This window comes from Loxodonta africana, chromosome 1 (genome assembly GCF_030014295.1).
Source record: "Loxodonta africana isolate mLoxAfr1 chromosome 1, mLoxAfr1.hap2, whole genome shotgun sequence".
In the NCBI taxonomy this organism is placed as follows: domain Eukaryota; kingdom Metazoa; phylum Chordata; class Mammalia; order Proboscidea; family Elephantidae; genus Loxodonta; species Loxodonta africana.
In genome coordinates, this window is record NC_087342.1 from 237,803,322 (window position 1) to 237,930,423 (window position 127,102).

Consider the following 127,102-nt stretch of genomic DNA (forward strand, 5'->3'; position numbering starts at 1 on the left):
ATCTGAGTTATGCCTCCTTTTGAAGCTGTGGCATGGACCTAAAGTGGGATGGTTTGTGAAATGCTAATTGTCCGTTCCTTCCATATTTACCCATAAAGAATAAGTCACATGGTACTTTCAGGCTTTTTATTCTTTTCAGAACAGGAAAGTGGGTAGTTGATTATGAAGCTTATTTAGGTGTTGTGTGGAGCTTTTCAGAGAGCTTTATAAACATTCTAATTAATTTGTAATTTCCAAGAAGAACCAAGGAATGTTCTACAAAATAATAATTCTGAAATGAAAACTTTTTACATTTAAAATGGAAATTATCGAGTGACCTAGTTACATAAGCTTTCCTTCCGTCCTTTACCTCATTATTTTTAGATGATCTGAGGTATGTGTTGGAAGGATAGAACTTGTGGTGAGGCAGTTCCCCACATCACCCAGCGTGTGGGCAAAGACCGAGAGAGCGTCAGCTTCAGAAGGCAGCTGAGAAAGGAGCCTGTGAATGCCCAAGGTACAGATATTGCTTAAGTAGCCTAGCACAGGTCTTTAAATCTGGAAGAAAAAGACCTGTGTATTTACACTGGTGAACAGAAGTCTAAGAATTTATGAAATCTGAAGTTTAGGAGCAAAACTCTGTGGCTGCAATTTTGTGGAAGAAAAAGCTGCTTCCTTATTGGGTAAGCTTTTGTTTTTGTCTTGGAATTTAGAAAATACGCCAACCTACTGATGGTTCAGTGGTTCAGAGCTCAGGCTGCTAACCGAAAGGTTGGCAGTTTGAATTTACCAGCTGCTCCTTGGAAGCCCTATGGGGCAGTTCTACTCTGTCCTATAGGGTTGCTGTGAGTTGGAATGGACTTGAAGGCAATGGATGTGGGTTGTTTTAATAAGTGTTCTGGGCTTTAAAGTTAAGAGAGTTAGCAAAATTTTATATTATCAAGTCAGACTTTCTATTTGATGCTTGCTTACTTATTTACATGACTTCAGTGGTGCTGAGGAGAGATGGAAGACACTAACTTTTGCTGAGTCTATTACATGCCAGACACTATTCTAGGGACTTCGTACGCATGGTTTTATCCAGCACTCACGACGTCCTGGGAGGTTGGTATTATGCTATTTTAAAGAGTGTTGAGAGGCTGAGGTAGATAGTGTGTCCCAGTAGAGGGATCTGACTCCAGGGGTTTCTAATTTTAGAGTGTAAGCTCTTGCTACCTCACAGAGACAGGAGGAAATATCTTCCTCAAGTCACTGTGATCTAATATTTGACTAACACTTACAAAAGGGGCCCTGGTGGCTCAGTGGTTTAGCTCTCGGTTATTAACTGAAAGGTCGGCAGTTCGAACCCAGCAGTCGCTCTGCGGTAGGAAGATGTGGCGGTCTGCTTCTGTAAAGATTATAGTCTTTGGAAACACTATGAGGCAGTTCTACTCTGTCCTGTGGGGTTGCTATGAGTAGGAATCAAACTTGACAGCTATGGGTTAGCTCTTATGAGGAGTTTATGGGTGGTGCAAATGGTTAACATGCTCATTACCAACCAAAAGGTTAGTGGTTTGAGTCCACTGAGAGGTACCTTGGAAGAAAAGCCTGGCAAACTACTTCCAAAAATCAGCCACTGAAAACCCTAAGGAGCGTAGCTCTATTCTGACACACATGGTGTCCCATGAGTCAGTGTTGACTCCACCGCAACTACTTTTTTTTTTTTTTTTTAACACTAACGAGCCATCACCATGAAGAGGAAAGACAGATTCCGCCAACCTAACCCAAACGCAGGCTCCTTTCTTTACAGTGTGAGCTCAGGGCCTGACCTGGGTCAGCGGACAGGTGGTGTTGGGTGGATCCAGGTGAGGCCAGCGGCACAGAGGAGGTGGCCTGACTGAGGACAGGGCCAGGGATGGACACGGAATAGCAGGGAGGCATGCTGGTGATGACATGGTGGTGCAGCGGCACCTCCCGTACGGGGAAGGAGGGAGCTTCAGGAGACGGACAAACGGGGGGACGAGATGAGAGCATGGGAGAGGGTTTAGCATGCAGCCAGCTCAACAAGCAGATAAATCCATACGTGATAGTGCGTCCATGCCTGTGCTTTTCTTATGGGTCAGTTTCAAGAGGATTCACGATGCTGTTATAGTGAGTTGAAGAAGTTCCCATGGTAACATAATCAAGTGAAAGTGCTAAATGGGAAGCCCTCATTTTCACTGCCTTTGGGTTAATGTATCTACGCCACAGGAGTCCTCGTGGCGCAGTGGTGCAGCATTTGACCGCTAACTGAAAGGCTGGTGTTTCAAGCCCACCAGCCGCTCTGCAGGAGAAAGATGTGGCAGTTGGATTCCCAGAGACGACAGCCTCGGAAGCCCTGCGCGGCCTGTCCTCTCTGTCCTGTAGGGTCACTGCGAGTTGGAATCATTCCATAGCAACAGGCTTTTATCTACACTACTTAAAACATGCTGTTGGGTGTTCCGTTTGTGATAATACTAGAGGTGTTTGCTTTAATCCTGGGTTATGTCTTTTCTTATCAAGCTCTGAACACCTTGCTGAGCGCTCGCTAACTCGTAGGTCACTCTTCTGACAATCTCAACCATCCAAGACAAACTGAGAAAGAGGAAACGAGCACAGAGTAGTCTGTAGCCAAAATAGAAAATCACAAAGCACATGTCCTCCCAGGGGAGGCCCTCAGGTGCATAGATAAGGTGATGCTTATTTTAGGAACCGCCTTCCTAATTAGGCTTGTTTCATTTCCCAACCTAGAGCTTGTTTATTGGGAGCCAAAAGTTAGGCACAGGAAGGCCGGCGTGAGCGTCAGACACCCTGGAAGGAAAAGGGGGGATATCGGACAGGCTGCTGTCCCAGGTGAAGACGAAGAAGCCTGCACGCTTCCCTCGGGGCGCTGGCTGCAGGCCCAGGCCTACCAGCAGGTTTAGCCTCTGTGCAGGTGTGCGAGCTCAGCACACTTCCCTCGGGGCGCTGGCTGCAGGCCCAAGCCTACCAGCAGGTTTAGCCTCTGTGCGCTGCACAGATCTTACTAGAAGAAGCCAGGAAGTGCATCGTGTGCTTTAGCAAGATCTCCACCAGTCAGGTCTCAGATTTCAAAATGTCTAAAATGGCAGGCAATCGGCTTCAGCTGAAAATTACTGTGGAACAACTTTCCTTGAGAATGAAAGCCGGTTTAGGTATTACTGTGTTCCTGTGGAAAACACACGTCGGTCGTCAGGAGGTGCTCAGAAGACTTCATGGCGAGGCAGTGACATGCGTGGGCTCCATGTCAGAGACAGCTCATATATTCCCCCTCAACTTGTTAAACCTTTTGCTATTTGAAGGGTAGACTGAGCAGTTGGCAGACACACCAGTGTCTGAGTGCTGCCGTAACAAATTACCACAAACTGGGGGGCTTCGAGCAACAGAAATGCATCCTCTCACCGTTCTGGAGGCTGAAGGTCTGGATTCAGGGCGTTGGCAGGGCCCTGCTCCCTCTGGAGGCTCTAGGGGGAGGCTCTTCCTTTCTCTCTGGCAGCCCCAGACTTTTCTTGGCTTGTAGAGGCATCCTTCCAGGCTGCCTTCCTGGGCGTCTCTGTGTCTCTTCTTGTCAGGACACCACTCAGATGGATCAGTACCCGCCCTACTCTGGTATAACCCCCGGTTAACTGATAACATCTTCAGAGACCCTGTTTCCAAACAAGGTCACGCTCACGGGTACCATGAGCCCTTCAACATGTCTTTTTTGAGGGACATAATTCAGTCCATAACAGGAGATGTACAGGGAAGGAGAACTGAAAAAGAAAAGAATGAAGATGTAGAAGAGGAAGAAAGCCCAGGAAGAACGTCACAGAATAAAAACGAAGCAGAAATGTTGAGCCAGTGAGCAGAGGCTGGGAGGATGGGGTGTGTGATGGCCAGGACCAGGAGAGGGCTCAGCTGGGAACTGCGAGCTGGCCCTCATCTGGGGAAAACTCTGTTTCAGCAAATGCTGTGAAGATGCAAAGCAGGGACCCCGCTGTGCAACTGGGCAGCCTCGGGAGGTGGGCAACTCCCTTCTCTTGGGAAGGAGTCCAGCATTAGAAGGTCTTCCTCCTCCCATCTTCTCTCCATGCCAAGCCACCAGATGCTCCGGGGTTTGTGGGTGACGGAGGGTGAGGAGTGATTGTCTGTGGGCACCACTTGGCAGGTGCTAGAGTCACAGGGTCTCAGGCCCTGCCCTGACCCCATCGATCAGAGTCTGGGTGGAACAAGATCAAGAGGCATTCATGAATACGTCCAGCTTGGAGAGCCCTCCAATGGGTGTCTAGAGCCTAATCAATTCAGGTGTAAGTTGCTGTTGCTGTTAAGGTTTAAAAAAAAAAAATTTTTTAATTTTTATTATTTTTCAAACTGTTGTAAAATATATATATATGTAAAATGGCCTTGGTAAGCATTTGTAAGTGTACAACTTAGTGGCGTTAATTACATTCACCATGTTGTACAACCAACACCACAACTTATTTGCAAAATTTCTCGTCACCCCAAATAGAAACTGGGTGCCTGCTCAGCTTTCCCAGCCCATGGTGACTATTAATAAACTTCTGTCCGTGCATTTGCCTATTCTACGTATGTTCTTGTGGCTGGTTCCTGTCCAGTGAGCTTCAGCTCATGGCGGCCTCATGTGTGCAGGCTAGAACTACTCCACAGGGTTTTCAAGGCTGTGACCTTTTGGAGGCCAACTGCCAGGCCTGTTTTCCAAGGCGCTTCTGGGTGGATTTGAACCACCAGCCTTTTGAGTAGTAGTTGGAGCTTAATGAACTATACCACCCAGGGACTATAAATTAGATTATACTTGTCCTTTTGCGTCTGGCTTATTTCACTCCTTTTCAACCTTCGTCCGTGTCGTAGCGCGTATCAAGACTTCATTTCTCTTTATGACTGAGTGATACTCCACTGTGTGAATGGACCACAATTTATTTGTTTAAATCCTGGCATGAGATACGGTTGAGAGGGCTCCCTTTCCTTTCCCGAGTCACTCCGTGTTAGCAACTGCCTGCTAGGACTCCCAGTAAGATCAGCCTGTGACCTGTCGTCTTTGTTGTGACAGCTTCCTTCCTTTTCATTTCTGCAGCTCTGTTACAACTCAGAGGTTTCCCATCAGACAAAGTGAGAAGAAAGACCCTGGGGAGTCTTAATCTGGGTCACGGGAACACAATGACTCAGGGACCAGCCAGAGCTCTCTGCTCTACGGCTTCTTCCCTGTCACACTCAGTGAACAAACGCAGTTAGCAACCAAGGCCGGGCGCTCTTCACAGATGAAAGCAAGGAGGCTTGAAACACTGTATTTGTGGACTTGTAAAAATCAACGTCAGTGGCTGGAGGTCCCCAGCATAAAAACAATGTGGCTTTCAGATTTCTTCCTGGTAGATAAGCAGATTTTTTGGTAAACCTAAAAATCACTGTCCTGTGTGTATAATTAGGTGACTATGTAATAACATAAATCAGTCTTCTTTGGTCTTTTTTGTTAGTTTGAGCCTCTTCAGATTCCACAAAATTGACTAACGCTGTTTGCCTGTCTCCTCCCACATACACCTCTGAGACAGTGGTTAGAAAGTAGGTGCTCTCAGATGCCCTCTGTAGACTTTTGAGGAGTGCTTTCTCTCTGGACTTGGAGGTTACCAGAGGATTAGAACCCACGCTGGCTGACTGTAGTTTATGAACCTGTAAGTGTCCTGTGGTGCCGTAACGTAGCCCCACAAGCTGGGCGGCTTAAAACAATGGAAATTTGTTCTCTAGAAGTTCTGGAGGCTAGAGATTCCAAATCAGGGTGTCGGCCACGTTGATTCTTTCTGAGGCTCTGACTGAGAATCTGTGCCTGCCTCTCTCCCAGGGTCTGGTGGCCCAGGCATTCCTTGGCTTTGTTTGGTTTATGGCCACACCACTCCAATCTCTGCTTTGGTATTCCCATAGACGTCTTCCTCTGTCTCTCTCCGTACCTTGTTCCCTCTTTTACAAGGACGCCAGTCAACGCCCATGGAAGCAGAAGAAATCAAGCAATGCATTTCATTGGGCAAATCTGCTGCAAAACACCTCTTTAAAGTGTTGAGAAGCAAAGACGTCACTTTAAGGACTAAGGTGCGCCTGACTCAAGCCATGGTGTTTTAAAGCCGGACAATGAATGAGGAAGACTGAAGAAGAATTGATGCCTCTGAATTATGGCTTTGGCGAAGAACATTGAATATACCATGGACTGCCAGAAGAAAGAACAAATCTGTCTTGGAAGAAGTACAACCAGAATGCTCCTTAGAAGCAAGGATGGTGAGACTTTGTCTCACATGCTTTGGACAAGTTATCAGGAGGTATCAGTCCCTGGAGAAGGACATTGTGGTTGGTAAAGTAGAGCATCAGTGAAAAAGAGGAAGACCCTTAAGGAGATGGATTGACACAGTGGCTGCAACAATGGGCTTGAGCATAATAACAATTATTAATATGGTACAGGACTAGGCAGTGTTTCATTCTGTTGTACATGAGACTTGATGGCACCTAATAACAACAACAACAAGGACACTACTTAGATGGGATTAGGACCCACCCTATTCCAGTACAGCCTCACATTAACTTAACTGGTTATACCACCAAAGACCCTATTTCCAAGCAAGTCCGTGTTCACAGGTGTTAGGGGATGAGGACTTCAACATCTCTTTTGGCAGGGGGTACATAATTTAACCCATCACAAGAAATATTCCGTTGCGCTCCTGATTTGACACCAAAAAAAAAAACAAAAAAAACATTGCTGTCAAGTCGACTCCGACTCATAGTGACCCTATAGGACATAGTAGAACTGCCCCATAGGGTTTCCAAGGAGAGCCTGGTGGATTCAAACTGCCGAATCTTTTGGTTGGTAGCCATAGCTCTTAACCACTATGGCACCAGGGTTTCCTGATTTGACACAGCAGGGTAGAAGGAGGCCTTTTTGTCATTCTCCTTCACTCTGTGATCCAGATATTGTCTACTCTGGCAAAATAAATCCTACCCTTCTGAAAGCCTTTTATGGTCATTTAAGTAAGTCTCAGAAAAACCAGCTTCATTGGAAGTTAGTTTTAGAGCTACTTAGAGCTCTCTTGTTATTCATAATAGTTCCTTTAGTAAAAAATGCCGCCTGCTCTACTTTTCCTCTACCTAAGCAGGGCCTCTTTCTTGTCCACCAATTCAGGGTCTTCCTCACCATTTCCTGTTCCTGATTTGATGCACAATAACATCAAAAAACTGACAAGAAAAAGATATTGTGATTACAGGACCAGGAAGACGATGGAAATTGTCAGGCATAATCTAGAAGGTCTTGTTTTTATGGCAGTGAAGATTAGTGATATCCGTAATAGTTGCTATAATTAGTTCCTTTGAAGTTGGAGATTTTTGTTTCATTTTACAATCAATTTGTCTCATTATTGAACATAGTGAAAGCACAAAGACATATGAAAACATATTTATTATATTTCTACCTCCCCAAACAAACATCCTTGTCATTTTAATGTGTTTCTTCCCAGTCTGTATTCTGGTCACAGTTCTGACATAGTTTCTGGCTTTTATTTATAAATTCTGGGAATAACAAGGCTGTGTCTGAAATAGTATGGTCAGAATTAGAGGTTTAAATTTGGGACCCTGTCTTTGTTATCTGGTGCTGCTGTAACAGAAATACCACAACTGGGTGGCTTTAAAGAACAGAGATTTATTTTCTCACAGTTCATGGCACCGGCTCTAGGGGAGGGCTCTCTCTCTGTCCGCTCTGGGGGAAGGTCCTTGTCTCAGCTTCTCTAGCGTTCTTCTCGGCGTTGCTTGGAGATCTCCACGTGGCATCTGTCTTCCCCCACTGGTGCTTGCTTCTGTGCCTCCTCTGCTGTTTTTATATCTCAGAAGTGATTAGGTTTAAGGCACACCCTTTACTGATACGGCCTCATTAACATAACAAAGAAAACCCTAATCCCAAATGAGACCACATCCATAGGTATGTTGTTGGTGTTGGGTGCCACGGAGTCAATGTGACAGCGATCCCATGTGACAGAGTATATCTGTCCCATAGAGTTTTCTAGGCTGTCATCTTTACGAGAGCAGATCTCCAGGTCTTTCCCCCACGAAGTTGTTGGGTGGTTCTAACCACCAACCTTTTGGTTAGGAGCAGAGCACTTACCCATTGTGCCACCAGGGCTCAGATCCATAGGTATGTTGTTGTTGTTAGGTGTGGTTGAGTTGGCTCCGACTCATGACCCCACATATAACAGAATGAAACACTGCTTCGTTCTTCGCCATCCTCACAATCATTGCTATGTTTGATCCCATTGTTGCAGCCACTGTGTCATTCCATGTCATTGAGGGTCTTCCTCTTTTTTCCTGACCCTCTATTTGACCAAGCATATTTCCTTCTCCAGGGACTGGTCCCTCCTGATAACAGGTCCAAAGTAGGTCAAATGAAGTCTCACCATCCTTGCTTCTAAGGAGCACTCTGGCTGTACTTCCTCTCAGACAGTTTTGTCCGTTCTCCTGGCAGTTCATGGTATATTCAATATTTTTCCCCAAAACCATAATTCAAAGGCATCAATTCTTCTTCAATCTTTCTTATTTATTGTCCAGCTTTTACATGTGTATGAAGCAACTGAAAATACCATGGCTTGGGTCAGGCTCACCTTAGTCATCAAAGTGATATCTTTGTTTTTAACACTTTAAAGAAGTGTTTTGCAGCAGATTTGCCCAGTGCAATAAATCCTTTGATTTCTTGACTGCTGCTTCCATGGGTGTTGATTGTGGATCCAAGTAAAATGAGATCCTTGATGACTTCAATCTTTTTTCAGTTTATTATGATGTTGCTTATATTGGTCCAGTTTTGAGGATTTTTGTTTTCTGTATGTTGAGGTGTAATCCAAACCGAAGGCTGTGGTCTTTGATCTTCATCAATCAGTGCTTCAGGTCCTCTTCACTTTTAGCAAGCAAGGTTGTGTCATCTGCATAACACAGGTTGTTAATGAGTCTTCCTCCAATCCTGATGCCCCGTTCTTCTTCATGTAGTCCAGCTTCTCGGATTATTTGCTCAGCATACAGATTGAATAAGTATGGTGAAAGGATACAACCCTGACACACACTTTCCTGACTTTAAGCCACGTAGTAACCCCTGTCCATAGGTATAGGGGTTAGGATTACAGCACATGTTGTTGGGGGACACAAGCCAGTCCATAACAGAGCTCAAACAGAATTTTCCAAAGGGACCTCTACTTTCATGCTGCCAACTCAAAAACTTAAAAACTTCCTTCTGCCTCCTGTTTTCAAGATCCCAGGCATTATAAGGAAAATGAATATTGGCTAAATTGAATTGATTTTAAGATAGTGGCTGTCATGGATTGAGTTGATTTTAAGATAGTGGTTGTCAAGAATTGAATTATGTCCCCTCAAAAATGTGTGTATCAATTTGGCTAGGCCCCAGTTCTCAGTATTGTGTGACTTTCCTATATGTTGTAAGTCCTGCTTTTATGAGGTTAATGAGGGAGGATGGGCAGCAGTTGTGTTAGTGAGGCAGGACTCAACCTACAAGATTAGATTGTGTCTTGAGGCAATCTCCTGAGATAACAAACAAAGAAGCAAGCAGAGAGACAGGGGGACCTCATAGCACCAAGAAAGCAGTGCCGGGAGCAGAACACTTCCTTTGGTCTGGGGGTCCCTATGCAGAGAAGCTTCTAGTCCGGGGGGAAAATTGATGAGAAGGCCAACAGAGAGAGAAAGCCTTTCCCTGGAGCTAATACCCTGAATTTGGACTTTTAGCCTGCTTTCCTGTGAAGAAATAAATCTCTCTTTGTTAAAGCCATCCACCTGTGGCATTTCTGTTACAGCAGCACTAGATAACTGAGATAGTGGCTGTGCCTCTGACTGGACACAACTATAGAACCCCAACATGTCTAAGAGGGTAACATTGTCTCCCCATCCTGGAAAAAATCTCAACAGCCCAGCTGCCAAAAGATGTTGAGAGAGAATTCGTGTTTCTCTTGAACAACATTCTAGAGGTTTAATCATAACTCACAGTAGCCCATTGCCATGGAGTTGATTCTGACTCATAGTGACCCTATAGAAGAGAGTGGAACTGCCCCATGGGGTTTCCAAGGCTGTAATCTTATGTAAGCAGACTATCACATCTTTCTCCCATGGAGCAGCTAGTGGGTTCCAACCTCTGACCTTTCCGTTAGCAGCGGAGAGCTTAACCACTATGCCACCAGGGCTCCTTAGCCCGTTGTTGCCCTCGTTTAAGTTGTTTCTGCCTCCTCCTTAATTCTCTCAGACTCTCTCACAACCAGAAGCCCCAGCATCCACACTCAGCCCTGCCAGCTCTTTAGCTTTTAGATCAAATTACCCTTTGTGGCCAGGCCCTCCCCTCCCCTTTGGTGCCTGAGTTAACAAGGCCTGTCTTCCATCTCTTGACTCAACATCACCACCACAGGTGTGGGAAGGACTCTCCTGTCCCAAGGAGAGCAGGGCCCAGCCTCTATGTACTCACCAGATGGGCCCTGTATGCAGCATGTTGACAGGTTTCTAATTTCCATCACAGTGTGTACACATCCTATTTAATGCTAAATGGTGGGGCACCATTGCCGTCCACAGGACCCAGACCATCTGCTGTATTCCTGGATTGCGCCGGATGTTTAAATCTCTGTCCACTTCCTGTCCTCCCACACATCTTCCTCTCCGTAAGGTGCGGACAGACAAGTCCAGTCTCTGGGAAGATGTACAGATTGTCCTGTGTCCTGGGAGCCACCGCGGGAGAGCTGAGTGTCCTGCAGGACCTGGAGCACCAGCCCTCCCTTCTCTAGCTGCTGTGAAGTCAGCTTCAACCCCTGGTGACCCCAAGTGCATCAGAGCAGAACTGTGCTCCATGGGGTTTTCAATGGCTGATTTTTCAGCAGTAGATTGACAGGCCTTTCTTCCAAGACACCTCTGGGTGGACTCGAACCTCCAACCTTTGGTCAGCAGCTGAGCCTGGTAACTCTTTACACCACTCAGGGACTCCTTCCCATCTGTGGAACCCTGGATTTCCTCATCACCTGCCCTTGTACAGTGTGCCCATCTGTCCCTCTCCTTGAAGTTTCTTCTGGGGCTTTCAGTGTTGAAGGCCAGGGAAACATCTGGGACAGGAACTGAGAGAACAAGCTATTCTCTTCCTGGCAAGTGGGAACCAGTGCCCTTAGGGAATTCGTAAATACAGTAGACACTGTAGGGAGTTTGTCTGGCACGGTGCTAAGGGCTTTACACAGGGATTCAAAATGCCCACTGGGGAACTCATGAGCTACCAAAATCCGTTCTGGGATTTTTCACGGTAAAGAGCTGGTTCCGCCTTTGCCCCCAGCTGCACACTCCCATGGTCTCCTGGTCTGGGGGTCACTGATGTCAACCCTGTACTTTCCTCGGAGTCTGGTGGTGCAGTGGTTAAGCATGGGGCTGCTAACCAAAAGGTCAGCAGTTCGAATCTAAAAGCCACTCCTTGGAAAACCTACGGAGCTGTTCTGCTCTGTCCTATAGGATTGCTTTGAGTCGGAATTGACTCCCCAGTATATGTTCCTTAAAGTCAGCAACTAAATGGCATGCTTTTAACTATCCCTGTTAAAGGAGCCCTGGTGGTGCAGAGGTTCCATGCTCGGCTGCTGACCATGAGGTCCGCAGCTCAAACTCACCAGTGACCCCGTGGGACAAAAGACCTGGCAGGCGATCTGCTCCTGTAAAGGTTAGAGCCTAGGAAACCCTGTGGGGCAGTTCTACCCTGCACACAGGGTCGCTGTGAGTTGGAATGGACCCCATGGCCACAGCAGCTGCAGCAACAATGACAGCAACAACCCTGCATATAATGTACTGAAAACAAAACAAACAACCACTGCTGTAGGACAGAGTAGAACTGCCCCATAGCGTTTTCAGGCACAGGCTGGTGAATCCAAACTGCCAGCCTTTATGTTAGCAGCCATAGCTCTTAACCACTGCGTACTCTATGCAGTAATTGTCTGTAAAATAAATTTGTAGCAGGTAAGGTATGCTGGCTTGCCCCAGCTCTTTGGGATTAACATTTCCAGGCCAGATAGTTGAGGGCATGGAGTAGCAGAGGGTGTGAAAACCCCCCAGGCTCACAGCCCTACTTGCAATGGACAAGCAGGACCTGCAGCTGGGAACTGTAAATCCCAGAGTTGGAGGGGGCAGCACAGCTGGTAATCCTGCAACATTTTGCCTCCACTGGGACCTTGCCTTGCCGACATGATTTGATGAGCAGTGTTTTCTTATTTCTGTGCAGAGGAAACGATAAGATCCAAACCATGTGGCATAGATCCAAACCTCTGCTGGAGTCAGTATTTCACTTTTAAAGGTACTTAAACCCTGGTGGTGTAGTGGTTAGGAGCTCCTCCGCTAACCAAAAGATTGGCAGTTTGAATCCATCAGGTGCTCTTTGGAAGCCCTATGGGGCTGTTCTACGCTCTCCTATAGGGTTGCTATGAGTCAGAATCAACTCAACGGCAGCGGTTTGTTTGTTTAAGCCAGTTGCTATCTGCCAACGAGCATCACTGGCTTTGATTTCTTCGTGTTTCCCACTGCTAGCATCTTTTCCAATTGTCAGCTTTCTTGGAAAGAGCAGTTTTATTTTATTACCAAAGAAAGTATTTTTGTTTTGTTTTATTTTAATATATCTTCATTGCTTCAGAGGTACATATTAAAGAGTACAGAATGTTCCTCCAATCTATTGTTGCTTAGCAAACCACCCCAAATCTTAGTGACTTAAAGCAGCAAATTCATTCCGGTCCCTCACGGCTCCCTGGGTTAGCGGGGCTCAGCAGAGTGGTTCTCAGCGGGCAGGGCCTCGCACTCAGTCTGGGATTGGGACGGTGGTGGGGGGCAGCATTTGAAGGCTCAGCTGTGCTGGTTGGCTCACCTGTATGCTGGAGTGGGGGTGGGGTGGGGGAGAAACATGCAGGCTGTGGGCTGGGGGCTTGGCAGAAGCCTCAAACAGAGCGGCCACACGTGGCCTCTGCACGTGGCTTGGGCTTGTCAACCCGGCATGGAGGCTGGTCCCAAAAGGAAGCATGCATTTGTTGGGGAAATAAAATATACTCCCAACCCCAAAAACCTCCCACAAAAATAGAAGAAAAAGAGAGGTTTCATTATTGAATAAGCTTTAAACTAGAATATGAGGCTAAAAAAATGAGGCTACCCAGGCAATCTGCTAAAGAGATTGCAAAGACAGAAAGAAATGTGAACCTGTATGTCACCAAGTGGACACAGTCCATTGCATTGGCATTTTCAAGATAAAATTGCAGATTTCCTGTTTATGGTGTGGAGCTACCTCAGGTCATACAATCTCCTTCCGGGAAACTGGGAGGTAGGGGTATGACCTTCGCTGACACTTACGTTTCAAAAGAGGTGGCCCCCAGGTCCTTGAGGAACCATATTTGATTCACACAATTTGCACAGAGAAGGAAAAAACAGTTGCCAGGGAGTCAATTCCCACTCATGGAGGCCCACACGTGTGTCAGAGGAGAACTGTGCTCCACAGGATTTTTCAAAAATAATATTTAATTTTCAGTGAAGGTTTACAAAGCAGTTTAAGCTCCCATTCAACAATTTCTTCACAAGTTGTTCAGTGACTTTGGTTACATTCTTCACCACCCATGAACATTCTCATTATTTCCATCCTGGTTGTTCTGTTGCCATTAATCTAGTTTCCCTGCCCCCTTACAGTCTCATCTTTGCTTTAAAGTAATTTGTTGACTGTTGTTGTTATTAGGTGCCACTGAGTCAGTTCCCACTCCTAGCAACCCTGTGTACAACAATTGTTGACTCTTTGGTCTCCTTTAAGTGGTTTTTAAAAGGAGCACAGTACTTACGGGTGATATTCATTACTTTTTGAGCGAATTTGTCATTTAGCTACAAAGTGACCTCAGGGTTTAGTTTTTCTTCCAGGTTTGAAGAGAATCTCAGGGCAATAGTCTCAGGGAGTCCTCTAGTTTCAACCAGTCCAGTAGGTCTAGTTTTTTGTTTGTTTGTTTAAAAGGAATTTGAGGTTCTGTTTCACATTTTTCTCCCATTCTATCAGGGTCCATCTCTTGTGTCCCTCTTCACAGGATTTTCAGTAGCTGATTTTTCGAAGGCAGATTGCCAAGCCTTTCTTCCAAGGTACCTCTGGGTGGACTCAAACCTCCAATCTTTTGGTTATCACTTGCACCATCCAGAAACTCCATACTAGTTACCAAAAAAATACACAAACCCATTGCCATCGAGTTAATTCTGACTCATAGTGACCCCATGTGGTGTAGAACTAAGTTCTGCAGGACTTTCTTGACTGTAATCTTTATGGATTATGTGAAGGCAGCAGTCAAGATATCAAACAATGCATTGCATTGGACAAATCTGCTGCAAAAGACTTCCTTAAAGTGTTAAAAAGCAAAGATGTCATCTTGAGTACTAAGGTGTGCCGTACCCAAGCCATGGTGTTTTCAATCCCCCCAATATGCATGCGACAGAGGGACAATGAATAAGGTGGACAGAGGAAGAATTGAGGCCTTTGAATCATGGTGTTGGTGAAGGATATTAAATATACCAAGGACTGTCAGAAGAATGAACAAATCTTTCTCGGAAGAAATACAGCCAGAATGCTCCTTAGAAGTGAGGATGGCGAGACTCTATCTCATGTACTTAGGACACGTTATCTGAAGGGACCACCCTTGGAGAAGGACATCATGCTTGGTAAGCTAGTAGACAGTGAAAAAGAGGAAGACCCTCAATGAGATGGATTGACATAGTGGCTACAACGATGGGCTCAAGTGTAACAACGATGGTGAGAGTGGTGCAGGGCCGGGCAGTGTTTTGTTGCATTGTACGTAGGGTCACTGTGAGTCGGAACCGACTCGATGGCACTTAACAACAACAGTCTTCACGGAATCAGATCGCAGGCCTTTCTTCTGTGGTGCCACTGGGAGGGTTTGAACCTCCAACCTTTTGATCAGCAGCCAAGTGCAGATAACTGGCACCATGTGGGGACCTCATATGAGACAGAGGACTAGTTAAGTCAGTGGGCCGAGAGACCACTGCACTGCCGAAGGGACGTCAGCTTCTTCAGCCACATTCCCAGCAGCAGGTACTATCTTCTCTGGGTGTCAATCTTCTTTAGGAATTACCTGCAGCGTTGAAAAAGACATGAAATCCTTTGTCAGCCCTTAAAGGAAAACCTAATATACATTTCAAGGAAGTCAATTTGACAGAAAAACTGTTCCTTTACACAATCGTTGCTTAAGCTGTTCCATTTTTTCTTATTTACACAATCAGCAAACTTTTCCTAAGTCCCTACTGTTTCTTTACAAATTTTCCCTTTCAGGGAAACCAAATTATGTTCTCTGTCACGTGTCCTGGAAGAAAACCAAACCTGAACCCATTGCCGACGAGCTGACCCTGACTCATAGCGACCTTACAGGACAGAGTAGAACTGTCCAGAGGGTTTCCTAGGCTGTAATCTTTACGGAAGCAGACTGCTACAGCTTTCTCCTGCACAGCAGCTGGTGGGTTCAAACCACCATGGAGAAGGGTGCCCTCTAATTCTAAGTGTTGAAAGAGCTGCTTTTTCATATTCCAGTGGTTAAAAACCGTGATTGGGAATAAACGGTTGCTGATAAACCCCTGAGCTGCAGAGAACCCCCTCTGAATTACATTGTCTGTTCTCCATTTCCACTAGGACAGCCACAGGGAGAGGGTTCCCTGAGGAAAAACTCACAGCTATTCCTATGACTGCAGCATGAATTTACTAACGGATCATTGGAACGTGTTCTGAGTGGACTTTTAATTTTGTCAAAATTTTGACTGTAAAAACTGTTACGTAAAATGCGTAACTCTATGCTGTCTTTCTTTTTTATGTTCCTTTTCTTGTCTACGCAAAAGAACAGCATCATGTTAAGTTTGAGGAGGATTAAATAGGGTAAAATCTAACAGGATCTTTAACATGGAGCATTTTTCAGAGGGAGAAGGAGGAAATGGGCAGAAACTCCCTAAGGATAACATATAATTTGGATTTTTACTTGGAAATGTCGAAGGGACATTGGAGCAAAGAACCTATCAGACACCACAAAGGCCGGTGGATCGCCACCGAGTTTCAACCTCACTTATTGGAATTGAAGGAGGGCAGACCACAGAAGTGGGGGCCACTGAAGGCTAGGTCTAAGTTTCTCACAGATTCACCTCTTTTCTGGGGGTAGGGAAAGAGGGTGTAGGGAGGAGACCACTCCTGGGGAGACTTCTTGCATCTCCCCTGACCTTGGAAAAGTACAAACAAAAGGCAAGAGTTTGCAATCTCTGAAAGGTGGCCGGCGTACTGGTTTTCAAGCTACTTAGTAACTAACTTCTTGGTTTGCAAGGTGAGTAACTGACCTTGAGCCTTCTCAGTTCATCAGCTTTCTGTGTAGCTGCTCAGTGATGCTTTTCTCAGCCTGCTAAATCTCTATTTCTTGCTCCTTCTTGGCCCTTAGGAAAGTCCCAGCTGTCTTTTTCTTTCTTTCCTTTGTAAGGCAAGGCCACGTCCAGGGCTAAATTATCTATCAAAGATTTACCTTCTCACAGTCCTGCTAAAGAAAGCCATCAAAGGGGAAGTTCAGGGGAACAGAAAGTAGAAAAGACGGGACTGGAGAAGTCAATACACATGTTCCTGAATTCCCAGGTGACCTGTTCTTCCTCTGTGAGGAGCTTGGGGCTCCCCACTGAGACGCAGAACTTCCGGGGTCACGGTCGGTCGAGGTGAAGAGGAGAGGGAAGACGTGAAGCCTCTGTGGGAAGGGCTGGGGACGCCAGGAAGGAGGAGCTGATGTTTCTCGCCATTCAACAGTCAGCAGGTCTCAGGTCAGAGAGGATGAGGGCAGCCTGGAAAGATTCATCTTAGACACGAAGGGGCACAGCTTGCCCAGCGTCAGAGGAAATCCTAAGCTCTGTAAGTGAGAGGAGGCGAAGTACTTTCACCAGTGAAAGTGTGAGTCAACCCAGCCCTGCCGTTCACCTGGCCTTTCTTCCACGGTGCTACGGGGTGGGTTCAAACTGCCAACCTTTAGGTTAGCAGCGGAAAGCAAACCGCTTGTACCACTCGGGCACTTTTTCCAGTCTTGCTTCTTAGCGGTCCTTTGAATCCCTTTGTTAAATGATTCTGGTATTTCCCTAGACTTAACTCACAGCAACCCACTATATGGTGGTGGACACCTATGATCTGGAATTCTGTTTTCTTTTTCTCTCTATTTAAATAAAAAAATATCATTTTACCTTAAAGTCAGTCCTCCAAGTGAATCATCAATTACTGTTTCTTGTTATCTCTAATTTCAGGTGCTTGTTATAAGTGTCGTCTGCTGTCTCATAAAGATTATATGCCCAGCTTTTTAGGGACTCGTGGCTCTGATCCCAGACTATACACTAATAACAACCTGTTGTTGTCTAGTTGATTCTGACTCATGGTGACCCCATGAGCGTCAGAATAGAACCGTGCCCCCTAGGGTTTTCAGTGGCTAGGTTTTTTGGAAGTAGATTACCAGGCCTTTCTTCCGAGACGCCTCTGGGCGGACTCAAACCTCCAGCCTTTTGGCTAGCAGCCGAGTGTGTACACTGTTCGCACCACCAGGGACGCCTATACGTGAAAATGGCTGGTACCCATTAAGGACCTGCTCTATTCCAGGCACTGTTCAACAGCTGCTCGCCGACTAACCCAGTCATTTCTCCTGAAAACACTCAGGACCCTCACAATCTCTCTGTGCAGGGGGGAAACTGAGGCACAGAGAGGGGTGCACACTGGTAGTGTAACCCAGCCGAGGACCCCAGAGCCTTTGCCACTGGCCACATGCTTTCCCATCTTCCCACGTGATCACATGAGAAAATCAGGCGAAGGAATGAGAACAAACCCGTGGTCACAAATTGAAAATCGAGCCAGGGATACCGCTGTTCCGGGGAGCCACCACACCCAACTTTAAAAGTGTTGTGACTGATTTCTTGGAGTCACATGGTTCTTTTCTAACCTACAGGATGTACATGGTTAAGCATCTCCCTTTGGGTAGGTAGGCGTTCCTCTTAAATAGGAAGTGGTCAGCTAGCAATTTGCTTTTGGCCAATTCTGGTATCTCACTACCTTTTTTCCCAATGACCCCGACAGATCGCGTCTTAGCAGGACTGAGTCTGTGATGTGAATGCCCGGAGCGTCATCCCGCTGCACGTAACCCAACAATTCACTTCGGATTAGTGTGTTCCTTAAGGTGAGCATGTTGAGGTATCCCTAAACTTTTTCTTTCAAAAACTTAACTTTGTTGGCACCTTTGCCAGAGATGGGAGTGTTAGACATGGAGTTGTTTTACTCTTGCTATTCCAGGATTCTGGCATCTTAACACAGCTTGCACTTAATGAAACGGTCTTCCTCTCCTAAGCGCTTTGTCCTTGCAACTGCAGCAAGAGGGCTGCCCATTCAGGAAGCCCACCTTCCCTGCAGATGTGGAATGAGTGTTTATTCTGCCTGCCTTGCATAGAGGTTGGGCAATGGCTTGGGTACGGCTTCTTCATATGCTAAGTACCTGTGGGACATTGGGCTACAGGAAATTCCATTCTTTATTTAACCAAATAAACGAAAAGACTTTGAAAAATGAAAAACTAAGCTAAGATTTTGAAGCACTGAAAGGTAAGCTAAGGAATGTTTTGGATGCAGTAATGACTTATACGACGTGCAGTAGTGAGTGGGATCTGAGAGCGAGGAGATTGGGCGGCAACGAGCTTGGAAGTGAAGTTATTCAGGAGAAATCTAATAAATCTTAATGAGACTGCGTACGATGCAGGCAAGACTCTGAAAATTGCTGCAAATGCCACAATGGCCTGGACGTCATTTTCTTAGGACCATAGAGGAGCACACGATGACATTAGAGTCATCCAGGGTTGGCTCCCCAGCCTGGAGAAGCTGGGAAACCTGTAGCTGTCACGTTGATGCTGACGCATGAAAACAGATATTATAGACATCAGCACTGTAAAGAAGAGAGAAATGCAAGGTCTGGATTAAAGCTGTCCTTGACATTGTTAAAGGCAAATAAAAAAGAAAACTGAAAATCAAGTTTTCAACAAGATAAAAGGAACCAAAAAAAAAAAAAACCAATAAACAAATCACTGGAAAAAACCTTTCGGCTTCCTTCTTAACCACTTTTATTCAAAAGCAGAAGGAAGGCAGCCTAGTGTGTCAGCTCCACTGAGGTTTCTTTTAAAAAGTATAAAAGTTCCAAAAAATGTGTGCTGATTATACCCACCATTGCAGCATGTACGATTCTGATATCAATAAGAAATTTTAAAATAATTATTTAAGATCTTGTGAGAATTTTGCAGCTTTTCAGCGAGATCTTCTGGAGACCAAGTGGTTAAGAGACTGGGGGGCAAACAGCACCATTTCTCACGGTCTCGGATGAGCTGTATTGTTCCCACGTATGAAATGGCATAACGCCTACCTTAAAGAGCTTTCATGAAGTTAAAAGAGGTAATAGGTGGAAAGCCATGAGCCCAATGCCCAGTATGTAGTTCACACTTAATTGACAACACACAACACACACACACACAAACACACGCACCACGTGCATACGTACCACACACACCCTCCCACACATGTGCACACTTGTACATCCACACACATGCATATGAACTACGCACATATATGAACCAAACGTACACACACATACACACACATACATATGAACCACACAAATACCCACACACATACACCCTCCTAGACACATACACACTTGCATACCACATGTCTATATACACCCCCACACCCTCCCACACACATACACACCACGCACGTACATATGAATTGCACAGATACACACACACAAATATACACACATATACACACACGTGCACACACTTCTTTCTTGCTCTTTGTATTGTGGCACCATCGCCATTTATGGAAGTCAGCTCAGATTTAAAATCTTCTGTTTCAATTTAACTTTCACAAACTGTTTAATTTGTTATGAAATTTGTTCAAATTACAATTTAACACAGTTTTCTTACTGATAATCTTTTGATAAATATCGTTAGTGGCTTCCCCATATCTGACTCTTTGGGTGGAGATTGCCCTTGGCCGAATGGATACCCAGTTGAAGTTGATCTGCTTCCCCCCGCCCCCGCCTCTTCAATAGCCCCCCTCTGCCCGGGACCCCTTCCTTCCCTTCTGCTGCCCCATCCCTGCTGCCACCCCAGCCCACTCCTGGCCCCAATGTTACCCAATTAGAATTAAGTTCTTCTGAAAGAAACACTTTCTTTTCATGTGTGGTAACAACCTTTGAAATGTCAAAGTCAACCAGCAGCAGCGGCAGCGGCTGGATTATTACCCCTCAGAAGCCTGCCTGTAATTCTGGTGGGACCTCAGCATATTTGCATTCCATTTAAAAGGGTGATGTATTTGCACGGCTTCGAACCTTAAATGCGAAAGTCACATGAGTGTTTGACTTCTTATGCACCTCTAAAAAGGGGAGGAAACCATTCTAAGCTGTATCTTTTAGTAAAGGTTGATTTCTTCGTCCAAAGCCATTGCCATCTAGTTGATTCCGACTCCTAGCGACCCTACAGGACAGAGTAGAACGGCCCCGTAGGGTTTCCAAGGCTGTAAATCTTTACAGAAGCAGACCGCCACATCTTTCTCCTGCATTCTTAGTGCAAAGTACATCCATGTGAGAAGAGGACCAACCAGGAGTTAGCACAGGCGAGGCCTGCCCGCTTTTTGTTCCGCACCATCTCTGAGTGCCTGGATACACCCCATGTTGGGGCCTGGCGTGAGGGCCAGCAGGCTGCCTGGATGATTTGTTTGCCAGGAAGGCCCTCCCCACACTCACTGAATCGGGCAACTTCAGGATTGGAGCAAGCCTGCAGGCTGTCGAGGCTTACAACAGGCCCGACTCACTGTTTAATTGTAGTGAAATATATATATACACAGTCTTGTGTTGCTTAACATCCGTGATGCGTTCTGTAAAATAGGACGTTATGTGATTTGGACGCTGTGCAAACACCATATTGTGTACAGACGGACCCGGGGTTACAAACGAGTTCTGTTCCCAAGTCTGTCTTTAAATCGAACTTGTACATAGATCCGGACAGTTAGGTATGGTTTGTCTCTAACGTCAGTTAGTCAAATGTTTGCCTTAGTGTACAGTATATAGTTTACATTTCTAAGTTATGCATTCAAGAAACATTAAAGAGACACTTCCAGACACACTGACATCTTTAACATAGTAATATAGTAATAATAATGTTTTGATGTGTGTCGCAAAGTAGCACTCATTTGTTATTACGAACCATCGTTATGTACCAGGAACTTTTAATATAATAGGCTTTACGGGCGTTGATTCACAACTATGGGTTTTACGTAAGAATATCTTAACCTTATGGGACCACGGACCTGTGTGCAGTCAGACGTTTCCTGAACAGACATTATGTGGTGTGTGACTGTATAAATATATATACACACACACACACACATATATATACATAATATGTATATGTATATATTTATGCACGTATACATGTATGTATATACATATGCATGTATGCAAACATATATGTATATGTGTATATATGTATAAATAAACATTTGCCAGTTCAACAATTTTTACATGTACTTTCACTGACATCAATTACGTTCATCATATTGTGCAACCGTCATCTGTTTTCAGACTATTCCCCCACCATTAACAAAAACTCAGAGCCCCCTAAACAATGCCGCCCTCCTTTCCCCTCCCTTCCCCTCCTGTTATTGTTATTAGGCATCCTCGCGTCTGCTCGGACTCGTAGTGACCCTGTGTACAACAGAGCGAGACACTGCCTGGTCCTGTGCCGTCTTCACAGTCATTGCCCTGTTTAAGCCCTTGTTGCAGCCACTGCGTCAGTCCATCTTGTTGGGGGTTTTTCTCTTCCTCACTGACCCTCTACCTTACCAAGCACAAAGTTCTTCTCCAGGGCCTGGTCCCTCCTGATAACATGTCCAAAGTACATGAGACGAAAAGAAGTCTCGCTATCCTCACTTCTAAGGAGCATTCTGGTTGTACTTCTTCCAAGACAGATTTGTTTGTTCTTCTGACAGTCCAGGGTATATTCAATATTCTTCACCAACACCACAGTTCAAAGGTGCCAATTCTTTAGCCTTCTTTATCTGTTTCCCAGCTTTCACAGTCATATGAGTGATTGAAAATACCATGGCTTGGGTCGGGCGCACCTTGGTCCTCAGTAAAAATTACAGCCTTGGAAACCCTATAGGGAAGTTCTACTCTGTCCTATAGGGTGGCTATGAGTTGGAATCAACTCAACGACAGTGGTTTTTTTTTTTTGGTTTGGGACTAAAATCAAAGTGTGGGCAGGTCTGGGTTCCATTCTGGAATCCCTGGGGAGGATCCCTTTCTTAGTTCAGTCAGGTGATTTTCAGAATTCAGTTCCTTGCAGCTGGAAGAGTAGACCCCTGTTTTGTTGTTGGCTATTGTTGGGGGATGCTCTCATTTTCTGGAGGCCACCCAGGGCTCCTGAATTGTGAACTCTTAATTCCGTCTTCAAAAGTGTGTGGGTGGCACAATCCGTTTGTGTCCATCTACTAGCTGAAAGTTTGGTGGATCAGGCACACCCAGCAGTGCCCCAGAAGAAAGGCCAGGAGATCTGCTTTTGTAAAGATTACTATGAAGAAAACCCAGTGGAGCAATTCTACTCTGCACCCCATGGGGTCACCATGAGTTGGAAATGACTCGACAACCATGGGATTGAATTTTGGTCTTGGTTCTTCCATCTCCAGAGCCAACAACAACGGATCGAGTCTCTCTCACGCTTCACATCTCTCTTCCTTCCCTAGTTTCTCTGACCTAGCTGGGAAAGGTTCTCCACTTTAAGAATTCACGTGATTAGATTGTGCCCACCTGGATAATCCAGGATACTCTCCCATCTCAAGGTCTGTACCCTTAATCCCATCTGCAGAGTCCTTTTGCTGTGTAAGGTAGCATATCCACAAGTTCCAGGGATTAGGGCACGGACATCTCTGGGAACCACTATTCTGCAGACCACAAGCATTCTTCTTTTCCTGACACTTCACACTCTGTATCTGATATTAACTCTGAAATCAATAAGCATTCAAGGGGGAAAGATGATCTAGATGAAGCTGCAATGAGATAGTTTCCTAGTGGGTTGGGTGACTGTGCCCAAGTTATGCTGTTTCACCAGCCTGTTAGTGAAAACCAAAAAATCCAAACCCGTTGCCCATCAGTCAATTCCAACTCATGGCGACCCTGTAGGACACAGTAGAACTGCCCCATTGGGTTTCCAAGGCTGTAGTCTTTACGGAATCGGATTACCAGGTCTGATGGGTTCGAACCACCGACCTCTCGATTAGCAGGTAAGGGCTTAACCATTGTGCGACCAGGGCTCTTCCTCCTAGTGAGCTTACTGTCCAGTTACACTCTTGAGATTCTTGCTGCCGTTGAACTGTCATCTTCTGTCTCTGTAGTTGTCTACTTAAATTCAAGTGCAGAATCTTCTATTTTCCATACCAAGTTTCAGTAGGGAATCAAACAATTTTCTCCAGAACATTGATTCTGTCACCGAACATATTAATTATCTTTTTAGGCTCCTTGTCATCCTCAGGGAGCCTGGTGGCACAGTGGTTAAGAGCTTGGCTGCTAACCAAAAGGTGGGCAGTTTGAATCCACCATTTGCTCCTTGGAAACCCTATGGGGCAGTTCTACTCTGTCTTACAGGGTCTCTATGAGTCATATAGGAATTGACTCAACAGCAGCAGGTTTGGTTTTCTTTTTGGTTTGTTGCCCTCAGACCCAATAAGTGTTCCTCCTCTATTTTCATCGTTACCATTAATAACAACATCGGGCTGGGCACGTCTGAAAAGCTAAGTCCCCACGGTCCCACTGGGTGACTGGCAGACCAGGACCTTGTGGGCAGTCATCCAACCCACTAGCAAACCCTCTTGTGCTTTCACTCAGATCATAGTTCCCACCTCGATTGCTTATTCATCTCAGGCTTGATCATAGACACACAATGACTGTGACCCCTCCCTACTCTGCAGTCTAGTAACCATGACAACAAAGGTTGGAGATCTGTCTTATAAGACTCATTCTTCAAAAACCCACGCTGACCCTGAATGGCCACAACTTCCATCTCAGCTCTCCCACTGTTCTTTATTAACACCAGCCAGGACCTGCCTTGATCAACCTCAAACCTGAGGCCAGTGGAGGGTTTATCTTTCCTCTTTCTGAAACTTCATCTGAGACTTTGTCTTGGACTTTGGACACGTTATCAGGAGGGACTAGTCCCACAGAAGGACATCATGCTTGGTAAAATAGAGGGTCAGCAAAAGAGAGGAAGACCCTCAATGAGATGGACTGACACAGTGGCTGCAACAATGTGCTCCAGCATAAAAATGATTGTGAGGATGGTGCAGGACCGGGCAGTGTTTCATTCTGTTTACACAGGGTCACTATAAGTCGGAATTGCCTGCTAACTAAAAGGTTGGCAGTTTGAACCCACCAGCGGCTCCTCGGGAGAAAGATGTGCTAGTCTGCTTCTGTGAAGATTTACAGCCTTGGAAACCCTATGGGGCAGTTCTGCTCTGCCCTATAGGGTTGCTGTGAGTAGGAATCGACCTGATGGCACACAACATTTCTAAATCGTCACCGAGTCGTTTGACATTCTTCCCTCTTAAACATGCATGCATGTAAATTTCTTGGATCCCTGGTGGCACAGTGGTTAAAATGCTCGGCTGTTAACCAGAAGGTTGGCAGTTCGAATCCACCAGCTGCTCCTCAGAACCCTATGGGGCAGGTCTACACTGTCCTATAGGGTTGCTATGAGTCAGAATTGACTCGAAGGTAACTTTTTTTTTTTTTTTTTTAACAACAGCAACAAACAACAACTTTTTGATAATGCATTTTGCTAGTTCCCGCACCAGATCTATTCCTGGGATTCCACAGTCTTAATTCATCGGAGTTGGGCAACCTAACCCTGAAGTTTCCTCAGTGTTGTTGGACTGATTTCCTAGAATGAATAGAAAGACGTAAAATAGGAGTTGATAAATTCTGTCTTCTCTAGTTTTAGGAACGTGTAAGACAGGACTCTGTTCTATCTGTATTTCGTGGTGCTGGCAGAGAGAATATATATAATATGTGTTTATTTAAAAGGCTCAATAATGTTTGTTAAAGAATTGGTTAAATCTGTCATCATTGTGCCATCATCTCCAATCAACTGGCTTATCCCTTTTTCCTCTCCTCTTTTATCTTGGAACCTAATTTTAAAGAGTCGTTTTGGTTGTCCTTATGTATTTGGCGACACTTGGATCATCATGGGCTTTGTCTTCCCAAAGTTAATTTGTAAGTCTGTGCCCCTCTCTTTGCCATTTGTCACGTCTCTTTTTGAGCACCTGAGCATACCTGGAGGCTCTTGTCAGAATCACACAGCTTACCTCTTCGGCCCCTTTGTTCACTGACAAGTTCCTCCTTGCTGGTCCAGATCTGGAGTACAGTCTTCTCTGATTCTTTCTTCTGTTCCTGTGGGTGAACACAGGTGGTGAACTGCCAGCAGGGAGGGGGCAGTAAGCTCTCAAGGATGATGACTTCCGGCTGGCATCCGAGTGGCTTACATCCCTCAAACTGTTTCCTGTGCCATTTCTGTTTCTTGCATGCACATTTCTTTCATCTGGCTACGTGGCGTGTGGACACTCTTGCAATGACGTCACTTCTACTTTTCTCCCCTTCTGTGCTTCCTCTGGTGCTCACAGGAGGAAGTCCAGGAGAGAAGCCAGCCTGGTAGTGTTGTTGCTGCCATTGAGTAGGCTCTGAATCACAGTGAAGAATTGACGCCTTTGGACTGTGCTGTTGGCTTGGGGTTGGACTGCCAAAAGAAAGAACAGATCTGTCTTGGAAGAAGTACAACCAGAATGCTCCTTGGAAGCAAGTATGGAGAGATTGCGTCTTACATACTTTGGACATGTTATCAGGAAGGATCAGTCCCTGGAGAAGGACATCATGCATAGTAAATTACAGGGTCAACAGAAAAGAGGAAGACCCTGAACGGGATGGATTGACACAGTGGCTGCAACAATGGGCTCAAGCATAACAATGATTGTGAGCATGGCGCAGGACCTGGCAGTGCTTCGTTCTGTTGTACATGGATGGGATCGCTATGAGTCAGAACCAACTCAACAACAACAACAACTTAGTACAATAGAGCAAAATGTTGCTCAGTCCTGTGCCGTCTCCCTGATCATTTGTATGTTTGAGTCCATTGTTGAGGCTACTGTGTCAATCCATCTCATGGAGGGTTTCCCTCATTTTTGCTGACCCTCTACTTTACCAAATATGATGTCTTTTTCTAGCAATTGGTCTTTCCTGATGATGTGTCCAAAGTGAATGTAAGTCTCACCATCTTCGCTTCTAAGGAGTATTCTCGTTGTGTTTCTTCCAAGGCTTATTTGTTCATTCTTTTGGTAATCCATGATGTATTCAGTATTCTTCGCCAACACCAAGAGTTTGGATACGTCAATACTCCTTTTGTCTTTCTTTCTCATTATCCAACAGAGAAGGTAGTGTAATCTTTTTAAAATCAGTGAGACCAAAGGTCAAATTCGAGGGCGGTCACAAGGTTGCTGAATGACCTTGGAACGTTACCTCGCTGAACCTTGGTTCAATCATAGACGCATTGCGAAGAACCAAGCCTCCGAGGTGGGAAGGACTGAGTGAACCGGTGGCCTACAGAAAGCACCCAGTAACTTAATCATCAACAGCCAGAAAAATCTGGGTGCCCTCAATGCTGTGGCTTTCTGTGTCAGCCCATACCTTCCTGACCTCTATATTCAGTATGAAGCCCTCGTTCATGGCCAATTCCTACAGCAAAATCTTTGGCCTGGGGCCCATGTCATTGCAAGGGGAGGATGCAGAGAGTGTGCCCAGCTTTCCTTCCTAAACAACTGTGCTGTGGTGCCTACATTTACCTTAGTTTGTCTCCTGAGCCCGATAGTGCCTGGTGTGCAATGTAGGCTGGGACTAGGGGAGCTCAGGCTGATGTGGGGGTGTGCAGGGGGCAGGGTGAAAGACCTCAAGGCCATGGAATGATGGAAGTATCCAATTGAAAGGGACTGAGAAGCTCAGACCACACTGACATGCAGGCTGAAACCAGGGTGTGCGGAGTGGAGTGAATAGTTGTGAGGGGCTGGGGGGCAGCTCTGGGGAGATTTCCTGAGGCTTCTGGAACTCTGTGCTCTCCCTCCATTACCCATGGGAGAGAAGGGCACTGGGCAGCTCTGCACAAGACCACCTTGATTTCCAGTGGAAATGGACTCAGTAATTTGCCCACCCACAATGTCTCGCTGTGTTCAGGGCTGGGCAAGGGTGAATAAGGTCAGGAGAAGCAGAAGGCAGCTGAAGATGTTACACTCTTCAAATCACATGTTGTTGTTGGCTGCCATCCAACTCATGGTGACCCCAAATACAACAGGATAAAGCACTGTCCCGTCCTGTGCCATCATCACGGTCGTCTGTGTGTTGGAGTCCATTGTTGTGGCCACTGTGTATCTTGATTACCTTGTAACCAAGGGAGCTCATCTTCCAGCACTATATCAGACAATGTTCTGTTGTGATCCGTAGTGTTTTTATTGGCTGATTTTTGGAAGTAGATGGCCAGGTCTACCTTCCTAGTCTGTCTTAGTCTGGAAGTTCTGCTGAAACATATCCACGAGGGGTGACCCTGCTGGCATTTGAAATACTGGTAGCCTAGCTTCCAGCATCACAGCAACATGCAGACCACCACAGCGTGACAAACTGACGGGTGCTGGTTACAGTACATAGTCTGTCTTAAAGCTGAGTCAATGCGGCGCAGCGAAGCGGGCACTGGAGTCAGGCGCTAACTCAGTCAAGGCTTGCCTGGTGAAATTCCCAGGTCTATCTGGCTGGAGCACCACAGTGGAGTCATTTAATATTGTGTTGACACAAACCTTAGTGAGTGAGAACTGCCTTTGCGTTACTTAAGATACCAGGGGCACTTGTTGTTTTAGGTACACAGGTGTTTTGCCTGGTGCAGTGCCACACTGTAGCCTGAAAGAATTATTAAGGCCTGTGCGGGCCTAGGAAACCCTGGTGGCATAGTGGTTAAGAGCTATGGCTGCTAACCAAAAGGTTGGCAGTTTGAATCCACCAGCCACTCCTTGGAAACCCTGTGGGGTAGTTCTACTCTGTCTTTAGGATCTCTATGAGTCAGCATTGACTCAACAGCAGTGGATTTGGTTTGGTTTTGGTTGGGCCTAGGAGCCCTGGTGGCACAGCGGTTAAAAGCTTAGCTGCTAATCAAAAGGTCAGCAGTTTGAATCCACCAGCCACTCCTTAGAAACCATATGGGGCAGCTCTACTCTGTCTTATAGGGTTGCTATGAGTCGGAATCAACTTGATGGTAACAGGCTTGGTTTGGTTTTGGTGGGGACCTAACATGCAGGCAGGTGGTGATAGTGGGGAATTGTTGAGACAGCAACTATCAGTGCTTTACTCAACACAGCTGAATACTGGAAAACCAAACCCTTTGCTGTCGACTTGATTTCAACTCATAGTGACCCTATTGGACAGAAGAGAACTCTCAACAGGGTTTCCAAGGATTCAAACTGCCGACATGTTGGTTAGCAGCCAAGTTCTCAACCACTGTACCAGCAAGGCTCCAAATGTTGGACAAGAAGGGTGTTAATTGTAAAACCAAATTGAATAAAAGGTGATACCCTCTTTGTTATTGTTGTTAGTTGCCATCGAGTTAATTCCGACTCATGGCCACCCCACATGTGCAAAGGGATTTCAAGGCTGTGACCTTTAGGAAGCAGATCACCAGGCCTGTCTTCCAAGCCACCTCAGGGTGGGTTTGAACTGCCAACCTTTTGGCTAGTAGTCAAGCACTTAACCGTCTTCGCCACCCAGAGTCAATTCCACCTTGTTGTTGGATACCGTTGGGCCGATTCTGACTCACAGTGACCCCATGTGACAGAGAAGAACTGCCCCATAGGATTTTCTAGGCTGTTTTTCTTCTTTTTTTCTTTTAATCTTTACAGGAAGGAGTCCTGGTGGTGAAGTTGTTAAGCAGTTGGCCACTAACCGAAAAGTCAGCAGTTCAAAGTTACCTAGTGGCTCTGTGGGAGAAAGACCTGACGATCTGATCCCGTAAAGATTACAGCCTAGAAAACCTTTGGGGCAGCTCTGCTCTGTCCCATAGGGTAGCTATGCGTGGAAACGGACCTGAAGGCACCTACCAACAACAACAGCAACAGCAACAACAAATCTTTATGGGAACACATCACCAGGTCCTTCTCTCAAGGAGCTGCTGGGTGGGTTCGAACCACCAGCCTTCGGGTTAGCAGCCGAGCACTTACCCATTGTGCCACTAGGACTTCCACCAAAAGACAATTACAATAGTTTGCCCTGCAGACATTCTGGATGCTCATTAGTTTTGTAGAAGTCTCAGCATGCCCACAAGATTGAGAGACACTCACTTGGGAAACGTTTAAATTCCAAAGGTAAATAAATTACAGTTTAAGAATCAGTTGAAGTATAATATGTTTTTTATATGTGACTTTGTTGTTGTTATTGCTGTTAGGTGCCATCGAGTTTGTTCCGACTCATAGCAACCCTATGCACAACAGAACCAAATACTGCCCGGTCCTGCGCCATCCTTACAATCGTTGTTATGCTTGAGCTCATTGTTGCAGTCACTGTGTCAGTCCATCTTGTTGAGGGTCTTCCTCTGTTCTGCTGACCCTGTACTTTGCCAAGCATGATGTCCTTCTCCAGGGACTGATCCCTCCTGACAACATGTCCAAAGTATGTAAGATGCAGTCTCACCATCCGTGCTTCTAAGGAGCATTCTGGTTGTACTTCTTCTAAGACAGATTTGTTCGTTCTTTTGGCAGTCCATGGTATATTCAATATCCTTTGCCAACACCACAGTTCAAAGGCGTCAATTCTTCTTCGGTCTTCCTTATTCATTGTCCAGCTTTCACATGCTTATGATGCAATTGAAAATACCCTGGCTTGGGTCAGGCGCACCTTAGTCTTCAAGGTGACATCTTTGCTCTTCAACACTTTAAAGAGGTCCTTTGCAGCAGATTTACCCAGTGCGATGTGTCTTTTGGTTTCTTGACTGCTGCTTCCACGGGTGTTGATTGTGGATCCAAGTAAAATAAAATCCTCGACAACTTCAATCTTTTCTCCATTTATCATGATGTTGCTCATTGGTCCAGTTGTGAGAATTTTTGTTTTCTTTATGTTGGAGTGCGATCCATACTGAAGGCTGTGGTCTCTGATCTTCATTAGTAAGTGCTTCAAGTCCTCTTCACTTTCAGCAAGCAAGGTTGTGTCATCTGCATAACGCAGGTTGTTAATGAGTCTTCCTCCAATCCTGATGCCCCATTCTTCTTCATATAGTCCAGCTTCTCGTATTATCTGCTCAGTGTACAGATTGAATAGGTATGGCTAAAGAATACAACCCTGATGCACATCTTTCCTGACTTTAAACCAATCCGTATCCCCTTGTTCTGTCCGAACATCTGCCTCTTGATCTATGTAAAGGTTCCTCATGAGCACAATTTAGTGTTCTGGAATTCCCATTCTTCGCAGTGTCACCCATAATTTGTTATGATCCACACAGTCTAAATGACCCCAAAATAAGCTCTGGCAGAAGGGTAGCAGTAAGGAGTATGTGGGAGAAAGGAAAGGGCAAGCCTTAAAAATGCAGCTGAGCAGGACTCCTTGCTTCAAATAACTTCACTCTGGTTGATTGGTTGCTTCAGAGGTGAAATGGACAGAGTGAGCAAAAAGCCAGAAGATCTGCTTATGTTTAGATGCCGGCCAAAACCCCAAGGAAACTCCCTTTCAACGAATTGGCCATTCGCAGCAGATCCCGTCATGGGAGTGATCACATATGAACAGAGAATCATGGCCCAGCAAAGCTGACGCACATTCTTCATCATCATACATCGATACTTTTTACCCTGAGGGCTTTCAAGAAGGTACAGAAATACTTGTTTTAAAACTCCTTAATTCCTCACCATCAAAATTTTCATAATATAATACCCACATCTTGTTTCTTCAAAGAGAGGGTAATCTCTGTTCCAGGTTTGAGGTCATTTACTTGAACGCAAGGGTCACACCAGTCTCTAGGTGTGGTGCTGGCCCAGATGCTAGTCTGTCACCAGCACAATTTCCTTTAAAACTACTCACACGAGTTTTGTGGTAAAACGGTGGTTTGGGGCAGGCTGGATCATTTCCAGTGAGTGTCAGGGGCATGAATAAACCTGACAGCAATCTCTCTATCACAGTGCTGACTCCTAACCGCAATGGCGGTTTTGTAGATCTCACGCGCTCGCCCACTGGCGCTCAACACTATGCAAGGAGGTGTAGGATTTACGCATATTGGCTTAATGTGACTTATTCTACCATCAAGAGGCTTACAATCTAATCAGTTGTTGCTGTTAGGTGCCGTCAAGTTGGTTCTGACTCATAGCGATCCTATGTACAACAGAACTGAACACTGCCCGGTCCTGTGCCGGATGTCCTCACAATTGTTGCTGTGTTTGAGCCCAATGTACAATCTAATCAGAAATAAGAGTAAATGAGAGGAAACTAAAATTGCGTTTCATGAATAGGGCATGGTTAAGACCAAACTTCCGTTTTCCCACTTGGGAAGTCCTTCCAACGCGGCCTGCGTATCCCATTCGCACCAAATGGATTTCCAAAATCTTCCAGCCAGGGATCCGGGAGCCCACGGGCGGCACAAACGGTTAAGTGCTCGACTACTAGCTGAAAGTTTATTGGTTCGAACCCACTCAGAAGTACCTTGGAGGGAAGGCCTGATGATCTGCTTTTGAAACGTCACAGTCTTGAAGATGTTATGGAGCGCAGCTCTACTCTGCACACGTGGGGTTTCCAGGAGTCAGAATTGACTCAACGGCAGCTAACGACAACAATGTGTAGACTCCACAAAGTCTTTGCTGACATGGCCTTCTTTTCCCCAGGGGTTGATCACTTTTTTCTTGTACATTCCTCTATTTCTAGTGCTACACACTTTTGCAATTATTTGTTCACCTGTCACCTTCTTGAAGCTGGAAGTTCTGTTTCATTCATCTTTGTATGCTCAGTGCCTATCCTTGGTAGACATCTCATAAACATTTGTTGACCTGAATTAAGTCTGAATTCAGAAAACATTATCCCTAGGGCCTCTGTAACAAAATACCATAAGTGGGTGGCTTTAGAGACCAGAAATTTATTTTCTCACAGTTTAGGAGGCTAGAAGTTTGAATTCAGGGCACCAGCTCTATGGGAAGTCTGTCTCTCTCTGTTGGCTCTGGGGGAAGGTCCTTGTCTCTTCTCAGCTTCCATTCCTTGGCTCCTTGGTGATCTTCATGTGGGCTGGCATCTATCTTCCCCCATCTCCTCTTGCTTGCTTCCCTGCTTAATCTTCTCCTTTGTATCTCACACTCTACACTAACCCTGCCTCATTAACATAACAAAGAAAACCCATTCCCAAATGGGATTATAGCCACAGGTATAGGGGTTAGGATTTACAACACATGTTTTTGGGGGACAGAATTCAAACCATAACAAAGTCCAAATCTGGGTATCAGCCATGTTGACTCCTTCTGAGTATTCTGAAAGATCCAGGTCCATGGCTCTCTCCTAGCTTCTTGTGGCTCCTGGAATGCCCTGGTTTGTAGACAGAAATCTACAATCCACCTGCATCTTCACAGGCCATCCTTCTTCTGTCTAACCCCGTTTCTGTGTGTGCTCCCCTCTTCTTATAAGGACACCACTCAGATGGGGTTAGGACACACCCCATTTCTGTGTGACCTTATGTTAAATGATAATACCTTCATAGACTTATTTCCATACTAGGTCATGTTCCCAGGTACTAGGGGTTAGGACTTGAACATATCTTTTGGGGACACAATTCAGTCTGTGGCAATAATATATCTTAGTGCTATGGTTAAAATATGATTTGCCCAGGTGGTGGTCCAGCCATGGCTCACAAACTGTGATTGCTTTTATTTACATCATTACTGGGCTCATCTGCATATAAAATGAATTTTGGCATATCCCATGCCAATCCCAACAACATCCCACCCAGTACCCACACAGATCCATCCTCTCCTTCTTGGGCTGATCTGAATCTCACACTGCTCCCTAACAGCTCCTCCTCGCTGTTCACTCAAGTAACCCTGTGCCTTCCCACCTTCACGGCTCCCTCCCCGTGTAGCCCGCCCTCCCCAGTCTGTCCCCAGAGTGCATATTTCCCTTCAAGGCCTACCTCCCTCACCAACCTTCTCGACCCCCTCAGTCCTCAGCGATGGCTCCCTTCTCTGACCTTTCACAGGCCGTCCTGGGCTTACCACATATTCCAGTTACCACAAACCGCTAGTAGGGCCACCTTTGTTTTTTGTACATCTTATCGTTACTAATACGTACAACACACAATGTTGCAGCACGTAATTTGCTGACATTATTCTCAGGTGTTCACTTGCAGATGTTCAATATAATGGTTTACTGCTCAGAACACCTCTGTACAGCAGACTATGGAAACAAAAACAAAAAAACCCAGATATTTGACTTACGTCAGAATCAATTTATGACAGAGTCGTCAGAAAGGAACCCCATCATAAGTCAGGGACTACCTGTACCTCACGTTTGTGTGCCACTGTCTGCAATTCTGTCTTTATTAGCTTTATTGAGGTATAGTTTACCTACAGTGAACTTCTTCAGTTTGATGCATACAATTCAATAGGTTTTGGCAAAGGCGTAGAGCCATGCGCTACCATCACAACCCTGATGTGAACATTTCCATCACCACAGAAAAAGTCCCTTGTAGTCAATCCCGTCCTCCTATTCCCAGCCCAAGACTATCAGTGACTTCATTTCTGCCACGGCTTCTTCGCCTTGTCTAGAAACCATATAAATGGAATAATCGGCGTGTAGTCTCCTGTATCTGGAGTCTTTACCTTGGAAAATGCTTTTCAGATTCACCCACGTTGGAGCACGTATCACTAGCTCATTCCGTTTTTTTTTGAGTCTTACCTTAATATATGGATACACTACAATTTATTTCTTCACTCACCAGTTTTATGGACATTCAAGTTCTTTCCAGTTTTGAGCTATTAAGAATAGACCCGCTGTGAATTCAAGCACAAGTCTGTCATTTTTATTTCTCTTGGAGTCAGATTGCTGGTTCACGTGAAAAGTGCATGTTTGACCTTATAAGAAACTGCCACACTCCTTTCCAAAGTAGCTGCACACTTGTGCATTCCCACTGCCCCAGTAGGAGAGTTCCATGTCTTCACCTGCACTCAGCATCTGCCTTTTTAATTTTAGCCATTCTTACCAGCTAGCAGTTGCTGTCGAGTTAATTCTGACTGATGGTGACACTGTATGTGTCAGCGTAGAACTGTGCCCTATAGGGTTTTCATTAGTTGATTTGTGGAAGTAGGTTGTCAGCTCTTTCTCCTTAGTCCATCTTAGTCCTGAAACCCCGCTGAAACCTGTCTAGCACATAACAACAAGCAAGCCTTCACTGACAGGTGAGGTGCACTGGCAGGGAACCGAACCTGGGTCTTCCTCAGGGAGGAGAGAATTCCACACTAAATCACTGCTGCCTCGTTCCCTAATGATAGCATAAACTTGCACACGACTTTTGCTTTTAAGATTTGAAGCCATGTGAACATATTACCCTTTTTAATTACATACAAAAGTGATAAGATCCCACCACGATTAAATGTATGCTTCTGAGGAGTAATAACCCAGCCTCTGTCTGTCTGCTTTAACATTTTAAAGATTTTGGTAACCACACGTGGAAAATATTACCTTGAGAAAAACCATTCTTGTAGGTGTGAAATGGTACCTCACTGTGGTTTTCCTTTGCGCTTCCCTAACTATTCACGGTATTGAAACTCTTTTCTTATTTGCCATCCATGTATTTCCCCTGCTGAATTGTGTTCAATTTTTTTTGCCTGTTTTTTATTGAGTTATTTGACTTCTTAATATTGAGTTTTAAGAGTTCTTTGTTCTGGATCAAAATCCATGATCAGGTATGAGTTTACAAATTTGTTTCCCATTTAATGGTGTGCTTTTTCATTTTCTTAAGTGTCTTTCAAAGAGCCCAAAAACTCGAGCCTGTTGCCGTCAAGTCAATTCCAACTGAGGTTTTAATTCTGATGAAATACAATTTACCAATTTATTTCTTTTACATTTCATGCTTTTTCCAATTTATATAAGACAGTTTTTTCTACTTCCGAGGTCAAATACATTTCCTCTATGTTTTCTTCTGTATGTTTTCAATTTTGAGTTAATTTTTGCATATGGCCTGAGGTAAGGGACAAGGTTCAAGGTTTTATACATGAATATCCAGTTGTTCCTGCACCATTTATTGAAAAGGCTGTTCTTTCTCTATTGAATTGCCTTGGTGCCTTAGTTAAAAATCACCTGACTGTCTACCTGTGGGTCTGTTTCTGGGGTCTGTGTTCTTTTTCACTGATGTATGTGTGTATCCTTTCACCAACACCAAACATCACAATTACTGTAGCTTTATAGTAAGTCTTGAAGTCAGGTAGTGTGAGTCCTTCAATTTTGTTCTCTTTTTCAAAATTATTTTTGCTATTCTAAGTTCCTAAAATTCCCATATAAATTTTAAAATAAACTTGTTAATTTCTACAAAAAACCTTGTCGGAATTTTGATTTAGATTACATTGTATCTGTAGATCAATTTGGGGAGAACTGATATCTTAACAATATTGAATCTCTTCATCTTGAACCTGGTATCTTTGCATCTAGATCTTCTTTAATTTCTCCCAGTAAGGTTTTGTAATTTTCAGTTTATAAATCTTGCACATATCTTGCTTGATGTGTCCATAAATATTTCATGTTTTTTGATGCTATTGTAATTTTTTTTTTCAGTGTCAGTTTCCAATGATTTGTTGCTAGCGTGTAGAACCGCAGTTGATTTGTGTGTGTTGTTGTTAGTTGCATTGAGTTGGGTCTGATTCATGGTGATCTCATATATAACAGAATGAAACTTCGCCCAGTTCCGTGCCATCTGCATGGTTATTGTGTGTTGGAGACCATTGTTGAGGTTCGGTGTCGACCCATCTCACTGAGGTTTTCCCTAGTGGTCATCGACCGTCCACTTCACTAAACACGATGTCCTTCTCTAGTGGCTGGTCTTTCCTAGTGACACGTCCAAAGGAAGTGAGCTGAAATCTCACCAGTCTTGCTTCTAATGAGCATTCTGGTTGTATTTCTTTGAAGACTGATTTGTTCATTCTTCTGGCAGTCCATGGTATTTTCAATATTCTTTGCCAATGCCACAATTTGAACTCATTGATTCTTCTTCTGTCTTCCTTTCTCTTTGTTCAGTTTTCACATGCACCTGAGGCAACTGAAAAAAGCATGGCTTGGGTCAGACACACCAGTCATCAAAGTGACATCATTGCCTTTTAAAACTTTAAAGAGATCTTTTATAGCAAATTTGCCCAATGCAATATGTTGTTTGATCTCTTGACTGCTGCTTCCATGGACAACTTGTGTACACTGACCTCATATCCTTCAATCTTGCTAAATTCTAATAGCTTTGTTTGTAGATTATTTGGGATTTTCGACATAGATGGTCATGTCTTCTATGAATAAAGACATATGCGTTTCTTTCTAATCTTATCGCCTTTATTTCTTTGCTTGCTTTGTTGCAATGGCTAGGCCCTCCAGTACACTATTTAAAAAAGTGGTGCAAGTGGGTGTTGTCTTAAGAAGTATTGAGTTTTTCATCATTAAACATGAGAAGACAGCTGTAAGTTTTCATAGATGCACTTTAGCATGTTGAAAAAGCTCCTATTATTCCAAGTTCGCCGAGAAATTTTAATGCTGAATTTGTCAAATGCTTTTTCTGCTTCTATCAAGATAATATAAATTATTTTTACATTTGTAGTATTGATATAATAAACTCAAAAACAACCAAACCCATTGCTTTCGAGTCAATTCCAACTCATAGTGACCTTACAGGACAGAGTAGAACTGCCCCATTGGGTTTCCAAGGAGCACCAAGTGGATTTGAACCTCTGACCTTTTGGTAAGCAGCGAGAGCTCTTATCCACTGTGCCACCAGGGCTCCACTGATATATGTATAAACCAAACCCATTGCCTTTGAGTCAGTTCTGACTCATAGCGACCCTATAGGACAAAGTAGAACTGTCCCATAGGGTTTCCAAGGAGCGGCTGGTGGATTTGAACTGCTGACATTTGGTTAGCAGCTGAACGCTTAACCACAGCGCCACCAAGGTTCCATTGATATAATAGTATATATTATGTATTTACATTTAATATGTTGTTGTTGTTAGGTGCCTTCGAGTTAGTTCTGACTCACAGGGACCCCATGCACAACAGAATGAAACACTGCCAGGTCCTGCCCCATCCTTATAATCCTTGCTATGCTTGAGCCCGTTGTTGCAGCCACTGTGTCAATCCACCTCATTGAGGGTCTTCCTCTTTTCCGCCGACCCTCCACTTTACCAAGCATGATGTCCTTCTCCAGGGACTGATCCCCCCTGACAACATGTCCAAAGTATGTAAGATGCGGTCTCACCATCCGTGCTTCTAAGGAGCATTCTGGTTGCACTTCTTCTAAGACAGATTTGTTCGTTCTTTTGGCAGTCCGTGGTATACTCAATATTCTTCGCCAGCACCACAGTTCAAAGGCGTCAATTCTTCAGCCTTCCTTATTCATTGTCCAGCTTTCACATGCATAGGATGTGATTGAAAATACCATAGCTTGAGTCAGGTGCACCTTAGTCTTCAAGGTGACATCTTTGCCCTTTAACACTTTTAAAGAGGTCCTTTGCAGCAGATTTACCCAATGCAATGCGTCTTTTGATTTCTTGACTGCTGCCTCCATGGGTGTTGATTGTGGATCCAAGTAAAAGAATCCTTGACAACTTCAATCTTTTCTGTGTTTATCATGATGTTACTTATTTGTCCAGTTGTGAGGGTTTTTGTTTTCTTTATGTTGAGGTGCAGTCCATACTGAAGGCTGTGGTCTTTGATCTTCATTAGTAAGTGCTTCAAGTCCTCTTCACTTTCAGCAAGCAAGGTTGTGTCATCTGCATAACGCAGGTTGTTAATGAGTCTTTCTCCAATCCTGACGCCCCGTTCTTCTTCATATAGTCCAGCGTCTCGTATCGTCTCATATTATTTGGTCAGCATACAGATTGAATAGGCATGGTGAAAGGATACAACCTTGATACACTCTTTCCTGACTTTAAACCAGTCTGTATCCCCTTGTTCTGTCCGAACAACTGCCTCTTGATCTATGTAAAGGTTCCTCATGAGTACAATCAAGTGTTCTAGAATTCCCACTCTTCGTGTGTGTCATTTTGTCCTACTGTGGGGGCTGCGTGTTGCTGCGATGCTGGAAATTATGCCACCAGTGTTCAGATACCAGCAGGGTCACCCATGGAGGACAGGTTTCAGCTGAGCTTCCAGACTAAGACAGACTAGGAAGAAGGACCTGGCAGTCTACTTCTGAAAGGATCCAGCTGGTGAAAAACCTTATGAATAGCAGCGGAACATTGTCTGATATAGTGCCAGAAGATGAGCCCCTCAGGTTGGAAGGCACTCAAAAGATGACTGAGGAAGAGCTGCCTCCTCAAAATAGAGTCGACCTTAATGACGTGGATGGAGTAAAGCTTTCGGGACCTTCATTTGCTAATGGGGCATGACTCAAAATGAGAAGAAACAGCTACAGACACCCATTAATAACTGGAACCTGGAAAGTATGAAGTATGAATCTAGGAATATTGGAAATCATCAAAAATGGAATAGAATTTATAAACATCGATACCCTAGGCATTAGTGAGTTGAAACGGACTGGTATTGGCCATTTTGAATTGGACAATCATATAGTCTACTATGCCAGGAATGACAACTTGAAGAGGAATGGCATTGCATTTATTGTCAAAAAGAACATTTCAAGATCTATACTGAAGTACAACGCTGTCAGCGGTAGGATAATATCCATACACCTACAAGGAAGACCAGTTAATACTATTATTCAAATTTATGTACAAACCACTAAGGCCAAAGATGAAGAAACTGAAGTTTTTACCAGCTTCTACAGTCTGAAATTGATCGAACGCGCAATCAGGGTGCATTGATAATTACTGGTGGCATTTAATATACAATATATAAAATATTAAATATAATATATAAATGTTTACATTTGATATGATATTAAATACAGTAAAGTCTGTGAGAGCTGGAACTTGATGGGACTGCCTTGTTTTTCCAGGTCTCGCAAGTTTTCTGCCATTGACATGGTGCAGTCTTACCGCTTTCCTATCCTTTCTATGAGTGGAAAATATTTGAATTTTTCTTATCTGACAGATTTCTGCCTTACACAGGTTCTAGCTTTCACAGGTTTTACTGTATATTAAACATAAAATTGTTTATTATGATTTTTCTTCTTTAGTCTATGCCTGGGGGAGTACAGCGATTGCTGTTTGAATGTTGAACCAACCTTCCATTCCCAGGATAAACCCCATTCGGTCATGATATGTTACCGTTCTTATACATTGCTGGATTTAATTTGCTAATGTTTTGTTGAGGATCTTTACATCCATGATCATGAAGGATACTGGTGGGTAGCTTTATGTTTTGTAATGGCCTTGTTTTGTTTTGGTTTCTGAGTAATACTGACCTTGTGAAATGAGGTAGGGACTACTCTCGCTGCTTCTGTTTTCTGGAGAGTATTTGTAGAAACGGTTATTATTTCTTCCTTAATGTTTGTTAACATTTCACCAAGGAAGCCATCATGCATGAAGATTTCTTTTAGGGAAGGCGTTTTTTTTTTTTTTTTTTTTTTAAAAAAAACAATTAATTTGATTTATTTTTTAGGTATAGGGGTATTTGAGTTATACATTTCTTTTTTTTGAGCCCTGTGGTTAAAGCGCTCAGCTGCTAACCAAAAGTTAACAGTTTGAACCTTCCAGTTGCTCGGCGGGAGAAAAATGTGGCAGTCTGCTTCTGTAAAGATTTATGACCTTGGAAACCCTGTGGGGAAGTTCTACTCTGTCCTATAGGGTCGCTATAAGTTGAAATCCATTGGACAGCATTTTTTTTTTTCTTTTTAAGTAGGCTGTAGAAGTTTGGTACTTTCAAGGAATTTATCCATGTATCTAAGCTGTCAAATGTATCATTATATAGTTGTTCTCAGCATTTCCTTTTTTATTTTTCCCCCTTTAATATCTGTAGAATTTTTAGTAAAGTTCTTTCATTTTTGATATTGGGACTTTATATCTTATTTTACCTGCTTAGTCTAGTTCTTTTTAAACAGCTAGCTATGGGCTTCATTGATTTTCTGTATTGTTTTTCAATTTTCTATATTGTTGTTTTCTGTTCTTATCTTTATTATTTCTCCTTTCTGTTTACTTTGAGTGTAATTTGCTCTTATTCTTCTAGTTTCATATGGCAGAAACTTAGGTGATTAACTCGAGAGCTACTTGCTTTTTAACATAAACGTTAATGCCATAAATTTCCCTTTAATCACTGTTTTAGTTGCATCCTGTCAATTCGATATGTTCTTTTCATTTCTGTCAGTTGAAAATATTTTCTAATTTTCCTTGTGATTTCTTCTATGACACACTGCTTATTTACAGTGGTTTTATTTTTTTCTAAATATTGGTGGATTTTCCACGTGACTTTCTGTTACTAATTTCTGGTTTAATTCCATTGTGATCAGAGAGCAGATTTAACGTTATTTCAATCCTTCTGAATTTCCTGAGACACGTGCTGTATCCCAGGACAGAGTCTATCTTGATGAATGTTCTGTGTGCACTTAAAGGGAATCATATATTATGTTATTATTGGATGAAATGGTCTATAAATGTCCATTAGATTGGTTCATAATTTATTCATGTTTTCTATATCTTTGCTAGTTTTTTTTTATACCTTCTATAAATTACTGAGAGAAGAAAGTTGGAATATTCAACTGTATTGTGTATTTATTTCTCCTTGCAGTTTTATCAATTTTTGCTTCATATATTTTGTTGTTGTTGTTGTGTGCCATCGAGTCGATTCCAACTCATAGAGACCCTGTAACACAGAGTAGAACTGCTCAATAGGGTTTCCAAGGAACTGCTAGTGGATTTGAACTGCTGACCTTGTGGCTGGCAGCCTGACCTCTGAATCACTTCGCCCCAAATTTTGGAGCTCTGTTATTAGGTATGTAAGTTCTTAAAAAAAAAAAAGTGCTTATGACCATTTTATTGCCTCATGGTTAGTTGGCAGCGAGGCTCACATTATATGCCTGCCTGTATGATCCTGTCCTATGGCTCATTGGTGCTCTATTCATTTTTTCTGTGTTTCTATTGCTACCTCATCAAGATCACTAATATTTTCTTCTGCAGTGTTTAATCTGGTGTTAATCCCAGTCAGTGTGTTTTTCATTTTGTAACTTTTCTGTGTCTTTTTCCTATCTTTCATCACTCTCCTCATCAGGTTTATGCTTCCCTTACCTTCTTGAACACATAAACCTGTAAAACCCATTGCTGTCAAGTCGATGCCGACCCACAGCAACCCTATATGTCAGAGTAGACCTGCCCCACAGAGTTTCCAAGGACCACCTGGTGGATTTGAACTGCCAACCTTTTTGTTAGCAGCTGTAGCGCTTAGCCACTAGGCCACCAGGGCTTCCTCTTGAACACATGGAGCACGTTTATATTAGCTGTTGGAGTATCTTTGTCCTCTAATTCTTCACCTCTGTCATTTTACTGTCTCTCTGTGTACATTATGGGCCATATTTTTCTGTTTCTTTAAATGCCTGGTGAATTTTGTTCAAATGCCAGAAATTGTGAATTATATACATTTTGTATGAAAGTTTTTTTGTGGGTCGAACTCTATGGTCTTGCTGATATCACTCTTCTGTGTAATTTGCATCGAGGTGGGTAAATTACAGCCAGCCCATTCACTGATGTTCTTGTCTGTGGCCCCTTCTAAGCTTCAGTGGCACAGCTGAGTAGTGTGACTGAGACCATATGGCCTGTAAAGCCTAAAAGGTTTATTCTGTGTCCTTTTACAGAAAATGGTGCTGTTCTAGAAGAGTATTGTATGTTAAATAGCATGTCCGCTCTCTGTGTTCAAGTGGGGTGGAATGCTATGAACTGAATATTCTCTCTCAGAGAAGACTTGTTTTAACTACGGTGTAAATTGCTTTTTTCTTTTTCTTCTTAGATCCACTTCTACAATCCTATTGTCTCTGTTGATGAGGGTTGAACTATCCTCTCCCCTTTCAATGGCAGGCCCTCACTTTCTGCCCAAAACAACCACCCCAGTGAGTGAGGTAAATATCTATTTTATTTTTGGCCGAGAGTTTAATTTTGGTTAATTGTGACTACCTAAAAATTGCACCGCGGCTAACTCTGTCTTCATTCGCTTTCCAGGAACCAGCGAACTCCAGCAATATCAATGATGATTACTTTGGGTCGACCGATATGGATTACTCGGAGGATGGCTGGGCCTTTCCATGCTCCTTGTGGGAGGTCAGAAAATTCTCCAGTTTATTTGTGCCAATTGCTTATGCCCTGATATGCATCTTTGGCCTATTGGGAAATATTTTAGTGGTGATCACCTTTGCTTTTTATAAGAAAGCCAAGTCTATGACAGATGTCTATCTCTTGAACATGGCCATTGCAGACATACTGTTTGTCCTCACGCTCCCGTTCTGGGCAGTGAATCACGCCAGGGGAACATGGTATTTCAGCAATGTCTTGTGCAAACTGATCAAAGGCATCTATGCTGTCAACTTTAACTGCGGAATGCTGCTCTTGACCTGCATCAGCCTGGACCGGTACGTCGCTATTGTGCAGGCAACCAAGTCATTCAGGCTCCGATCAAAAACGTTAGCGCACAGTAAGGTCATCTGTTTGGTGGTGTGGGTAGCGTCCATCATCATTTCCAGCTCGACCTTCATCTTCAGTCAGAAATACAACATTCAAGGCGTCGACGTCTGTGAGCCCAAGTACCACAATGTCTTGGAGCCCGTCAAGTGGAAATTGCTGATGTTGGTGCTCCAGCTGCTCTTTGGTTTCTTCATCCCACTGATGTTTATGATATTCTGCTACATGTTTATTGTCAAAACCTTAGTGCAAGCCCAGAATTCCAAAAGGCACAAGGCCATCCGTGTGATCATAGCAGTCGTTCTTGTCTTTCTGGTTTGTCAGACCCCCCACAACATGGTGCTTCTTGTGACCGCTGCAACTATGGGCAGCATGGGCCGATCCTGCAGCAGTGAAAAGCTGATTGCCTACACCAAAAATGTCACTGAGGTCCTGGCCTTTCTGCACTGCTGTCTCAACCCCGTGCTGTATGCCTTCATTGGCCAGAAGTTCAGAAACTACTTCCTGAAGATCATGAAGGACCTGTGGTGTGTAAGGAGAAAGCCCCAGTCCGCTGGCTTCTCCTGCTCCAGGATGTACTCAGAAGGCGCCGTCTCCAAACAGACCAGCGAGACGGTGGACAACGAGAACGCGTCGTCCTTCACCATGTGATGTTTGTGCAGAACGAAGTGTTCCCTGGCGTGGGTCGTGAATCCTGTTATTAGATGCTACGCAAAAAATAGTCCACAGCCAAATGCATATGGGAAATGGGGAAATTCAACAAGACTAAGCAGATGTGTCTACTGCAGGGCCAGGGACGGAGTGTGGAGAGCTGAAGTGAAGAAGGGTTTCTACAGGCTGGGCCGGGGTGGCTCCATTACGAAGGGTTTCCCAAATTCACCTAAAAAAGAACGCTTTGTTGCTCTAGAGCATCTTACAGGGCTGGTGTTCCACAAAACGGGCTTTGGGAAATGCTGAATTAAGATGAGTTATTTACAAATTTGAAAAGTTCTAGAATCACTCAGGAAGCAGCCACTGACCACAATTACTTGTGGTCCTAGCACAAAATAACAGTACGGTTTGACAAACCCAAACAGGAAAAACAAACAAAGTCCCCCACTTACCTAAATTTTGAAAATAAGGCTGAATGTTTTTGCTCATGAAAATGTTTACCTTTGCCAAATAAAAGCAGCAAAATGGACTGGCTGGAGTCTATCTCATTTTTCTCTGATATACTCAGCAAGCGTGAGATGGTAGAAAGGCAGAAGAGAAACGGACTCCAGGACTCGCAGCGTGGAAATGCCGGGGGAAGGAAGCCAGGCGGCTGAAGGAGCACGGGCAGCGGCCGTCACTGCGGATGAGGGAGTCGAGGCTGTGACGGCCTTCAGACAAACTGCAACCGTGCTGGTGCTTCCCGGAGAGATTATTTTCTGTAGGTGGTGACTTGACCATAAAAGTCTGTTAGACAGAAAGTTGTACCGAGGCAGGACCTACAGTGGTCTTGTTCACAGCTGCGCCTGGGTGTCTGCCAGAATTTTGGGCATATGGAAGGGGCTTAAGAAATATTTAGCGAATCATAATGAAATTGGAGTTTTTAATGCAGTTTAAAGTGTTACTTTTTTTTGGCAAATTGAGTAGTTTTTAAAAGAAGAAGAAGGAAGCTTTCTTGGGACTGTATAATAGAGCTGGGGAACCGGGCGTGGCTGAGGTCTCTGGGCTATTAAGGCTTCTAGCTTGTGTGTCCTATAGGGTCGCTGTGAGTCGGAATCGACGTGACGGCACTGGATTAGCTTGTGTGTAGCTAGAATAATAGTGACTTCTGATTCTGATTAAAGTGGCTTTACCCAACATCTGAGGTCGGTTATGAAATCACACTTCAACCACTCCAATTCCACAGAACTAAAGTGTTTTTAAAGTGCTGTTTAAATATGTGCACCCAAGGGGGAAAATATCAGGGCTTCTTACAAAAACACAAACACGTATTCCAAAAGTACTGACAGTAATTACAAAAATGCTGACACGTTTCATTCTGACGAATGTGCTATTTGAAGCTTGATGTTGTTCTTGTAAGCCTTAATTACGTCTCCGTGTGAAATTCAAAATTTTGCCTTGAGATCCAAAGTCTGTGTTTTTCAGACCTGGTTTTGGCTTCACGAAATACAGCTGTTTTGTGTGTGGAGAAGGAGCCTCCTTGAATTCAATGTTCAGCCCACAGGGACCTGGGACCACTGCCCGGAGTGTGGCGTTCAGGGGGCCTCCTTCCCCCTTGCAGGCCTGTCGGCATCTGGCTCAGGGATCAGAGTGAGGAAACTCACAGGCCCCCTCAGTGTCTCCAGGTGCACTGATGGGGGCTGTCCGGTATGTTTTTCGTTTGAAGATCAGCACAGAAACACCTCGCTTACTGGGCACAGGAGGCGACTGAGTTACAGTGGATGTGACGTGCGAGAGCCAGAACCCCACAGGACTGCCTTGTTTTTCTGGGTCTCGCAAGTTTTCCACCTTTGACAGAGTGCACTCTTATCACATTTCTAACGATCCTTTTAGTGGAAAATAGTTGCGTTTTCCTTCTCTGAAAGGTTTCCGCCTTACACAAGTTCTGGCTTTCACAGATTTCACTATGGTGTGTGTAATTTAAATTTTCAGATCCATGAAGTTTATTCTTTAAGCAATAACCCTTTAAAGACGTTGGCCATAATGAATAAAGGTATTTCTAAAATGTGCAGCATGCTTTATTTCTTCTTAGATACAGGACGCTGGGTACCATCATCTTGCGGCGCTAGTTAGGGACTCAGAACAGGCGCGGGCTATCTGCTCCGTGCTGACCCCTCAGGAGGCACTAAGCTGTGGGGGGGGGGGGGGCAGACATGACGTGCCAGTGGAAGCGGGGCCCCTGTTCTGCCCGTGCATTTGTGTAAACAGGCCATCCGTGACCTGGGAATCAGGGACCCCTACTGCCCCGTTTTTCAGGCAACTAGAACACCACATCTGCTTCCTCAACTCTGCAGGAAGGGAGGGGCTTTACATTGACTGGTCCCCACAAAGTGTAATTGCTCTGATGTACCCCACAGCCTGCTAGTTGCTCTGTGGAGAAGATCTTGTGCCCACTGCCACTTGCCTCAGGGAGTGGATGGATGGTAAAGATCACCCTCAGGTAAAGGAGAGGACAGCTCAGAACCACCTGCTGGGACTGATTTCCACATTTTGTAATTTAGCATGCACAAAGTCTGTTGCAAATTGCCAGACAGCATTCGTACTTTCTTCCTTGCAATACAATTTTTTGTGTGTGCGTCCTATTTAGGTAAATCCATAAGAGAGATAAAGACAAGGATCTATCTTTTCTAACCGTTGGTTTATTTCTCTAACACATTAGAGTCCAGGTAGCCAGTCCAGGACAATGAACAGAATGTTGTTCTCCTTAACTTGAGGCTTCCTCATGGCCCAAGGGGGCTGCTCTGGCTCCCTCCATTACACATGCATCTAGCCAACAGAAAGGAGAAAAAGGGGGAAGCAGACTGCCTCTCCCTTCTCTGTAAGGGCACAGCCTGAAAGCTGTGGACACCATTCCTGCTCTCCTCCCATTGGTCCTAAATTAGTCACATGGTCACAATAGGTGCATGACAAAATGGGAAATGTTGTATTCAGCTGGGTGGCCATGTGTCCAGATAAAAACTCAGTACTATGGAGGAAAGAAAAATGGCTGCTGGGAAAACAGACTTTCTTTCACTTCAAGAAAGGGGGAAGTTTGTGAATTTTAACCACCAAAACCAGTTGCCATCAAGTCGACTCCAACTCGTGGTAACCCCTGTGCGTCGGAGTAGAACTGTGCTCCACGGGGTTCCTGATGGCTAATTTGTTGGAATCAGATTGCCGGGCCTTTCTTCTGAGCTGCCTCTGGGTAGACTTGAACCTCCAACCTTTCAGTTAGCAGCCAAGCACATTAACCATTTGAGCTCCATAAATTGTAACTAGGTGGTTAAAGCTGCAGGAAAGCACAGAGACCAAGATTTGGTAATAGTTTCAGGAAAGGAACCTGAGAAGAGCCAGGCACTGACGGACGAGAGAGTGGCTGACCGGGCAGAGGGAAGAGGTGGCTGCGCGGCCGCTGGCCTCCAGCCCCAGCCTGGTCCTGTGAGCAGAGGCCTCGCTGGCTGTATTTCACTGATGGCCACCCCAGTACCTGGAACTGCACATCTAAATTTTCAGAGCAATAATATCAGTAGAAAAGTCTTGTTTTCTGAGTCATTTTGAAAGATTTACTGTATTCTTTAGTTATTAATGACATTTGAGTCCCCTTTTCTGAACCTACAACTCTTCCCACTGTAGTGAGCAAATGCATTCATTATAACGTTGTAAGGTGGTTTGGCTTCCTCGCTTTTCAAACCCCAAGGCCCGGGGTGGGGATGGGGCGGGTCCTGTTACTGTGTGGGGCTTCCGGCTTCCTTTAGCCAGGGTACCGCTGCCCCCTAGTGGATGGAAGCTGCGCTCACAGGTCACAGAAACAGCCTTCCTGACGCCAAAACGCTAAACGACGAGAAAAAAATTAAAGTTAATTAAAAAACCCAAATGTATGAAATTAGTAGGATTTTATACCTATTCTTTTTTTAAAAAAGGTATAAAATCCTTCGAAGTATGAACTTGAATAATCTGACTGCGATATTGCTGCCGCTGCATTTTTTCTTACTGTTGAGACGCCCCGGCGGCGACAGATCCGGTCTGGTTTTGGTTTCAGTGTTCACGTTAAAGCAGAAGGGATCCTAACTTGTTTTATTGTTATTATTGCTATCATTTTTTTGCCACGTGAGTACCGAGATTTTGGTTTTCATGATTTTGCTTGTTCGTTGTGGTGTGTGAATGAACGTACACTGGCATATAAACGTATACAGACACAGATACACATTTTAGCACAATTTTGTAGGACATTGTAACTATTACGGAATAGATTTCAAAAAGGAGAAGAAATGTTAAGTAATCTCTACTCACCAGAATTAAGTGATAAAATTCTAATATGAAGGAAAAACCTCAATTTTCCAGCTTTCTAAATTCTGGGCACGGACTCAAGTGTCTAACAGTTGTGAGGATGGTGCAGGACCAGGCAGTGTTTCGTTCGGTTGTAAACAGGGTCGCTGTGAGTCAGAACCGACTAGATGGCACCTAACAGCGACGGCAAATCCTGGGCGTATCAGGATCTGCTTTGCCCTGTTTGGTAGGACAGCAGAGGAGCAGGAGTGGCCTTTGGGTGGGGGGCGTCCCCCTAGAACCTCTGCTCCTCTGGTCCACACAGGGGGTCAGGGAGTGGTGAGTGGTGGGGGTGGTTCTTCTCAGAGACGCCCCGTCAGCACTGCTGACAGCCCCCTCCCTGCTGGAACAGCAACTTGGCCTCCTGGGTGTTGAGCCTTCTCACAGGGCTGTCACTGTAATGACAGCCATCTGCAGAGCTTATTCAACGGGTGCCTGTCCAACACCCAGAGCACATGGCTGAGCACCCTACACATCGTCCCCCAATGACCCTGCATCCTTGTCTCGTTCCGTTTTATCAGCAGAACATGGCAGAACTGGGAGAGATTTGGCGAGCAGGGCCTCTACAGCTGCCCTTAAGGAAATATGTATGACCCTGTCAGCTATCTCCAAGGCCATTTCATACCCTTTCATTGATTCCTTTCCATCAGCTGTAAGTCATGTAATTGCTGTGGCTGCTGGATGATAGATGCCAGTTGCCACTGAGCTGACTCTGACTGACGGTGACCCCATGTGTATCAGAGAAGAACTGTGTTCCATAGGGTTTCTAATGGTCGATTTTTCAGAAGTAGATCACCAGAGCTTTTTTTTTGAGGCACCTCTGGGTGGACTTGAACCTTTAACCTTTTGGTCAGCAGCTGAATGCATTAACCATTTGCAGCACCAGTGAATCAGTGGCATCAATCGCGCCCACCAAAGCCCAAGACCACCCATCTTCCCGAGTGCCCAGCTGGACCACACGCCCCGGCCTTCTCTGGGATAAATGTGGCTGTGTGGCTAGGCTGCCGCCACCATGCGTGAGTAGAGATGAAACGCACTGCTTCCAGCCGGGCTCAGAGCACTGTCTGGTGAGCGCTCTCCTTGCTCGTTCCAGGTGGCAGATGGAGATGCTTCAGCGTGGCAGTGGGTGGCAATTGTTGAAAACAGCAGAGCCTGCCTTGGCCTGAACCCCTGACCTGTCCACTCACCCAGTATTGTTCCATGAACACGAAATTAACTTCTATTAAGTTTGAGCCAACCTGCATTTCATTTTTCTTGCCGTCAATTAGCCCACCTGAGTGGGTCAGGCATTCTAAGCCTGGGTTCCTCCCTGTCCCCAGGGTCATCCAAGCACAGTGTCTGGTAGGATGGCCCTTCTACTCCCCATGGAGGCTCTTTCCTACCTTCCTTCCCTCACTCCCCAGATGTTTGCTTTCCTCCAATTCGTACCCCTCAGCTGACCGTGAATGACGCCATCAGACGGGAGTTCTGCCCTACTCTGTGACGATTCTACAACCCTCCCTGCCCTGGCCTCATCGTACCATTGTTCCTTCTTCTGACGGGAGAAGCATCCCTCCCCATCAAAAGCCAACTTCGCGCCCTCATTCTGGTCTTGTCTGTGGGAGGTTGGATCATAGTGGGAGTGTTGCACACCCACACAGCCTTGCTGTGGCCTCCTGATGGGTCAAATATACCTCTGACCCTTGACCTTGGAGTTTGCCACATGGTGGAGCAGATAAGGCGTCTAAGGCAGGCATTGAGCTCCATTTCTGTATTTGCAAATTAACTAGACAAATATTTATGGAGAGCATGACCATGGGTTAGGTAGGAACCATGCAGCAGTGAGAGATGTACTTCCTGGCCTGATGATGCTTCATCTCAAGGTGAGGACACATTATGAAAGTAAAATACATATAATGGGTGGATGGATGGATGGATGGATGGGTGGGTGGGTGGGTGGATGGATGGATGGGTGGATGGATGGATGGATGGATGGATGGATGGATGGATGGATGGATGGATGGATGGATGTGTGGATGGATAGATTTGTGGGTGAGTGGATGGATGGATGGGTAGGTGAGTGGATGGATGGATGGGTAGGTGAGTGGATGGATGGCTTGCAAATCTCCCAGTTGACAAGAAAAGCTGACAATCTAGATTTTTGAAAATGCAGAGCCTCTCTTTTCTAAACTAAATATAATAAAAAATTCTTAAAATGATTTATTTGTGTGCCAACCACATGTTAGAAGGCTGCCTTTCTTGCTTAGGCTGACTTTTTGCCTGGGTTGCACTTTATCAACAATCCGTTGTAGCAACTACAAGTGCATCACATCCTTTTTGTTTTCACTGTGACCCCTAACATGTGAGTTCTTTGGACTCAGGGACCATCTTTTCAACTCAATATGCCTAGTTCCCAGGATAGCAAAACTGGACCACAGGAGTTTCTCAGCCATATTCTCTTTTCCCGTTAAACATTTCAGTCCAACCTAAAAGCCAGCACCGCTGTTTGCAGGTCTTGGCAAGAAGGGTGTGGGTCCCAGGCACTGGTGAAAGGACCCAGAGAATTGCAGAGTAAAATGTGTGGTGATTTCATTTAAACCATGGTTAATATCATAAACTGGGTATTGAGGCAGGATAAATGGACGTATGCTCTTGCCTGCATTTATTCTGAATTCTGGGTTTCTCAGAGAAGCAAACTCAAAGCCTTTATGGTAGGAATGGTGTCACTCCATGTATATAAACCACAGGTTTGGACTCTTGAAACCTGCCTGGAGATTTTCATACCCTGCGAGCCCACCCTTGGGTGCTGAGGAATTTGTCAATATTTTGCAACTGAAGAAAAGCCTCTGGGCCAGCACTCGCTGGGCAACTTCTCTACTGAGGCATCTCCAAGCTGTTTACGGTTCCTATGGTTAAAGGCTTGAATTTTTTTTCAAGTTGCAATAGGATTCCATGGGGGAAAATATTAAATGACGCAGGGAGCATCAAAAGAAGATGGAAGGAATACACAGAGTCATTATACCAAAAAGAGTTAGTCGATGTTAAACCATTTCAAGGGGTGGCACATGATCAGGAACTGATGGTACTGAAGGAAGAAGTCCAAGCTGCTCTGAAGGCATTGGCGAAAAACAAGGCTCCAGGAATTGATGGAATATCAATTGAGATGTTTCAACAAACAGATGCAGCGCTGGAGGTGCTCACTTGTCTATGCCAAGAAATATGGAAGACAGCTTCCTGGCCAGCTGACTGGTAGAAATCCATATTTATACCTATTCCCAAGAAAGTTGTTCCAACCGAATGTGGAAATTATAGAACAATATCATTAATATTACAAGCAAGCAATATTCTGCTGAAAAAAAAATTTTTTTTTTAAGATCATTCAAAACAGCTACGGCAGCATACAGACAGGGACCTGCCAGAAATTCAGTCCAGTTTCAGAAGATGACGTGGAACCAGGGATATCATTGCTGATGTCGGATGGATCCTGGCTGAAAGCAGAGAATACCAGAAAGATGTTTACCTGTGTTTTATTGACTATGCAAAGGCATTCGACTGTGTGGATCATAACAAATTACGGATAACACTGCGAAGAATGGGAGTTCCAGAACACTTAATTGTGCTCATGAGGAACCTTCACATAGATCAAGGGGCAGTCGTTCGGACAGAACAAGGGGATACGGATTGGTTTAAAGTCAGGAAACGTGTGCGTCAGGGTTGTATCCTTTCACCATACCTATTTAATCTGTATGATGAACAAATAATCCGAGAAGCTGGACTATATGAAGAAGAATGGGGCATCAGGATTGGAGAAAGACTCATTAACAACCTGCATTATGCAGATGACACAACCTTGCTTGCTGAAAGTGAAGAGGACTTGAAGCACTTACTGATGAAGATCAAAGACCACAGCCTTCAGTATGGATTACACCTCAACGTACCGAAAACAAAAATCCTCACAACTGGACCAATGAGCAACATCATGATAAACGGAGAAAAGATTGAAGTTGTCAAAGATTTCATTTTACTTGGATCCACAATCATCAGCAGTCAAGAAATCAAAAGACACATTGCATTGGGCAAATCTGCTGCAAAGGACCTCTTCAAAGTGTTGAAGACCAAAGATGTAACCCTGAAGACAAAGGTGCACCTGACCCAAGCCATGGTATTTCCAATCGCATCATATGCATGTAAAAGCTGGACAATGAATAAGGAAGACCGAAGAAGAGTTGACGCCTTTGAATTGTGGTGTTGGCAAAGAATATTGAATATACCATGGACTGCCAAAAGAACGAACAAATCTGTCTTGGAAGAAGTGCGGCCAGAATGCTCCTTAGAGGCAAGGATGGCAAGACTGTGTCTTACATACTTTGGACATGTTGTCGGTAGGGATCAGTTCCTGGAGAAGGACATCATGCTTGGTAAAGTAGAGGGCCAGCGGAAAAGAGGAAGACCTTCAACGAGGTGGATTGACACAGTGGCTGCAACAATGAGCTCAAGCATAACAACGATTGTGAGGATGGTGCAGGACTGGGCAGTGTTTCGTTCTGTGGTGCCTAGGGTCGCTATGAGTCAGAACCGACTCGATGGCACCTAAGAACAATAACAACAACAACATGGTTAAATGCGGAAACCCTGGTTGCATAGCGGTTAAGTGCTATGGGTGCTAACCAAAAGGTCAGCAGTTCAAATCCACCAGATGCTGCTTGGAAACTCTGGGGCAGTTCTACTCTGCCCTATAGGGTCACTATGAGTTGGAATTGGCTTGACGGCAACAGGTTTGGTTTTGGTTTTTATGGTCAAATGAAGGGGCCCTGGTGGTGCAGTGGTTAAAGTACTCGGGTGCTAACCAAAAGGTCCTTGGTTCGAACCCAGAAAGAAAACCTTATTGGACTGTTCTACTCTGTTTCATAGGATCATTATGAGTTGGAATTGACTCAACGGCAATTGTTTGGATGGTTACAAGGGCAGAGCAATCAAGGCCAGAAGACCTCTGGAGGGGATCTTGATGAAGGTGGAGGGACCACAGGTGCTAAAGATGGGTCACCTGCCATCAGGGACACTGAAAGCTGTTCCCACCAGGAGATGCTCGAGGGGCATCTGGATGTGAGTGGTAAAGGGCTCCCCATTCTCTTCATCTACCCCAGTCCTCTCCCGCTCCACTAAGGACTTCGGGTTTCCTCGTGCACCCCTCTGTTAACAAACCTGCTCCTCTCTATCAGTCCGCCCAGCTCCCCACATACCCATGTAATGACAGGGTGGAAATCCAATTTTCAAGGCATTTGGTTTCTAAGTCACCATGGTTTCCAGCTAATTTTGCCTACGCCATTTTAGTTCTTTTTTTCTTTCCTCTGATTTGAACAGTTCTTACCATTTATTGGAAAGACGAATAACCAGTGCATTTTTCCAGGCAGCTAGCTCTTGGAATTGTATGACCCTGGTGTTTGAAATCAAAGAAACAAAATGTTTTAGAATAAAATAAAAGCTGTAATTGCTTTTCACGAGTAGTGGGTAAATTCCAGAACAAGGGGCTTGATGTTACATAGCTGGGTTGGCCACCATCGGCTTTTCTGGAGAAAAGACCTGGCGATCTGCTCCCATAAAGACTATAGCCTAGGAAACCCTATGGAGCTGTTCTACTCTGTGCAATAGTATCACCGTGAGTCAAAATCAACTCGATGCCAACTGGACTAACCTGGTAGATTTACAACTAACATAAAGATTGATTGTTTAGATCCAGCCACGGCTCCACAGGAGAAAAGACCAGGCAATCTGCTCCTGTAAAGAGTATATAAAAACAGCCTAGGAAACTCTGACGGGCAGTTCTACTCTGTCCTATAGGGTCGCCAAGCAATGGCCGATATAGACCATTTACACACAGTGAGCCGACTGGATATCTCCATAAGTCCTGCCAAGCCTGTAGGGTAGTGAAGTGGTTTGGGGTTGGGCCTTGGTCACAAAGAGGGAACGGCAGTGCTGGGCCTTCTCTTCCTGACATGCCCCCACCCCAACACACACACCATATTCTCCCTGCTCTGAATCTCTCCAATGGAGGGCTGCCCAGCACTTGGGAACTATGGGGAAAATCTCTTGGGAGCGATCTCAACAGCCTTCCATTACATGAGAAATTATTGCCGACGTAGAGTGAAAATGGCAGTAGAATAAAGACTCGATTTCCTCGTTGACTCAACATGATCCGTGAAGCAACCTGTCTCTCCTGAATGAACATCTGGGAGGAACTGGGATGGCCTTATCTACGTGCTAGATTGACAGATTTCTTCATGGTCCCAGCCACCACCACCTGGCGGCCAGCAACGAGATTCCAAGGGAGGAAGTGGACGTAAGCAGAGCTGGCGACGATGGCGGCCACGCCGCTCTTTGTCTGACTCTGCTTTTAGGCTCTTTTTGTACGACTTTTGGAGCCCCTAGGTGGTGCAAACAGTTCAGCGCTTGGCTGCTAACCAAAAGGTTGCAGGTTTGAGTACACCCAGAACAGCCTTGAAAGAAAGGCCTGGTGGACCATTTCTGAAAAATCAGCCATTGAAAACCCTACGAAGCGCAGTTCTACCGTGACACACACGGGGTGCCATCAGTCAGAACCAACTCGACGGCAACTGGTTTTTGTCTGGATTTATCCTTGACTCCCAGTGCCCAGAACCTTTTAAAAAAGTGTTCCATGTTGTTATATACTTCTTGAATAAAATATATAAAAGTAAAATCCTTTAGCATTTTTTGTTCATGTGTTTTGCATTTTATAAGTTTTCTTTTGGCTTAAAATATTCTCCAAAAATTGCCTTAATTCCCCTTATCTGTAGATGGGGTGTTGTTTCATTCATTGCTTACAAAGAAGCAGAGTGAAGCCCATCAGTTGAGGGTAGAGAATTCAGTGTTTATATAATCACGGAACTTTCTGTTAACTGCCGTCAAGTTGGCCCCCAACTCATGGTGACCCCCGTGCACAACAGAATAAAACTCTTCCTGGTCCTGCATCATCCCCATGATCAGTTGTGGATCGGACTGTTGTGATCCACACAGTTTTCAACGGCTGAGTTTTTGGAGGCAGGTTGCCAGGCCTTTCTTCCTAGTTGCCTCCACTGACAGATGGGCAGGGGCTGTGCATGAGGTGCACTGGCTGAGAATGGAACCCGGGTCTCCTGCATGGAAGGTGGGAATTCTACCATGGAACCCCCAACATCCCCGGATCATGAAACCTTTTAATGCAAAGCTTCTCAAAGGATGGCTGTGGCATAGAACACACTTTGGGGAAGCCTGCTTTATCCATTTAATCTTTATGAGAACCGTACTGGGTACATGCCCTGACCCTCGTTTAATAGGCACGGAAACGGGGAGGCTATGTTACCTGCTTCAGGTTGTACGTTCTGAGCCGTAAATGGAGGAGCTGGGATTTCAGCCTAAGAATGCCTGACTTCCTGCAGTGTCTGCCCCAGAGTGCTGCTCTTATTTTTAATCCTTGAGAAATTCAAGACCTTGACTTCAGTTGCTCTCTAGTTACTAAAAGTTCACACTTCAGAGCATCTTGCTGAGCTTCTTCTGGGTCACTGGACTTGGCTGGCCTTTCAGTGCCTATAAAGGACCTTACACTGGATGATGTTTCTAAAAGTTTCCACAAGGTGCACAGGATGCTTGGGGTGGGTGAGAGGCAGTGCTGGCAGGAAGTACCTGTTAGAACAGGCGCCTGGGCTCTTCCACTTCCCTGGGCTGAGCTTCTGAGGCTGTTCTCCTGCCAGCCCTTTTGTGGACGTTTTCCTGTCAGGGTCTGTAGTAAATTCGCATCTGCTTTCTTTAGTATATTTCAATTCTGTCCCAGTCTTCTTCTCTGTGTGGGTGACACTACGTGGAAGAGAAGACGACATGCAATTCCCAGGATGGATGGCCTGCACACACAGGGGAGGAGGTGGTGGCGTATAAGCCATGCGTGGTGGAGAAGCAACAGTGAAATGCCCAGGAATTGGGCCAGCCAGTTGTTTACCTGCTGGTATGTTAAAATCAGCCATCTGGGAGTATTTACACCACAGAAATTGGCAGATACTACAAATCAGAAGTGGTCAAGGATTTCATTTTACTTGGATCAACAATCAATGCCCATGGAAGCAGCAGTCAAGAAATCAGACGACGTATTGCATTGGGCAAATCTACTGCAAAAGGCCTTTTCAAAGTGTTGGTATTTTCAATTGCCTCTTAGGCGTGTGAAAGTTGGACAATGAATAAAGAAGACTGAAGGGGAATTGAGGAATTTGAACTGTGGTGTTGACCAAGAATATTGAATATACCGTGGACTGCCAACCAGCAACTAACCTGTTGCTGTTGAGTCGATTCTGACTCATAGCGACCCCTACGGGACTGAGTTGAACAGCCATATAAGGTTTCCAGGGAGTAGCTGGTGGATTGCAACTGCAGACCTTTTGGTTAGCAGCTGTCGGTCCTAACCACGGTGCCACCAGGGCTCCCTGGACTGCCAGAAAAACAAATAAATCAGCCTTGGAGGAAGTATAGCCAGGATGCTCCTTAAAAGCAAGGATGGCAAGGCTTTGTCTCACTTACTTTGGACATGTTTTCAGGAGGGACCAATCACTGGAGGAGGACATCGTAGTTGGTAAAGTAGAAGGTCAATGAAAAAGAGGAAAACCCCCATGAGATAGACTGACACAGTAGCTGCAACAACGGTCTTAAACACACTAACGGCTGTGGAGATGGCACGGGATGGGGCAAACTTTATTCTGTTGTATACGGGGTGGCCCTGAGTGGTAGGGGATTCGACAGCAATTAACAACAAATCAGAGCTGCTTCTGCTGCCGCTCTTTCTCCTTCTTCTCCTTCACCTCCTTCTCCTCCTCCTCTTCCCCTTCCACCTTCTCCCCTCTCCCTTCCTCCTCCTCCTTCTTCTTTCTTTCCAGAGAACTGGTTTACCAGCTTACCAGTGTACCACCACTGGATATAAGGAAAATCAATATGTAAGTAAGCAAATACAGACCCAAAGAGAATGGTAACAGGAGTAGAAAGCTGGGAGATGAGAGCTTAGTGAAGGGCACTGGACCAAGCCAGGCAGCCTCAGCTCACGTCTCAGTCTTGTTGTTTAGAAACTGTGTGGTCAGGCCAAACCGCTGAGCCTCTCAGAGCATCAGTTTGCTCAGCTGTAAACGGGCTTGTAATACCTTCCCTGCTTACCTCACAGGTTTTGTAAACAATAACTTATTATTATCACCTCTACATTATCGTTGTTGTTATTGTTAGGTGCTGTGGAGTCAGTTCTGACTCACAGCGATCCTGTGTACAACAGAACAAAACACTGCCCCGTCCTGCACCATCCTCACAGTCATTGTTATGCTTGAGCCCATTGCTGCAGCCACTGTGTCAGTCCATCTCTTTGAGAGTACCACGACGTTGGTGCATTTAATATTTTGGAGGGTGGTGGCTTATGGAAGCACAACGCGTGTGTGCTGTGTAAGTGTTGACTGTCTACACCCTAGTCAACTGGCCCGATATAGGGGAGGTTTGTCAGGTCACCATGGAGGAGGGCTGCTCAAGAAAGGACTCCTGCTCATGATTTTGGCCTTGAAGCGTCCAAGAGGGCAGGGTTAGTAAGCCTTGGACAGACGTGAAGGACGAGAACGGGTAGGCAGCAGTTCCTGTGTAAAGGCAGCTTTAGAAGATGCTTGGAGGAGGGAGGAGAGATGCCCCCACCCACGGGGTATGAGGAGAGATGAAGTAGTATTTCACCCTTCCTTGCTCCTCTGTTTTATGATCACAGCCCACGCACTATCATCCATAAGGGTCCCCTTTTCATTGAGAGGTATTGGTGGGGGGGGTACCTGTGGAGAGATGTTATCACCTCCTGGGGGTATAGGAGGGAAACATGGGCACCACCCTGCCTGGGGGATGGTATGTTACCACAGTGCTGAGGGGTCCCCCCACTTTCCCAGGGAGCTTTCCTTTTGCAAAGTCCTTTCCTGTGTAGTTCAGTCATCTTGACTTTGCCCTGCAGAAGGTGCCATTCTTTTGGCTTTTTGGATGAAAAAAATCAACTCCGTGTGGTACTGTGCCACGTCCCACTGCTAAAGAGCAGAGCTGAAGGAAACTCAGGCCAAGGCCTGAAGCCACCATGTCTGTCACATGTCAAACTGTGGTGGCTTCTGTGTTGTGATGCTGGAAGCTAGGCCACCAGTATTTCAAATACCAGCAGGGTCACCCATGGTGGACAGGCTTCAGTGGAGCTTCCAGGCTAAGACAGGCCAGGAAGAAAGGCCTGGCAATCTACTTCAGAAAGTCAAGCATAGAAAACCCTATGGATCCCAAGAAAATACTGTCCGATACAGTGCTGGGAGATGAGCCCCCTAGGCTGGAAGGCACTCAAAATATATAACGGCAACCACAGGGGACTGGATCATATCCATGATCGCGAAGACGGCACGAGACTGGGAAATGTTTCACTCTGTGCTCCAAAGGGTTTTCAATGGCTGGTTTTTCAGAAGCAGTCAGCGGACCTTTCTTCCGAGGCACCCCTGGATGGACTCGAACCTCAAACCCAGTTAGCAACTGACTGCGTTAACCATTTGCATCACCCAGGGACTCCCGGTAACAGTTATTCGGCAGAATCCACTTATCCCATGGCCTCTGGTCTCAATAAGAACCAGGGTGTAAAAATTAAAATTGTGTGACATCTCCAGGCATTAGAGTGTGGTGTGGTGATGCCATGAATGAGTCATTGGCTCAGTCATGCCTTCCCAGGCCTCAGATACAGAGATTTCTTATTCCCAATCTCAGATACAGGGGTCTCCTCTTCCCAGTACTACTCTGTCACATCGGGACTGTCATATGGGGTTGCCACGAGTCGGGGGTCAACTCGATGGCAATGGATTTGGTTAGATTGGTTGGGATGCACTCTGCTCCTGGTGCTGCTTTCGTGGTGGTATGAGGTCCCCAAGTCTCTCTTCTCTCTTCTCTCTTTTATATCTCAAGAGAGACTGACTTAAGACAAAATCGAATCTGGTAGACCTCGTCAGTGTAACTGCCACTAATCTATCTCATTATCGTGATGGCAGGATTCGCCACACCTGGGAAAATCTCATCAGATAGGAAAAAGGTGGAAATCACACAATACTGGGACTCGCGGCATAGGCAAATTGATACACATATTTTCGGGGGACACAGTTCAGTCCATGATTTTTGATGGAGAAATGACGAGATGAACAGTCAGAATTCAAAAACAGCTGTAGCACGAGTGGAAGAAGGGAGAGAACTGTACCCCTCAAGTTAAAATTTGGGCTTCTCCTTAGTAGGTATGCTGAAATTCAGAGAGGGCTTGAATCTGCCAGGCTCACAGGTAACGTCGAGTCCCTGCTGTCTTACAAGAAATGAGTCATGGGAGAAAAGAAACTGAAGATTGATACACACAGCAAAATGGTTGTGGTTCCTGAGACCCAGCGTCTGCACACACTTTCCTTCTGAGTCATTTCCCTGTTCGGAGAAAATCATTTGGGGAAGAAGAACCTATTCGTTCCACGCTCTCCCAAGAAGAAAACCACTCGACTGCAGTATGGCAGGTGTTTCTTTAGTCGGAGCAAATGTGAAAGAAATGTTTAGGATAACGAACGGGCTGTTATCATGATCCTACCCGCGAACATGCAAACATATTCCCCCCTTTCCCGGGTGTGTGGAGTGAAAGTTGAGTCAGATAAAATCTTTACAAAAGGTCCAAGAAGAATTTACTAGAAAGAGGTAGTGATAACCAACCTTCAACTCAACAGAATCTTTTCAGGGTCCAGTTCGTGGAGGCCCTGCTGTGTGCTCTGTTCTGAGCTGAGGGTGTGCAGGTGGAAACTGTCCCCAAAGCCTGGCTGGGGGTAAATGAAGACAAGGGAACAAAAGCAACGATTTAACAATAAACCAGTTGTCGTCACATCGACTAGACTCCTGGCATCCCCACGTGTCAGAGTAGAGCTGTGCTCTAGAGGGTTTTCAAGGACTGATTTGTTGGACTTTGACGGCCAGACCTTTGATCTGAGGTGCTTCTGGGCAGACCTGAAGCTTCAGGCTTTTGGCTGCGCGTTAACTGTTAACTGCACCACCCAGGGACTCCAATTTAACACCAGCAAACTCTTAACCAACCCTGTTACTGTTGAACTGGGCTGTTGTACGCAGGGTCACTATGAGTTAGAGCCGACTTGGCGGTACCTAATGACAACGACCAAGTCTTGTTTACTGAATGTCTATCACGTGCCAGACTCTGTGCTAATCATCTTTGTCTTGTTTTAATTGGTCCCCACAATAATCCCACGAGAAAGGCTTTCATTATTCTCATTTTACAGGTGAGGGAAACTCAGAGCAGACAGGTGACTCATCCAAGGTCACAAAGCTGGGAAGTGATGGGGCGGCATCTCGTCTCCGAAGACTGTGCTCTTGGTGGCCAGCCCGGTGACTTGGCCCTAGCTGCACACTGGAGTTAACGAGGGGGCTTCAGAGAATGCCGGTGCCCACGCCCTTCGCAGATTCGGGGTTGGGCCCAGGTATCTGTGCTTTTTACAAGTTCTGGGATGTCCTAACCAAGCCAGTTGTTGTTGAGCCGATTCTGACCCATGGCAACTCTGAAGTGTGCATAGTAGAACTGCTCCACAGGGTGTTTGTGACCGTGACCTTTCAGAATCAGATCACCAGGCCTTTCTTCCGAGGTGCCCCTGGGTGGGTTTGAACAGCCAGCCTTTTGGTTAGCAGTCGAGTGCTCAATCATTTGCCCCACCCTGATGCCCTAGGCCTGCAGTGCTGTGTTAGGCACCCTGGGGAGCGGAGGAGGGCCAGCCACTCCCCAGGAGACTCGGCATCTCCGCCGAGAGTCTCAGAGTGGCTGCGATACTGTGTGGAGACTTTCCCTAAAGATTAGCAGGATTTGCTAGGCTAAAAATTTGAGCCGGGCAGAGGTGGAGAGTACCTAGCTGAGCCTTCCTGGGGAAAGAGCAAGCTCAATGCAAACAGCCACAAGGGGGCGCACACGCTCCAGAGGGCCTGAGGCCCCCATAACCCCCGCTAGGGCAGCACTGGGCTGGGTTTTTCCCCACCGAGGGCTGCCCTGCTCAGTGATGACTGTCAGATCACTGGTGATTTCACATCCCACGGGGGTTACGGGTCTACACGTCCAAGATCAGCAAACTCGTTAAGAAACACCTTGTGGATACGTCATATGTGGTCAAGTCAGGAATGCTCATAAGACATTAGGCTGAGTGAGATAAGCCGGACACAAAGGGACACACGTGTTACCCCACGTGTATAAGACAGCTACAACAAGCAAATCCCTAGAACCAGAGGGTAGGGTGGGGTGCCCAGGGGCTGGGGGAGGGGGGTTGTTGTTCGGGGCACAGTCTCTGTGTGGGTGATAAAAAAAGGCCTGAAAGTAGTAGTTATGGCCACAGAGCACCGTGAATGCAATGAACACCACCAAATGGTGCGCTCAGAAGTGGCACCATGGGATGTATATTTTCCCACAATTACAGAAAACAGCCAAAAATGCTCACGCAGAGCTTGTCATCATATGGAAAATGATCCCGTTAAAACGTTAGATTAGAAAGAGCTGCCCTCAAAACTGCCTGTGCCATGAGATGAGAGGTGAAAGCAGGGACGTTTCTTTTCAGTTGAGAGAGAAGGACGCAGGCCCCGCAGAGAATGTGTTCAGGCAGACAGTCTTACTCAGGCTTTGCACACCTCCAGCTGGTCACATTGTGCTCCCAGGCCCCTAGAAACTAGATTCACTAGGAGGAAACAGAAGCCGAGAAGAGAGCCGTGTATCGAGAATGGAATTCACTTTCCCCTGGAAACTGCCAAACAAGTCCTGCTGTCTTTGTCCAGCAGATTTCACACACACACACACGCACACACGCACACAAGCACACAAGCACGCACACAGACTCAGGGGTGGATTATCCAAGAGGCAAGGTAAGCACAGTGCTTACCAGATCATCCAAAAATAGAACAAAAAAACCCTTGTGGTAGAGTTGGTTCCGACTCATAGTGACCTTACATGACAGAATTGCCTCATAGGGTTTCCACAGAACGGCTGGGGGATTCGAACTGCCAACCTTTTGGTTAGCAGCCTCAGCTTTTAACCACTGAGCCACCTGGGACCCAGATCAGCTGTGGTGAACAGTTTTACATTTTTCACCACAAGAAAGGTATGGCTGGCATCTGTCTCCCTCCCAACCCAACAGCACCTTCCTACAGAATCAAAGCCTCTTTTCAAATTTATAGTCCCTGACAGGGACATATGACACAGTCAGCAAGGTAAGCACAGGCTTAGTTGTGCTTACTAATCTGTAATGAACAATTTCACGTGGGCTTCCATGTGAAATTGTTCACTACAGATTAGTAACTACGTACAAGTAAGCCTGTGCTTACCTTACTTACTGGGCCATCCGCCCCTCCCCAGATGTCACCTTTGGTTCTGAAAAGGAATCAACCTGGTGGGTAAGCAGCTTCAAGGTGGGAAATTGTCCTGCCGTTTTATGTTGCCCAATGCCACTGGTTTTTAACCCAAAATCAAACCCAGAGATAGTACTACACTCCACCAACAGCCCCAGCTGCTCCGTGTGGACCACGCAGGCAAGCACTCAGGGAGGGTGAACGCTGAGACCAGAGACGTTGCAAATTAGGTCCTTCCTTCTTGGGACACTTTGCTGAACGCCTGCTGGCCCTAACCATCTGTCATGGATTGAATCGTGTCCCCCAAAATGTGTGTCAACTTGGCTGGGCCAAGATTCCCAGTACTGTGTGATTGTCCACCATTTTGTCATCTGCTGTGATTTGCCTACGTGTTGTAAATTCTACCTCTATGATGTTAACGAGGCAGGATTAGAAGCCGCTATGTTAAAGAGGCAGGCTGAAATGTACAGGATTAAGCTGTATTTTGAGCCAATCTCTTTTGAGATATAAAACAGAGAAGCAAGCAGAGAGACAGAGGGACCTCCTATCACCAAGAAAGCAGAGCAGGGAGCAGAGCATGTCCGTTAGATCTGGGGTCCCTGCGCTGAGAGGCTTCTAGACCAGGGGAAGATTGATGGCCAAGGCCTTCCCCCAGAAACAATAGAAAGAGAAAGCCTTCCCCTGGAACTGGCTCCCTGAATTTAGACTCCTAGCCTATTAGACTGTGAGAGAATAGACTTCTCTTTGTTAAAGCCATCCACTTGTGGTATTTCTGTTACAGCAGCACTAGATGGCTAAGGCACCATCCTTCCAGGTTTGAAAGAAAATGAGCGATAAGGCAGTTAGGAAAGTGACTTAGAAACCCTTGTTACCTCATGAGCTACCAGTTTGGGGCATGATTTAAGGGGAATAAATGAAAAGACACAGGAGGGCCTGGGATCACGGGTTGGAGGCCACACTCCGCTCCTCTGCGGTGAGGGTCCCAATATTCCCGAGAGCCCCTCTCTGTGAGTCCCCACGCCACCAGCGGCACAGGGTCGGAAAGTCTCGTTTGACGTGAATTTGGTGTATCGTGCTGCGCTTGTCTCCCAGGGGACAAGAAGTGCTGTGACTTCTATTTTAGGGCAGGGGAAGGTAGGTAAGCTCCAAGGGCTTCTGGACATTCAAACTTAAACAAAAGAATTCTAGAGGCATTTTTGGGGAATTACTTTTAATAAAGTAGGGAGCTAACTGAGCTATCTTTGACATAACACGATCTATAAAAATAAAGCAACATTTTATGTAATTAAAGCAGTTATGTGCTAAGTCAGGCTGAGCAGGGAATACAATAACTTACATAACTGGAACTTCTTTTCAGAGTCCCCACTTCCCATGCTAATGATCACAGTCTGTACAGAGCTGGGAAGAATGCGTAGACTTTTTTGCTCCTGTAAACTGAAGCATACAAAATGAAAATGACTTGCCAAGGACAGACCGAGAGGGATACACCAGCTCTCCAGCCTTCTCATCCGGGACTGACCCATCAAGTTATATTTCCTTAAATATGGATATGTACTAACCACCGGGTTTTCAATGTAGCCATTTAAGCTGTGTCATAGCTTGGTATGAAGGTGGCTCTGGCTTTGAATTTGCTTTGCTGCTTTGTAACGTGAAATAACAGAAGGCAATCCTGGTAAACACAGTCTACCGTAAAACCTGCAGCAGTCCTGCCAGTGGCTTTGTCCTGGTCCGGGGCCCCTCTTCCTCCAGAGCCCCAGGATAGTAATTACTGCCATCTAAAGCCCGAGTAGGTCTCACAGGAAAGGGCATTGAGAAAGGGCTCCATCCTCAGGAGTACGAGTCTTTGAGGTCAGCAACCCGAGGCTCTGCTTCTTGCCCTCTGCCCCGGAGAGTGTTGAAGACTTTTCTGTAGGAGTAACGGAAAGTTGGGTTGGAGAAGCAGTAGACCATGGGGTTGAGGACGCTGTTGAGGTAGGTGAGGCTGCTGGCCACGTCTGAGGTGTGCTCCACCACCCTCCGCATCCTGCAGCTGTCTGACCTCCGGAAGACGTCCATCAAGATCCTAGCCAGGAAGCTGGGCAAAAAGCAGAGCCCGAACAGCACCACCACCACGGTGACCAAGGCCTTGGCTCTCTGCAGCTTTGGCTGCTTCTCTGGGTCTCGGATCCTCTTCCGGAGCGTCCTGATGATGGCAGCATTGCAGAACAAGATGAGGCCGAAGGGCAGGACAAACTGGAGGAGGAAGAGAGACTCCTTCCAGATGACACCAAAGGAGAAGTCCTCCCTGGGGTAGAAGCTGCGGCATTCTGTCGTGTTCCTTGCAGCCTTGGGGACAAATAGGCTTTGGTGGGTGAGGGCCATCATGAGAAGCCAGACACAGCCTGAAATGGCCCGGGCCCACCGAGGTGAGAGGAGGTTGACCTTAAGCCGAGGGTGGACCACTCGGAAGTAGCGATCCAAGGCCACAGCGGTCAGGAAGGCGACTCCTACCCCACGGCTGAGGGACAGCAGGAAGAGCAGGGCTTGGCAGGACGTGCGTCCAGAGCTCCACTTCTTGTGTCTCAGGTAGAAGGTGATGTGGAAGGGCAGGCAGATGGTCAGCAGGAGGTCGGCCATGACCAGGTTGAATAGGTAGACTACATAAGGCTTCCACACCTTGAGGCGGAAGAAGAAGGTCCATAGGGCAATGGCGTTGGCCAGCAGACCCAGCCCGAACTCCAGCATCAGCAGGGTGGTCACCAATATTTCCATCACGTCGCTGTGGACGGAGCAGTTTGAGGGAGTCATTTCTCAAGTAGTCTGCCACTGGACACGGCTCCAAAGTAGCAACGCTCAGAGAAATAGACCTTTTAGCTCTGCTTTGTCCCACAGAAGGAAAGAAAAAGTCTTCTCCCAGCCACAGGCAGACCAGTTCTGCATTTCCCCCCAAAGAGAAAGTATGGAACCAGCATCAGAATAAATTCAGAAGCAAACAAAAATTTGTTTGGGAAAGGGGGGAGAAAAAACCCCTTGCAGTTTTATTTTCTTTTGGTTTGCCCTAAAAAAAGGGGAAACTGTGTTTCATTTCCCAACTTCTGGGTTAAAGTTCAAGACATGATATCATGAGAACGTCTTGGAGAACAAGGCTATATGTCTGCAGCTCTTGAAAAAGGAAAGCAAAAATCTTAATTACACAAAAGCTTCCCACGCCTTTGTAAAATTAACTATTGAAACTAAGAGACTGTCCTCTAGCTTGAGTGCGTTCTGTGGGGAAGCTTTCTTTGTCCTTTGATTACATGAAGGACATCTATTGAGACCCTTCGGCACATGGCTCGATTGTACATTTGGTAGTAAGTAGTTCCTATATTTGTGGAAAGAGAATTTTTTAGCTGGCCTTTTGCCCTCACCTAGTCTTCTCTTATCCCCCGTACTACCTGGGTTTGGCTCTCTGCCCTTGGGAACTGGGCTGGACCCTGGAGGCATTAACAAAATCAATGGGAAGTCCAGACACATAGGATCTTCTAGAATGTGAGATCCAAGATGCCAGGGACATGTTCTCTGGTGTCAGTGTTGAGCCCCCAGTGCCAGCAATGACGCCTGGCCCAGAATGGGCGCTCGAGGGCCGAGGTAGCCCCCTTCTCCCCTGAGAGCCCTGCTCATCTTGGTTCTGTCCAGCATGGCCTGGGCTCTGGAGCCCAGTGTACTTCAGTTCTCTTTCAAGTTTCTCCACAGGGCAGCAGAATGGGTTTGGGAAAGAAACTTAACTTTGTCGAACCCCAGCTTCCTCGCCTCTGAAGTGGGGGTGATAAAACCCACTCCAGGGGGGCTGTGGGCATCTGAGACACCAGCAGGGGACACTGAGGAGCTTAATGCATCTAGTAGTGTAGCGGTGACCTCGACACAACTCTAGGACTTCTGGAAACCCTCTCCTGTCTCTCCTGACACGGCCTTGAGCTTTCCGTGGGGTTTTGAGGCTCTCCTTTCTGAGATCTAATGTTAAGGGTCTCAGTAATCACCATTACTAAAATTGATGCCTGTTTACTAGCTGTCAACCACTGTCGTGTGTTATCAACGAGCCTCTCAACAGTGAGGTGAAGTAGGCACGGTTATCATCTCTACTCTGTGAATGAAGAAATGGAGACCAGGCAATTTGCTGAAGGTCCTGAGGCTACTAAGTGGTGGGACCAGGATCCTCAAGCCCTGATTTGGACCAGGCTCCTCCTGGCCACGCTGCTCACTGCAGATCCGCAGATAACACTGCTGAGGAGACCAGGTTCCGCTTCCTTGTTAAGAAAGCCCACCTCTTTAGAAGCCCACCAAGACTGCTAACTTGTGTGTTAGCATCCTGCGGCCACCATAACAAAATGCTGCCAGACGGGCGGCTTTAGGGAGCAGAGATTTCTCCCTCCTAGTTTTGGGGGCCACAAGTCTGAGTTCAGTTGCCACAGAGTTGACTCTGACTCCTGGCTCCCCCACGTGTGTCAGAGTAGAACTGTCCTCCACAGGGTTTTCATGGCTGATTTTTTGAAGTAGCTTTCCAGGCCTTCCTTCCAAGTCACCTCCAGGGACTCCCATGTTGGCCCTATTTCCCAACCTATGTCCTGTAAGCCCTCATTCCTGTTGTCTATTTTCACCTCTGGCCCTGGGGAGGTTGAGCCCCAGGAACAGGGAGGTCTGGTCATTTCCAAGGAAAATGAAATCATTTTAGACAAAAGATGGCTGTAGACAGAGCTGCTGCACCATCTCAGGGGTTAGAGTTCACTAACGCGCCGCATCCCAGTGTGGTCCCGAGGGCTTGAATTACAGTCAGGTGAAAAAGACATCAGCAACCTTGGAACATGCCTACCGTGTGAATACAGTCCCAGGGCAGACTTACTGACGCGTCTGCAATTGCATATCTAAGGAGTAATTTGAACATAATAAATCCTAAAAAATAAACCTTAAGTTGAATAGTTCTACTGGGGTTCCAATACTGTGTCAAAACAAAATGGGCAAAAGTGTTTCCTTTGGAAAAAAAGAAAAAACAAAAACTTGTTTTTTTCCCATTTTTTTCAATACGGGGTTAAAATTAAACACAGAGTTTCAAACTCAAAAGGATGGAAAACCCCTAAATGTATTTTCCAAAGTGGACACTCAAGAGGAAGAGGGAGACGGAAGTAAAAGTGAGGCCCAAGTTGTCAGTAAGACTAGGCTTTAAAATGCCTTCTTCTGAAGGTTAATTGCTTCTTGAGAAATTGAATTCATGTAAAAAAAAAAAAATTGCATTCCTTATATATTTTTGTGTGTGAAACTGATAATTGTAAGTTGTATTTTATTCATTTGTTGGCTCATTCAGCTAAGTTTATTGAGTACCTACCATGTGTCAAGTGCAGCTATACCTGAGGCTCACGGGGCTCTGTTCCAGCGGGGTCCATGGACAATAGAGAGCCCCCAGATAGTCAGGTGGGAAGGACTAGAGACTGGTAGGGCAGGAGGGTGGAGAGTGATGACAAAGGGCTGTGTTAAGAGGATGGCTCATGAGAGCTGGCTTAGTCTCCTGGTGCTGCCATAACACAAATACAGGTCTGTGGCTTTAAAGAACAGAAATTTATTTTCTCACAGCTCTGGAGATGAAAATTCCAAAATCTGGGCCTTCTCTGTCAATTTCTTATGTGAGTTTCTCTCTTAGACTCAGGCATTTCTCAGTGATCCTTGGCTGTCCCTTGGAGTTCCTCGATATTTTTATAACTCAGAAAGGACTAGGTTTAGGACCTACCCTTCTTGAATGAAGGAGAACTGGTGGCACAACGGTTAAGCACTTGGCTGCTTACTGAAAGACTGGCAGTTCGAACTCACCTCAGCAGCTCTGTGGGAGAAAGACCCGGTGATCTGCTCCCGTAAAGATCACAGCCTGGGAAACCCTATGGGGCACTTCTACTTTGTCACGTGGGGTGGCTGTGAGTTGGAACCGTCTCAATGGCACCTAACAACAACAATATGCATGACAAATTTGCCTCTATGTTCTTTGTACTTTTGTTTTTAAAAAATTATTTTTGTACATTTTTTTCTGTCCCACAATATGCAATTACCAGGGCTCTGAGCTGGTTTGTTCTGGTTTGAACCCCTGCCTGAGAACTTGCATTTCTGACAAGCTCCAAGTTCCCCGCCCCCCCTTGCTCCCATGCATCTGTCAGTTTGTTGTACTCTGGGGGCTTGCCTGTTACTGTGATCCTGGAAGCTATGCCACAGGTATTCAAATCCAGCAGGGTCACCCGTGTTGGACAGGTTTCAGCTGAGCTCCATATTTTATGCCCATTCCAAAGAAAGGTGATCCAACAGAATGCAGAAATTATCAAACAATATTAATATCACATGTGAGTAAAATTTTGCTTAAGATCCTTCAAAACAGCTGCAGCAGTACATCAATAGGGAACTGCCAGAAACTGAAGCTGGATTCAGAAGAGGATGTGGAACCAGGGATATCATTGCTGATGTCAGATGGATCCTGGCTAAAAGCAGAGAATACCAGAAGGATGTTTACCTGTGTTTTATTGACTATGCAAAGGCATTCGACTAGTGGATCATAACAAATTATGGATAACATTGTGAAGAATGGGAATTCCAGAACACTTAATTGTGCTCATGAGGAACCTTTGCATAGATCAAGAGACAGTCGTTCGGACAGAACGAGGGGATACTACATGGTTTAAGGTCAAGAAAGCTGTGTGTTAGGGTTGTATCCTTTCGCCATACCTATTCAATCTGTATGCTGAACAAATAATCCGAGAAGCTGGACTATATGATGAAGAACAGGGCATCAAGATTGGAGGAAGGTTCATTAACAACCTGCATTATGCAGATGACACAACCTTGTTTGCTGAAAGTGAAGAGGACTTGAAGCACTTATTAATGAAGACCACAGCCTTCAGTATGGATTACGTGTCAACATAAAGAAAACAAAAATCCTCACAACTGGACCAATAAGCAACATCATGATAAATGGAGAAAAGACTGAAGTTGTCAAGGATTTCATTTTACTTGGATCCACAGTCAACACCCATGGAAACAGCTGTCAAAAAATCAAATGATGCATTGCATTGGGCAAATCTGCCGCAAAAGACCTCTTTAAAGTGTTAAAAAGCAAAGATGTCACCTCGAGGACTAAGGTGCACCTGACCCAAGCCATGGTGTTTCAATTGCCTCATATACTTGTGAAAGCTGGACAGTGAATAAGGAAGTCCGAAGACGAACTGATGCCTGTGAATTGTGGTGTTTGTGAAGAATATTGAATATACCATGGACTACCACAAGAACGAACAGGTCTGTCTTGGATGAAGTACAGCCAGGATGCTCCTTAGAAGCAAGGATAGTGAGACTATGTCTCATGTACTTTGAACATGTTATTAGGAGGGACCAGTCCCTGGAGAAGAACATCATGCTTGGTAAAGCAGAGGGTCAGCAAAAAAGGGGAAGGCCCTCAACAAGATGGATTGACACAGTGGCTGCAACAATGGGCTTAAGCATGACAACGATCGTGAGGGTGGTGTAGGATCCGGTAGTGTTTCGTTCTATTGTTCATAGGGTTGCTATGAATAGAACTGACTGGACGGCACCTAACAACAACAACAACAACAACAACAACAAGTTCCCAGGCAACGCTAATGCTGCTGGTTAGGGACCAATTCTAAGAACCATTAGTAGAGCTGTGGTTTTCAAAATTTATGATACATAAGAATCACCTGGGGATCTTGTTAGATGTAGATTCGGATTCAGTATATCTGGGGTGGAATGCAAATTCTCAGCATGGGTTTGAACTGAATGACCCTGGTTTGAAGCTCTGGAAAGTATAGAAACCTTCTTATGGTGGCAAACACAAGCAAGCAATGAGCCCTCCTGTGGAGATGAGGTCATCCGATTCTAGCTTGGTGGATTTGGGCATCTAGGTGTGGCAAGCAAAGTGTCACCCGCTGACTCTCGGCAATTAGCTCTTGCAGATGATAGATTTCTGACAGTAGTCACAATTGCTTTGCTTTATATATAATGAAACTTACCTAAAACAGTGCTAAGATCAGGAAGACAGCTGTGCCAAATTATTAACCTCCAGATCTTTACCTTTTCTGTTAGTTGACTTTACCCCACCTTGTTGCTGCTGGGTGGGTTCAAACTGCCAACCTTGGGGTTAGCAGCCGAGTCCTTAACCATGGAGCCACCAGGACCCCTTTCAGTAGAGGGTGCTCATCATAAATTATCTCCCACAAACGAAGACAGGTGGGAATGCAATCAGGACAAGAGTCCCCTCTCTCCTCTCCCAGTAAGGACAAGAACTCATAATCTAGAAGAAAGCTAAGCAAGGGGTTAGCTGAATATGGTTTTATAGATGGTAAATAAAGTCTCCTATGTTTGAGGACCAATAAGCAACATCATGATAAACGGAGAAACATTCAGGTTGTCAAGGATTTCATTTTACTTGGATCCACAATCGATAGCCATGGAAGCAGCAGTCAAGAAATCAAATGACACATTGCATTGGACAAATCTGCCACAAAAGATCTCTATAAAGTGCTAAAAAGCCAAGATGTCACTTTGAGGACTAAGGTGCACCTGACTGAAACTATGGTGTTTTCAATTGTCTCACACTCATGCAAAAGCTGGACAATGAATAAGGAAGACCGAAGAAGAGTTGACACCTTTAAGTTGTGATGTTAGGGAAGAATATTGAATATACCGTGGAATGCGAAAAGAACAAACAAATCTGTCTTGGAAGAAGTACAACCAGAATGCTCCCGAGAAGCAAGGATGGTGAGACTTCATCTCACTTACTTTGGACGTGTTATCAGGAGGGATCAGTCCCTGGAGAAGGACATCATGCTTGGTAAGGTAGACGGTCAGTGAAAGAGAGGAAGACCCTCAACGGGATGGGATGAAACAGTGGCTGCAACAATGGGCTTGAGCATAACGGTGATTGTGAGGATGGCACAGGGTGGGCCAGAGTTTCATTCTGCTGTACATAGGTGTGTCAGAACTGACTTGACGTCACCGAACAACAGCAACAACTTTTGTGGAAATGTAGCTTAATGTTAATTAAATCTTCATCAAATAGTGAATTGCCACATATATATATCATCAATTTTTAAACTACAGAGCAAAAACAATTACAGCTGACATTCAAAGAAAGCATTACTCTTACTACACATCACAGCTTTTCAAGTTTGTCTTTAAAGGAGAACATTTCACAATTGTTTTGATTCATCCGTAAAGGCTGTTCTTGGGATTCGTGAGGCTCTTCAAGCTCGCTCTCTCACTAACGGAAGCAACAGCATCACCAGCTAGGCACCCTGTCTTCCCCGGCCCCCAGGGATTCAGGACTACCCGCCCACCAGCTGGGTGCCGTACCCCCCGCCTCGCCTCGGGGGTTCAGGACTACCTGCCCACCAGCTGGGCACCCTGTTTCCCCCTGTCCCCAGGGATTCAGGAACTACCTGCCCACCAGCTGGGCACCCTGTTTCCCCCTGTCCCCAGGGATTCAGGAACTACCTGCCCACCAGCTGGGCACCCTGTTTCCCCCTGTCCCCAGGGATTCAGGAACTACCTGCCCACCAGCTGGGCACCCTGTTTCCCCCGACCCCAGGGATTCAGGAACTACCTGCCCACCAGCTGGGCACCCTGTTTCCCCCTGACCCCAGGGATTCAGGAACTACCTGCCCACCAGCTGGGCACCCTGTTTCCCCCTGACCCCAGGGATTCAGGAACTACCTGCCCACCAGCTGGGCACCCTGTTTCCCCCGACCCCGGGGATTCAGGAACTACCTGCCCACCAGCTGCCCAAATTCCCACCACTGCTCTATCAGCTGAGCTCCCAAGGCTCCTACCATCAGCCTCATTGGTCAGCCAAACCTCACAGGATACAAGGGACTTAAAAATTCTTTCCATGTTTCCTTAACCCTTTACATGGTTGACCATTCATGCCCCTTTGCATGTGTTTTACAAAATCATCTCAAATATCCTCTAACTGCAAATCTAATTATTCTCAGAAATGGACAAGAAAAGGGAAAAGCTGTAACACCATCATCACCACCATCCAGAATTCTGCGTATTTTTTAAGCAGAAAGAGTGTCATGTAATACCTGTGACCTTGTGGCCTGCCTTTCCATTAGCCGTGGAGCCTGGACATTTTCCCGTATCGCTCGACAGGATGCTACAGAAGGGTTGTTATTCTTGCTTCTGTCCTCAGCCTCTGCCTCTGGAAACCTCCCACCCTCTCCCCTGCCGCAGCTTCCCAGTCTCTGGATCCAGCACTGCCTGGGTTTTCTCCTCTCTCCTCTCTTTCCCCTTTCCCCCTGCCATTCTGATAGGGTCAATATCATCTCTATCTCTGTGAGAGCTGCTGTGAAAGGATTTAAACCACCAGCTGCCTTCAGTTGACTCTGACTCCTGGAGACCCTACGTGCGTCAGAGTGGAACTGTGCTCCACAGGGTTTTCCATGGTTGATTTTTCAGAAACAGTTTGCCAGGCCTTTCTTCCAAGGTGCCTCTGGGTGGACTCAAACCTCCAGTCTTTTGGTTAGCAGACAAGGACTTAGCCATTTGCACCAAGCGGGGACTCTGGAAAGGGGTTTAATGGACTTTAGATTCAAGCATTCATGAGGTCAGTCATAAAGTTTTAATCATATTTTCTCTCCCTCTTGCTTACTCACTCTCGCGTGCTCTCTCTCCTCCCCACACACTCGCACACAACACACAGCACACGTACACTCGTTCACACTCTCACACGCACTCACACACGATGCGCAGCACACAGCACTCGTTTACATTCTCATACACACACAGAACACACAGCACACACACTTATTTACACTCACACACAACACACAGCACACACACTTACATATACCATACAACACACACACTCTCACACACACTCACTTGCACACACATACACTCACACAGCACACAACACACTCACACACATACACACACTCACACATTAACACACAGTCTCATGCACACTCACACTCACACACGTCCATACACACACACGGAGTTTAGTGACTCCTCTATGTTATTCCAGATAGAATGTCTTCTCCAGGAAAATCCATTTTTGTTTGCATGTAGAAAGTAAGATTTAGGCTTCCCTCTTTGATGAATCATCTACTCTGTGACCATCTATTTTATCACTGTCATTTTGGGTGAGAATATGGCAAATTTGATAGTTGTTGTTGTTAGGCACCATGGAGTTGGTTCTGACTCATAGTGACCCTATAGGACTGGGTAGAACTGCCCCATAGGGTTCCCAAGGAGCGGCTGGTGGGTTTGAACTGCCGACCTTTTGGTTAGCAGCCGAGCTCATAATCACTACGCCACCAGAACTCCGATGTGATAGTATTTCTAAATATTTTTTCTTTAGCCAGGTTTCCTGTTTTTTTTTTTTTCCTAGTAAATACATACCTTTTGGGGTTCTTCTCTCTTGCCCAGTTCAAGATTTAGTTTTTGGTAGACTTTATGGTAATCACTAATCTTAATTGCCGCGCATACATTCAGTCAACAAAGTAGGCTTTGAAAATATCGCCTTTACCCACACGTTGTCTTGTCTTCAAAGAACTACACCTAGTTGTTCACAGGTGGTGTCATAGTTTAGTGCTGAACACGGGAGCACAAAACCCTGTGCAGCACTATTTTTGTATAGGCAGTCCCTGACTTATGACATATTCGAGTTACGATGAGCAGTACTCATGACAGCCTTTTTTTTTTAAATGATTTGTGTCTTTTTTATGTACGTATGCATAGAAATAAGCCTGTAAATTTGTATATTAATGTTTCCAACTTCCAAAGGCAAATAAAGATCAGATTTATAAAGATACTGATAATAAAAGGCAATAATAATGAAAACTAAAAAAAGGAAAATGAGGTATTCGACTTACAGCAGGGTCATTGGAACAAACCCCGTCATAAACTGGGAACTACATGTACACAGAGCTATACATTATGGCGCCAGCATTTCTTCCCTTGTTTAGAGAATTGCGAAATCTCTTCTTCTTCCTGATTGTGCAAAGACTAAAGTCACAGCTACGATCCAGGCTCTTTAGTTGGGCCATTGAGTCACCAGCGAACAAGACAGTATTTCCAGCCTAGAAGATTTAAATTTTGAGTAAGGCTAAGCACCATTGGAATGGATTTGACACATGTGCATATCCAAAAACACATGATAGAAATGGTAGAATGATGCCGTTCTTGTTAGGTGCTGTTGAATCTGTTCTGACTCGTAGCCACCAGGTGTAGAACAGAACAAAACACTGCCTGGTCCTACGTCATCCTCATGATCCTTGTAATGCTCGAGCCCATTGTTGTAGCCACTGTGTCAATCCATCTCATTGAAGGTCTTCCTCTTTTTCCAAACATGATGTCCTTCTCCAGGGACTGATCTCTCCTGATAACATGTCCAAAATACATGAGGTGAAGCCTCACCATCTTTGCTTCTAAGGAGCATTCTGGTTGTACTTCTTCCAATGATAAAATAATGTAATTATATGTATATATATATGGGAAACACTGGTGGTGTAGTGGTTAAGTGCTATGGCTGCTAACCAAAGAGTCGGCAGTTAGAATCCGCCAGGCGCTCCTTGGAAACTCTATGGGGCAGTTCTACTCTGTCCTATAGGGTCGCTATGAGTCGGAATTAGCTCGACGGCACTGGGTTTGGTTTTTGTGTGTGTGTGTGTGTGTGTGTATATATATAATTACTTCTTCCAATGATAAAATAAAGTAATTATGTAATTACTTCTTTCAATGCTAAAATGATGTAATTATGTATATATGTACACACACACACAATTTTGACTACATCTGTAGAAAGAGATGATGGAAAAGCTCAACATCATCAGTCAGAACAAGGCTAGGGGCCGACTGTGGAACAGACCATCTATTGCTCATATGCAAATTCAAGTTGAAACTGAAGAAAATCAGAGCAAATCCACAAGAACCAAATGAAGAAAGCAAGAGGTCACTGAAAAGACAGGAAAGAAAGAAAAGACCAAGATGAATGTCAAAAGAGACTCTGAAACTTGCTCAAGAACATCGAGCTGCTAAAGCAAAAGGAAGAAATGGTGAAGTAAAAGAACTGAACAGAAGATTTCAAAGGGTGGCTCCAGAAGACAAAGTAAAATATTATAATGACATGTACAAAGACCTGGAGATAGAAAACCAAAAGGGAAGAACACGCTCGGCGTTTCTCAAGCTGAAAGAACTGAAATAAAAATTAAAGCTTCAAGTTGCAATAGTGAAGGATTCTATGGGGAAAATATTAAACGATGCAGGAAGCATCAAAAGAAGATGGAAGGAATACACAGAGTCATTATACCAAAAAGAATTAGTCGACGTTCAATCATTTCAAGAGGTAGCATATGATCAGGAACTGATGGTGCTAAGAGAGGAAGTCCAAGGTGCACCAAAGGCATTGGTGAAAAACAAGGCTCCAGGAATTGATGGAATACCACATGAGATATTTCAACAAACTGATGCAGCGCTAGAAGTGATCACTCTTCTATGCCAATGAATTTGGAAGACAGCTACCTGGCCAATCAACTGGAAGAAATCCATATTTATGCCTATTCCCAAGAAAGGCAATCCAGCTGAATGGGGAAATTACAGAACAATATCATTAATATCACATGGAAGCAAAATTTTGCTAAGGATCCTTCAAAAACAGCTGCAGCAGTATATCAACAGGGAACTGAGAGAAATTCAGGCTGGATTCAGAAAAAGACATGGAACCAGGGATATCATTGCTGATGTTAGATGGATCCTGGCTGAAAGCAGAGAATACCAGAAGGATGTTTACCTGTGTTTTATTGACTATGCAAAGGCATTCAACTGTGTGGATCATAATAAATTGTGGATAACTCTGTGAAGAATGGGAATTCCAGAACACTTAATTGTGCATATGAGGAACCTGTACATAGATTAAGAGTCAGCTGTTCGGACAGAACAAGGGGATACTGATTGTTTTAAAGTCAGGAAAGGTGTGCATCAGGGTTGTATCCTTTCACCAGATCTGTTCAGTCTGTATGCTCAGCAAATAATCTCAGAAGCTGGACTATATGAAAAAGAACGGGGCATCAGGATTGGAGGAAGACTCATTAACAACCTGCGTTATGCAGATGACACAACCTTGCTTGCTGAAAGTGAAGAGGACTTGAAGCACTTACTAATGAAGATCAAAGACTACAGCCTTCAGTATGGATTACACCTCAACATAAAGAAAACAAAAATTCTCACAACTGGACCAATGAGCAACATCATGATAAATGGAGAAAAGATTGAAGTTGTCAAGGATTTCACTTTATTTGGATCCACAATCAACACCCATGGAAGCAGCAGGCAAGAAATCAAAAGACATTGCATTGAGCAAATCTGCTGCAAAAGACCGCTTTAAAGTGTTGAAGAGCAAAGATGTCACCCTGAAGACTAAGGTGCACCTGACCCAAGCCATGGTATTTTCAATCACATCACATGCATGTGGAAGCTGGACAATGAATAAGGAAGACCAAAGAAGAATTGATGCCTTTGAATTGTGGTGTTGGCAAAATATATCGAATATACCACGGACTGCCAAAAGAATGAACAAATCTGGCTTAGAAGAAGTACAACCAGAATGCTCCTTCGAAGCAAGAATGGTGAGACCACGTCTTACATACTTTGGACATGTTGTCAGGATGGACCAATCCCTGGAGAAGGACATCATGCTTGGCAGAGTACAGGGTCAGCGGAAAAGAGGAAGACCCTCAACGAGGTGGACTGACACAGTGGCTGCAACGAATAAGGATGGCACAGGACAGGGCAGTATTTCCATCTGTGGCACATTGGGTCGCTATGAGTCAGAACCGCCTCAACAGCACCTAACAGCAACACATGTACAATTACATTATTTTATCATTGGAAGAAGTATATATACAAATAGACAAAAACCATTTCCATAGAGTCTATTTCAACTCATAGAGACCCTAGAAGTAATGCTTATTCTTCGGTCTTTTTGCTATTTTCTTTGAATCAAGGAGAAAACAAATATTGACCATCCTGCTTCCTAAGTAGAAACAGCAATTTAAAAGTTGAAGAAATCCTGAGCAAAAAGGGGAAAATGAAGAATGGAATTTCAAATTCTCGTGGACTCCAGACTTTCTGAAGCCATGGAGGCTGGATGAGCCCCTGAAACTATTGTCCTGAGGTAATCTTTAAAACTTAAACCAAAAATATTCCCTGAAGTCTTCTTAAAACGAAACCATAGTTTAGCTTAACTAGTGTAAAAAGTCTGTCTTGAGCGTCGCGCTCTTTTAAGAACTATCTATATGGGATCAGAGTGACAACGGCAGTTTGAAGGATTAGACAGGAAACTTACGGGGGAGTGAGTTTATGTTAATGGAGGGGGAACAACTCAGAAAATGCTGATGAGAAAAGTTGCACAACTCAAAGAATGTCATCGATGTCACAAACAGTGCATACAGAAACCGTAATGAATTGGTGTATCATTTGCTGTGTGTATTCTCAAAAACAACAATAAAAAAAAAAAATTGAAGTAAAACCACCCATATGTTTATGCAGCCAAAGGTGTGCTTTGCAGGATGCCTTTCTTTAGAATTTTGCTCCCGTTTAGTCCCACCCCTGGGGGCTTGCTCAGGTGAGGAGAACAGGCTTACAGCCGCCCGGGTCCTTGTACCGGTGGGAGATAACAGCCTGGGAGGGGGTCACAGTTCGTGTGTGTGTGTGTGTGAGGGGCTGGTGCAACAGGACCCCAAAAAACCCACTGCTGTCGAGTCGATTCCTTGACTCATGGTGACCCTATAAGACAGAGTAGAACTGCCCCACAGTGTTTCCAAGGAGTGCCTTGTGGATTCGAACTGCAGACCTTTTGGTTAGCGGCCGTATCTCTTAAACACTGTACCACCAGGGTTTCCCACTGGGACCCAGTCACCCCCAAGTTCACCTGTCATTGAAAATGCAGTGAGGAAAGCAGTGGGCCTGGCCATGGCTACCTGCGCCCTCTTCCTTGCCCTGTCATGGTGGAGTGTTATAGGCCCTGGCACTGTACTAGCATTGAGGAAGCTAAAAATAAGGTAGGTTTTTCTAGAAGGAAGTCAGTGTCTGACAGCTCTGGGTGACCTCTGAGGAAAGCTGAGCAAGGGACTGGTGACTGAGGATCTCTGCCACATAAGAACATGCTCATCATTTCTGGGGTTGGGATGGGGACATCTCTGGGGAGCTATCGTTCTGCCAACCTCAACTTGTGTCTTAAAAAATATGCTTTCATGATGTGAAAGAATGTGCACCCTGAGACTGTACAGAACTCACAGCCTGTCTTACCAAGCCACGTCTTCCCCAGACGGCGGCGAGGGCCTGTGAGCCTAATAATCCCGTTACCAGCTTAACCACCCAACCCGAGTGCGTGCTGTTGTTCTTTGTCTCGAGCTGATTGCTTCAGACAGATGGTTTCTTCTCCTGCTTAAACTCACAATTTAATGATGTGATTTTTAAATGTTTAATTCTTTTCTGATTATAAAAGTTCTCATAGAAAATACAGGTTAAAGTGTCAAATTAAAAGAAAGAAATAGTAACCTCTTCTAATTCCACTACCTAGATGTAGCTGCTTGTTAAAATTTTGGCAGATTTCCTTCCAGTATTTTGTGGAAACAAGATGAGGTGCTGCTGTACAAATGTTTTGGATAGTGCCTCCTTTTTTTCACATTTAATCTAAAATCTTAATAGTTTTAAAAAGCATTTAGACTGCTAACCATTTAACATCATAAACACATTGCAGTGAATATCTTTATGGCTAAAGCTTTGTTCACATCATTAGTTATTGCTTTATGAAAGATTCCAAAAAAGGATTGCTGTATGAATTATGCCGAAGTGTATAGGATGGTTTTCAAATGTGCTTGATCTTAATTTTGTGTTTGCCTCTTAATAATTAGGTGTGAAGTTGATTAAAAAAAAAAAAATTTTTTTTACATTTCTTTTGTTTTCTTTCTGGACCTAAAAAAAACCAAACCCACTGCCGTCGAGTCAATTCTGACTCATAGTGACCTTATAGCACAGAGTAGAACTGCCCCATTCTAGACCTAGGAGGCCAAAAATTGAAGAAAGAAAAAATACTTTGGAAGACTTTTTTGAGTAGCAACTTAAAGTGGATACCCAGGTCCACACGCAAGAGGTACAGCTCAGTAACAGACTTGCTATTGAACACACCTTCTCCTCACTTATCGACTACCTTGTTAGCCAACATTTTGCATTTACAATAAAAGTAAAAAATCCACTATCAGACTATTTTGTGCATTAACAATGTACATCTGGCAGGAATAAAGGTCAAGGTGTGAGGTGAGAGTAGTGCTGGTGTGATGACTAAGGTTATGTGTCAGCTTGGCTGGGCCATGATTCTCAGTGGTTTCGCAGTTGTGTAATGATGTAGTCACCCTCCATTTGTGATCTGATGTGGTCATCCTCCATTTTCGCGTAACGTCAATTTTGCATAATGACCCAGTCTTTGGAAACTAACCACGTCAGTAAGTGAGGAAAGGGTGTATTTTCCTCTATCCATTGGGATGTATGTTTGTAATCCTGTAAAAGCTGTAACCCTACAGCTGTCAGTAACCTGAAGAGCTGGAACGTTACTGGGGGTATTTTTAGTTCTATTTGAAAATTGCTTTACAGGAGCCTGATTTCTACGAGGTTCTCTCTGCTGTTTCTCTTCAGCTCCAGCGCTTGCATTCTGGATCCTGGGGACGTGAGTTTTAGGGATGTTGTGTTGTTGTCGTGCTTGAGCCCCTTGTTGCAGCTGCTGTGTCAGGCCATCTCATTGAGAGTCTTCCTCTTTTCCACTGACCCTCTACTTTACCAAGCACGATGTTCTTCTTCAGGGCCTGATCCCTCCTGATAACATGTCACAAAGTAATTGAGATGAAGTCTCACCATCCTTGTTTCTAAGGAGTATTCTGGCTGTGCTTCTTCCAAGACAGATTTGTTCGTTCTTTTGAAAGTCCATGGTCTGTTCAGTATTCTTCACCAACACCACAATTCGAAGTCGTCATTTTTCCTCTCTCTTCCTTATTCATTGTCCAGCTTTTGCATGCATATGAGATAATTGAAAACACCATGGCTTGGGGTAGGCTCACCTTAGTCTTCAAGTTGACGTCTATGTTTTTCAACTCTTTAAACTTTTTTGCAGCAGATTTTCCCAAGTGCAATGTGTCTTTTGGTTTCTTGAGAATTCAGTCTTGTCTCCATTTATCATGACCTTGCTTATTGGTCCAGTTGTGAGAATTTTTGTTTTCTTTATGTCGAGGTGTAATCCAAACTGAAGGCTGTGGTCTTTGATCTTCATCAGTAAGTGCTTTGAGTTCTCTTTACTTTCATCAAGCAAGGTTGTGTCATCTGCATAATGCAGGTTGTTAATGAGTCTTCCTCCAGTCCTGGTGCCCTGTTCTTCTTATAGTCAAACTTATCAGATTATTTGCTCGGCATACAGACTGAACAGGTATGATGAAAGGATGCAACCCTGACGCACACCTTTCCTGACTTTAAACCACACGGTATATCCTTTTTCTATTCGAATGGCTGTCTCTTGATCCATGTACAGTTTCCTTAAGAGCACAATTAAGTGTTCTGAAATTCCCATTTTCTGCGATGTTCGCCATAATTTGTTATGATCCACACAGTGGAATGCCTTTGCTTAGTCAATAAAACACAGGTACACATCCTTCTGGTATTCTCTGCTTTCAGCCAGGATCCATCTGACAGCAGTGATATCCCTGGTTCCATGTCCTCTTCTGAATTCGGCCTGAATTTCTGGCAGTTCTGCTTTGGTACGCTGCTGCAGCTGTTTTTGAAGGATTTTACCTTCATGTGATGTTAAATATTGTTTGATAATTTCTGCATTCAGTTGGATCACCTTCCCGGGGAATAGGCATAAATATGGATCTTTTCTAGTCAGTTGGCCAGGTAGGTGTCTTCCAAATTTCTTGGCATGGATGAGTGAGCACCTCCAGCGCTGCCTCTGTTTATCAGTTGGTATTTAGTCAATTCCAGGAGCCTTGTTTTTCACCAGTATCTTCAATGCAGCTTGGATTTCTTCCTTCAGTACCGTTGGCTCTTGATCATAGGCTACCTCCTGATATGGTTGAACATCGACCAGTTTTTTGGTATAATGTCTCCTTGTTTTAGGGGTAACCCCTCATTTTTCTGCCCCTCACGCTGGTAGTCACCCAGCCCCTGAAGTTCTCTGAGCTAGGCCCCAGGGTAGGCAAGTGGGTCGTTCCAATAGGAATTGGGAGTGAGCCCCAGGACCTGGAGATAAGGGACATTCTAAAAGAGAATCATATTTACCAACCAAGTATTCCTTCTCCATTTTTCCAAAATCTACAATCAAACAGAAACGGAAGCCATGCCCACATTTAAGTCCTCAGTTTTGGGGTCCCTGAGAAAAGACCTCATGAACTGATACTCGGAAGGGAGAGAGGGGACATCGGAGAAGTTGGGCTGTGCTGACTCCCGAAATGGAGAGAAATGCACTGTGCAGGGGTGGGGAGAAGAGCAGCTGGTGTTCACAAAGGACCTCACAGACCAGCTGGGTCCCCAAACTGAGGTCTTCATCAAGGTGGTGTCACTTCCTGATGGGGAGGCTAAGGAAACATTTAAAATTATGGGCCACATTAAAACAGCTTGGCTGAAGTAAACCGCCGTTCACCAGTATATTTAGAGAACGTTTTATCTGGTTAATCAAATTGTTCTTATTAAAGGGATCACTGTATTAGGGATAGCTACTAGTGTTATTCTGAAATTACTTCTCAAAGGTCATCAGTAACAACAAGTGATCTTGTACTGAATCAGAATCACAGCTTTTTCGAGCTAAATAAGATCTTAGAGATTAACCCAAATTTTTGATTTTACAGACGAGGAAACTGAACTCCCTGGAGGTTTATTGCCCTGACCTTGACTGAATTCCCCTGGCTAAGGCTGTTTCTTCTGGCATCTTTCTAGATGTCATGAGTTGCTTTGTGTTCAAGTCCTAACACCTGTACCTGTCCATGTGCCCTTGTTTGGAAGGAGAGTCTTTGCAGATATAATTAGTTAGGTTAATGATAGGTCATTCTGGAGCAGGTTGGGTCCTAAACCAATCTCACTGGTGTCCTTATAAAAGAGGAGAAGAGACGCAGAGTCACACGGAGGGAAGACGGCCATGTGAAGACAGAGGCAGACATGGAAGTGATGTAGTCACAAGCCAAGGAATGCCTGGGTGTACCAGAAGCTGGAAGAGGCCAGGGAGGCTCTTCCCCTGGAGCCCTCAGAGAGAGCATGGCCCTGCTGATAACCCGAATTGGGACTTGCAGCTTCCAGAACTGAGAGGGTTTGGATTCCTGTTGCTTTAAACCACCTGCTTTGTGGTATTTTGTGACAGCTGCTTCAGGACATTCAGACACTAGCATCTGCAGATGTAGCCAACACTGTCGATCATACACCCCTACAACGCTGGTGGCCTTGGAGCCTGTGGCCCTCTGGCTCCCTAATTTCCTTGGGCAGCCCTTCTCTCTCTTGTCCCTGGTCTCTCATGTTCTAGGGCAAAACCCTGCTGGAGCCCTCTCTGCTCCCACCTTGAGTAACCCACCCCATTCCTGCTCTTCAGCCGTCAATCCTAGGCAATCCTGTTCTGCATCTGTGTGGTCTTCTCTCAGCTCAGCTGCCCACAGTTCCCAGGGGCCCCTGTACCTGGCTGCGATCCTGGGTGCCAACCTGTACCGCCAACCCATCTGACAGGAAGCCCACTGCCTCTTCCAAAGGCTTCATGCTTGCAGGAGGCCCGTCCTTCCTTCCTCTCTGCTGGAGAACTGACGTTAACCCTGCCTTGGCCCCTTGTCCATGATCAGAATCTCACCCTTCTCCATCCTTTGTGCAGTAAGTAGTGATTGTTCTTCTCCTTCATTTCTTAAAGCATTGTTCTTGCCCTCAGTCAGAGCAACTTTAGGCACTTGTTAAACATTCAGATTTCTGGGCCTCAACTCAGACATTGAACCAGAATTTCTGTGGATCGTGCCTGGAATTGCACATTTTAGCAAGTTTCCTCATGATTTTTCTATTCACTTCCTCTTGCTGCTGTGACAAATTGCTGCAAACTTAGTGGCTTAAGCAACATAAATTTATTACCTTAAGCTTCTGGAGACCGGAAGCCTGAAATGGGTCTAAAATCTACACGCCGACAGGGATGTGCTCCTTCGGGTGGCTCTTGGGGAGAACCTGTTCTCTGCCTTTTCCAGCTTCTAAAGGCCACCCACATTGCTTGGCTCATGGCCCCTTCCTCCTTCTTCAGGCCAGACCAAAAACAAACCCATTGCCACTGAGTTGATTCTAACTCATAGCAACCCTATGGGAGAGAGTAGAACTGCCCCTTAGGGTTTCCAAGGAGTGGCTGGTGAATTTGAACTGCTGACTTTTTGATTAAAACAAACAAACAAAAAAACCTCATTGCCATCACAGTGATCCTGTAGAACTGCCCCACAGGATTCCCAAGGCTATAGTCTTTATGGAAGCAGATTGCCATATCTCTCTCCCACAGAGCAGCTGGTGGGTTCGAACTGTCAACTTTTCAGTTAGCAGCCAAGTGCTTTAATCACTGTGCCCATCTGGGCGTAGCGTCTTTAAATCTCTCTCTCTGTCTACACCTCCTGCTTCCATTGTCACATCATCTCTCTGATTCTGGCCCTCCTGCCTCCCTCTTATAAGGACCCCTGAGACTGGGCCCTCCCAGACAACCCAGGATACTCTCCCATCTCAAGATCCTGATTTAATCACATCTGCAAAGTCCCTTTTGCCATGTGAGGACACCGTATTCACACAGATTCCAGGGATTAGATCATGGCTATCTTGGGGGTGTATGATTCTGTCTACCACAATTTCTTACTGTTGATAGGTGTTGTCGAGCCGGTTCCCACTCACAGCGATCGTATGTACAACAGGACAGAACACTCCCCAGGCCTGTGCCATTCTCACAATCAATGCTATGCTTGGGCCCATTGTTGCAGCCAATCTCACTGAGGGTCTTCCTTTTTTTCACTGACCCTCTACCAGGCACACGGCCCTTCTCCAAGGACCGGTACCTCCTGATGACATGTGTGAAGTAATACTTAAGAAACACTGGCCTAAAACTTCATCCTGCCTGATGGGATTATTGAATGGGTTCCTAACTGCTTCCCCTTCTTCTCTTTCCTCTTCCAATTTATCTGTATGCTTCTGCCAGGACAGTCTTTCACAACCCACACGTCTCATCATGGTGCACTTAAAGCAGTTCCTGTTGTTTATCAGATCAAGCCCAAGGTCAAGCGTCTGCATTTTACAAGGACCAATGTTATGGATTGAATTGTGTCCCCTCAAAATGTGTGTTGTAAATCCTAACATTTGGGAATAGATTTTCTTTGTTACGTTAATGAGGCAGGATTAGTGTAGGGTGTGGGTTAAGTCAATCTCTTTTGAGATATAAAAGAGATTTAACAAGCTAGTGAGCAAGCACAGATGGGGGAAGAGGGATGCCAAGCCACATGAAAATTGCCTAGGAGCAGAACTCAGAAGGACCTTCCCCAGAGCTGACTGAGAAAGATGGGCTTTCTGTATAGCCGGCACCCAGAATTTGGACTTCCAGCCTCCTAAACTGTCAGAAAATAAATTTCTACCTGTTAAAGCCACCAACTTGTGGTATTTCTGTTATAGCAGCACTAAATAACTAAGGCAAGCATTATCTGTGCTTGCCCTATATGTTCAGCCTATTCACCAAGCCCCTAAAGCCCACCCTCCCACGCCTGGCCCAGTCTTCACACTGGTCTCCTCATATGAAAAAACAAACAAACCCATTGCCGTCAAGTCAATTTCGACTCATAGTGACCCTATAGGACAGAGTAGAACTGCCCCATAGGGTTTCCAAGGAGCCCCTGGTAGAGTCGAACTGCCAACCTTTTGGTTAGCAGCCGTAGCACTACTATGCCACCAGGGTTTCCGGTCTCCTTACATGGTGCCTGGATTATTCCCACCCATAAGAGCTCAGGCTGCTAACCAAAAGGCCCGCAGTTGAAATCCAGCAGGTGCTCCTTAGAAACCCTGTAGGGCAGTTCTACTCTGTGCTATAGGGTTGCTGTGAGTTGGAATTGACTGGATGGCAATGGGTTTTTTATGGCCTTGGCTTGGCTGTTCTTCCTTTGTGTAGAGGCCATTCTTGTTCTTTCATCTTACAGAAATCCCCCTCAGCCCAAGGTCTAGGAAAGCTCTCCTCCTGTATGAGCTGCTGTAGTCAGCACAGTGCCATCTAGACGTTCATCGTCTCACCACTGCCTCTTCACAGCTGAGACTAGTATCTGTCACTGTACCCGATGTCCCGAGGCCAGGGACCATATCTTTGGCCTGTCTTCCTTCCCTCACATTAACCTGCCAGTGTGGTACAGTAGGTTGTGGATGAGTTTATATTCATAGAACTAGGAAATAATAAAGAACAGAATGGGAACATACTATATGATATTTTTCTATCATTGATGATTCAGACAGCCCATGATTTTGTAGGATTTCAAGCCAACATCAGTTCTCATTTTTGTTCTGGCAACACTGTAGAAAGTTCTGATTGGATAAATACAAGAACTTCACACAATGTAATCTGTCTTATGTGAGGATTTTTAGTTAAAGAAATACTTAGATGTTGCTGAAAATGTCTGTGAGATGCGCCCACGAGCTACTCGTCTTCTTTAATGGAACGGTTAGATGTTGCACCAAACTTGATATCTCCGGGTGACGATAAGCAGTCGATCCTGAAATCTGAGGCTGGCTGATTTATGAAAGTTAGATCAATCTTCTACTGTGCTGCGCCCTGGGCCTTGGCCATTCTGTTTCTCACCTGTGTGCCACAGATTGGTCCCTGTGTCTGAGAATTTAGAACTAAAGGGGCAATCAAAATTGAGTTCAAATCCTGTATTAAATGACTTTGCCCCAGGTCCTTAGTGGCAGAGACAAAATTAGAATACACATCATCCTATTCTCAGTGTGGGTTTTCCTTTCTGGATCATACGCTCTCCAACACGGATAAATGAGTGCCAGATATTACGTTGTTGTTAGGTGCCCTTGAGTCAGTTCCGACTCATAGCAACCCCACGCACAGCAGAAGGAAACGCTGCCCTGTCTTGTGCCACCCTCGCAATCGTTGTTACTCTTAAGCCCAATGTTGCAACCACCGTGTCAATCTGTCTCTGTCCTAGTCATCTAGTGCTGCTGCTATAACAGAAATACCACAAGTGGATGGCTTTAACAAAGAGAAGTTTATCCTCTCACAGTAAAGTAGGCTAGAAGTCCGAATTCAGGGCACTGGCTCCAGGGGAAGGCTTTCTCTCCCTGTCAGCTCTGAAGGAAGGTTCTAGTGATGCATCAGACCTGGGAGCATCTCAGAGCAGGAGCCTCAGGTCCAAAGGATGCGCTCTGCTCCCGGTATTGTTTTCGTGGTGATATGAGGTCCCCCTGTCTCCCTGCTCACTTCTCTCGTTTATATCTCAAAGGAGATTGGCTCACGGCACTATCTAATCTTGTAGATCTCATCAATATAACCTCCGTTAATCCATTTTATTACATCGGAGTGACAGGATTTACAACACTTAGGGAAACCATATCAGATGATAAAATGGTACACAATCGTACAGTACTAGGAATCATGACCTAGCCAAGTTGACAGATATTTTGGGGGGACATAATTCAATCCATGACAATCTCCATGAGGGTCTTCCTCTTTTCTGCTGACCTTCTACTTTACCAAGCATGTTATCCTTCGCCAGGGACTGATCCCTCCCTCCTGATAACAGGTCCAAAATATGTGAGATACAGTCTTACCATCCCCCGCTTCTAAGGAGCATCCTGGTTGTACTTCTTCCAAGACAGAGATTTTCATTCTTTTGGCAGTCCATGGTATACTGAACATTCTTTGCCAACACTGCAATTCAAAGGCATCAATTCTTCTTTGGTCTTCCCTCTTCATTACCCAGCTTTCACACGCATATGATGCGATTGAAATACCATGGCTTGGGTCAGTCGCACCTTAATCCTCCCCCAAAGTGGCATCTTTGCTTTTCAACACTTCGAAGAGATCTTTTGCAGCAATTTTCTATTTGATAGTGCAGCAGATTTGATATTAAGTAGGTCCGGCCAAAAAAAAAAAAAAAAATAGATACCATAAATGCGGACTTGAGTTCATGGATTGGATTAGTGTCTCTAAATTAGTGTAAGGAAAAGCATGACACTCCTGTTAGCAGAAGCATCTTGCAGGATTTTAGAAATCTTAGAAAATTAATAGAAGGATACTTAGGTGTGTCGTGCATAAGCTTGTTTAGCTTATTGCTAGGTGGTCATGGCATGGCACGCAAGTAAGCCCTCACAACGTCCGCTTAGAACCTTAGAACGGGAGAATCAGAATTAACAGTTACAATTACAATGTTAGTTCAATGGCTACAGTCCAGATCGTTAGACTTCAGGCTTTCACTTTAAACAAGATGTCTCAAGAGGAAGGTTTAACCTGGACTTGAACTTGGCAGAGGTGCCTCAGCGCTGAGCTGAGTCTCAGCAGGCTCTCAGTGTCTGCCTCTGCCTTCTCTCAGTGAGCTAGCAGAAATTCAGGATTTATATGTGACTTTGTCATCTTGGCTCCACACAGCAAAGGCCAGTGTGATGCCAAAGACTAGGGGGTTATATCTTTCTGTAGGGTTAGACAGCAGCTGAAGACGCCTTGGTTCTTCAAGGCTAGAAATTAGGGAGACTGTTTAGATTTACATTGTGTTTTCTCGTGTCACAGAGTGCTGGGTCAAAGGGAACTTAAAGGTTGTTTACATTCTCTACATACTTCTCATGCGTCTGTGTTTCTATGTCTAAGTTCAGAAATTTTCTAAATACCTTTTTTTATGACTTATAGGTTACTAATGACTTATGGTTAATGGCAGAGAGCCTCACAGAGGTAGACATATTTCTACTTCTAAGTCCATATTATAAGTGTTTTTATATATGCATTTTGGATGCATAAGAGAGACTTAAACCTTATGGGATCATTATAGAAACATACAGAACAAGGAGGGATAGTTTTGTACGTATTTATAGGCCTTCATGCTAATAGTAGGAGCCCTGGTGGCGCAGTGTTAAGAGCTCAGCTGCTAACCAAAAAATAAGCTGTTCAAATCTACCAGCTGTTCCTTGGAAACCCTACTGGGTAGTTCTACTCTGTCTTACAGGGTCGCTGTGAGTTGGAATTGACAACAGCAATGTGTATACTCATAGTAGGAAAAAAAGTAATTACATTTTATCTTAAAATGATATGGATTTAAAGTTTCATAGAAAAGCACTTAAATTTAATAAGCTCCACAGCTTCAAAGTGGATCTGTACAGTACTCTTTATATTGACTTTTTCCAGGAAATTTTAAATTGATGCAATATACATATTTAAAAGATACATATTTAGCATATTTAATTTGGATCCAGGATCCAATCGAACATCACACATTGCGTGTACTTGTTTGGGGTCTTTAGTTCCTTTTAGCTAAGAACACTTCACCACACAAGTCTTTTTATTTACTCATTTATTCATTTATGTATTTATTTACTTAATCTTTCCCATGCTGACATATTTGACAAGTCCGAGGCAGTTATTAAGTAGCGTATCCCTCTATAGAGATTAATCTTATTGTTTTCTCATGACAAAATGTAAAATTTTGGAAGACAGCAAGAGGTTCTGTCTTTCTGTAGTATTTTAAATTTAATGTTAATATTTATAACAACGCACAATTTTTTACAGCAAATAGTTCAGTCCCTTTCTCACCGGGGCACGGCTGTGTGCAGTTAGGGACCTCCCATAGCAGGGGGTTCAGTCCCTTTCTCACCGGGGCGCTGCTGTGTGCAGTTAGAGACCTCCCATACCAGGGGGTTCAGTCCCTTTCTCACCGGGGCACTGCTGTATGCAGTTAGGGACCTCCCATAGCAGGGGGTTCAGTCCCTTTCGCACCGGGGCACTGCTGTATGCAGTTAGGGACCTCCCATAGCAGGGAGTTCAGTCCCCTTTCTCACCGGGGCACTGCTGTGTGCAGTTAGGGACCTCCCATAGCAGGGGGTTCAGTCCCTTTCTCACCGGGGCACTGCTGTGTTCAGTTAGAGACCTCCCATAGCAGGGAGTCAGAGACGGAACCCACCCACAGGCAGGCAAGTCATCAGATCTTTCTAAAGTAAGTGAACTTTCACCTACGTTTGCACATATCTCTGATGTTCTGCATCAGAGAAGTGGACTACGTTTCCAGGGCGTGCAAGGGTCTCTAGTAGCCTTTACATAAGGGATCCCCTTAGCTGCTTTTAGACCAACGTTAAAGCAAAACAAAACAAAGAACAAGTGCTGTCAAACCAACTCTGACTCGTGGCGACCCCGCAGGATTTTCAATGCCTGATTTTTTGAAAGTTGATCACCAGGCCTTTCTTCCAAGGCACCTCTGGGTAGACTTGAACCTCCAACTTTTCACTTAGTAGCCCAGGTCATTACTGGGTTGCACCACCCAGGTCAGCATTCTTGTTGTTGTTGTTGGGTGCTGTTGAGTCGGTTCCGACTCATAGCGACCCTGCACAACAGATCGGAACACTGCCCGGTCCTGCGCCATCCCCACGATTGTTGTTGTGCTTGAGCTCATTGTTGCGTCCACTGTGTCAATCCACCTCGTTGAGGGTCTTCCTCTTTTCCGATGACCCTGAACTTTGCCAAGCACGATGTCCTTCTCCAGGGACTGATCCCTCCTGACAACATGTCCAAAGTATGCAAGACGTGCCATCCTTGCCTCTAAGGAGCATTCTGGTTGTACTTCTTCCAAGTACTTGTTCGTTCCTTTGGCAGTCCATGGTATATTCAATATTCTTCGCCAACACCACAATTCAAAGGCGTCAACTCTTCTTCGGTCTTCCTTATTCACTGTTCAGCTTTCACATGCATGTGATGCAATTGAAAATATCATGGCTTGGGTCAGGTGCACCTTAGTCTTTGAGGTGACATCTTTGCTCTTCAACACTTTAAAGGGGTCCTTTGCAGCAGATTTACCCAATGCCATAGGTCTGTTGATTTCTCGACTGCTGCTCCCATGGCTATTGATTGTGGATCCAAGTAAAATGAAATCCTTCACAGCTTCAATCTTTTCTCTGTTTATCATGGTGTTGCTCATTGGTCCAGTTGTGAGGATTTTTGTTTTCTTTATGTTGCGGTGCAGTCCATACAGAAGGCTGTGGTCTTTGATCTTCATTAGTAAGTGCTTCAAGTCCTTTCCGCTTTCAGCAAGATCCATATTTATGACTGTTTCCAAGAAAGGTGATCCAACTGAATGTGGAAGTTATAAAACAATATCATTAATATCACAAGCAAGCAAAATTTTGCTGAAGATCATTCAAAAACGGCTGCAGCAGTATATTGACAAACTACCAGAAATTCAGGCCGGTTTCAGAAGAGGACATGGAAGCGGGGATATCATTGCTGATGTCAGATGGATCCTGGCTGAAAGCAGAGAATGCCAGAAGGATGTTTACCTGTGTTTTATTGACTATGCAAAGGCATTCGACTGTGTGGATCATAACAAACTATGGATAACACTGCGAAGAATGGGAATTCCAGAACACTTAATTGTGCTCATGAGGAACCTTCACATAGATCAAGAGGCAGTTGTTGGGAGAGAACAAGGGGACACTGATTGGTTTAAAGTCAGGAAAGGTGTGCGTCAGGGTTGTATCCTTTCACCATACCTATTCAATCTGTATGCTGAGCAAATAATCCAAGAAGCTGGACTATATGAAGAAGAACGGGGCATCAGATTGGCGGAAGACTGGCTAACAACCTGTGTTATGCAGACGACACAAGCAGGTCAACATTAGCCCACCCATAATCACTATGAGACTCCTTAAGCTGCCACAGATAAACGTAACACCTGAGGAGAAGCATGCTCTCGCTTTGCAGATCCACCTTTAACCCTGGCCCCTGGTCTCTCCTCCCTTCCAACCACGTGTCTGCTCGTCTCCAGACGTTTCTGCTCCAGAGTAGACATCTGGTCCCGTCGCTGCCCAGGTGGGCTGTGGCGCTTTGGATAGTGGAGTATACTGTTGGCTAGGCTGGTTTTCAGGCTTGACTGACTGAGTTATTGGTTAAAATGCTTTCCAAAAATGAACATACAAACATTGAAAAATGAAAACATGGATCAGTTGTATGGTTTAGAAAGGGTAGGAGTCCATACGGAGACCCATCTGCAGCAAGATTTAATCACGATGTGGTCTTTTGTAAGCGATACCTGCGTAAACAAATACTCTTTACAAGAAACTTTCCATGTCTCTCAGTTCAAGAACTTTCACATAGAACAATCCTTCTCTGGGTTCTTCCTTCCCTGCAGTCTTCTCGGCATTGCTATTGGAGGCGTGGGTAGCCGACTGGCTTTTCTTAAGAAAATGTTGTGTGAAAAGGGCATGTCCCCTTAAGAGAGGAAGTCTGTTTAGAATCCACTGTCTTCCGTTTTTTGGGGTGGGTGGGGGCCCTGGGCAGCCGAGGAGACACAGATGAGATGAAGAGGATCGTGGCAGAGGTGCCCCCCGTGGATTAGGGAGGTGGCTGAGTCTGGAATGGCTGAGACGAGGGGCCCTACCTAGACCAGGGGGAGCTCAGGAGTTTGGGAACACTGGGGTATTCTTTCAGTGAAAAGGGGAAAAAGTGCCTTTTTGGGGGGTTGCAAAGAATGATAAAGCAAAACCCAAACCCAAGCCCATGGCCATCAAGTCGATTCCGACTCATAGTAGCCCTACAGGACAGAGAAGAACTGCCCGCAGACTTTCCAAGGAGCGCCCGATGGATTTGAGCTGCCAACCGTTTGGTTAGCAGCCATAGCCCTTAGCCACTATGCCACCGGGGTTTCCAAGAATGAAAAACTCAAGCCTAATTCTGAATGGAACTTTCGTAAAACACAGCTGAGGAAAGGATGATGGAATTACTGGTTTTTATTGTTTAGGAGACACATTTGAGGCTTTTCATCAGAAAACAGGTTCTCTGAAGCAGCTTACTTTTCTGTCACTGTGGCTCAACTGTTCATTCTTATCTTTATATATAGTTTAAAGTTTATGAAAAAATACATTTCTGTTTATCAACAGTGTTTCGTCATAGTTTGAATTGTCTTTGTAAATCTATTTCCCTCAAGCTCTCCAGACTCCCGATGGCTTGCTGTGTGCCAAAGTCAGTGATCTCATTCTGAGTCAGTCTTCTTATCACCATTTTGATTACAGCTACCCTGCTCCCTGAGGAGTCCTGGTGGCACGGTGGTTAAGTGCTCGGCTGCAACCAAAAGGTTTTCGGTTGGAACCCACCAGCCGCTCTTCAAGAGAAAAGGCCTGGTGATCTGCTCTTGGGGTCACCTTGAGTCAGAATTGACTTGATGGCAACAGGTTTTGTCTTGCTTCCTTAAAATATGAAGTGGTAGGGGGTTATCAGAGAGGAAACCTTTCTATTTTGGGGAACCTGTGTTTTGTTTTGTAATTGCTGGGAGACTGACAGCATGGGCACAAACCCTGCTTCTCTGAGAAGGGACGAGTGTGCTCCTTTCTGTCTTCACTCACAGAGGTGCCTTCTGTTCAAAGCCAGCAGCCCTAGAGCAGGAAACAGCCTCTTCCAGTGTGGTTTCCGGGTGAGTTTCTCTTTTCAGTGACACGTGGGAGCTTGATGAGAGCATTTCCCCTGTTCTCTGTCTTCTTGGAGCCCCCGGTGGCACAAAGGTTAAGCACTCAACTACTAGCTGAAAGGTTGGAGGCTCGAGTCTACCCAGAGGTGCCTCACAAGAAAGTCCAGGGGACCTGCTCCCCCAAAACCAACCACTGCAAACCCCGTGAGGTACAGCTCTGCTCTGACGCTCAGCTGGCCATGCGTTCGAGCTGACTCCAGAAACAGCTTTTTCCCCCAGCCTGGTGGCAGCCTTGCCCTGCAATGTGACTTCCCCATCAGCACCAAGCCTGGCCCTCTGGTGGTGTGGGGGAGCTATTTCTTTAACCCTTAGACAGGTGGGCTCTGTTTCAGCTCTCTTTCGGCGGGGCTGCACCCTTAGCTCGTGCTGAATGAAGAGCCAAGGAGTCCCTAAATGTCCCACGTAGACAGTCCAGTCACATCAGGGACACCCCAGTCAGCCAGCTGGAACGTGGCTGTGTGCTGCCCCAATGATCTGTGGGATGATCTGTGCACCCAGGCATTTCCTCAGGTTTGTCACAGAGAGGCCACGTCTGGTTCCCGGGCCGGCCCCACCCCTTCCCACTCTGTGGGTTGCAAACAGAGGTTTCACTTCCACTTGTCCAGCTTCAGGCTTGAAACCCTGAGCATTCGACAGGGCGCACTGGGGTGTAACGAGGAACTTTACCTCCTAAAAAGTGGTCTTGTTACTTGCCCTCGAATTGGATCCAATTCTTGGAGACCCCATATGCTTCAGAATGAAACATTGCCCAGTCCTGTGCCGTCTTCAGCATCGCTGGCATGCTGGAGTCTGCTGTCGCACCCACTGTGTGTTTGTGAAGCCCTGGTGGTACAGTGCTGAAGAGCTCGGCTGCCAACCAAAACGCTGGCGGTTTGAATCCACCAGCTGCTCTTTGGAAACCCTATGGGGCAGTTCTATTCTGTCCTATAGGGTTGCTACAAGTCGGAATCAGGTTTGGTTTTTTTTTGTTTTTCAGCTTCGGGGGTCCCATCTTCCTGCACTATATCAGACAATACTCTGCTGTAATCCATATGGTTTCCTTGGGTAATTTTGGGGAGTAGGTTGCCAGGCCTTTCTTCCTAGTCTGTCTTAATCTGGAAGCTCCACTGAAACCTGTCCACCGTGTGTGACCTGCTGATATTTGAAATATTGGTGGCATAGCTTCCAGCATCACAGCAACATGTAAGCACCACAGAACGACACACGGACAGTAAGACTTACACTCATTTTTCTGAGGAGAGTGGGGTGGGGCTCAGAGTCCCACTGTCGGCACCTGAGTGGACAAGTGGAGGGTGGGGCTGCCATGCTGTTTGCTGCTCGTGTCCATGGTGGGACTGACGAGCCACCCTGTCTTCCTTCCTGACCACGATACTGAGGGGCCACCTGGAGGGGCAGGTGAGCCATCCAGGAGATGGCCGGTGAGCCATTCAGGAGATGGCAGGTGAGCCATTCAGGAGATGGCAGGTGAGCTATTCAGGAGAGGGCAGGTGAGCCATCCAGGGGACGGCAGGTGAGCCATCCAGGGGACAGCAGGTGAAGAGAGCATGCCCAGGTGCCGAGGGCCGGAGCCCCCAGGGGGAGCAGCTTGGCTAAGGACCCACTGGTGAGCTGGCTCCACCTGGGGCAGAGGCTTCATTCGCAGTATTTGGGAGTCTCCAGGTGCTCCCAATGCCCTCCACTGAGACTGCCCTTCAGGGTCCCTGTCCTCAGCCAGCTTGCAAGAAAACTATAGGAACGCTTCCACTTTGGAAATTGGTCATTTTTATTGGGAAGCATGTTAACTATTTGCATCACCTGATGACCTTCAAAAAGCAAGGCTGGAGCCTTGATTCTTCCCGTGGAAAAGTTAGCAGGTCAAATTCAAAATGTCAGGCTTTTGCTACTGCTTAGGCAGCTGGCACGATAGCCTTGTCAATACAACACAGGTTCACCGTCACCATTGGGTTTCTGGGACCCTGCCAGGTGCTGAGGAGTCCCTGGGTGGTGCAAACGGTTAAGCGCTCAGCTGCTAACTGAAAGGTGGGTGGTAGTTCAAGTCTACCCAAACTTGCCTCTGAAGAAAGGCCTGGAGATCTACTTCCAAAAATGCAGCCATTGAAAACCCCGTAGAGCACGGTTCTACTCTGACACGCGGGGGGTTGCCGTGAGTCCAAGTCGACTCAACAGCAGCTAGTTTTCACGCCTGTTGGGTCGGGGCCCACCTCACCCCGGTAGGGCCTCATGTTAACACAAATGACAACATTTTCGAAGACCCTACTTCCAAACAAGGCTACGTTCCTAGGCACGGGGGTTAGGACCTGGGCATGTTTCGTGGGGATGCAGTTCGATCCAGAGCAGTTTCGGTAGCGCCTCGTGGGTGAGGGCAGCACAGACACCAAGCCCAAACGCTAAGGGAGTCGTGGGAGACAGGAGGGGGTGGAGGAAGAGAGAGGCCTCTGGCCCACGAAGGCTGAATGTAGACTTTGGAGTCAGACCAACCAGGGTTCAAGTCTTGTCTCTGCCACTCAGTGGCTACGAGACCTTAAACTCTAAGCCGCCACTTCCCCATCTATAACATGGGATCACAGTGTACTTAACCCACAGGGCTGCTTGTTTGTAAGGATGTGACAAATATTCATAAAGTCCTAAGAACAGTGCTTGGCGAGTTCTCACAAAACCTTAGAAAGAAAAAGGTCACTGCGGAAGGGAAGCTGTTCACAGGCTTTTCTCAGGAGATGGACTGCACTGAATGTCTACGAGGCAGGAATGTATTCAGTTTGGGGAACATTCAATTTTGAGATGTCTGTGACCAACCGACTTGACTTGCAAATGTATGATAAACTTGACTTTGCTGTCAAACCCAGAAGGTGGGCCCTTATCAGGCGCGCTCAAACTGCAGCGCACGGAGTGAGAAGCCGGGGGAAGTTCCTCAGATCCGACTCCCTGAGCTACAGGGAAGCAGGGCTCATATGTGATTTGGGCAGCAAGATGGCGGCTGCGCAGGTGCACTGAGCAGGGAGAAATTCTAGAAGGCGGCCAGGAAACAGGAGGTGATGTGGTTCTTGTTGGACCTCTCGCTTTGGAATGGGGTCTGTGTGATGATTTTCCTTCTGTTTGTTCCATCTGTTGCTGCTTCCTCTGTTGAGGTCAATTAGTGGTCACAGCTGGCCCTTTTGAGCATGCTGGGGCAGTCAAATCTGGTTTGCGCTAATTTAAGGTGGCCTTTTCTGACTAATGGAAATTTACTGGCATTCGTAGGGTCAGGTTACAGCTTTGAAACCAAAGCCTTTTGGGGTAGCATTTTGCTATTTACAGAGTAAACACGTTTATATATGACACTTACTGACACCGTGTGACAAGGGGAGAGGAGACCTTATTTCCTATTCAGATGAGAACGCCCCAAGGCTTAGGAAGGCTGAGTGGCATTCCCATGGCTGCATCTCAGGAGGACTCAGATTCAAGTGTGGTGGGGCCAGCCCAGGGCTCTGCCTGCTCACCTCCCCGGTACTCCTTAGGACGGCTGCCGAGGAACAGGCTTCCTTGTGAGCACTGTTGTTGTTAGGTGTCCTCGAGCCGGCCCCGACTCATGGTGACCCCCACGCACAAGGAACAGAATGCTGCCTGGTCCTGTGCCTCACCCAGGACAGATTGCAGATCTGACCACTGTGATCCACAGGGTTTTTATTGGCTGATGTTTGGAAGGAGATCACCAGGCCTTTCTTCCTAGTCTTAGCCTGAAAGCTCCGCTGAAATCTGTTCAGCATCACAGCAACGCACAAGCCTCCAGTGACCGACGGGTGGTGGCCGCACATGAGGGGCAGCGGGTGGGAAATGCAGGCAGGTTTCCTGCACGGAAGGCGGGAATTCTACCGTGGAACCACCGCCGCCTGTCCTAGTGACAGCCCAGGCAATTACGAATCTCTCCCTCAGATGGTCGAGGGCTGTCCCCACAGGGAGGCATGGAGGCACGTCCCATCCCCGTCACTGGCGGCTCCTCCTGGTCATGACTGCCAAGCTTTTGGTTTATATATGTCGTCAGCGGCAGCCTTGAACCCGGCTCCGCTCCAGCCTCCTTCTCTTCATCTTCACTGCACTCGGGTTTTCTCCCACCCCGGCCCAGTTTCAGCTGTGTCTTCGGAGGTTTACTAATACCAGGCTAATTCTAACACTGACCTGTGCTTATTGAGGGCCTCCTGCGTGCCTGTCGCTGTTCCACGTGCTTGGGATACGTTAGCGAAAGACCAAGAACCTGCTCTTACAGGCTTCACATTGTAGCGTAGAGGGAAGAGAGAAAGAAAACCAACCGTGAACATGATAAATAACTACTTAATATACTGTATTAACCCAAAACTCATTGCTGCCGAGTTGATACCAGCTCCTAGCAACCCTAGAGGACGGAATAGAACTGCCCCATAAGGTTTCCAAGGCTGTAATCCTTACAGAAGCAGACTGCCACATCTTTCTCCCAAAGAACAGCTGATGGGTTCAAATGGCCGACCTTTTGGCTAGCAGCTGAGCACGTAGCCACTGTGCCATCAGGGCTCCGTATATACTGTATTAAACCAAAAGAAAACCAAACCCGTTGCTGTCAAGTCGATTCCGACTCATAGTGACCCTATAGGACAGGATAGAACTGCCCTATAGAGTTTCCAAGGAGCGCCTGGTGGATTTGAACTGCCGACCTTTTGGCTAGCAGCCGTATCTCTTAACTACTGAGTCACTGGGGTTTCCATACTCTATATTAGTAGAACTCTGCTCAACAGCGTCTTCAGCGGCTGATTTTTCGGAAGTAGATGGCCAGATCTTTCTTCTGAGGCACATCTGGGTGGACTCCGACCTCCAGCCTTTCAGTTAGCCGCAACAACCTTTTGAGGTAAGTGCTAATATGATCTTAATTTAAGGAATTATAAGACCGAAGCATTAAGAGGCTACGTTGCAAACCCAGGGTCACAAGCCTAGTAACTTGGGAAAACCTAAATTTGAACACAGAAAGGTAAACTTCAGAACTGCTGCTGCTTCTCAGTTTTTACGTGTCTATCACCTAATTATCTAACACAGTGTGTTAGAAGGTGGTAAATGTTTTAATTTAATTTAAAAGTAAAATGCAATCACCTCCCCATTGTTTCTAGAAGAACCCAAGAGAATAGTACAATCACTGACTTCTTCCCAAATTGTGTTATTCCCCCCCCACAGCTAATCTGCAATGTGACGCGACCTGCTTTTTAAAGAGATAATCTCTCTGAAAGTAACAAACTTGTCTTGCGTTCTAGAGCTTTGTAGCTTCTTCTCTTTATTTTGAGGTTGTCTACTAAACTGTCTCTTATATAGATTACAGTTGCCTTTACTCAACAGCTTTGTTTCTTGCATATGTAGGACATTTCCTTTGTTAAGCTCGACAACTAATATTTCTTCTATTTTAAAGCCTGTTTTGCGTATTAATACGAGGAGCTGTGTAACATTAAGATGGCCATAGTTTAACGAAGTTCAAAAAGAACAACTAGCATTTATTAAGCATTTTCCAAGTGTCATCTCTGTACCTGGTGCTTCCCGCTTAGCGTCTGTTCTAACTCTCAGAGTGACGCTGCGAGGTTATTTTGCATCGCCATTTTGGAGGAGAGGAAACCGAAGGCCCGTGAAGCCAGGATTCCAGGCTAAGGGAATAATTTCACGACCTCTGCTCTTGGCTCTCTGCTATCCTGCCCCCTTAAGGATAAGATTAAAGAAAGGAAAACAAGAATTCTCAGCCTCTTTTTGTCTCAGTGGTATTTTAACAAATGACAAATAATTCACTAACTGTATTAGTTTCCTAACACCAGTTGGTGTCGAGTGGATTCTGACTCATGGCAACCCCACGTGCATCAGAACAGAACTACGCTCCATGGGATTTTCAATGGCTGATTTTTTGGAAGTAGATTGCCAGACCTTTCTTCCAAGGGAAGAAAGGGAGTCACCTCTGGGTGGGCTCAACCCCCCAAGTTTTCAGTTAGCACCCAAGCACATTAACTGTTGGCACCACCCAGGGACTCCATTAGTTTTCTAGGGCTGTCCTAGCAAAATGCCATAACTGGGTGGCTTATGAGGACGTGAATATATTGTCTCACAGTCCAGAGGCTGGGAGCCCAAGATTAGGGTGTCGGCCATGTTGATTCCTTCAGAGGCCCTGAGGGAATCTGTTCCAGGCCTCTCTCCCAGCTTCTGGTGTATCAGCCGTTCATTGCTTGTGGCTGCAGCTTCCCCTTTTACGAGGACACCATTCATATAGGATGAGGACCCAGCCTACTCCAGGATGACCTCATGTTAACTGATAACATCTTCAAAGACCCTGTGTCCATTTAGGGTCATGCTCACAGGTACAGGGGTTAGGGCTTCAGCATGTCTGTTTGGGGACACAGTTCAAGCAATGACACTAATGAGCTTCACCTGGGTCTGTTATGTGGCCTCATTCATGACTGACATCACAGTACTTCGTAAGAAGGATGTGTAAGATATTATAGGTCTGTTTACCCACTGGATGTCCAATCTCACATCTGAAAGGACCAGAGTACTCAACTGGTTATTCAACACAGACATAGTAATTCATTTAAAATAATTAGGTTTGCATAGAAGGAGCCTGGTGGCACAACGGCTAAGCGCTCAGCTGCTAACCAAAAGATCGATGGTTCGAGCCCACCAGCAGCTCTGTGGGAGAAAGACCTGGCGATCTGTCAGTAAAGATTATAGCTAAGAAACCCCTACGGGGCAGTTCGGCTCTGTCACATGGGGTGACTATGCATTGGAATCGACTCGATGGCACCCAACAGCAACAACATGTTTATGTAGATTTAAAAAAAAAATTGAATTTCTCCACACTTGTCTTTAAAGCTAAAAAAGTAAGCTAATTGAGTAGCCTTTTTTTTTTTTTTTTTTTTATCACTTGCTTTACCATGCTGCGTGGTTGGCATGTATCTGCCCTTTTAACAAATGATGCATTTCCTAGTGGGGGTGCCGCGCTCCTGGCTGGGTGCTGGGATGCTGTTGAAAATGTTCACAGTCGAAAAGGCCATCGGTGCAGCCAGGTTTTGGTCTTGCGGTGTTTCCTTCTGCAGTGACAGTGTCAGGTGTTGTGTGACAGTGTCAGGTGTTGTCGCTGTCATTGCACCTCGGTTACACACCCGTCTTCCGGTAGTCTGCAGAAGTCAGTGTCAGGAAAGCCCCCGTGTCAGCTTCTCACGCCGTCGCACTTGGGGAAAGCAGCCTCGCAGTCCACGGAGACAGTAAGCATCATCACGAGGGCTTCTCCTCCAGCTCTGCTGCTGACTTTAAGATACGTGCCTTTATTGTGACGAGGACAGTGGTGGCTCAGCAGTAGAACGCTCACCTTCCATGTGGGAGGCCTGAGTTCAATTCCCGGCCAACGCACCTCGAGCACAGCCACACCCGTCTGTCAGTGGAGGCTTGCGTGTTGCCGTCATACTTAACATATTTTCTCGGAGCTTCCAGACTAAGACTAGGAAGAAAGGCCTGCTGTTCTACATCTGAAGATCAGCCAGTGGAAACTCTGTGGATCACAGTGGTCCAATCCACAACCGATCATGTGATGGTGCAGGACAGGGCAGCGTTTTGTTCCGTCGGCACGGGGTGCCAGGAGTTGGAGGTTGGCTTGATGGCAGCTGACTACACCACCTTTATCTCAGGCAAACATAAAGTCTGACTACTGCCAATGCGTGCAGCTCACGGGGCTTCCTAATTTCTGATTTGTTCTTTGATTCCCTTGCTGGGTCCTCTTCTGTCTGTCTTGACAAGAACCCCAGACCTCGCCACCCAATACCCAAACCAAACGCTGGTTCTCCAGGGGGCTACCATCGATCTTTTGGTTTTCTCGGTTTGTACGATTCTCCTGGGCAGTGTCCTGTCTGCTTGTGGCCTCACTGCCACCATGACAGAGCGCTGCCTAGGCCAGCACCTCCTTCCTGAGCACCAGGCCTGTTGCAACAGCTGCCCATTAGCCCATGTGGCTGGGTGTCCCAATGCAGGGCCTGAGAGGGCACAAGTGCCCTTCCTCGGGTTGCCGTCAGGAGACCATCACTGTACTTTGTACTGGTACCTGCTGGAGGCCACCATGACAAAGACAAGTGTCTGTGATGTGGATGGTGCCTGGGGTGTGATGCAAACCCACGGGCAGTGCAAGCTCAGCCAGACGAACATGACACTGCTGTCCTGCCTGCTCCAGAACCCCGCTGCTCCTAGTGCAGCTACCCACACCTGTCGGGCCCCTCGGCAGGACACCCTCTTCTCTTCCCCTTGTCGATCTGGGCCCTACCTCAACCCTTTGGACTTGAACTCCTTCCCTCGTCCGGCCCTCCTGTCCCGTCAGACACATCAATGTCTCCTCCTGAATCTGCCCAACAAGCCCCTTGCCCTTCCAGGCTGCTCCCTCACCTCCAAGAGAGTCCCCTAAATCAAAGTTATATGATATTATTGTTCTTAATTTAGGATTTTCAATAAAAATTAACAGAATCACAGGCAAATATACCCCAAATATTTCTAAACCCTAGCTAGTGGCCTAGAACTGGTCCACTTTCAACCATTTCGGGAGGTAACATATGATCAGGAACCGATGATACTGAAGGAAGAAGTCCAAGCTGCACTGAAGGCACTGGCGAAAAACAAGGCTCCAGGAGCTGACAGAATTCAACACCCATGGAGCAGCAGTCAAGAAATCAAAGGACGCATCGCACTGGGCAAATTTGCTGCAAAAGACCTGTTTAAAGTGTTGAAAAGCAAAGATGTTACCTTGAGGACTAAGGTGGGCCTGACCCAAGCCATGGTATTGTCAATTGTCTCATATGCATACGGAAGCTGGACAATGAACAAGGAAGACCGAAGAAACGACATCGTTGAATTGTGGTGCTGGTGAAGAATATTGAGTATGCCATGCACTGCCAAAAGAACAAACAAATCTGTCTTAGAAGAAGTACAATCAGAATGCTCCTTAGAAGCAAGGATGGCGAGACTGCGTCTCACATACTTCAGACGTGTTGTCAGGAGGGACCAGTTCCTGGAGAAGGACATCGTACTTGGTAAAGCTGAGGGTCAGCAGAAAAGAGGAAGACCCTCGAAGAGATGGATTGACACAGTGGCTGCAACATTGGGCTCAAGCACGGCAACAATTGTGAGGATGGCGCAGGACCAGGCAGTGTTTCCTTCTGTTGTTTACAAGGTCGCTGTGAGTCGGAACTGACTCGATGGCACCTAACCACACTAAGCTAGCGGCCCACTTATTACACGCCGTATTTACTATCACACAAGTCCCTGGGTGGTGCAAACGGTTGACACACTCAGCTGCTAACCGAAAGGTCGGAGGTTGGAATCACCCAGAGGTGCCTCAGAAGAAAGGCCTATTGATCGGCTTCTGCGAAGTCTGCCTCTGAAAGCTGTGTGATGCACAGTTCTCCTCTGACGTAGTAGAGGCACCAGGAATTAGGGTCGGCTCCGTGGAAACTGGGCTTTTCCTTTTTTTTAATCAACAAATAAAATAATTTTTTTCCGTGGAAGGAAATTTGACCTGTAAAATTTTGACATCTATATAAAACCAGAAAAATCAAACCCAGTGCCGTCAAGTTGATTCCGACTCATAGGGACCCTACAGGACAGAGTAGAAATATGTGAAAATAGCAACGGGTGAGGCAACTATCCAAACACGCGTCTCCACTTATTTTCTGTTGTCCCTGGAAAAGGCCACGTTCTCTCTCGCCCACTCAACTTCCTAAGTGAGGTCCAAGTGTACCGTTTTCCTCCGGAGTTTGCTTTGTTGACAGGTTAGCTTCAATCCTCACAGGTTGTCATCTGTGTACCAGGAAGCAACACCGCAGGCCCTTGGTGTTGCATACAGTACTTGTCACCATGATCCTCCAACACAGATCAAATAAAATATGAGGAGGGGATACCGTCATCAAAACACAAGACGTGTCTCAAAGCCCTGGTGCTGGGTGTCTGAAGTCAGAGAAGCTCGCTGGCCCAGATTCAGTGTGCAAAGTGCTGGGACCAGGCGTGATTATAGGCTGCGGAATCTTCCGTTCGAGTCACTTTCTTCTCCAAAATGTCACAGCACGTGGCCACTGGGAAAAAACCTGAGGAAACGCAAGAACAGCCATGCCCAGACGGCAAGGCGGGTGGCACAGGCCCCAGGCTTCTCTGAGCTGAGCACTGTGTGCCCTGCACTTCTGCCTGTCACAGAGCCCTGGGAGGGGTGGACAGCGGGGACGCTGCTGCCAGCTCACTTCCGGTAAATAAGGCAACACACTTTTCAGAAGGAAAAATTTTTTTTTTTTTCCAAACATCATTTGCCTCCTATTGCCTCAAGTATCACTTAACCTCCACATGTAACTCTTGATGAGAGTCTGGGTTCCCGAAGGACACACCCAAGACTGTTGGAATAACCTGGCCATCTCCCCGGGAAGGGGAGCAAGGGGTATAAACTGCGGCTACAGAGCGACACTGCTTTGTCAGCCTTGAGGACAATTTACTAATGCTTGCAACCTGCACCTCCTGGCTACTTACTCAACCCAACGGTCCGTTCACTTGGAGCCTCCTTAGTTTGCCTGTCAGACGTCTAAGGTGGCATCGTCTCTCCTGGCCCAGGTGCCCTTCCTCAAATTCCACTCCTGACTACCTTGGCGACTGCCTCACTCTCGCTTTGTTCACTCTGGCCTAAGTAACGGTGAATTTAAATGTTTGAAGAAATGAATAACAGGGCATGATACTGGCAATAGCGGTTTAAAGGGGAATTTAGGTTCATGCTTTTTCTTTGGTGTGGTTGTTGTATGAGGTTTACAGGAGACAAAGAAACCCCGCATAATTTAACTACACTATTTTACCATTTCAACAGGTAGGCCTATGAGAGATAAATGACATTCCTTTAGCATGTGTTGAATCAATACATGGGTGAATCAATCATTTAATCTTAGGAAACCTCAAAAGTCTGTGGATACGAGAAATATAACCCTGTTTCTTTGGGGAAATTTCCCTATTCTAAACTAGAAAAATTATAACAGATATTATGATGGTCTTAAGTGGGACATTCAAACAAATTATTTATCCTCTTCCATTTCTGAGGAGAATCTGGTTGCTTAAACCTTGTAGTTTTGTTTTTCTTGGTTGAGCAATTTATCTTCTGGAACTGAACTGAACACAACCTCGGGAGTGAGTTGTGTGCCTGTGGCCTTAGTTGAAACGTCAGTCAAACGGCATGGCGGTGTGCTGGCCAGCAGGTGGCGAGGTGGCCAAGCTGCTTTCAGGAGCCGAGCGCTGCGTTTTGTTTAGTTCCCTGGATATTTTGTCAGGTGAACAGACGCCTATATCCTGAGCCGTGGTTCAGAGTCACATGTGATACGCTTCACAACAGCATATTTTAACATTTTGAATTTTCACCTGCACACGTGAGATGATTTCTGTCAGTGTTTCCCTTCTGCTAACTGGCATTACTTCTCCACCTGTGTAATATTTTCAATCTGAGGAAAAAAAAAAAAGATATTCTTCCCGTGAAGTTACATAATATTTGATGATGGTTTATCGAATTCAGTACATCTTTGGGGCAGGCTAGCTCGAGTAGTGTACGGATCAAAAGAACGGGGCGGAAGGGAAAGGAAAATGGGTGAAGGATAATGTTGACACAATAATCACCCCAATTTATGTGGCTCCCTCCGCACTCTTAATCCACCAGCTTCAATGGCCACAGGTCATCTAGGCTGGTGGCAAAAATCAGCGTGACTTTAAGAAAAACAGACATTCGTAGGAAAATCATAACCAAATGATACAATTATTCATGACCAAATACAGGGACGGGGCTTTGGAACGGAACAATTTATAGTGAGCATTTATTTGTGGAAATGTAACAACTGGCATCGCCAATGCCATGCATGCAGCAAGCATCTAATAATTTCAAATGAAAGAAATAATAATGAAGCCACAACAAGCATGCTTTGAATAATTTCTCAATTTCCTGTTTCCATAAAGGTAGAGACAGCACGTCCGGAGGGGCGCTAGGAAGGAGGTGAGTGCTGATACGAGGACAGCTGTCCTTCAGTTTTTAAATGGTGATGCGAAGATCATGCCAGATCAGAGAGGGGTGTGTGTTACATAAATATTTGTCTTTGTTTTTTCTTAAATCAAAATAAATGCAATTATTTGGAGAAATTTTGCAAATCTGTATCCATTTTTTTTTTCCTCCATGGGCTCAAGGGTGAGGGATGCAGAGACAGACCCAACACAGGCTTTGTAAGTCTTAGCTTTTCTTTTGACTAGGTGTACTCGGAAAAACAAGTTTCTTAATCATCTTGAACCTAAGATTTTCACGTCAAAGTGAAAATAACCACCATCACCACCACCTCCACCGTCACCATCATCATCACTGCCATCACCACCACAACCGTCATCATCACCACCCATCATCATCACCACCACAACCGTCACCACCACAACCATCATCATCACCACCACAACCGTCACCACCACAACCATCACCACCACAACCGTCATCATCACCACCACAACCGTCACCACCACAACCATCACCACCACAACCGTCATCATCACCACCACACCACCACCACCACCATCACCATCATCTCCACTACCTGCAGGAAGTCCTTTACTAGATCCAATCCAGGTTGACAACAATAAGACAAATGGTATCCCAACACAGATATTTCTGGTGCTTACAGGTTTATGATTATAGGAATGCTTGGACAAGGCCCACCACCTGGCCCGATGGCTTGGAAGTTGTGCAGTTCTCTAACAAACAGATAAGGGACATCACTGTAAACTGCTTGTGGATAAACAGCTCCTTTTATGAACATAGTTTTGTTCAACTGTTATAAGAAGACGGTTCTTAAGAAGATCTAAGACCTTACTTTTCTGAAGAGGGGGTAGATGATGATAACATATTTTCTTGCCTCAAGAAAATTCATTTAATAAAGGAACACTGACCATAGTGGGGAAGACAATGCAGTGGTGTCGATGGGAACACCGCCTGCGTGTTGTGTAGGATGATGCAAAACAACAGTGAGCCTTCAATGCAGGAGCGTAACTACACCCAGGTGTGGAATGCGCAAGGAAGCGCCTCAGACCTCAGTCTGCAGGGTTGTGTTTTCAGCCTTTTCCAGGTTGGTGGTTAAATGTCATGAGCAAGTACACCAGACAAGCAACATGCTCCTTGTGTTTACAGTCCAGACAGCTTCATCATCCTACATGCAGTGAGTTTCCTTTCTGAAGCACTACCTGGGCTCTATAGCATGTCGTCTTCTGGGTCAACTTTGACGTTTCTGGCTTTTTGATTTTGCTTCACTGTTTTTTTTGGTGTTGAGTGGACTCCGACTCCTGGAGACCCCATATATATCAGAGTAGAACTGTGCTCCGTAGGGTTCTCAGTGCCAGGTCTTTCTTCTGAGATGACTCGGGGTAGACTTGAACTTCCAACCTTTTAGTTAGCAGCTGAATACTTAACCATTCACATGCTTCACCCTATCACAGTTTAATTTCATCTCAAATGTTGAATTCCCATTTTTGTCATAATAATGATTTGAATGTCCTCTGAGAACCCAGCTCTCTAAATGATGCCATCTCATGGACGATCTTCCGTTTAGCGGCTGCTCAGGTTTACCACCATCATCATCCACCAGGAGTTTGAACGTGCAGTCCATCTCTGGAGTAAGCGAGTGCATTGATAGAATAGGCTCCATTCCTGTTTCCTCGTTGTCCCCTGAGGTCATCACCACTGTCTGTGTGAAACAAAGGCTTCTCTGTCTTCCTGAGTTGCTGCTCTCTTTGTTGGAATTAACTAAGCCCGGGCCCTGGTCCAGTTGTGTGTTCCCGAAGGACTGTGTACTTGGGATGGAGTCTGCAGTGGTAAGCCACCTCCTGGTTATCAGGCCAAGTGTTCCCAGAGCCGCCCTGCCGAGGAACAAGCCTGGCCAGAGGTCATCTCATGGGCAGTGCCTGGCCCTCAGCCTCAGCCAAGGCCAGACTGTGCCGAGACCAGGCACTTAGATAAGAAAAGCAGCCCCATTTTGGAGAGCTTTCCCAGAAAGAGAAGCAGCTAGATATTTTTCACCCTTGAAAGGCCACAGAGCTAGTTTCCTGTTGCCTCTTACTTCTCTTTAAAGCCACTCTGAATCGCTTCACATGCATGTGGAAGCTGGGCAATGAATAAGGAAGGCCGAAAAAGAATTGATGCCTTTGAATTACAGCATTGGCAAAGGCCATAGAACATACCAGGGACTGCCAAAAGAACAAACAAATCTGTCTCGGAAGAAGTACAGCCAGAATGCTCCTTAGAAGCAAGGATGGCGAGACTTTGTCTCGCACACTTTGGACGTGTCGTCAGGAGGGACCAGTGCCTGGAGAAGGACATCATGCTTAGTAAATAGAGGTTCAGCGGAAAAGAGGAAGACCCTCAATGACACGGATTGACACAGTGGCTGCAACAATGCACCCAAGCATAACGATTATAAGGATGGGGCAGGATTGCGTAGTGTTTTGTTCTGTTGCACAAGGGGTCACTATGAGTCGGAACTGACTCAACGGCACCTAACAACAAGGCCACGCTGGGCAACTCTTCTGTTGATGGGATAGCAGTGGTGTGGCGTGCTGTGCAGAAGGCCTTGGATTTTTAAAAGCCTCTTTTGATAAGGTGTGGTCAGAAGACAGAATAGCTCACCTCAACCCTTAGCAGTTATAATTTCTATACAAGTCTTGTTTACAAAGTAGACTGAAGGGAGCTTCTAGGAAATGAGCGTTTTGGTCTGGATTTCTTTCTTTTATTTTGCTCGTCTGTTTTAAGAGGTCTAACCATAATTACAAGGAGCATTGGCGGCACAACAGCTAGGTGCTCGGTTGTTAACCAAAAGATTGGCAATTTGAACCCACCCAGCAGCTCCACGGAAGAAAGGCCTGCCATCTGCTCCCACAAAGATTACAGCCTAGGAAGCCCGGTGGGGCAGTTCTACTCTGTCACTTGGGTCACTAGGAGTCAGAATCAACTTGAAAGCATCTAGAACAACAACCACCATAATTGCAAACAAAATTAAAAAAAAAAGTAATGCCGGAATATACACATAAAAATTACGCTGTTTTCACCACCATCATGCTGGTAGGATATATGGTTATTCTGCTATATATCGTGTATAACTTTAGAGTAAGGCAGAAATAGGACTCTGATGTCAGACCACCTGTGACCTCCTGGCTGGGTGACCTTGGGCAGGTCAGCCTCTTTGCCTGAATTTGATCACTGAAAGCCTTTGAATGGGAGGGCTGACCTAGGGGATTGTTGTTGAGGTTTCCACAGGTCAGCACAGGTCGGGTGAAGAACAGTGGCTGACACACACCCGGGCTCGAGATACCGAGGGAGTTTTGCTGGCAGTGGTGCTGGAGAGCAGCCAGCCTTCTAGAGAAGACCTCTGTTGGCGGGGGTGGGTAGCTTATCTGGGTCTGCTTCTCCACTCCCGCAACCTTGATTGTTATCGCTGGGTGAGGTCCTCTGACTCTTGAAACTATAATCATATCCTCCTGTCTTAGCTATCTAGTGCTGCTGTAACAGAAATACCACAAGTGGATGGCTTTAACAAAGCGAAATTTATTTTTTCACAGTAAAGTAGGCTGAAAGTCCAAATTCAGGGCCGCAGCTCCAGGGGAAGGCTTTCTCTCTGTTTGCCTTCTCATCAATCTTCCCCCAGACTAGGAGCGTCTTGGCGCAGGGACCCCGGCTCCAAAGGACGCACTCTGCTCCTGGTGCCGCTTTCTTGGTGGTATGAGGTCCCCCTGTCTCTCCACGCGATTCTCTCTTTTATATCTCAAGAGATTGCCTCAAGACACAATCCAGTCCTGTAGGTTGAATTCTGCCTCGCTAACACAATTGCCACCCATCCTCCCTCATTGACATCATAGCGGCGGGATTTACAACATACAGGAAAGTCACACAATACCAGGAATCATGGCCCAGCCAAACTGATACACACGTTTGGGGGACATGATGGAATCCATGACACCTCCCAAACTGTTCCCACAGCACTTCCAACGACAGCAGCCAAGCGCTCTGTGTCCCAAGAAGGAAGTCTGCAAAGTGCTGCTCATAAAAGCCAGACAGTTTTCTGCAGTTCTTTGGCTCCTTAATATTCTGTTGTGTACGTGATTCCTCGGAAAGGAAAGGAAGAAACAATATGCGCTGTTCTGCGGATGTGTGCACCACAGAGCCCTTTTTTACATCGCGAGGTGTTAATAGGTTCCTCGCCAGGACCGGTTGCCGTCGGTTCTGACTCATGGTGACTCCATGTGCGTCACAGTGGAGCTGGGCTCCACAGGGTTTTCAGTGGCTGATGTTTCAGAAGCAGATCACCAGGCCTTTCTTCTGAGGCATCTCTAGGTGAATTTGAACCTCTAACCTTTCAGCAGCCAAACGCGTTCACCTTGTACCACCCAGGGACACTGGTATGTTCCTTAGCACCCCTTTTAGGTAAATTTATAGGGCCTCCATAACTAAGAGGTTTTGTTGATTTTGAACTTGGGCCTTTAAAAAAACCAAGGAAGGTACTTAGAAATCACTGACTCTACAGTATGATGCGATTTACACGCATCTCACTACGTGTGTACGGGGAGCGGATGTAGATTTAGTGACGACATTGATTTTTGAGTCCTGCTCGCAGAACGGCGGTAATGCCTGGTGCTGGTTGTGGGTGAGAACAGAATCTCCTGTGATCCTTCTTACTTTCCTCATCCTTGTCCTTCCTGAGCCATTTCCTGTTCTGGTCCTAGGCCCAGCTTCAGCCCCAGCTGGTTTCCATGTTGGGAGACCCTTGCCTCCTACGGCCAGCCTCACCCGGAGCCGGCTTCCACCTTGGGAGGCCCTTGCATCCTACAGCCAGCCTTACCCAGAGCCGGCTTCCACCTTGGGAGGCCCTTGTCGTCAAGGGTTGAACTTCTTTTCAGTCTCTGTAGTGACTGCGAGTTGGCATTTCATTGGTGGGTTTTTGTTGTAGTTGTTGCTGCTGTTGACTTGATTCCGACTCAAGGCAATTGTGTGTGTGCAGACTGCTCCACAGGGTTTTCAAGGCTGACATCCCAAGCCAAGGTGGAAGAGCAAAGTGAATATTTATGATAGTGAGGGTCAACAGGGATCACCTGCTGTGGGTTTAATGATGAACCTTGAAGGGTCGGATTTGGAGAGCCAGAGAGGAAAATTGCAGCGAGGAGATAATTAGAGCAAAGTTGGGAGATTGTTGTTGCAATGAGACCAAGTAGGTCATTTGGCCTGGAGCAAGATGTTCACATATCAATAAAAAATGAGAGAGTAGGATGCAAACATCAGTCTTGCATGTTAGTTCTTGGTGGGTGGGCCACCATAAAGCATGTTTGAGTAGCTAAGTGACCCAACAAATGTCCTAGTTTAGGAGGTCATATTTGCCAAATGTGCAAAGACAGTACGGATATCTTTAGTGTCTTGCTGGAGCAGAGGCAGACAGCACGTGTATTCCCAGAACATACGTATATACATTTTATTGTACTTTGGGTGAGAGTTTACAGCTCAAGTTAATTTTCTCATTGAAAAAATTTATACACATATTGTTTTGTTACCTTGGTTGCAATTCTCACAATGTTACAGGCTCCCCGTTTCCACCCCACACTCCCTCTGTCCCTTCATCCAGTTCCCATCCCTTCCTGCCTTCTCACCCTGCTTTTGGACAGGAGCTGCCCATTTGGTCTTGCATATCTGCTTGAACTAAGAAGCACGTTCCTCACATGGATTATTTTTTGTTTTATACGCCTGTCTAATATTAGCCTGAAATGTTGGCTTTGGGAATGATTTCACTTTTGGGTTAGGAGAGCGTCTGGGGGCCATTATTTCTGGGGGTTCTTCCAGTCTCTGTCAGACCAGTAAGTCTCAGCTTTTTATGTGAATTTGAATTCTGTTCTACATTTTTCTCCTGCCCTGTCTGGGACTCTCTGTTGTGATCCCTGTTGGTGGTAGCCAGGCACCATCCAGTTCTTCTGGTCTCAGGCTGGTGGAATCTCTGGTTAATGTTGTTCTTCAGTCCATTGGGCTAGCATTTTCCTTGTATCTTTGGTTTCCTTCATGCTCCTTTGCTCCAGGTGGGATGGGACCAATAGATGTATCTTAGATGGCTGCTCCAGCCTTTTAAGACTCCAAACGGTACTCAACAAAGTGGGATGTAGAACGTTTTCTTTATAAATTTTGTTATGCCAATTGACCTAGATGTCCCTCAAAACTATAGTCCCCATTTTTTCTTGATTATTTTCATGTGATGTTTAAGCTCTTGGACTTCTCTTATAAGTAGGGTTGCCAGATTTAGCAGATAAAATTATAGTAAAATTTGAATATTTGGTAGACTACAAATAATTTTCCTTTTTTTTAGTGTACGAATGTCCCATGCAACGTTTGGGACATACTTACACTAAAAAATTATTCTTCATTTATCTGAAATTCAAATTGAACTGGGCATTTTTTGTAACATCTGGCAACCCTAGTTATAACTCATCTGAATACATCCTCTTTTTATCACTCTTAGTAATATGTTATAGATAATTTAGATACAACTTGTTTCTAAATAAATTCCACGTAACTTAAATTAAGAAAAAAATGTAGTCTTCAGAAAAATTCCACCCTGATGGCCACAAAGAAATCGTGTCTCCTAACGGGACAGTAAAACATCTTACTGATGGACACCAGGAGACTGTTTCCGATGGGACAATTGTAAAAGTGGAAAGGTCAGTGCCACGATAGGAAAAGCAAGTCTAAGATATCCCCAATTTTTGGTTTGGGCATTAGATAATTTCTTTAGATTCACTTAGATTTTTACAAAATTTTACAAATTTACGTAAATATAAAAATAGAAAATGATGTCATTGACCCTAGAGGTTTTGGCTTCTGACCTGGACTTGAATTCCTTGATAGGGAATGTGGGCTTCAATACTGATTTTAGTCTTCACTGACATTGGTATGGCTTGAATGGCAGCCGTAAGCATAATACCTGTCTTCATTGTATGCCAAGCTCAGACCACGTTGTCTTGAAGTCCAAGTTCATTGTTGTTAGCTGCCCTCTAGTTCTCCCCAACTCAGGGTGAGTCTATTGTAGAACATACGTAAACAGATACTTAAGACACACCAAGAGAGTGCCAATCAGATTCACTATTTCACAACACTGTTTTGCACAGACAGTAAAACCTAGAAGTGCATCACTATCCATCCGGTTGCTGAGCTAGAGTTTGGGAAGTTCTTTTGACCCCCCTTCTCCTTCACCCTCATAGTCCAGGGGACACTGGGCATTGCTGAAGGTGTCTCCTGACCATCTCTTGACTCTGTCCTCTCCTCCAGCACTGCAGCCCAAATCGCATCGTTTCTCTCTTGGACTCTTAGACTCTTCACCAGGGTCCTCACAGCAGCCAACATACTCTTCATTATCTCTGGGGTCATTTTTCTTAGATGATTCCATCAGACATTCCCTGTATAAAGTCCTTAAGTGTCTCATCGAACCCTCAGATTAAGCTTTTACCCCTGGACTTAAGACTCTCCATGTACAACCTGATGGCTGCTCCAGCCCTGTCTTCTATCTTACTCCCACTTGCCTGTCCTCAGCTGCATTGGGTTTCTGTCATTATCGCTAGTCCACTCTGTGCCTCGATGGTTCTGGTCTTTGCACGTTCTGCACCTCACAATTCCAGGCTGGAAATAAGGAGTCCACACTGATGGCCATGTCTCTCCACCCCCCCTGGGAGTAGAGTCCAGACTGGTGGCCATGTCCCTTCACCCCCACTGGGAGTAGAGTCCAGCCTGATGGCCGTGTCCCTTCACCTCCACTGGGAGTAGAGAATCCAGCCTGGTGACCATGTCCCTCCAACCCCACTGGGAATAGGGAGTCCAGACTGGTTGGCCAGGTTCCTCCACCCCCACTGGCTTCCTCACGTCCAGCGTTGCGATGCACAGCCATCTTACAAGGATGTTTCCCCTACGGGAATGGCAGGAGAACCACTATGTTTGGCAACCAGCAGAAAGCAGTCCACACAGCTCAGTTCAAGAGGGGGGAATTCCTGACGGCACCACCAAGACGGTGTGTGTTGCAGATGCCACCAAGAAACTGAGTACACCTCTGGGAGGGTAACTATCAAAGACGATGCTGGAAACATCGTCCTGGATAAGAAGTAGATCGTCCCTCAAAGCCCCACACTGTGTATGAAATTCCGATAGCATATTTTGCTAAAGCAGAAACAAAAAAACTAACACTAATACTAGGGAGCCACATAAAACGTCAGGATTACCCATGTTGTCTACAAATTGTGCAGGAAAGGACCCTGGGTTTTTAGGAAGAGTGATCAGAGAACAGGAGGCTCCCAGAAGACTGAGCACCACAGTAGGGGTCTTCTTCCTTGCTGAACCAGGGAACCAACTCCAGCGTGAGCAACCCAGCTGTGCGGAGAGGAAGCCTGTCGCTCCACAGGGCAGGCTGCCTCCAGGCCAGCTGATGGCCGAGGTGCTGAGTTCCTCTTACTTGACTGAAACCCCTGGGCTTGGCTGGTCGAGGCCTTGCTCACGCCTCCAGAATTGTACATGCTCAGTGTGGCTGATGGTCCTGCTGAGCACCTGGGCGTTGACACCCGTGTCCTCGATCAGTTTCTGCCATGACAAGTGGGCAAAGTCGGGTCTGGTGCAGAGGAACCACGTGGTTGTTGTGCCTGTCACTGCGCTGGAAGCAGTCACGTCCTGAGTGTGTAAACACAACGACCACTTGCTTCTCGCCTTGCCTTGTAGGCAGACTTAGCAAATACAGAAAGGTGAACATTCTGGTATGTTGTAAAGCAGGACAAACTTATTAAATCAGCATTTCACACTGATTTCCAAAACACCAGGACTTACTTTAGGTCTAGACTTAATACTCTCCCAAAGGATTCCCATTGGCTGTGTTGTCTATATCTGCATAAAATTAACTTTGAAGAGAGTGAATATGCCCACATATTTGCAAGCAATATACAAACACACAGAGGTCCCTGGGTGGCACAAATCATTAAGTGTTTGAATACTAACCGAAAAGTTGGAGTTCCAGTCTGCCCAGAGGGGCCTTGGAAGAAAGGCCTGGCAATGTTTCCAAAAAGTGACAGCTATGAAAGCCTTATGGAGCACAGTTCTACCCTGACACATATGGGGCTGCCATGAGTCAGGGCAGAATTGACATCCACTGGTTTGGTTCTGTTGGTTTACATAAGGGCATTTAGCTGGTCAGAAGGTAGAATTAAGAAAATCATATATCAACAACAACACCATCAACAGCTAGCATTCAGGGCTGGAGAGTGGGATGAGCCAGCCACGGTTTTCCAGAAGGGAAGGGCGGTGGGTGAGGGGCTGTTGTCTTGGAAGGGCCACTCAACTGCGTCTCCTTTGTCTGACCTACATTTATGACATGGAGTCATGGGAATCTCACAGAGAGAAGCTCACTAAAGAAAGGAGAAGATCAGCAGCGGCTTTCTGTCTTCTACCTCTAACCTCAGAATGAGATGCACACTGGGTCAAGACGTCCTCCCTCTTCAGTTATAGCCCCTCAGTGCTGCCACCTACCTTTTCCTAGAGAGAATAATTCCACCTTCAGCGCATGCCACACGTCTCATAACCACCCAGCCCCCCCTCCTCACTCACCACTGCCCTATTGGAAATACTCTGTGCTCCTGCAGAAGGACCCCCATCTTCATCTAAGCCCCTGCGTTTGTCCTTTGAAGGCAGGACAGCCACCAGGCCTTCTGGAAAGCCTTCCTTGACCCACACCTCCCCAGCACTGGGTGGGTCCCCATGTGCTCCCCAATTTCCCTCACGTCCCCTCTTGGAACTTAGCCCACTGCACTCTAATCACATGTTTACCTGTCCATTCCTCCCACCTCCAGAGCCACCTGAGAACAGAGCTGGAGCCTCAGTCAGCTTCGACTTCCCAGCCATGGGATTAGGGCCTGGGAGGTTCGGAAATCAGTCCAGGAATAAACGGGTGAACCCCAAACATAACCCCGAGTTTTGACCATGGTGGACTACCCTACTAAAACCGGTACTATGTCTAATGCTCAGTTTTGTCTAAATCCAACTTCGAAACTAACTTTTTCTTGAGCACGTGAACATTCGTTCTAATTAGGTTACTTTTCCTTAAGTAAAGGTGTCGCTTGGAGGACTATGGTGCGCCTGACCCAGGCTGTCATGGTTTCAATCGCCTCATATGCATGCCAAAGCTGGACAATGAATGAGGAAGACTGAAGAAGAATCAATGTCTTTGGCAATGAATATTGAATATACCATGGTCTGCCAAAAGAGTGAACAAATCTGTCTTGGAAGAAGTACAGCCAGAATGCTCCTTAGAAGTGAGGATGGCGAGACTTCGTCTCACATACTTTGGACATGTTATCAGGACAGCCCAGTCCCTGGACAAGGATCATGCTTGGTAAAGTGGAGGGCCAGCAAAAAAGAGGAAGACCCTCAACAAGATGTATCAACACAGTGGCTGCAACAGTGGGCTCAAGCATAACAACGATTGTGAGGAAGGTGCAGGACCAGGCAGTGTTTCATTCTGTTATGCAGAGGGTTGCTATGGGTCAGGAATGACTCGACGGCAACTAACAACAACGACAAGTAATTTAAAAAGCAATTAGAGATTTAATACAGCTGATTCTTTCGGAGGAACACCTTACACAAAAGGCAAGACCCGACAATTAAAGTTACAACTCTACTTTTCACATAGTTCCATTTGGAACCTATTCGATAGCATTCATTATTTCTTTATTCGTCTGTCATTAATTTTATACCTTCTTAAAATTACTACTATAATTATTTTGATATCCTTCTAGATTTTTTTAGGTCATTTCATTTCTCACCCTACTTAAAAGGAGAACACCTTTATTAGGCTAGCTGAGTATATGGGAGCTGTATTATTTTCTTGATTGTTTCCTCCACGGTGTTTTAAACCCAAGATTCTGGTCATTTTGCCAAACTTTTACAGTTAAACTTGACTTTCTTTGCTAGCATTTTTAAGTTAATGCTATTTACAAAAGGTTTCATTTTTGCAACCTGAGTGTAGAGCCTCAGGTTCTGGTTGCCTTCATGGGATTATTTCTCCTTAAAAAAATTAAAAATTAAGTTTTACGCTGTATTGGTATAAAAAAACAAACAAAAAAATCATAGTGACCCTATAGGACAGAGTAGAACTACTCCATAGGATTTCCAAGGAGCAGCTGGTGGATTTGAGCAGCCAACCTTTTGGTTAGCAGACGTAGATCTTAACCACTGAGCCACCAGGGTGCCTGCATTGCTATAAAGGTGAATCTATTACTATCATATATTAAAACATTTTCTTCATCCTACGTTTATTTATTTATTTCTTCCGACTTGAAGGAAATTTTAAACCATTTTCATGGGCTCTTTAAAGTACTGTGGGAGCAGGTGCAGTGCCCATGTGCCTATGGAGAAGCTGGTCCGCCTGGGGTCCCTCCTTACACACTGAGTTTCCTGGGACTGGCATGACCTAACTCATGGTGCCGTCATTATGAAATGTGAACAGAGTTACTAGAAATACCAGCATTCCTCATAGTGACCCTGGGTGACAGAGTAGAGCTGCTCCGTAGGGTTTCTTAGGCTGTAGTCTTTACAGGAGCAGATCTCCACGTCTTTCTCCCAAGGAGCCACTGGTGGTTTTCAACGACTGACCCTTGCGTTAGTGGCCAGGCACTTCACCGTTGCATTACCAGGGCACCTTTCCTTATCAGTAGTTTAATATAATTCATGGGGTCCCCTAGACTGTTCACCTGGGAGAGGAAGGGTCATGCCTGCTGAGTCAGCTCTTTGGTGGCACCTTTGGGGACTCTCACTGGAGCCTTCAGTTGTCTTGGTTATCAGATGTGCCCCTTGGTGCTGATTGTTCTTGCTCTCGAATCAGCACTCGCTTCTCCCTGGTCATCCTGGCTTTCTCACGTTCCCTGGGTTTTTTACCTGCTTCTACAGAGAAACCAAAAAAAATCAAAGCTAAACCCATTGCTATCGAGTCAATTTCAACTCATAGCAACCCTATAGGACAGAGTAGAACTGCCCACAGGGTTTCCAAGGAGCGCCTGGTGGATTCGGACTGCTGGCCTTTTGGTTAGCAGCTGTAGCTCTTAACCACTACGCCCCCAGGGTTAGTATTTATCTATACTTCATGTTGTCGTTAAGTGCCATCAAGTTTGTTCTGACTCATAGCGGCCCTATGTACAACTGAATGAAACACTGTCTGGCCCTGCTATGCTTGAGCCCATTGTTGCTGCCACTGTGTCAATCCATCTCCTTGAGGGTCTTCCTCGTTCTCGCTGACCCTCTATTTTATCAAGCATGATGTCCTTCTCCAGGAAAAGATCCCTCCTGGTAACATGCCCGAAGTATGTGAGAGGTAGTCTTGCCATCCTTGCTTCTAAGGAGTACTCTGGCTGTACTTCCTCTAAGACAGATTTGTTCATTCTTTTGGCAGTCCATGGTATATTCAATATTCTTCGCCAACACCACAATTCAAAGGAATCACTGTAGTTCATAACTAGACCTATTATCAACAGAGGGAATAAAACTGTGTTCCCTGCTTAGTAAAGAATAAAATTAAATCTCCGTATTTTATTCTTTTATATTAGAACCATATTTTTGCCTGTTTTATATTAACTCTTTTCTTCTGAGTATCATTTTTAATTCACAGATCAGAATATTTCAATGAACCTCAATTATCTATTTTTCATGTTGAGTTGATTCTCACGTTGTCAAGACTTAGCCATTAGGAGAAGCCCCTTTACATGGGCTTTTTTGTCCTTTTATGCCACTTCTGCCAATACATATATTTTTTCACCTTTAGATGTATTTATTCTCTTTTTTCTTAATTGTGGTAAATATACATGTAAAAAAACGTTTGCCCTTTCAACCTTTTTTGCAAGTACAATTAATTCAGTGACATTGGTCACATTCACCTTATTCAGCCATCACCAACCCAGGATCTTTACATAAGTCCCCTTGCTTTCTGGAAACCAATAGTAAGTTGCAGACCCATCCCCATATTTTTCTGCTCCAAGAGATGATATCAGCTACACTCCAAGGAATCCTGATTCTTTTTAGGGAAGGAGAATTTTAAAGAGAAAATCTGGCCAGTCGAGGTGTCCTGAGATGACAGGGTAAGCAATGTTCCTACTGCTGTTTTTAGGACCTAGAGCCTGAGCCCTGGTGGTGCAGTGGTTAAGTGCTCAGCTGCTAACCAAAAAAAAAAAAAAAAAAAGGTTGGCAGTTTGAATCTGCCAGATGCTCCTTTGAAACCCTATGGGTTAGTTCTACTCTGACCTATAGGGCCACTATGAGTTGGAATTGACTTGATAGCAATGGGTTTGGTTTTCGGTTTTAGTGCCTGAGAAGGAATTTCTTATTATGACCATGGACTCACGCTGCTTTTTCCCAGTCTCCTATCTGTAAAAAAAAAAAAAAAAAATTTTTTTTTTCCTATGTTGTACCACTCTACCTTACTTTTCCTAAAGATAATGGGTCCTTTCTCCACTAGGATTGTCTCCTAAAATGACACTTATAGGTGGTGGAAGCCTCAGAGCCATGGGGAGCGTAAGGATGTCTCTCTGTTCTCCCCTAACTATGGTAAGTGTGAACATGACCTTGTTTGGAAATAGGGTCTTTGAAGATGTTATCAGTTAAACTGACGTGAGGTCATACTGGGGTAGGGTGCGTCCTAACCCCATCTGAGTGGTGGCCTATAAAAGAGAAGAGGCATAGAGACACAGAGGGAAGGTGGCCCCGTGAAGATGGACGCAGAAGCGGGAGTGACACATCTACAAGCCAAGGAACGCCAAGGATTTCCAGGAGCTGCCAGAAGGTGGGAGGGAGGCCTGTGACAGATTCTTCCTCAGAACCCTCAGACGGGGTCAACATGTCAGACACCCTGATTTGGACTTCCAACCTCCAGAACTGTGAGACAGTCAATTTCTATAGTTTAAGGACACCCACCTTGTAGCTCCTTGTTATGGCCGCCGTCAGACACTAATACCGTAACCGACAAAGGATTATGGGCAGAAAGTCCACGTTAAGCTGCATCACTTACTGAGTCAGCTCCTAGCAGCCCTGGTGTAGCAGGAACAAGATGGCCGTCAAGCCAAAAGACTAGGCTTAAAACTCCAGCTCTGCCACTAAACGTGACCTTGGACAAGCTCCTTAACCTCTCAGTCTTAATTTTCTCGCTTGGAACATGGGGATATCTATCTCAAGTGTTGTCCTACATAAATACTTATTCTGTGGGGGTGGAAATAACATAGATATTTTTTAAAAATTAACTTGTTTCAAGCTTTAAGCTTTCCTAAATAGTGTGTATATTTTGTAATGATTTAAATAAAATTTTGGCATAGGTTCCTGAAAAAATTTTTACCACCGGATTGAAAAAACCTGGGTATTTCACAATGATATGATTTGCAATTATAGCTAAAGCCGTGTAACAGACATGTTACATTCTACAAACGGCCGAGAACTAGCTGTACCGCTTGACGTGATTTATTGCGGTAAATTTTAGTTCCCAGTGCTAAGTGCCTCTCCAGCAGATCCGAAAGTAATTGACTGTGAAAATTATAGGCTGTCAGAAAAAGGTTGGAAAAATCCTAAAATAAGACCCATTCTCGTGGTTCCTTCTAAACGTGTTGTCCCTTTGCTTACTTCTACACCTGACTTTATCATCCCTTGTCCAACGATTAACCACATCTTCTCGCGTCTCCTTTTCTCCTTCTCCATAATTTCCTGCAATGTTCACTTCCTTTAACAGCAATGACATAGCTCCTTTTTTTACGGTAGAAGTTTGGGAAAGCTACCTTTAGTGGTACAAGCCCGGGGCTGAGTGAGCAGGGTTTGATTTAGAATTATTATTTTTTTTTGTCTTTGTTCTTCTGTCTTCATAAGGCTATTTCAGTGCAATTGGCTTTGTAACTGTAATTCTGAAATATTTAACCTCTCAAAATATAGGGGAGAGTAGGATTCTAGTAAATATTTTTAAAGCATTAGAATTTATTTTGCATAAAAGTCCTGGTGTCAGAGTTAGGGTCCACTTCCTACACAAATGCAAGATAATTGAAAACAACCAAAACTTTCTAAGAATTTTCATAGTCCCCCAGGGCTTAAAAACCCAGAAAACCCATTGCTGTTGAGTCTGTTCTGACTCATGGTGACCCTACAGGACAGAGCACGACTGCCCCATAGGGTTTCCAAGGTGGACTCGAACTGCTGACCTTTCGGTTAGCAGCTGAACTCTTAACCACTAAGCCACCAGGGTTTCCCCCTAGGGCTCAGAGATCAGTCTTTAAGTTTTGTGTGACAGTGACAGTTTTGCTAAATAGCCTCGATTGATGCTTGACCAGGAGTCTGACCAATCACTGAGGACTTTTAAAATGAACAGCCTCGGGTTATTATTTAGGAAGAAAACCTGGGCAATCTACTTCCAAAAATCAGCCAGCGATTATCCTGTGGCTCACGACAGTCAGACTCACAACCAGTCATGGGACGGCACGGCACCGGGAGCTTTTTATTCAGCCGTGCATGGGCCACCGCGAGTGGGGACTCGACGGCAGCCAACAACAGCAACAGCAACAACAACTGCCACAACAGCAACAACAAGAGCAACAGCAGCAACAGCAGCAGCAACAGCAACGACAACGACAGCAAGAGCGACACCGCCACCACCAGCACCGTCGCCTGCACCCCTCAGGCGCAGACGGCGGCCCTGGCCCCGGCTCGGCCACTGCTGACCTTGGTCCTAACGCCCAGCCCTCCCCTAGACCCGGGCCTTCGGGGCTGGGTGTCCTGCGAGCCCAGGCGGCTCTCAGGGTGGGCCTTGCCGCCTCAGGCTGCTCCCCCCGTAGCTGCAGTGTCTGCTCCTGAGGCCATGTGTCTCCTTGTCAGACCCGCAGAGCCGGCTGAACGCCTACTCACGGCCTCCCCCAGCCCATCGCGTCCCCAGCTCACCAAACTCCGGGTTTCGTTTTGCACCATCGTGGGTTGTACCCTCCCCGTCCCATCCACTGCTGCTGCCCGAGCCACCTGCCCTCAGGTGGGAGTGTCCCAATCCAAGTCCTCTGATGGACGCCGGGTCCCAGCCGCCTCTGTGGGACTCTCATGAGCAGAAACACCCTCTCCTGAGAGACTTTCCCTTCTGTCTGTCCCACTCATGTCAGCAGTCTGACAACCCCCCTTCGCAAACCAGTCAGGCTGGTAACACGTTTTTGTTTTCCAATTTTCGAAGGGGAGAAATAAATGAGGTGATTAGGGAACACCAACAGAGCTATTTGAAAGTTCATTTCGGTAGGTTTGTTTTCCTTTCTTTTTTCTTTTTCTTTTTGGTCTGTATATGCCAAATGGAGGAACCTTGGTGGCACAGAGGTTAAGTGCGCAGCTGCGAACTGAAAGGTCAGTAGTTCAAACCCACCAGCAGCTCCACAGTAGAAGGATGGGTCAGTCTGCTTCCGTAAAGTTTACAGCCGTGGAAACCCTACGGGGCAGTTCCACTCTGTCATATGGGGCTGCCATGAGTCAGAAACGACTTGATGACACCAAACTACAACAACATATACCAAATTATAGATTTTCCTTTTTTTTAACTGACTCAACCTGGTGTTTGACTAAATGCAAGGCAAGACTTGCACATTCTATACTTGCACATTCCAGTAGCAGGTGTCATGGCAGACACAGGCTGAAGGGAGGGAGCTTAGCCTAGGAGTTTATGGGATCCTTCTCAGTCCCTGCCTCAGGAACTGCCTGCTTCTCCAGAGGACCATCAAAGGCAGCATATGCTTTGAAAAACAACAAAACAATGCAGAAACCTCTTTACATACCTGGGAAAAAAAAAAAAAAAAGGCCTGGAGAAAGGTTGTGATGGATAGAATCTTGTCCCCCAAAAAGAAACGTGGAAGTCTTAACCTCAATACCTGCGAATTGATCCTATTTGAATATAGGGTTTCTTTTTTTTGTTGTTGTTATGTTAATGAAGATATACCAGAGTGGGGTGGGTCCTAAGCTTAATCACTACTGAGTTATCAGAAAACTCAGATTATACACAAAGACACACACAGGGGAAGACAGATCCCAAGGAACACCAAGGAATGACGATAACAAATTGTCGATAACATTGTGAAGAATGGGAATTCCAGAACACTTAACTGTGCTCATGAGGAACCTGTACATAGACCAAGAAGCATTGACCAAACAGAGCAAGGGGATACTGTGTGGTTTAAAATCAAGAAAGGTGTGGTTCAGGGTTGCATCCTTTCACCACACTTATTCAATCTGTATGCTGAGCAAATAATCCAAGAAGCTGAACTATATGAAGAAAAATGTGGCACCAGGATTGACGTAAGACTCATTAACAACCTGTGATATGCAGATGACACAACCTTGCTTGCCAAAGTAAAGAAGACTTGAAGCACTTACCGATGAAGATTAAAGACCACAGCCTTCAGTATGGATTACCCCTCAACCTAAAAACACACACAACCTAAAGAAAACAAAAATCCTCACAACTGAACCAATAAACAACATCAAGATAAACAGAGAAAATACTGAAGCTGTCAAGGATTTCATTTTGCTTGGATCCACAATCAACGCCCATGGAAATAGCAGTCAAGAAATCAAAAGACTCATTGTATTGGGCAAATCTGTTGCAAAAGGCCTCTTTAAAGTGTTGAAAAGCAAGGACATCACTTTGAGGACTAAGGTGCACCTACCCAAGCCATGGTATTACCAATCACATCACATGCATGTGAAAGCTGGACAATGAAAAAGGAAGAATGAAGAGTTGATGCCTTTGAATTATGGTGTTGGCAAAGAATGTTGAATATACCATGAATTTCCAGAAGAACAAATAAATCTATCTTAGAAGTACAGCCAGAATGCCCCATAGAAGCAAGCATATCAAGGCTTCGTCTGACATACTTTGGACATGTTATCAGGAGGTACCAGTCCCTGGAGAAGGACATCAGGCTTGGTAACATGGGGGGTCAGTGAAAAAGAGGAAGAGCCTCAACAAAATGGATTAACACGGTGGCTGCAACAATGGACTCAAGCATAGCAATGACTGTGAGGTTGGTGCAGGAGCAGGCAGTGTTCCATTCTGCTGTACGCAGGGCTGCTATGAGTCGGAACCAACTCGATGGCACCTAACAACAGCAACTATAAGCTGAAATAGACAAAGAAGTGCTGCCCCCGAGCCACGCCTGAGATTTGTACCTGTAGCTCCCAGAACTGTGAGAAAATAAATCTGCATTCCTTATAGCCAGTTATTCGTAGTTGAGCAAGTTCAGAGTCTCCTCTGACATCCGTCTTGGTCTTTTCTTTCTTTCCTGTCTTTTCAGTGACCTCTTGCTTTCTTCATGTATGATGTCCTTGATGTCATTCCACAGCTCGTCTGGTCTGCGGTCACTAGTGTTCAATGCATCAAATCTATTCTTCAGATGGTCTCTAAATTGAGGTAGGATATACTCAAGGTCATACTTTGGCTCTCATGGACTTGCTCTGATTTTCTTCAGTTTCAGCTTGAACTTGCATATGAGCAATTGATGGTCTGTTCCACAGTCGGCCCCTGGCCTTGTTCTGACTGATGATATTGAGCTTTTCCATCGTCTCTTTCCACAGATGTAGTCAATTTGATTTCTGTGTGTTCCATCTGGCAAGGTCCATGTGTATAGTTACCGTTTATGTTGGTGAAAGAAGGTATTTGCAATGAAGTCCTTCGTCTTGCAAAATTCTATCATTCAATCTCCGGCATTGTTTCTATCACCAAGGCCATATGTTCCAACTACTGATCCTTCTTCTTGGTTTCCAACTTTTGCATTCCAATCGCCAGTAACTATCAATGCATCTTGATTGCATGTTCGATCAATTTCAGACTGCCGGAGCTGAAAAAAATCTTCTATTTCTTCATCTTTGGCCCTAGTGGTTGGTGCCAAAAGGAAGAATTGATGAAGTAAAAGAACTGAACGGAAGATTTCAAAGGGCCTCTTGAGAAGACAAAGTAAAATATTATAATGACATGTGCAAAGGGCTGAAGATGGAAAATCAAAACAGAAGAACACGATCTGCGTTTCTCAAGCCGAAAGAACTGAAGAAAAAATTCAAAGCTCGAGTTGCAATAGTGAAGGATTCCATGGGGAAAATATTAAACAACACAGGAAACATCAAAAGGAGATGGAAGGAATACACAGAGTCATTATACCAAAAAGAATTAGTCGATATTCAACCATTTCAAGAGGTGGCATATGATCAGGAATGATGGTACTGAAGGAAGAAGTCCAAGCTGCTCTGAAGGCATTGGAGAAAAACAAGGCTCCAGGAATTGATGGAATATCAACTGAGATGTTTCGACAAACAGATGCAGCGCTGGAGGTGCTCACTCGTCTATGCCAAGAAATATGGAAGACAGCTTCCTGGCCAACTGATTGGAAGAGATCCATATTTATGCCTATTCCCAAGAAGGGTGATCCAACCGAATGTGGAAATTATAGAACAATATCATTAATATCACATGCAAGCAAAATTTTGCTGAAGATCATTCAAAGACGGCTGCAGCAGTATATCGACAGGGAACTGTCAGAAATTCAGGCTGGTTTCAGAAGAGGACATGGAACCGGGGATATCATTGCTGATGTCAGATGGATCCTGGCTGAAAGCAGAGAATACCAGAAGGATGTTTACCTGTGTTTTATTGACTATGCAAAGGCACTCGACTGTGTGGATCATAACAAACTATGGATAACACTGCAAAGAATGGGAATTCCAGAACACCTAATTGTGCTCATGAGGAACATTTACATAGATCAAGAGGCAGTTGTTTGGACAGAACAAGGGGCTACTGATTGGTTTAAAGTCAGGAAAGGAGTGCGTCAGGGTTGTATCCTTTCACCATACCTTTTCAATCTGTATGTTGAACAAATAATCTGAGAAGCTGGACTATATGAAGAAGAATGGGGCATCAGGATTGGAGGAAGACTCATTAACAACCTGCGTTATGCAGATGACACAACCTTGCTTGCTGAAAGTGAAAAGGACTTGAAGCACTTACTAATGAAGATCAAAGACCACAGCCTTCAGTATGGATTACACCTCAACATAAAGAAAACAAAGATCCTCACAACTGGACCAATGAGTAACATCATGATAAATGGAGAAAAGATTGAAGAAGTCAAGGATTTCATTTTACTTGGATCCACAATCAGCAGCAGTCAAGAAATCAAAAGACCCATTCCACTGGGCAAAACTGCTGCAAAGGACCTCTTCAAAGTGTTGAAGAGCAAAGATGTCACTCTGAAGATGAAGGTGCGCCTGACCCAAGCCATGGTGTTTTCAATCGCATCATATGCATGTGAAAGCTGGACAATGAATAAGGAAGACTGAAGAAGAGTTGACGCCTTTGAACTGTGGTGTTGGTGAAGAATATTGAATATACCATGGACTACCAAAAGAACAAACAAATCTGTCCTAGAAGAAGTGCGGCCAGAATGCTCCTTAGAGGCAAGGATGGCGAGAATGTGTCTTACATACTTTGGACACGCTGTCAGGAGGGATCAGTCCCTGGAGAAGGACATCATGCTTGGCAGAGTACAGGGTCAGCAGAAAAGAGGAAGACCCTCAACGAGGTGGATTGACACAGTGGCTGCAACAATGAGCTCAAGCACAACAACGATAGTAAGGATGGCGCAGGACCGGGCAGTGTTTCGTTCTGTTGTCCATGGGGTCGCTATGCGTTGGAACCGACTCGACGGCTCCTAACAACAACAACAATTTGTAGTTGTTTTTTTGTTTGTTTTTTTTGGTTACAGTAGCATTAGCAAACTAAGACAAAGATACTCAGCTTCTGTAGTAAATGCAGATTTGTTGATGGAATATTTGAACATTGGCCAAAAACAAAATCATTTTTTAATAAAAAGGAATATTTGAATGATTTTAGAACTTGTTTTTTAAATTAATTTTTTGTGAAAATGTATGTAGCAAAGGATAAACCGTTTCAACAAATTCTATAATTCAGTGACATTGTTGACATTCTTCAAGTTGTGTAATCATTCCTGATATCCTTCCCACATTATTTCACACCATGAGTGTAAAGTCACTGACCCCAAGCTTCTCCTCTAGCCTCTGCAGATGCTGTTGTCAGTTTCATCACACGGAGGTGAATCTCTGAGAGGGCACGATGCAGAAGGCAGGCGTGCTTTACTAACTAGGGCAAACTGTTGTTTGGTTCAAAGCAGACTTCTGGGATGTTTTGATTTGAGGTTACCTCTGTGCCATGAGACCAGAAGAACTGGATGGTCCCTGGCTATCATCACTGAACATTTTGATCTGAGATTCTGTAGAAGAATACGATCAAAAGGGTAGAAAAAATGAAACAGATTTTCAAAACTTCAATGGAATTCAGACCTTCTGGGCCCATTGAGGCTGGACAAACACCTGAAACTATTGCCCTGAGATAATCTCTAAGGTTTAAACCTTAAATTTCTTTTAAATGAATCAAATAATTTAAAAATACCCAAAAGCTCAAATTGGAGGGGGAGAGTAAGCTTCATTTTCCCAATGCCTATTACCAAGCATGATGTCCTTCTCCAGGGACTGGTCCCTCCTGATAACATGTCCAAAGCATGTGAGACAAAGTCTCGCTATCCTTGCTTCTAAGGAGCATCCTGGCTGTATTTCTTTCAAGACACTTTTGTTCCTTCCTCTGGCAGTCCATGGTGTATTCAGTATTCTTTGCCAACACCATAATTCAAAGGCGTCAACTCTTCTTCAGTCTTCCTCATTCATTGTCCAAACCGGTAACTGTGAAAACATCTGGGTTACATGGTTGATCAATTTCTGACTGCAGAAGTTGGTAAAAATCTTCAGTTTACTCACCTTTGGCATTACTGGTTGGCACATAAATTTCAATAATAGTCTTAGTAACTGATCTTCCTTGTAGTCATATGGATATTATCCTACCATACTTCAGGGTAGATATTGAAATGTTCTTTTTTACAATGAATGCTCTAACATTCCTCTTCAATTTCTCATTCTGGG

At 45.4% G+C, this 127,102-nt stretch overlaps 2 protein-coding genes across 5 annotated transcripts; one reads left to right on the top strand and one right to left on the bottom strand.

The window, feature by feature from the left end:
• The first annotated feature begins 237 nt into the window (after positions 1–237).
• Positions 238–61,183, top strand: CCR6 (C-C motif chemokine receptor 6). 4 transcript variants are annotated; one of them, XR_002787985.2, is made up of 5 exons: positions 372–662; positions 18,110–18,209; positions 42,246–42,354; positions 42,455–42,553; positions 52,796–61,183. XR_002787985.2 is itself a non-coding variant. In XM_023559362.2 (4 exons), the coding sequence occupies exons 3-4, from the start codon at positions 42,277–42,279 to the stop codon at positions 43,559–43,561; spliced, it is 1,185 nt and encodes a 394-aa protein (XP_023415130.1). In that variant the 5' UTR covers positions 371–662; positions 18,110–18,209; positions 42,246–42,276; the 3' UTR covers positions 43,562–45,707. The 4 variants fall into 4 exon arrangements, 3 of the variants coding, with proteins under 3 accessions (XP_064149306.1, XP_023415130.1, XP_023415132.1); XM_023559362.2 differs by lacking the exon at positions 52,796–61,183 and having other exon boundaries at positions 371–662; positions 42,455–45,707; XM_023559364.2 differs by lacking the exon at positions 52,796–61,183 and having other exon boundaries at positions 386–496; positions 42,455–45,707.
• Positions 61,184–62,240: 1,057 nt separating this feature from the next.
• On the bottom strand, positions 62,241–65,524 carry GPR31 (G protein-coupled receptor 31). The gene has a single exon (XM_023559366.2). It carries the CDS (start codon positions 65,090–65,092, stop codon positions 64,133–64,135), a length of 960 nt encoding a protein of 319 aa, XP_023415134.1. The 5' UTR covers positions 65,093–65,524; the 3' UTR covers positions 62,241–64,132.
• Positions 65,525–127,102: the final 61,578 nt, after the last annotated feature.

Coding starts and splice junctions, on each gene's coding strand:
- CCR6 (XM_064293236.1), top strand. CDS start 42,277: ATGAGGGTTGAACTATCCTCTCCCCTTTCAATGGCAGGCCCTCACTTT. Junction 42,355..42,454: donor CAACCACCCCAGTGAGTGAG/GTAAATATCTAT, acceptor TTCGCTTTCCAG/GAACCAGCGAACTCCAGCAA.
- GPR31 (XM_023559366.2), bottom strand. CDS start 65,092: ATGACTCCCTCAAACTGCTCCGTCCACAGCGACGTGATGGAAATATTG.